At 42.3% G+C, this 144,179-nt stretch overlaps 1 protein-coding gene and 1 pseudogene across 6 annotated transcripts; both read left to right on the top strand.

The window, feature by feature from the left end:
• The first annotated feature begins 47,005 nt into the window (after positions 1-47,005).
• Cemip2 (cell migration inducing hyaluronidase 2) lies at positions 47,006-134,711 on the top strand. 6 transcript variants are annotated; one of them, XM_027406527.2, is made up of 25 exons: positions 47,803-48,248; positions 49,647-49,730; positions 65,610-65,952; positions 70,355-70,495; positions 70,904-71,465; positions 77,763-77,932; positions 81,662-81,850; positions 83,602-83,771; positions 85,954-86,163; positions 86,427-86,632; positions 86,766-86,835; positions 92,188-92,316; positions 95,187-95,275; positions 99,781-99,912; positions 101,427-101,462; positions 102,291-102,446; positions 105,648-105,825; positions 107,713-107,928; positions 111,920-112,128; positions 117,746-117,928; positions 120,320-120,539; positions 124,895-124,993; positions 128,920-129,074; positions 132,013-132,116; positions 132,683-134,711. In XM_027406527.2, exons 3-25 carry the CDS (start codon positions 65,622-65,624, stop codon positions 132,877-132,879), a joined length of 4,152 nt encoding a protein of 1,383 aa, XP_027262328.1. In that variant the 5' UTR covers positions 47,803-48,248; positions 49,647-49,730; positions 65,610-65,621; the 3' UTR covers positions 132,880-134,711. The 6 variants fall into 6 exon arrangements, with proteins under 6 accessions (XP_027262330.1, XP_027262328.1, XP_027262327.1 ...); XM_027406528.2 differs by lacking the exon at positions 47,803-48,248 and adding an exon at positions 48,373-48,742; XM_027406529.2 differs by lacking the exons at positions 47,803-48,248; positions 49,647-49,730 and adding an exon at positions 47,006-47,089.
• Positions 112,135-115,038, top strand: LOC107979562 (annotated as a pseudogene).
• Positions 134,712-144,179: the final 9,468 nt, after the last annotated feature.

The following is a 144,179-nucleotide window of genomic DNA, read 5'->3' as shown; positions in this document are numbered from 1 at the left end:
AATATTTAGTGAGTGAATGAGTGAATGAGGACAGTATGGTTGTTTAAGGGAATGCCAGAGTCTCAATTTATTGAAACGAATAGAAAAGAAGACCCTGAGTAGATTCTGGAGCTCCTAGATTTGCTCAGAGAACAGCTCATGATGCATTTGTTTAACATGCAATGAAGATGCACAACTCCAGCTGAAGGACTGTGAGCATCATGAGTTATTCCCAGAAGTGAGGGCTGTGAAGATGCTATCCTGTCCCTTTCTGTCCCAGCGCAGCAGGGGTTTTCCGCAGTAGCTTTACTGGAATAAAAGATAGAGTTAGTGGTGGCTATCCTCTCATCTGCTTATCAACACAGGACAGTTTCCTGTATTTGTCAGTGATGCGGAAATGACACAGCTGACGTTAGCAGACATGAGTGACCCAAAGTTATGCTGTGTTGTTCCTCTACACCCATGCTCTAACCTTATTCATCTTTTAAATGACCCTCAGTTACTTTTTTCTTTTCATATATATATATATATATATATATATATATATATATATATATGAATATATTGGTATTTGACCTGCATGACTTTGTGAAGGAGTCAGATCCATTGGAACTGGAGTTACAGACAGTTGTGAGCTGCCATGTGGGTGCCATGTGGGTGCTGGGAATTGAACCTGGGTCCTCTGGAAGAGCAGCTAGCATTCTTAACTGTTGAGCCATCTCTCCAGCCACTTCTTTTTCTTTTTTAGGATTTATTTTTCAGTTTGTGCACTTGTGTGCCCATGAGCGGAAATGCCTGACGAGGTCAGCAGAGGGCATAGGCTCCTCTGGAGTTGAAATTATAGGCAGTTGTGACCTGCCTGATGTGGGGATTGGGAACAGAACTTGGGTCCTCTACAAGAGCAGTATGCCTTCTTAATCACTGAACCATCTCTCCAGCCTGAAGCTGGAGTTAGTTTCTTGAAGTCACTTTCCTAAAGACCCACTTTGTCTTCTGTCTGAGCTCATGGTTACTTGCATGGTAGCCAAATCCAGATAATCTTGATCGATTGTGGTCTCAGGTTTTCCAAAAACTTTGTTCCTCCTGCTGTTAGAGACAAATGATGATGCTGGGCCAGAGGAGGGAGAAAGAAGCCTTAAATCACCGAAATGTGGTATACTCTACATGCTCAGCACGAACGGAGGAGAAAAAAAAAAGGCAGGGCGGGCGGGGGGAACTGGAAATAGGACTGGCTCTTTTGGGCTGAAACTGGATTGGCAGCAATACGCATTCAGCCATGGGTTGAAGTCATTTTCTACTTCGGCACTGCTCAGTCTGTGGGGAATGCTGGAGTCAGGAGTCAGTTGCAGGATTTTGGGAGCAGGCCAGCATCTACATCTGCTCTCAACTGTAAGTGGACTGGAAAAAAACACTGAGAGAAAGCCAGTGAAAAGAGCACAGAATCTCTGCTGCCGGCGAGGCCAGGAAAGAGGAATGGATCCATCACAAAGAGGCTGAATTTAGAGACAAGCCTTTATGGAAATTAAGGGCGGACAATTCTTGCCCTGTCTGTGAAGAGCTGCTCTCATTTCTGACAGTATTAGGGGCAGAATTCACAGCACCTGAAGCCATGTTAGCAGCAGGGTTTGGTGACAACAAACTCTAATCTCTGCACTTGGAAGGGAGGAGGAAGGAAGGCCCAGGCCAGCCTGGAAGAGGTAGTGAGACCTTGTCTGAAACTCAGAACAATGCCAAGTAGCACTAAAGCCTCCCATGAGTTGGGAGGAGTCTGGGACTCAACTTGAGTGTTTTGGTAATGTTTACTAGATGCTGGACATGTTTTAGTGAATGTCATACAGGACTTCTTGTCTGCAGATACATCGCTGGACCGTACTGTAGGAAGACTATAAAACTGTTTTTCACTTTTTATACAAAGAGATTCTCTATCTGCTGAACGTAAAGAATAGTGAGAGTTGGAGCAAGAGTAATTACCGGCTGTAGTTTGGAAGCATAATGGTCTGGGTTCAAATTCCAAATCCATCATTTCCTGGCTGTATGACTTCAGTCAAGTTGCCCTCTGACCTTCAGTGTTTTCACCTGAAATGGGGATCATAATCCATGACTAACCAGGTTACTGGGGGGACTGATGTGTCCCTAGCCACCTAGAAACCACAGGAAACACATTAGCTTCTTTTTCTCTTGTTTAGTTTCTTTTTATCATTATAATTACTTTTAAAGTTTTGTTTCATTTTTTTTTTTTTGTTGTGGAAATGGGGATTTAACTAAGGGCTTCATGCATACTAAGCAAGCACTCCACCATTGAGCTATATCTCTCCAGCTCTCTTTTTACTTTTTATTTTGCAAGAGAGTTTCACTAAATTATTCAGCAAGCCTTGAACTCAGTCTGTAGCCCAGGCTGGCCTTGACTTGTGGTCTTCCTGCCTCAGTCTCCTTAAAATCTCGTCTTCTAAGCCTACACCACCAAGCCTGGCTTATTTTATATTAAGCAACCAATCCAAGAGAAGGAAAAGAGAAGGAAGGTTGGGGGGAGGTACAAGCTTTTAAAGGGAAAACCGAGCATGCACACTGAGGCTTCATGCATGTGCAGAGTCCTCACGAAGGTCCGTAATGTGTAAGGAGTGACATGGCTATGTTGTGGCATGTCACTGTGTGTGCCTGCCTGTTTTTAGGGGGCAGAGTCAGCCTGGTGTTTCAGTCCCCAACAATTAGCATATCTGTTACTTTAAATACTTTTTATTTCTTCATGGCTAACTACAAAATCTTCATAGGTACCTTCTTTAATTAAAAATATGTTTTGAGACAGGGTCTTTCTATATAGCTCTGAGTTGACCAGATCTTACCGAGAGGTCAGGCTGGCCTCAACCTCACCAAGCTCCACCTGCCTCAGCTTCTGGAGTGCTAGGATTAAGGGCGTGCACCACCTCTGGAGCTACTTTTAAATATATGTACACAAGTAAACCATAGTCACCATAGCCATCCCACTATGCAGAAAACACTAGACTTTCTACGTTTTGAATGATTGACCCATGTGTATCTATTCCTCTTGCCCCTTCCTGCTTGGTCTTTAGTACACACTATTTACTTCCACAAGATCAGTGTCCTTAGATTCCTCATGTGTGAGACCACACAGTGTCTGTCTCTCTGTGTTCCTTGAGTTTTCTTGCTACCTGCCAGATACCTTTGCATATCCAGTTTTAGTTTCTAGAAGAGATGTTTTGTATCATTGGAATGAATGAAACACATATGGCTTGTCTAAACTTATAATTTTTTTGTTTTTTGTTTTTTTTTCAGACTAGCTAAAAGTGACAGGAGAAACCAAGAGTAACAGGCTGGACGGGTTATGTGTGAATCTCCTGGCTCAGCCAGGCTGGGTTGGGTGAGCTGTGACAAGGGTCAATTGGGCTGTTTAGTCAAATGCTGGGTGTTGGTGGTGCACGCCTTTAATCCCAGCACTCGGGAGGCAGAGGCCGGTGGATCTCTGTGAGTTCGAGACCAGCCTGGCCTACAAGAGCTAGTTCCAGGACAGCCTCCAAAGCCACAGAGAAACCCTGTCTCGAAAAACCAAAAAAAAAAAAAAAAAAAAAAAAAATTGGGCTGTTTAGTCAAATGCCAAGTTCATCTCAGAAAAACAGTCTGAAATGGAAGTTATAAGCTTATATGTAGCAAATAAAGTATTCAAAGTAGTAGAAATGGTTAGGAATAATTTCCAAATCACCTGAAAATATTTTTTTATTTTTGGTTTTTAGAAAGGTATATTTTCTAATTAACCAACAGAACTCATACAAAGGGAATCAATATTAATAAGAGAGAAAGTAAGGGAGGGAGAGAAGGAGGAGTATAAGAAGAGAGAGGCTGTTACGGGTGCCTGAGCCCTACGCAACCTCTGTGAGTTAGTTATGATTTCTTTGTGAAAAATGAGATAATTTAAATGAAATTGATTATGTGTAAGGTGCCTTTCAAACCTACATTTCAGCATCTTGCACTTTGTTAAGGTAAATACCAATGGTATACTGAGAGGTACTTCAGGTATTTTCTCCCTACAATAGTACCAGGGAAGTGGCTGCTCTTATTATTCCTATTTCAAAGGCAAAGCAACTGAAGCTGAGAGACTTAAGTCTTCTTTAGAGACCAGCCAGTTAGGAAATAGAGTGCAGACTTCCTGGGTTCATGCTTTTAACCAAACCCATATGTCTCCCAAATGTGAAAACCCGTGCTGCTCATTGACAGCAGAATGGGAAGCTTCTCTGGCAACAGAGAAAAATCAAACCTTGGTGGAAAATATCCTCCTAAATAAGTGGTATAGCGGATTATACTTCCTATTAGAACACAAGTTCTCAACCTTCCTGATGCTTCGACCCTTTAATAGAGTTCTTCAAGCTGTGGTGACCCACCAACCATAAAATCATTTTCGTTGGTACTACATAACTATAGTTTTGCGAATCTTATGGGTCATAATGTAAATATCTGTGTTCTTTGGTAGTCTTAGATGACCCCCATGGAAGGGCCATTCAACCCCCAAAGGGGTCTTGACCCACAATTTGATAACTGCTGTATTAGGAAGTTCACAGCACTTTGAAGAGGCACAGTGATTTATTCTCCTTGTGTAATGGACATTGAGTGAATTTTTTATTGTTTATCTTCATTATAAGTCTCTGTGTACTTTGTGAAGGCTAGCAGCAACTCTACAGCTCACTTACATGCTCTACACTCTATTCTCAATTCTGTTAGAGACATAACTAAAATTAGAAGGGCACCAGGCTCCTAGCTCTTAGCCCAGAGCTTTCTTTGCTTCTTACGGACGATGGACATTTCCTGACAGTGTCTCCATAGTGCTCACAGCCCGACTCTTCCCCCATCAACACACTCAGGCCTTCAGTTTGGGTTCTTTCTGAGTTTGTCCGTTATCTTCCTTATAAAAGGCTAGGACTTTGCTGGCAATGCCAGCTAGCTTTGTCCAGTACCCCCTGAGAGAAAACTCATGTCACTTGGCCCTGGGGAAACTGCTTGCCTTTTTCAGTTGTGTCTGTACCAATATTGCTGGATGTACAGGAGTTAAGAGATTGTTCCTCCATCTGCCTGTTCTGAGAGGAGTTGGCCTTTCTGTGGCTTTCACAGAGCACTGGAAGACATAATTGCTCTGGGCCAGTCCACCAAGGTGCTTCTGCTTGGATTGCAGTGGGCTAGGAGAAGGAAGACTGTGCTTAGCCCACAGTTAAGGGTCCATGTGCTGAGGCTGACAAAGGCTTCATATACCTCTATAGCAGTAAGTGTGGCTGGAACACCCCTTTGCACTGTTGTGCACTTTCTCCAAAACATGTCCCCATCACATTTGGAGAGTCAACTTAGAAAGGCTTGATTTAAAAAAATCTACTTATTGAACTTACTGACCTTTTGGATACAATCAAGTATAAATTGTGTGTGTGTGTGTGTGTGTGTGTGTGTGTGTGTGTGTGTGTTTATTGGCTGTTCATTATGTGAAGTCACAAATTTCATAAAGCCATTTTCATGTAAATATGTGTCCTTTGGCCAATATACTGCATGTCTATTGTAGAAATTCTATAAAGCAGAGAAGAATACAGAATAAGAAATAAGTTACCATTTTATTATGTTACCAGGGAGAGCTTTTTTTTTAGACAGGGTTTCTCTGTTTAGCCCTGTAGACCAGGTTGGCCTCAGACTAACAGAGATTTGCCTGCCTCAGCCTCCAGAGTGCTGGGATTAAAGGCGTGTGCCACTACGGCCCAGAAGACAGTTTGTAGAAGAAAGTGTTTAATGGGCTCACCACTCCAAACGGTGAGGCCATTATGGCGGAGAGCATGGCAGTGGAGAAGTAGCTGAGAGCTTACATCTGATCCATAAGCTTGAGGTGGAGGGTGGAAGAGTGGGCTTTTGGAAACCCTAAAAGCAACCCCTAGTGACACACCTCCTCCAAGGACATACCTCTTCATCCTTCCCAAACCTTTCTACCAGCTGATGTCTTAAGGTGTGTGACTTTTGTTTATGCTGCATTTGTTTAACTCTGTGAGGCAGTGATTCTTTTCATGTCTAAAACACCTGATGATCCTAATAAAGACCTGAACAGCCAATAGCCAGGAAGGAGCAAGGATAGGCGGGGCTGGTAGCAGAGAGTATAAATAGAAGAAGAACCGAGGAAGAAAGAGAGCGAGGAAAGAACAAGGAGAGAAGGATGTCAGGAGCTAGCCACCCAGCCACCCAGCCACCCAGCCACCCAGCCACCCAGCCACCCAGCCACCCAGCCACCCAGCCACCCAGCCACAGAGTAAGAAGGAAAGTAAAATATACAAAGTAAGAAAGATAAAAGCTGGGAGGGAAAAGGTAGATGGGATAATTAGCATAAAGCTGACAAAAAACAAGCCAAGCTGAGGCTGGGCATTCACAAGTAGGAATTACCCTCCATGTGTGACTTATTTCAGAGCTGGGTGGTGGACCCCTCAAAAAAGCCAAAGAGTAAAAAGACTTGGCACAACAGGGGACCAAGAGTTCAAATATATGACCTATGGGGGCCATTCTCACTCAAACCACCACAGCAGATGTGTGTGGCTGTTCTACCAGAGTGAGGTGCTTTTGACCTTTGCATTACCTATGATGTCACTGGATAGGATGACCTACCCAGGCCACCACAAACTTAGAGGAGTTGCATGTATAATGTTTTCTTGGTGAATTTGCAAAGTGACTTTTTCAGGTTTTACTATCGTACATTAATTATACAAAATAATGGGGTTTCACTGTGACATTTTCCTGAAGGCATATAACATTCTTTAATCATATTCATCTTCCTTACTACCAATCAAAGTACCTTTTACAAAAAATACATAAGCTGTATTTCTGAAATATTTAGTATATTGTTTAGAGAAAAGGTATTTGCAATTAAAACACACCATCTGATGTCTGCTTATTATCTACATGGGAAAACCTCTCTATAAATAAAATGGAGAAAGAAAAGTATCAGAAAGGTTAAATTTGACCTCTAAGTATATAACAGCCCAGGCTGGCCTCCATTATGATCCTCCAGCCTCAGTCTCTTCAGGTTCTCCTGTTGATGCTGGGTTTTGTGCCTTGTGCTTCACACAGTCTAAGCACTTGCTCTGCCACTGGGCTTAGATAATTTTATTTCTGTGTTGAGATTGTGGCTTTTCTCAAGTTAAGGAAGACTTCATTCTGATGTCAATGTTACAGCTAACAATTTAGCTCAAGGCCACATGGTGTGACAGACAAGGCAGGCTGAGAGGTTAATGCATCTGGATTCTGATCCTACCTTTGCAATCAATCAGGCCATCCAAACACTGCACCCTCACAGGGTCTTGGTCTTCTGGTAAAATGTAGCAATTGTTGATATCCTCCAAGTCAAAGGATTTCTGATTCTCTTTCTGGGTTTGATAATATCGTCAAGGTTTGAGAATGTCAAATTTGATTAATAATTTGCTGTTGTCAGAGCTAATAAAAAGGCAAATATCATTTTGAAAAACATCTGTAGGGGTGGTAGTTGAGAGATGGCTCAGAGGTTAAGAGTACTGACTGTTCTTCCAGAGGTCCTGAGTTCAATTCCCAGAAACCGAATGGTGGCTCCAACCATCTGTAATGAGATCTGGTGCCCTCTTTAGGCCTGCAGCCATACATGTAGGCAGAACACTGTAAACAAGATAAATAAATAAATCTTAAAAAATAAAAAGAAGAAAAGCATCTCTCCACAGCAATAGTTTCCTTCCTCATTTTGACAGTGTGAGATGCTCCATCATTTCTTTTTCTTTTTAAAAGGTTTTTTTCTATATTTTTAAGTATGTTGTGTGTGTGTGTGTGTGTGTGTGTGTGTGTGTGTGTGTGTAGGGGTGCACATTGGGTGCTCTGCAAGGACAGCCAATGCTCTAAACCACTGAGCCCTCTGTCAGGGCCTTCATCATTTCTACTTCGGGTATCTAGAATATTCTTCCTCCATTCTTCCCTTTCCAAGGCCTACCTTTTGTGGAAAGGGGTAATGGAAAATATGCAGCATTGAGGCCAGGACAGGGAATGTCCAGAGGAAGGAAAGAAAGGAGAAAGAGTTGAGAAGGAAGGGCGGAGTGGGGAAGGTCTTCAGGAGAATGGTTGAAGAAAGCAGTGGCTGCCATGGAGATCAGGAGAGGTGAGCATTGTCCATGGAGGATGTTCATGAGAGCTAGCTGTGTGTTGAGAGTGAAATTCTTCCCATTATTGTTGTTTGAGTTTAGAGACAGAGCCATTCTTTGTAGTTCTGGCTAGACTTGAACTTACTATGTAACCCAGGCTGTCCTTAATCTTGCAGTAATCTTCCCTCCTCAGCTTCTCAAGTTCTCACTGGGATGAATCTCTTCGTCCAGCTTGAAATTCTGGTTTTTTTTTTTTTTTTTTTCTGGTTTCTTAAAAATACTCAAGAGTTAAGATTTATGGAGTTTCTTTGTTGTTCTTTGTGGTGGGACTTTTGTTCTTTATATACACGACAATGTAAAGAACATGGAATGAGATAACCTTGTCTGGGGTTATATTTATAAGGTAGAGAAAGATACTTCAACTGTAGCCTTCAGTCCTAACATAACGCTACAGAGAAACCAGAAAAGAAGCTGATGTGGTGCCACACACTTGTAATGTCAGCATTCAGGGAGGGGAGGCAGGAGAAGTTTTAGTTCCAGGCCAGTTTAACACACTCTCTCTCTCTCTCTCTCTCTCTCTCTCTCTCTCTCTCTCTCTCTCTCTCTCTCACACACACACACACACACACACACATACACACACACACACACCCATGCACGCACGCATGCATTCTCTCTCTCTCTCTCTCTCTCTCTCTCTCTCTCTCTCTCTCTCTCTCACACACACACACACACACACACACACACACACACCTGAAATATGTATAGTTTGGAAAATTTCACAATAACCTGTGTTGTTGGAACAGGGTTCAGGAATGGAGTTCTATGAGGAGAATTCTGGGTGCTTGTGGGAACACTCCAAGAAAACAAGACAAGAGACTTGGGGCCTCAGTTTCTTTCAAAACATGAAGTTGTTCTTGGAATGGGTTTTTGTGCTCCTCCCAGGTATAGCAGTTAGGAGTGATTTTACTTCAGATTACTCACTATTGCTTGTTGCTGTTATTCAATTAAAATTTTAAACTAGCCTTTATATGCCTGTATGGAAAAGCATGTTTTTGCCATGTGCAGCTTGTCCTTGTGATTGTATACAGACTGAACTCATGAAAACTTTACTCATGTGGCCTTCCTAACCCTCAGAAATTGTCGGAGGCTCTGAATACAGTTGGCTATTGCATGAGACTTTAATCTATCTCATTTACTTCACTCTCCCAGGACCACTGCCTCTAAGTGCAGTGACATTCTGTCACTGCAGTTTGTTCGTTTCTCAATCAAAAATAATTGAGTAATCTGAATTATGTTAGCATAGCACAGTTAAAATAAATATGACCTGGATTTAAACCTTAGAACACACTACATATAAAATGTTTGAATATACTGTTCCATGCCAAATATTTGGTGAATATTTAATGAGTAGAATATAAATTCTCATAATCTCACCACACACACACACACACACACACACACACACACAGTAATTCTTATATTAACATGTGTAATAAAAGTCAAGACTGGGTGTGGTATCCTATGTTTGTTAATCCCAGTCCTCAGGAGCTAGAAGGAGATCTGTGAATTGGAAGCCAGCCTGGGCTACATAGAGAGGTCCCCCCCCCAAAAAAAAAACCCCTCAAACCCAAAGCTAAGCTTCCAAATTGGTTGGTTCTCTCACTTTATCCAGAACTGTCTCATTTTTGCTAAGTTGTCCCCACTCACCCCTGGACACTTTGATAGGAATATCCCAAGATGACCATTAAATTGTAATTGCAGCCAGGGTTCCCATTTGGACTAAGGCTGAACTCAGGCCCTCCTAAATGTTAATGCCGAGAGGTGTCTTAAAAAATCTCAAGGTTCCACAGAATTGTGTAGAGACAGGCTAACTAGCTTTGGTCTGCACACATGCTGGCTCTGCCATTCCATTAGAGACTGCCAAGCCAAGTGCTGAGATACAAATGAACTTAAGCTTTTGGCCCCATATGTATAGGGTGCCCTCTGCTGGTATAGTGGAGCCATTTCCAGAAAAAGTAGAAATCTGCTAGCTTGAGCATTCACCGTATATCAGCAAATATTTTCCTGATAGTTTTTTATGTGTTTGTTTCTTAGAAGATTTACTTGAATTAAAGGTAGAAGATGGTATATTTCATCTGAAGTTTAAGGATGCAAGTTTCCATGGCAGTATGAAATACATGCCCGTTTGGACATGTTAATATATGATGAATAAAGTTAATCATTTATGAAGTCTAACAAAAACCATAAAATATTTTTCAAAAGAATTTCTCTAGTGTGTTGATGATGTAAGGATTTTCTTATCCAAGGCATTTTATTGGGAATGAACCCAAGTCGTTAAATAAACCTACTACTTGTGTTCATTAAATAAACCTACTGCTTGTGTTCAGCTAGACAGTATTAAACCGACTTTCAAATGCTTACCAGATTAGCACATCTCTCAACCCTCATCAGAGAGGCTTCTTTTTGTAATGAATGGTGATTAATACAGAGACTGCAATTGGCCAACGTGCAGAGAGTGAGAGGCTTCCGAGTTCTCAGCGTTAAGGACAGCATTATCACACTCATCCTCCCAAAGCTAAGGGATCATCCAGGAAGAGGGGACTGCGGGAACCAGGGGCAGTGGGTGACTACAGCAAAACAGTGGTATCTGGACATAACAGGGCAGTCATACCTTAGAACTCACATCGGCTGTGACTGCATGCCCAAGGTCCAGCTAGACAAAATACCGGCGTGGATGGGGGAGGTGGTTTGGAAGTTCCACACTTAGCCAAGGAACTATTGGCAAGTGATGGATGCTATAAGGGGAAGAGAGTCAGTTTTCTGCAGAGATGTGGCCCCTGAGAGATTAACCATACTCCAGTAGGTGGCCCTACACGCAAACACATAGAGGCAGCACCAAGGGGACTTAGTGGTTTAAGGAAGAAAAAGAAAAGAAAGAAAAAACCATGAAATTGGGAGAGAATACTTGGAGGAAGGGAAAGGAGATGTTGGAGAGGAGGGAATGAGGGGAAAGGAGGGATTTGATTGAAACAGATGCACATATGAAGTTCTCAATGAAAAGGGGATATTTGTAGAAGAAATAGAAGGTACACAAACATGTTCTTATACATAACCTTTCCTGAGACTTGCACTCTCTTTGAAACTGCATCTGTAGCTGTGGCTTGCTGACCTGGAACTCACTCCGAAACCCAGCCCAAGCTTCAGTCTATAATTTCCCTGCCTCACCTTCCTGAGGCCTGGGGTTATACCACAGCTGATTTTGTCTAAAAATCTTGAGTGATATTTGCTGTGCAACATCTTCTTTAAAATAAAGCATCGTCCTTAAAACGACATTTACAATTTTCTAAACATAATTTTCTAATTGACTCTGGGAATTTCACATCATTCACCCCAGTTCCACTCAATCTCCCATTTCCTCCGTATCTGCCCTCCACCCTTGTAACCTCCCCACAAAGGGAAATAAAAAAAAATCTTGCCAACCCCTATACCAGGTTTTTTCTTTTAGGCCACCAAGCACCTCCCAAATCAGGACACTGGCTGTCCTGGAATTCACTCTGTAGACTAGCCTGGCTTTGACTCACAGAGATCCACCTGCCTCTGCCTCCTGAATGCTGAGGTTAAAGGTGTTCACCATCATGCCTGATTCAGGGTTTCATTTTACATATTTTGTCTGTCTGTCTGTCTTTCTGACATCTGTCTGTCTATCTGTATCTGCTTATATTCTTTTAAATGATTTTTTAAAATTTTTATTTCATATGCATTGGTGTTTTGTCTGCAAGTATGTCTGTATGAGGGCGTTGAATCCTCTGGAACTGGAGTTACAGACAGTTGTGCGCTGCCATGTAGGCACTGGAAATTGAACTCCAGTCCTCTGGAAGAATAACCAGTGTTTTAACCACTGAACCATCTCTCTTGCCCCTTATCTATCTTTATGGTGCTGAGGGTCAAACTCAGGCCCTTACACATGCTAGACAGATATTCTACTGAGCCCCAGCCCAGCCAGTTTCATGATTATTTTAACCACAGACAGTATTTATTTTAAAATCATTTCCAGTCAGGTTCACATTCGACACCTTAAGGTTCAAATCATGCATAAGAAATCTATAATCAAGCCAGCATATAACTATAATAACGGAATCAGAGCTATCTCAAGTGACTATAAGTAAAGACTTCTTTTTTTATCCATCTCTCTCTCTCTGAAGTAGAGGTACAGTTTATGAAGATGAGAATTTACTCAGATTTAAATGCATGGGTGAGGAGAAACCGAAGCATGCTAGAAAGGTGTAGGACTCATCCATGTCTATATTACTATTTTCTAGATATAAATTAATTTTTCATTTGTACATTTGATGTTCCTTGACCTCATAAGAGGCAACATTCAAAATAGTTGAGGGAGTAAAATTATTTTCTAGTTGACACATTAAACTTTTCTGTTTGAAGATTTATCTTTTTATATTTGGAAGACAGGGAAGGGCTCATGCAGCCCAGGCTAGCCTCTAACTCACTATGTAGTTAAGGATGACCTTAAACTTCTGACCCCTGCCTTTATCTCCTTAGTGCTGGGATTATAGGTGTGCACTATGATGCCTGGTTTTATGCAAGGCTGGGGATCTAAACAAGGTCTTTCTGTAAGCTAGGAAAGGATTCTATCAAGTGAGCTCTCCAGCCTCTGGAACAAGCTTTTAATTGATGAAAGCAGTAATTACAGCTTTTGAAAATCCCTGAGACTGTTTCTTCTGTTTTGTTGTATCAGCAAAACTATTTGAATTTAGGCAAGTATATTTAGTCAATTGTAATAAAACTTAAAAATAGTCCAATTAGCCAACAGTTATTTATTTGAGAAAGGGTACATACTTAAGTGGTGATTCTACCAGGAGCACAGAAATGCAAGAGCATGAGGAATGCTGGCAAACCCTAGGAAGTATTGTTAAAGGGAGGTGTCAATCAACCACCAGACTACTGTGCATAATTGGCTCCATCAGTCAACCTACCTGAGCCCCCAAATCTTCATAATTGTGCTTCATAGTAACACATTTAAGTAACTCTAGAGTTAAACAAAGTATAAATTATAACACAATAAAGAATATCCATGTTGCAAAATTAAAACACTTCAAAGAACTTTAATATTATCACCAAGAAATAGGTATAGTATACATTTATTTATATTGAATAATATTTCCTTTCCTGTAACATGAAAAATAAAAACCCAGAGATTGCTATTGGGGTTCAAACTTCAAACTAAAGATCAGAGAAGCAAAGCAGTCAGCCACTATCTCTGACCTTTACCTCAGACTGAAAGGGCTGTCCTGTCTCCACAAATTCTCAGAGACAATGCTATCTCCATGAATCCTTATTTTTTTGGGTTACATTTTCTCTTTTCCCCCTTCCTTTTTTTTTTTTTTTTTTTGTTGAGAAAAGGCCTTAACAGCCCAGGTGATACTCACAATCATGGAGTAGCTGAGGATGGCTTTGAACTCCTGATCCCCCTGCCTCTACCTCCAAAGTGTTGGCATTTCAGGTGTGCACCATCACACTTGGCTTCCTTCTTCTTAAAATGATTTAATGCATACAATTGCCTACTTCCAACTGAATAACTTTAGTAAGCTATGTCTAAAAGTGAGTCTTTTCCAATGCCATATTATCATTCCTTTACATTTCTACTGATGATTTTAAATACTGGTTGCTTTTTAGAATCCGGAATTAAAATGGCCTTTGATACTGAAAACAAGACACCTCCTGATTGATATGGTCCTACTTCAGGTGTCACCAGACCTTAGAGAAGGCCATACCGTCTTAATGGCTCAGACAATATTTCACTCTTCTCATCTTCCAGGAAGCTCACTTAAGAGCAGATGTCCGAGGTTTCTAAAATAATGCAAAGCACTTGTCTGTGACGCTTCCATAAGCCACCATCTCTATTTCCAATGGGTAATTTTGTAACTTTACAAGTGGATTAAACCTTTGCCAACAGTTGTCTTCATTATAATATTGTGCAGGCTTCATTTTCCAGCCTGGTCTAGGCTATCCATGTGACCCAGCCCAATGTCATGATACACTCAGTATCATCAGCTGCTTGAACATGTGGTGATATTTTGTTTGTGCTGTAACAAATAAAGCTTATCTGAAGACCAGAGTGCAGGGCTAGCCACATTAGTTAGTTATAGAGGCCAGGCAGTGGTGGCACATAGCTTTAATCCCAGCACTCGGGAGAAAGTGGCTGACAGGTATCTGTTAGTTCAAGGCTACCCTGGGCTACACAAAATTGATCCAGTCTAAAAGAGAAACAGAGCCAGGCAGTGGTGGCTCATACCTTCAATCCCAGTACTTGGGAGTCACATGCCTTTAATCCTAGCACTAAGGAAGTGGAGACAGGAAGGGGTATGGCTAGGCAGAGAGAGGAATATAAGGCAGGGCAGTCAGTCGGAGGATGCAGTCTGAGCAGTCAGTCTGAGGCAGTCAGTCTGAGGATGCAGTCTGAGGACAGGATCGCCCCTTTGGTCTGAGCATTGGTAGAGGTAAGAATTCTAGTGGATGGCTGCTTTGCTAATCCCTGGATAGCTGACTCCAAGTTTTTATTATTAAGACCAAAGAGAATTCATGCTATATGAATGTGCTTTTCCAGACATTCTATTGAGAAGTTCTTTTAGTCTTTCTGCTACCCATCCTGGCCACGGCAGTGCACTGTGGTCCCATGGTGCAAGCAACTTGGATGCCATGCTGTTAAGTCCATCATGCTGCATGCACTCATATCCACTTTATTAAACTATGTATTCAGCTGTCTCCAGAAATATCTGGAGTCACATGACCACAGGGGCTTCATTTTGAGTGTGTGAGTGAATGAATGAATGAGAGAGAGTATGGAATGGTGAGCTTGCACCTATGTATGGAGGCTGTTTCTCAGCAGCAACCTATTTGTTTTTTGAGACAAGGTCTCTCACTGGCCAGGAACTCATTAGGTTAGACTGGCTAGCCAGCAAACCACAGCATCCTCTATCACCTGCTCTGGGGTTACAAGAGCATGTTGGTGTGGAGGATCAAATCAGATCTTCATGCACACATGGCAAGTACTTGACTGCCTGAGCTACTTTCCCAGCCTCCATGGAGCCTTCTTAAATCACAAAATTGCTAGGAAAATTTTCTAAATAGCATCATTTTGATAGGGTCACGGGGAGGGGGAAGCTTACAATTTTTAAGTATCCAGACATTACATTTTAAATTGTTTTAGATTAGCTGTACATAATAAAGGTTATTTGCAAATAAGACATTGATTTACAATAAACACCTGACTGGTGTGAGAGTTAGCTGCTTATCTTAAGCTTCAGTGTAAAGTAGACACATCCTAAATACTTACTATTTAGCAGATAGTTATTGAATTAACAAAACACCATCACCAAAATTTCCCCATTGATTTTCTAATATATAAAACATTATATATGTATGGATATTTTGCCAGTACTTATGTCTGTGTACCATGTACACACCTAGTGCTGGGGAGGCCAGAAGAATGCATCCTATCCCCTGGAACTGAAGTTATAGACATGTGTGAATCACCATGTGGTTCCTGGGAATCAAACCTGCATCCTCTGAAGACAGGCAGTGTTCTTACTGATGAGTCATCTCTCCAGGCTCAGAATTCCCCATGTTTTAAACAACATGCAGCTGTGACTTCATCTACTACTTATAAAATACATCCTTTTCCTTCCAGGAGAATTTTACACTAACCTTCTTCAGTCTCCCATCATATACTAAAGTGGACCCACACGTTCATTGCGAAGGTAGGTGCTTTAAACCTTCAAGGGACCTCATAATTGTAACCTTGCTTCTAAAGTAGTCTTCATACTTTCCAAAGTAGTACAGGGTCACTGCTGGAAAGCAGAAATGGCCAATGCCATTTCTTCTAGGCAGCTCCTCTACTGCTCTGTGCAGTGCGATTGCCTTTGGTGAGTCTGTTGCAAGGATTAGAACTCCCAACAGAAAGAACTTCTCTAACTTTCTTTCTTTTTGAAGTAATGATTGTTTTAAACTCACATCACTCTTGTGGATACAAGCATGGTTAGGATTCAGCTCAATATGATCAAAAGAGTTATTATAGGGGCAACAGACAAAGTACAACTGGTAGAATTCTCACATAACTGTGAAGTTAATCCCCGCCCACCCAGCACCTTATAAAACTGAGTAAGGAAGCACATGCCTGCCTGTAATGCCAGCACTCAGGAGGTAGAAGTAGGAGATCAGGAGTTCATGGTCAAAAACAAAACAAAACCCAGAAAGATTGAAGGACAGTAGCTCTTGGGATGATTTCTGTGGGGCCATGCTATTCATTCATGTCAAATGTCCTCATGTATTTAAAATCTTCAAGTCTTAAGATGGTATTTTAATTGTAATAATGTGATGGTTAGCACTAATTGGCAACTTGAAAGAATCTACAGTCACCTGGGATTCATGGCCTCTGGGCATGCCTTTGGGGATTCTCTAGACAGTATTGAGATGGGAAGATCACCCATTAATTCACTGTTCTCTGTTTTGATTATGGATGTGATGTGACCACCTGCTCCAAGATCTTGCCACCTAGACTTCCCCACCAGGAATAGACTGTACCCTGGAACTGTGAGCTGGAATAAGCCCTTTCTTCCTTAAGTTGCTTTTGTCAGAGAATTTCATGACTGCAAAAGGAGCAGCCAAGACACATAACATCCTCCAGGTGTATTCTTGGTGAGACAACCTATCCTTCTGATGCTACAACTTAAGACTGGGAAATCCACTCTTAAGATGAGTCACCTGAGCTGGGCGGCGGTGTTGTTCACCTTTAAAGGCAGAAGCAGGTGGATCTCTGTGAATTTGAGGCCAGCCTGGTCTATAGAGCTGGTAGCAGGACAGCTAGGGCTGTTACACAGAAAAAGCCTGTCTCAAAAAATAAAATAAAACAAAACAAACAAAAAACAACAACAGAAAAGGTCACCTGGGGTTTGAATATTTACTTTCCATTCTTTTGGACATAGATCTGGGAACGGCCATCTCCATGGGTACCAGCTTTTGAACTTTCACTCATTTACAGAGTAAGTTGGGTGATGCCACGAGCTTAGATACAAGGCCTTGTACTTGGTCCCGTATAAAGAAAACAGATCCTCAATTCTGTTTAAAAATCAAGCTCTCTGTTCCTCTTTACCAGTATGATTTCCTAGGTCTTCTCTACCGGTGTGAATATATTGGGACAAATTCAAAGTTGATATTTAAAATCATTTGACAATTAACTAGTTTTAGAGAGGTGACCTGTGGTCAGTTATTACAAATACATAATATAACAAAAAGGGGCCTTCACTTTATATTTTTCTTCCATAGTGTCATTGTCAATAAGGCCGGGAATAATCCTGTCTGTGATGGCTGAGGACCACGTTTTGGGACATGAAGAAGTTGCTCTATGTTTCTAATGTCACAGTTCATCATGGATTGCTTACCTTCTTTGGGGCATCTGTCTTACTTTCATTTCTAAAAACGTACTATGAAACATTTTAAAATGCTCTTTTTATGTGTGTAAAATATTCTAGACCCAAAGCCTAAACCTCACACAAAGTGAGCAGCCTAGAATTCAGGTTGAGTTTCAAACACTTGAAACTGGGGCACAGGGCTCTCCTTACCCTGCTTTGTGCCCCTGCCAACTTCTTTAAAACACTATATTGAATTTCTTTGGAACAAGAGAAAATAAAAGCCTTTTATATTGCCCTGTATTCTTAAACCAAAACTTCTTTTGCATAGTTCTATTTATTGCATAATTAAGAAGAAAGAGTATTCATGGTAAGGGAAAAATTTTTAAATCTTGAAGACTTTTTAATGTACAAAAAAGTCGTAACTATTTTAGCTTTCCAAAGGGAAAATCATTTTAAAATGATCAAAAGCTTGATATAAAAAATAATAATCTTAGAACAAATGTTCTATGCAGAAATCTGTTTTAGGTTCCCATGGAATGAAAAATATGCTGTATAAATGGAAATATATCATACTTTAAAATTTATTCATGCTCTTAACAAAATAATCTGACACTGTTGATCATAGAACAGACAGAAAACAGCAACATATGCTCAAAAAGAGATTTTCCATGTAATTATGATGATCTGATATACTGATGGCTTGCTCTCCTGTTACCAAGGGATTCAAGCCAATTATGTACCATGTATATAAAAATAAATATCCCAAGACAAAAAAAAGCTAAAAGTATTAACTAGACTAGCTGTATATTGATTCAAGTTTCAACTGAGACAACCTGCCTCAGTGAACTAGATGGAGAGAAATCAAAAAAGGCTCCTGACATCGACTTCAGGTCTCTATATGCATGTATACATACATGCATGTGTGCCAATATACATATGAACAGGCATACAAACACATGCATGCCATACTCCCATACAAAACAAAGATGGAACATGACTAGTTCACTTGTGAAACCAACAATTACACTGTATGAAAAATGCAAAAAAATAAAAATCAAGGGACTGGAACGAATTGGGCACAGTGGTTAAGAGCACGTCTGGCTCTGGCAGAGGACCTATGTAGAACACCCACCTGGTGGCTGACAACCATCCCTAACTCTAGTTCCAGGGGATCTGGTGCCCTCTTCTGGCCTCTGCAGGTACCAGTCATGCTTGCAGGACACCTTCATGTGGACAAAATACTCATACACATAAAAAACAACAAAAAAATATCTTTAAATTACAAATGAATAAAAAATCTCCAAGTACTGAAAATAAACTGAGGCCTAACATGTTAATAATTTGAATAGTTTAAAATACTGGAAAATATTTAGTTATTTTTTTTTTTTGTCCATACTTCCTGGCAATATATTTCAGGGCCAAGTCTTTGCATCTTACAGTCACATGTTTAGTCCTGTGGACCATGCTACTGAATGGTCACCAAGTGTTTTTTTGTGGTGCTAGGAACCAAGCCCCGGGCATTGTGCATGCTAGACAAGTGCTGAACTATTTATTGTTCCTCCAATCCCAATCTCTCCTTTATTAAAAGTAAATAAAAAATAGTGTAAGAGTAATTTAAATCATCAAGTGAACTCATAATTTTAAAGTTTTAATTTCATCACAACATGGGTGTTGGTGGCACACGCCTTTAATTTCATCGCAACAGTTCCAAAGTCTCTTAACTGTGAATGTCTGTGAAATTTTTAAAAAAATTACTTTCAAAACACAATGGCACAGAATAGATAGTCCCATTCCAAATGGAAGAATTTTGGCAAACTGAGGAGTGATCAAAGCAAAACAAAGCCAAAAATCCACCGGACCAAGCAACAATTCTTGCAGGTCTGTGTCTAACACTGGAACTCAGTGTAATCAAGAGGGCTTCAAAGGCTTGAGTAGCTCTACCCTTCCAATTCTGCCTCCCACAACACACATAAATTGTCTCCTAAGGTCCACTACATGTATGTAGCCTTTCTTGGTGTATGAACCATGATTCTGGCATCCACAATATCCTGTGGTCTCCACAGTAACTGGAGCTTCATCCTCAAAGCTTCATGAGATGACTTCTTGGGGCTTCTTTGCAAGGATTCCTACCTTGCTGCACATCACCAGGCCTTGGCTGGTCTTCATGACCCCTTCATATTTTCTTTTTTGTTTTATTTTGTTTTTTGAGACAGAGTTTCTCTATGGATTTGGAGGCTGTCCTAGAACTAGCTCTTGTAGACCAGGTTGGTTTCGAACTCACAGAGATCTGCCTGCCTCTGCCTCCTGAGTGCTGGGACTAAAGGCGTGTGCCACCACTGCCTGGCTCCCCTTCATGTTTTCAAAACCAGTGCTGCACTGATAATCCTGCCAAGTTCTGCTGCTTGATGGATTTACAACTGGGCCCCTTGAACCACAGCTGTGTTAGTTCTATATGTAGACCCTGGGGAAATATGTTCCTTGGCTATCATAGAAAGAAGCTAGATTTAAAAGAAATGATATCAAATTTAGCAATTTTCCAGAATTGTAGTGATTATTAAATTGATGGATTGTTGTTGTATTCTATACCTTCTAGTTTAATTCTTTAAGAATTTTCTCTTTATTTTAAAAAAGTCATGTATATATGTACAATAAAATATGATCATATCACTGGGCGATGGCCCCTTTCCAATTTCATGTCTTAAAGAAATCCATGAAGTTCAGTTAGAGCTGCCCTTATGTGTATGGGTTTGGGATCATGCACAACATCCTGAGAAATCTGCCAGTGGTGTCATCCTCAAAAGGACACGAGTCTTCTTTCCCATAGCAGCTATCCAGTGCTGACAGTTCCTGAGTAAGGGGTGGGCACTGGATGTATCTAGCCCGTCTATGCTGTAATTTCAGCTGGTTTGATCTTGTACAGGTCTTGTGCAGGTAACCACAGATACTATGAGTTCACGATTGCTTCGGTCATGTCACATCCAGAAGACAGCATTTCACAAAACTCTTCCCCATCTTCTGGCTTTTGTAGTGTTTCTGTCTCTAATCCAGTTCTTAATTAATTCATTCTTAGACATAGAAATCAATACTCCTTGCCCCACAGGAGTTGTGTTTCCCTTCATTCCAAGGCCTTCACTGAGTCAGTATGAAGTATCATTACCGTGTATGAAATGTTACCATATATTGAAATGTTCATGAAATAGTTCAACATTTGAAATTTATTTGGTTTTCATAAAAACTCCACACTGGGAAAACAGACAATAGTGTCTTCTTAAAGAAGTTTAGGAGAGAACTTGACATATCCCAGAGCACAGAGCTCACCAGTATTGGACAAAGTTTTGAACTCCAAAGTTATGTAGCTCTAAATTTCAAATGCCTTTTACAACTTGCAGTGAAATATTCTAAATTATTTAAGCAAACTCTTTGTTTTAAAAGAATTATTTATTGTGTATACAGTGTTCTGGCATGTATGCCTGCATGCCAGAAGAGGGTACCAAATTTCATTATAGATGGTTGTGAGTCACCATGTGGTTGCTGGGAATTGAACTCAGGACCTCTGGAAGAGCAGCCAGTGCTCTTAACCTCTGAGCCATCTCTTCACTTACTGCTCTCATAAATCCCCAACTCTCAGCAAACATTTATTTACACAGCAGCCTTCCTGAGTCAATAGGAAATATTGGAAAGACAGAGACCCGTGTGAATTCCTTACATCAGGAAATACAGAAAAGATAGAAAGCAGACTAAACTGCTTCCAACAGCAGTGGTTCTCACCCTTCCTAATGCTGTGACCCTTTAATACAGTTCCTCACATTGTGGTAACACCAACCATAAAATTATTTCATTGCTACTTCTTAACTGTACTTTTGCTACTGGTATGAATTGTAATAGACATATCTGATACCAGGATATCTGATATTCAATCTCTGTGAAAGGGTCACTCAACCCCCAAAGGATTACAACCCACAGGTTGAGTACCACTGTCCTAGATCATAAAGTAATAAATTCCTTCCTGGGTCATAAGGAAACATAGTAAAGACATAGGCCAGTCTAAATCTTGAAACTCACTAGTTTCTTCTGAGATAGGTGTATACTGTCACAGTTTTCCCTCAAAGAAATAATCTTTAGCCAAGTTAAAATGTGTTAGGGCCATCTGCCCATAATCTCTTCTCAAGATTCTGTCACTACAGCAGCTCACATGCCAACTAAGCAGATTTTACTGGGAAATTTTACAAGAAAATACCAGTAAATCACAACCTCCACTCCCAGCGCCAACATTCTCAAGGTCTCATCTGATGTTCAGCTTTCCTGTTTCCTGGCATCTTGTTCCATTTCAGATGGAACATTATGCTTTCAATATTTGTCACCTGGGTTTTTACATGACTTTCCCATTGCCCAACCCTCATAGATAAGAACAATGCCAACAATGCATAAATACTTCTTCTCTGAAGGGAAGGAACAGGTTTCTGGTTCTGCTGGATATGTTTTATTTTATGTGTGTGTTGTTTTCTGCACATATGGATGTGCATCCCGTGTTGCCTGGTGCCCATGGGGGTCAGAAGAGGTTGTCAGATACCCTGGAACTGGAGTTAAGGATAGTAGTGAGCCACACCATGTAGGGGCTGGAAACCAAACTCAAGTCCTCTGCAAGAGCAACAAGTACCCTTAGCCTCTGAGCCCCAGCTTTCCATTTTTAAAGGATAGTAGAGTGTTTTCAAAATGAACTGTCCGTTATCACTGAATGACTTTTATGATTGTTTTCATGAAAACATTTACTAGGCATTTAACGCCTGTGTATGGAGTGATTCAACCACTGTATTGTTTAAACTTCCTAAGAAGAAATCACAAGCTTTGCTGGGCTGCACCACTATTTTTTCACATCACTGGTCAAAGTGAAAACAAACAATTATGCAAAGGACCTAACAAAAGTATACAACCAAAATGTTTTACTTTTCAATCATAAATGTTTTAGAAATGAGCAATGTTGAGATTCCTTGGGGTTGGGGGTATAGTTTAGCAGTGCAGTCCTTGACCTGACTGCCTTAACTAAAACCACAGTCCTTTGCACAAATAAAGCCCTATTCCTTTTCTCTCTACCCATAGATTTCTATGGTTAAAAATAACTGTGAACAGATATAACTGTCAGTGAAAGAATTTATTCAGGGGCTGGAGAGGAGACTCAGTGGTTAGAACACTGGCTGTTCTTACAGAGGACCCAAGTTTGGTTCCCAGAACCCACATGGTATCTCACAACTGGCTGTAACACCAGCTCGAGGGGACCTAATGTCCCCTTCTGGCCATCACTGATATTGCATGCATACATAATCAAACATTAAATTAAAGCCATATAAAAAAGATTTCATTCATAAAAAACATGTGAAAGTGAGCTACACACTGCAGCTCATGTAGTAATCCCAGTACTTGGGAGGGCAAGGAGAAGGATTGCTTTGAAGTTAAAGCCAGGTAGTCCAATAGAGTAAGACCCTATGTCAAACAAACAAAGGGCAGGGGATGTAGCTTAGTTGGTAGAATGCTTGTCTACTGTCTTAGTTATGTTTTCATTGCTATGGTCAGACACCATAACTAAGACAAGGTATAGAAGAATTTATTGGGGCTTATAGTTCATAGGTGAGTCTATGACCATCAGCAGGAACAGGAGCTGACAGCTTACATACTTACACAGCCTCTAGTATGACATTGAATTAACTTGTAATAGCACAGACTTCTGTAATCTCCATCTCCATCGCCATTAACACACCTCTTCCAACAAGGCCACATGTCCTAGTCCTCCAACAGTGCCACCAACTGGGGACTAAGAATCTATGGGGGGGGGCATTCTCATGCAAGCCACACACTTACCAAGCATAAAAACATGGGCCTATCTTCAACACCACATAATACTTGTAATCCCGGTACTTAGAAGGTGGAGGTGGCAGGATCAGGAATTCAAGATCATCCTCCCCTTCATAAGGAGTTGGAAACCAGTCTGGGTTACATGAGACCCCATTGAGAGTGTCTGAATTAATATTGGTTTTAAAATATTTCGACTTAGGGAAAGGTTCCCACCATTCTCTGATAAGGACTCCACAGACCATCTAAACAGTTTATGCAAACAGCATGCCTTATGTTGAACATCTGATTTTGTTTTGAGAGTCTGCACTCTTCAGAGTCTGGCGTTTGCGTGGTCAGTTCCCCAATAAAAATCCTGGGCAATGAGACTCTAGTGAGCTTGCCTGGCAGAAGACATCAAATTAGCTGTTACCACTCATTGCACATTGCACATACTCTTGGACTCTTGGAGGCCTGGCCTGGTTACCTCTGGCTTTCAGCCGTGGACCTTTTTCCCCTGCTGAGTTTTCTTTGTATCTATTCACTGAAATGAATCATAGCTATGATAATTATTATGTAGAAGGCACTCTTAGCAATTATCATACCTGGGAATGAATGGCCTTGTGGGACTCTCACAGTCTCCTTTATTGGGTTTTCTTAAGTATTAAATGTGATTATAGTTAGAATTATGCAATAGTAATAAATGGCAATAAACAAATGATAGCAATCTCATTTGTGTTGTTGGAGTTACTTGCTAAAAGACTGAACAGAGGGGCTGCAGAGATGGCTCAGCGGTTAAGCGCACTGGCTGCTCTTCCAGAGGACCTGGGTTCAATTCCCAGTACCCATACGGCAGTTCACAGTTGCCTGTAACTCCAGTGCCAGAGATTTGACACCTTCACACCAATGCACATAAAATAAATAAATAAATAAAAAGACTGGACAGAAGAAAATAGCATTATGCTGATGCTGTGGCGATGATAATGATGTTGATGCTGCGGTCAGTTTAGGTCACATGCTAAAACACAGGAGGCAGAAAATAGTATTATCCAACCCTGAACTTGTCTGAACATTTTCTCAAGTGAATTCTCTGAAAATAACTGCAAGTGGCTTTTCTGACTCTTTCTGGGGGTTCAAGATGTTGAAGCAAGGATGTGGTGGGCCCGCCGGAGTGACATTGTAGATTTTCCTGTGCCCTGCGGTAGGAGCTGTGATTAACTGTGCTGACAACACAGGAGCCAAAATTCTGTTTATCATGTTAGTGAAGACAATCAAGGGACAACTGAACAGACTTCCTACTGCTGGTGTGGCCAACATGTGACCCCCACAGTTCCGAAAGGCAAACCAGAACTAAGAAAAAGGGTCCTTCCAGCAGTGGTAATTTGACAACGAAGGCTGTATGGGAGAAAAGATGGGGTGTTTCTCTATTTTGAAGACAATGCAGGGGTCATAATAGACATTAAAGGCGAGATGAAAGGTTCTGCTACCACAGGTCCAGTTGCAAAGGAATGTGCAGACTTGTGGCCCAAGATTGTATACAATGCAGGCGGCATTGCTTGGTTCTCCAGTGTGTTTGTAAAATACATTCATTAAAATGTCTCTGCTCCAAAAATAAATAAAGACTGCAAGCAAGTCAAGAAGAACAGATGAGTGACCTGCCTGCCAGCTGAAAGGCCCACTGTCCAGATTCTGTTCCCCAAAGTCCATACCAAAGTCCTTACTCCCCCACTTCATCACCCCTACTACTACTGGGCCCTGCCTCTACCTCAGTGGACTCCTGTGGCTCAGGTGCAGGCTACACCAGTCAGAAGAACAGCCCTTCCCCACAACTCCTGCAGACATCACCTGCTCAGGTGCAGGCCACAGCAGTGAGAACAGAGACAGAAACTCCCTACTGAATCTGAGGTCATGCTGGCCTCCAGAAACCCAGGCCACAAAGACTAGAAGAACAGAGGAAACAGAAACCAAGGAACAAAACACCCACCCAACAAAGACAAACTCAGAAATCAGGACCTTGAACTAATCATCCCAAACCCAGGTCCCTAAACACCAGTGTAAGAAAACAATCAACATCAGCCAGGGCAATATGGCACCACCAGAGCCTACCTAGCCTACAATAGCAAGACTTGAAAATAACTGCAAGTATGAGGTTTCTTTACATTAGAATTGTTAGAATGGTATATGATCTTCAGACCCTTCTGTTGGGTTTGCATCAATGAAAAATTTATGCAACTAGCTAGACATCTTCTCAGATAGCTTCTGAGTATGGAGGGGGAGAACACCGTGCCATTATTAGCCTTTGAGCAAACAGGCTTCAGCTACTTCCTGTGTTTAAGGATATGCAATGTATTAATATCCACAAGAGCTCATTTGAGATCAAGGCAGGAGGACAGCAGAACATACTTCCCTCTTGTCAAGGTTAAGTGCTCATGCCTGACTGATCAACTAGAGAGCCTGGTTTTTGCATGTCGCAGAAAAAAAGTGGTCCAAGTTGGTTTTGAGGGGGTTATTTATTCTTGCTTCCCTAGACTGAAGCCTTACATAGAAATCAAATAACACTGACAGGGTCCTCCAGCTTTCATCGCTTTCACCACTACATTTGTATAAAACAGATGATAACTTTTTCTTTTTCTTTTCGAGGCAAGGTTTCTCTGTGTAGCTTTGGAGCCTGTTCTGGAACTCGCTCTGCAGACCAAGCTAGCCTGGAACTCATAGAGATCCTCCTGCCTCTGCCTCTCGAGTCCTGGGATTAAAAGTGTGCACTACCACTGCCTGGCAATAGATGACAATTTAAAGCCATGTGAACATTTTGGTGATGAGAAAGAGTCAGATGTGTAGGGGGTCGAGTGCAGAGAAAGCCTCTGTAGTCTGTCCAGGTCTTGTCTCGTAGGCCATGTGATCTTGCAGATGGTGCTGGCACCGGTGGTGAGATGCCCTATGGATTTTGTAATAAGAAAACCATGCGTCAGGGTCCTGGGAGTTGTCAGCAAGGGCACTTTATCTCCAGTGGAGAATCATGCCTTGAAAAAGACTCCTTCCTTGATACAAGGCAGTGACAGAGACAGAACCCGGTTTATGGTTTCTAAGCTGAGAAACTTTTTGTTGCCAGCTAAGGCATATCAACAAAATCATAAGGTAAGGGGATCACAGCATTAGTTTGCTATAAATGAAGGGAGACATCTAGGCTTGAGCATTAGGAGGGCCAGATGGGACAAGTAAACTGTGTGAGGAGTAAGTAGCCCAGACACTCAAAGGGACATTGCTTCAGTAATCTTCCCCAACCAGAGCACACTCTTGGCTGGAAAGGGATTCTGTGTGAACAATTTGGACAAGAGGAAAAGCTTTGGCTTTGTAAGTGAGGGTGAGATGCAAATGACTGGTAGTTTGTCTGTGGAGCATTCAGAGGTGATACAGAGATATGGCAAAGAAAAAGCCTCCCAGGCACTTCAACTTGTCGTTGTGCACCTGGGCATCCATTTTGTATGGAAACACACGTAGCTTAGGGTTAAAATACATAAAACTCCATGGGCAAAAAGCTTGATGAGTTAGCCAGGAGGTTAGAAAGGAAAAGGATTGGTGGCTGAGGGTGGAGGCATTGAAGAAATGCTAACCTCCACCAGAGAACATCACAGGAGAGGCATGGAAAGCTCACAAGGCAAAATTACCAGGATGATTGGATGGCAGCTAGCCATGTCATTCCACTGCTGGCATGATGAATGTGTGAATCAAGGGGCCATGGTAGCAGAAATGAAAGCTATTATGCCAGGAACAAGCTTTGTGAGTGTGAACTTACTAAGAGTGTCTATCTGCCAGAACAGAGAGTAGGGAAGAGGGTGACCGCACTGGACTCCTTTTGTCTTGCACAGCGCTGTTTTGTCAGCAATAGACAAGTATTTTGAGTAAGATTTTTTTTTTCCCTCAATTCTGGGCCTCTGGAATGATTCCTTTCTGAGGACTTGGGATATTAGCCTGGAACCCTGTGTAACTTTGTACTAGAAAAGAAACTTGGTGATAGCAATAGAGATTTGACAGTGACTCCTATCATATGGCAGGCCAGCCAGCTGCCACAACAGCAAAGTGGTGGCATAGTCTGGTGAAGGCTCAGCTCAAGGGCTGGCTCATAAGCAGTACTTGAAAGGGTACTCCATGCAACTCTTGTGCATCACAGCATTGACACAGTCCATGGTGACTGCATCACAGAATTGACATACTACATGATGGCTACATCACAGAGTTGACACACTACATGATAGCCACATCATAGAGTTGACACACTACATGGTGGCTGCATCACAGAGATGACATCCTTGATGATGGCAGGGCTGTTACCATTGCAGATTTGACTTGATCTACAGTTTGTTTGTTTGTTTGTTTGTTGTTTTCCTGTTCAGGGCCTCATCCAAAGCAGGCAGCCTTTGTCGACTCTAAGTGTACAGGTCCAGACCATGAGTGTAGGTATGGAATGTGTTGCCTTCCGAACCCAGAGAGGCCCTAGAGGCATTGTACTTCTTTCACTGGGAGACATGCAAGATGCAATAATTAACTCTTACTTTGGACACTTACTCTAGCATACAGCTCACTCTTGGGATCCTCGAAATTTTATGGACATAAAAGGTTTCCTCCCCACTTTTCTGGAATACAGGTCTCTTACTGTAGCCTTTAGTATGCTAGCCATTTCTTGCTCACACAATGTCACTAATGTGATGTTTTGTGAGCTATTTAGTTGGTCCAGATTTCATTGTACTATATTATGGTAGAGGGCTACAAGGCTATACTGCCCTGAGGGAAAATTACAATGGGGCATATCATTATCTACAACATATACAAAATTCAACAATTTTTGGTTCTCATTTCCTAACTGGGGTAGAAAAGAATATATTTGCAAAAAATCAGTAGTTGCCTACCACATGCCTGAGACCATGTTACTATTCGCTGTCACAGATATTAGATTCAGCTCAGCTGTGATTAGCCCTATGAATAGTTAAGTTTGCCTGTCTGCTTCCTGGCACATGGCCTCCCTATTGCTGTCTTTTCTTTATTGTATTTTTCTTTTGGGCACATATTATAATATGACACTATGTCACATAACATTTGTTTATTGTTTCACTCCTCACTTCAGTGAAAAAGTAGGTTCCACATGGCAGGCACTTTGTCAGTGTTGTTCTTTGTCATGTCTTCAGCTCCTGGAACAAGGCTTGGCATACACTGGGAATTCAATAGACTTGTTAATAAATGAATGTAGTTTTCTTTGTGTGTTTGTAAGGAATCATGAACTCTTGTCCTTAATTGATCATTTGGAACTATGGTGAATTATTTATTCTCAAAGGCATTGTTTTAATTCAAAATATCAACCAGAAAAATAGAGACTTCTAATTTTTGTTTTGCTTTTTGAGACAGGGTCTCAGTATGTAGCCAAGATTGGCCTGGAACTTAAAATCTTCATGCTTTAGCTTCCCAATTGTTGAGATTATAGATGTGCATGAAACTGCTTGACTTTTTTTCTCTTATTTTCAATTCCTAGTTAGTTAAGCTAAATTAAAATTGTCAGAACCCTTTCTGTCAATAAAATACAAAGGTATGATTTCCAAAATTTCACAGGCCAACTCAGTCTCTTAGTACCAGCACCAGTCAATTCTTGCTACAGTTTAATCTAGTTTTATTTTTTAAATTCTTTTTTCATTCATTATGTCCTGACCACAGCTTCTCCTCCTTCCACTGCTCCCAGCTCCCTCTCCCTTCTCCCCAGATCCACTCTTCCTTTGTTTCTCTCTAGAAAAGAGCAGGCCTGCCAGGGATATCAACCAAACGAATAACAAAAGTTGCAATAAGACTAGGTATAAACCTTCATATCAGGGCTGGATGACACAAAGGAAAGGGTTCCAAGAGCAGGCAAAAGAGTCAGAGACACCCCCACTCCCACTGGTAGGAATTCTATCAGAACATCAAGCTACACAACCATACCATACATGCTACAGGACTTATCTCAAACCCATGCAGGCTCTGTGACTGTCGATTTAGTCTCTGTGAGATCTTATGAACCCTGCTTAGTTAATTCTCTGTAATTCAGAATTTCTTAATCTGGAGTTGGTGAACCTCAGAGTTGTCAATGGATAGATCTGGAAATTAATATTAGAATTATGCCAGAATAATGTGCTTTTTATTTACTTTGATTTGAAGGGATAAATTGTAGATTTCTGTAGATTTTTAAAGGAGACCCACCACCTTCTATGGAGATCATAAATTCCTTAAATGGCCAAGCATGGTGGCTCATGCCTCTAACCCCAGCACATCGAACTGTGAGTTTAAGACCAACCTGATCTGACAAAGAGTTCTAAAACAGCCAAAGTGAAGCAACGATACACTGTCTCAAAAAAACCAAAAAATTAGTTCCTTAGCTGGGAGGTGATAGCTCACACCTTTAATCCCAGCTCTCAGGAGACAAAGATGGATCTCTGAGTTCAAGGTCAGCCTGGTATACAGAATGAGTTCCAGGACAGCTAGGGGTACACAGAGAAACCCTTTCTTAAAAAAATTAATTCCTTAATGGTTGATTGCAGTCAATTTCCTGCTTTCCATCTACTCTTTCAGGCACCAAAGGTGATTGGAGGCTTTTCAAGACACAGGACAATTGATTGAACAAATGTTCAGGACTGGTAGAGCCCTGAAGTTTTCTGGATTTTCCCACAGGAGTGTCAGCAACATGAAGAAATATGGTTACTATGAATGTTGCCTTGTATATTAACACACGAAAACCCAGGTCTTCTATCTATTGCACTCACCCCATCCATCTTCAGTCCTTTGCACTGTAATCCACCATACCTGTTCATATATATTTAAGCACATCTAAGCCACCATTTATCCATCTGCATCCATTTTTCTGTTCATCTGTTCACCAGCTCCCCTCCACACAAACCACAATCCATACAAAGAAAACCTTTCTCAAATGATGGAGGTCCAGTCTGTTTCTCTTCAGAGTCCAATCTCTTCTGTATAACCCCACTTTTTTTTTAATAAAAGTTTTGTTTTGTTATATTTTTATTATTTAAAACAATTTTTAACTTTAAATATATTTTGATAATATTCTTCCCTTCCCTACTCACCGAACTTTAAATTCTTTGTCAAAAAACAAACAAAAATCCAATACTACAACAAAGCTCCCCAAACCAATAAAATAAAATAAAACACCAGCCTCTCCACAAAACTAGACAACTGTAACAACACACACACACACACACACACACACACACCCCAAAACAAAAAGTCTGTGTAGTCTATTATATGTTGGTCAACAGTTATTCCTGAACACAAAGACTGCCCTGACATATTCAGTGTCATTTTATTGGAAAAAACTGTTTTTCCATCTCTAAGTAGGAATACATGTCAGTTCAGTTGTTAACCTTTACCCTTGTGGCTAGGTTTTCATGTGCTCATTCATTAAAAAATATAAAATATAATAAGATAAAATAAAAACTATCACATTGATGTTGGATAAGACAAACCAATGGAAGGAAAAGAGCCTAAGAGAAAGCACAAAAGAGTCTGAGACCCACTCATTTGCACATTCAGGAGTCTCATAAAAAACACTAAGCTGGAAGCCATAATATATACACAGAGGACCTGATGCAGACCCATGCAGGCCCTGTACATGCTACTTCAGTCTCTGTGAGTTCATACGAACTTTGCTCATGTTGATTGAGAGATCTTATTTTCTTGGTGTCCTCTACCTCCTCTGGCTCTTATACACTTTCTACCTCCTCTTACACAGGGTTCCCAGAGCTCCAAGGGCAGGGATTTGATAGAGACATCCCATTTAGGACTGAGTATTTCATGGTCTCTCACTCTCTGCCTAATGTCTAGCTGAGGGTCTTTATATTTGTTGCCATGTACTGCAGGAGAAAGCTTCCTGGTGATGACTGAACCATTGTTAAATTCTCTGTTGAGCTCACTTCCCTTGCTGTTAGGTATGCAGGGCTGTCCCTGGGTGTTAGGAATAGTTCTTCCAGCAGCAATTTCAAACATTGCCCAGCATACTTTTGATGGTGATTAATATCCACTGGGGAAAGCGAAAAGGAAACAACTTCTGCATCTTCTTGAAATTTCCTGTTTAGTGAAGTAATATCAATGTAAGAATCCTCAGGCTGCACATGGTGGCACACACCTGTTAATCCAGGCAATTAAAAGATTGAGACAGGAGGATCAAGAAATCAACCTGGCCTACATAAGAAGTCCCATGCCTGTCTATGCTACATATGTCTCAAAACAAAACAAAACAATAAAATGGGGAGAGGGGAGGAACAACAACTCCAAATCAACAAAACAAAACACAACCAAACAAAACCAAAACACTCCAAAATTCTCATTGCACTAAGATTAAAAATTCAGTTAATGACCCGGGTGTTGGTGGCACACACCTTTAATCTCAGCACTCGGGAGGCAGAGACAGGAGGATCTCTGTGAGTTCGAGGCCTACCTGGTCTACCGAGTGAGTTCCAGGACAGGCTCCAAAGCAATACAGAGAAACCCTGTCTTGAAAAACCAAAAAGGAAAAAAAAAATCAGTTTATGGTTGCATGTGCAGCTTAGTGTGAAGTACTTGTCTGGCATTTCAGAAACCCTATTTTCAACCCAGTACATCCCCCTACACACACACACACAAATCATGTCAAATCAATTCTAATGTTCCCTAGAGGCAACCACTACTGACATTTTGGTGTATTTATCTCCCAACTCTACTCTACACCCACACATAACCATCTGCACTTGCTTTTATAAAATGAGATTCTATTGTGTATGCTATTTTAGAATCTTACTTTCTACTTCCCATCTCTTGGGTGTCTTACTAAATGTGCATTTACACCATGAGTAAATGAGGATAGAAAATCTGTGTGGAGGTTGGGAGGTCTTCTAAACTCTTATAAACAGTTCTGAGTGAGCTGCCTTGTACAAATATCACAAGAACTTGTCTGATATCATTTAGATATGGGTCTTGTTTTCTGAAACAAGCCAACCAACCAGCAAACAAAAAAAAAAAACCCATGAGTTGAAGGGGATAATCTCTAAATTTCACCACTTTGTCTAAGAATCCAATTATGGCAGATATCCCTATATTATAACATAGTTTAATTGCTTTTGCATAAATAAGTCTTACATAGATAAAATACTCATATCTTCAAGGTTCAAAATAAGTGAAATTAACAGAAATGAGACTCGAACTTTCAGAAATCCCTAACGGTTCCCTTGATAGCATGTTTTAATATTAAGTTATTTTGGCTGTTAGTTATCTTTTTCCTAGCTTAAAGCATATTCTGGCAGAGAAATTTATTCAGTTAATTTTTGTCATTAGCAATGCTTATCTGAATCCTCTAGAGAATAATGCTCCTCATGGATACTTTTCAGGTTTAGCAGTTTATTTTATCTTTTCTTATAAAACAGTTAGAGCTATTCTTACAAAAGAGAAAGGTTGAATTGACAGAAGCCTTGATAATGAACAGTCGTTGGCTTTTCTGCCTACACTAAAGGACATTATTTAAAACAATGCCTGTGCTCCTTAAACACTTATGTCATAGAAGACAGAGAAGTTCTTAACTAGTTTAGACTAAGAGTCATGAAGGGACATGACAAGTGAGACACACAACCCTTGGTTGGATCCTGAGTTCTGGACTGGAGACATTGGAGAGGCCACTGATGAAGCCTGAATGTGTACTGTGTGCTGAATTTGACAATGTGTTATGCTGTGTCCTAAAGTCCTTGTTCCCAAGAGATGTACTGCTTAGGTATTAAAGGGAATGACATCTGCCATTTTATTTTCCAGTGATTCAGACAAAACAAATCTAAATGTGAAGAAAAAGTGACTATGACTAAATAAAGAGGACAGGGGCATACATAGCTCAGATGTAGCTCAGTGATCTAAGTCATTGAGTACTTGTCCTGTAAGCACTTGATAATACAAAAATAAGAAAGAGAGAATGTGTGAGAGAGAACAAATAAATGAAAAGGAAAAAGGCCTTAGTGGTTTTTTTTTTTTTTTTCCCCATGTGGTACTGATAAGTATTGGATTCCCAGTTATTGGGTTTCTCTGCTGAAGCAATAGGTCAGATCAGGCTGAATTAATAAGACCAGACTTAATAAGCAGGGCAAGGCAAAGCAGAGCACTCCTGGGTGACTCTCAGGAAGGCAGGAGAGAGAGCACATGGCCAGCCCATAGATGGGTCTTAAATACCCTGTAGGTGTGGTCTTGATCAGCTCTGGGGCGGGGGAGGGGGGAAGCTGACCCTTGGTGGGCTTTCTGATGGGAAGGAATGAGGCTGGAGCACATCTTCCCAACAGTTACATGTTGGAATTTTATCAAAGATATACCTCTAAAATGTCAATCGAATATGGGATCAGGCTTAGTCTTCAAATTATGTCTCATATACAGCAAACTTTCTATAAAAGAACGGGAAGTAAAAGATAAGAATTCAAAATAAAACACAAGGGCATTCAAGAAAAAAAGAAGTGACTTGTAACAGTTTTAATGTGGAAAATTTAACATACAGAAAAATAGAGAATAGCAAAATCAACATTCATCCATTCACAACCTGGAGTTAGTAATTATCACCACATTGCTACAGATGTCTCATTTTCTGTTTTGTGCTAAAATATGGCCATCAGGACATTTGTAACTATGGTACCAGGGTCAAGTCTGACTAGATTAACAATGATCCCTTAATGACACCTAATTCTTGGTCCATGTTCAAGTATTTTCACTTGGTCACAAATGTGACATTCTTTGACTGGTTGGAGTCTGGATGCAAAGCACATATTAATTTGGCTTTTCCCAGAATTCCAACTGCTCTCTCCTACTCTCTTCCCTCCTTTCTGCCCTCAATAGAGGATAATCTGGAGTGGGTTGAGACAGTTAACAAGGAATAAGTCTTTACCACATAGGCTAATTACACCAAAACACACTTAATTTAAAAAGAAAGGATGTTTTTCTCCTTAGGAACAAGCTGAATGGAGTTCTGAATAGTGTTAGCTATCATCAGGGTCTTCACTGCTGTCATTGTGGGACGATATCGGCAGTTCACTCGTGCATTCCAGAAAGTGTATGATTCGCACAGGCATTCTTTTCACTGATAAGCGCACAGCAAGCTGGCACTATTGTTTTTTCTTCAACAGAAAGACTTAACCATCGAACTTGTGAGTTAGCACAAGATACTATGTTGTGGAATATTTAAACTATGTAAAGATACGTTATATTTGTTTAGGCCGAAGAATATTACTTTTACTATGTGAAAGTGTGTTCCATTTGTTTATGCTGCATTTGTTTAACATGTAAAAATGTGTATTTAGTTATGTGAAAATGTGTTGCATCTGATTGGTCTAAAAAATGAGTGGTCAATAGCGAGGCAGGAGAAAGAATAGGTGGTGCTGGCAGGCAGAGAATAAATAGGAGGAGGAATCTAGAAGAATGAGAGTAGAAGAAGAGAGGAGAGAGTGAGGGAGATGCCCCGGGCCAGAAGCCAGGCAGTCATCAATCAGCCAGACATAGAGAAGCAGTGAAAGTAAGATATACAGAAGCAAGAAAGAGAACAAGCCCCGAGGCAAAAGGTAGATAAAGACTATCAGGTTAAGTTAAAAGAGTCAGCTAAGAAAGAGCCAGAGCTAGGCTGAGCACTCATAACTAATAATTAGTCTTCATGTCATGATTTGGAAGCTGGTTGGTATCCCCAAAGAACAAGCCTGGTATAATATCACATCTAAATACTTCTAAAAGTATAGAGCAAGAGTCCTGCTGAGACCACTTTACCCTTTTCTTCCCATTTGCCCCTTAAAAATCCAACCCCAAATGAAACCTGATGCTAAAACTTTAAAAACCTGATTTGTAGATATTGTGGTGGGGGTTGGAGAGATGGTTCAGCTGTGAAAAGCTAGACTCACAACCAAAATGTCAAGATGTGCAATGGGAGCCCATCCTCTGCTGCACCCAGTCTGAACTGTTTGCCCCCCCCCCCCCAGGGCTCGGGATGGAAGGCAACCTGATGGCACAAAGAATCAGCTCTCTCATGTCTGCTCCTCCCCACTCTCCCCATGTGACACCATCCCTGCATTGCACACAGTGAGCAACTGTGTCAAGAACAGTGTTGTTTCCTGTGTAAATGAAAGTACATCAGGGCCCCATGTCACACAGTGACCCCAAGGGCCCCAAATTCATGACTTTGTCTGAGCAGTGTGGTCTAGGAGAAATGTCCCATTCCACCCAGCAGGATTTCTCTCTCTTTGGCATAAGACCACGTCCAGCTTACTTTTTGGTACTCTCTGTCAAGCTCGAATCCCTTGGTACTCTCTGTCAAGCTCGAATCCACACCCGACTGGGATGCCTGTGCTTCCTGGAAGGGAAATCAAAGCCAAAGACACCAGCTTCTGCCCCATGACAATCACATGTCCTTCACACTGGAGATCGTGTGCAGTTGTATTTTGTTTTTTTCTCTTGTGGTTCAGGAAGTGTTTAACTGGCAAGACTCCCTGGGTTCATATTTCTGGTGCTTACTACCTGCACACTTTTCTATAGATAAACTGGCTGTTCTGTCTTAGTTCTTCGACTGATACCTATTTCCTAAGGATGGGGCAAGGACCAACAGAATCCACTTCTGTTGTCACACACACACACACATACACACACACACACACACACACACACACACACACACACACACACACACACACACACACAATGCTTGGCTCATAGTGGCAGTATATGTGCCACTATTTATTTGCAAGTTTTGTTTTATGTGCTAAGTGGGAATGTGAGGCCCCATGCAACAAAAGCAAGCAAAAATCACCACTGAGACAAAGATTCTCTAGCTCCTGAAGTGAGGAATTTATTTGTTCAACTCCAGCTGTCACATGTGGCTTTGGTATTGTGTGATCTGGGGGAGGGAGTAGAGTGTAGTGCCAAGACTGTGCTGGGTACCTTGGCAGATATTTTTTATTTTTTAAATAGTATGTTGTCCCATTGGGAAATTATTAGATTTCATTTCATTGATTTATGTGTGGTGAAACTGAAGCATGAAGGAATTGATAAATCTGTCTGAAGCGAAGAATGAGTTAATGGATGAGTCAGGACTTGAACTTGGATTTCTTGGGCTTCATCCATTTGTTCAACAGACACACAATCAGAGATGTGAAGGAGGTTTGTAGAAAACAAAGCAAGTGAAATGATACAGAACCAAGTTCTGCATCCCTTGATCTCTTTGCTGGCAGCACATCTGTGATCAACTGCAGAGATCAAGGTTAGTTTCTGGTCCTCACAATGAATCTTCAAATACTTGAAGATCCCTTCTCAACTGCCCGTGTGATGAAGACTTCTTGTTCTCCTGGGTTTCCTGGTGTCTTAGGTTTTCTGTTGCTGTGAAGAGACACCATGGCCACAACAACTCTTATAAAGGAAAACATTTAATTGGGGCTGGCTTACAGTTCAGAGGTTTAGTCCATTATCACCATGGTGAGAAGCATGGTGGTTTGCCAGCAGACATGGTACTGGAGATGTAGTTGAGAGTTCTCTATCTGGATTACCAGGTATTAGGAAGAAGAGTGACACTGGGCCTGGCTTGAGCATCTGAAGCCTCAAGTCTACCTTCTGTGATATAATTTTTCTAACAAGGCCATACCTCTTAATACTGCCACTCCCTGTGGACATATGGGGGCATTTTCAGTCAAACCACCACACCTTGTAAAGATAGCTGTTTCTTTAATATTGCAGACAACTTAAAGTTGATGAGGAAAATGAGTCTTACTATCTCCGAGTTTCAGTCTATCTGTGAAATGAGGATAAGTACTCTCAACAGGAGATTAAAACTTCAGATATTATGCTATTTGTTAGAGGCAGAGTAATCATGTACATGTATTGGTGTGCATAAGAGTATTAGCCAACTTTAAGTGCTCACTCCCCATTTTCATGTTGATTGCCAATTCACTGCCCTTCGGGCCAAGAATCATTATTCTCATTTTCCAGGTGATTATGTGGAGACATGGGGAGCTTAAGCAGCTCCTACAGAGTCACACAGCTAGTCCCCACTAGAGCCAAGACTGAATCTGAGCTATGGGATGGTGGCTATTTTTATATTAAATGGGGCTGAAAGAGAAATAAATGTCACAGGGGTCAAAAAGTAAAGGGTAGCCAAGAGACTAAACTTGAGTATGACTTTTGCCAAGTCTCACAACTCTTTTAAGCAGTTTTGTGAATTTTGAAATTCAGTCTCTCAGATTCTCAGCTGCCTGGCCTCATAAGGGACTTTTCTTGTGCTCTCTTTGAGCTATGTAGTCCATCTGCCTCCGCTCACACATGCCTGTTCTTTGTACCTCACTGTATGGTTCTTGGCAACAAATATTAGTATTTTTTTTCTTCTACACAGCATTTGTTAGTTTCTTTCACTGGTTCAAGTTACAGTATGCAAACATATTTTTTCACTTATGTGTACTTTCCTCTGTATAGTTTGGTTTCCAGTATTTACCACTTTAAGTCTGTTTGCTAAACAGTCAGTGCATCATTTCGTCTAAAGTAATAAACAAAGGGATACATGTAAATCTTTAGCAAATCAGCATGAAGGGTTGGAGATTTCAAGTGACTGTGCTTGCCTGGTTTTAATCCTCAAAACTGCATAAAAAAGAATAATCACAAAGAAAGAGAACAAAGATATGGACAGACAGTGAGCATGACGGAACTACAACTGACTCCCATGTGGGAAAATATATCTAGCCTCATTACTAAAGAGCTATATCATAAGATCATGGTATCAGTTGTTTCTGCTGAAATATAGGAATAAGCTGTATACCTACTAATACTTTTCTTTTTGTGAGGTGAAGGGACAGGAACATGGGATTTTCATTTAATGCCCTTGGTAAAATACATTAGCATAACCTCTGTGAGGGACTGGGTGACAATGACCTTTTCAAGCATTATAGGAAACTGCTTTGTTTAGGTCAGAGTTTCATTTATTTATTTATTGTACATTGAGGTTTGGCCTGCATGTATGCTTTGCAAGGGTGTCAGATCCCCTGGAGCTGGAGTTACAGACAGTTGTGAGCTGCCATGTGGGTGCTGGGAATTGAACCCAAGTCCTTTGGAAGAGTAGCCAGTGCTCTTACCTGCTGAGCCATCTGTCCAGCCCAAGGTCAGAGTTTCTTAACATAATAGATATTATTGAGAGTTTGGGGGAGTCTTTGCTTCATTCTGTGGTGGGGGGATATTTAGGATCTTGCCTGGCCTATATCCATTAATTGCCAGTAACACTTTATTCCCCAAACCTTTGAGTGCAAAAATCAAAACTGCCTCCAGTGGTTGCCAGATACCTTCTGGGACACAAGATCACCCTAATTAAGATGTACTGATTGATTTGAGGATGGTGCTTCATGAATGTAATCTCAACACGTGGGAGACTGAGGCTGGAGACAGAGAGTTTGAGATCAGCCTAGGCTACAGAGTGAGACCAGTTCTAAAAAGAAAGGAAATGAACACTATGGGTTTAGTTTGTCCCTTTTTTTTTTTTTTTCCCTTGGCTTCAGTTGCAACGTTCCTGCATGGTTACTTTAATGGCTGAATTTATTCAATAGGGCAGGCAGGACTAGGATCAGCTGGAATATTTAGATGGCCGGATCTTCTGTCTCTGATACATTTGGTCCTTTTACCCCACACGTGGTCTCTCAGTCCAGCAGCTGAGTGAAGATGCTGTGGTCTATCCCCTGATCTCTCTGGCAGAATGTTATTCACGTGTTAGCTATAGGCATGCATGGCATGAATGCAGTTATCGCTGATTTTCAACTAAGCAGTATTTCTACATATTTACACAGAGCGAAACATTGTCCATAAAAGTAGTTGTACAATTATGACTTCCTTTGATACAATGCGGTATCTGGGTAGAAGGCAGCTCAAACTGAAGTTAGGCAAAAGAGTTTGTAGCTGGCCTTTGCCAGGTGTACAGGGTTTCAAGCCTGGCTCCCCAGGCTCTCAGACCTCAGTCGATCCCTTTTCGCCAACATCTCTTTCTTGTCAAAATTCTCTTCTGCATGCTAATTAACTTCCTCTGGATCTCAGTTTAACTATGGCATTTTAGGAGCAGCATTCCCTGTCCCTATTATCACAACTTCTCCTTCTCCTACCAAGACACCTGTCTCTCTGTGTAAATGCTCTCCGTATAGAATGTATGTGGCAGTGAAAGGTATATGTCCAGTCCAGAGTCAATGGGAAAGATGTGAATGCCAGAAGCCATCAATATTTGGGAAACTACATAAAATGCATCGACTTTCTTATATAACAAAACTCCATAAAAAGAAAAAAGAAATACTGTGAAGAAGTTACTTGGCAGGAATTCAAATTCTTCCAAGGTCTGCATTTCTTGAAATCAAAATACAATCTCAAGTTTCATTTCTCCCTAGAAACCATGCTGCTCTGTATTAGCCAATAGTGCAAGAATGTGAGTCTAAGCTCGGACCACTCAGAATGAGGCATAAGACCTCATGGTTTAGGAATAAAAATCTAGTGGGAGACCCAATTGGGTGTGATTGCTTGCTAGATTTAGCACTGCTATGCACCCTTCTGCAGAAGCGAACCTTTTCACCTTGCTGAAAAACTGGTTTGCCTGGTCGTTTTCTTGAGACCCTGTGCCGTTTCTTACAACTGTATCTTCTATCTTACTCAATACAACTTTTGTTTAGAGAGTTTGTCCCAGTTTGTGCCATTATAGTCATGTGAATGAGAACTATTTGAACATTTGGTCCCAGGTTGGTAGCACCGTTTGTGGATGCTTAGGTGGCCCAGGCTTGCTGGAGGAAGTATGACATTGGGGATGGACTTTGAGATTAAAAGCCTTGTGACACTTACGAGTTTGTTCTCTGATTCATGATTGTGGTAAAGAATGTAGGCCTTCCTGCTCTGGCGGACATACTTACTGCCTGCCTGCTGGCATGTTCCACTGCCATTATTGACTCTAATCCTTTGGAACAGTAAGCCAAACAAACTCTATGGAGTTTTATCACAGCAACAGAAAAATAACCAATTACGGCTCCCCGCCCCCTCCCGCCGCGCCCGCCCCCGCCCCACCTGCCAAGTGCTAGGGCTTGAATCCAGGGCCTTGTGCTTACTCAGAAAGAGCTCTCCCATTGAGCTATGAGCTCAGCCCAGTTTGTCCATCAGAAGGAAGGACCTGGTGCTTGATAAAACACTGACCAGAAGCAAGCTGGGGGGGGGGGGGGTTTATTCCGTCTTACGGGTTACAGGGAAGTCAGGGCAGGAGCTCAAGGCAGAAACATGGAAGCAGGAACTGAAGCAGAGACCATGGTGGAGCCCTGCTTACTGGCTTGCTCTCCAGGGCTCGCTCAGCTTGATCTCCGGTGTAACTCACGACCACCTGGCCAGGCTTGAGCTAGACCCTCCCACATCAATCATTAATCATGAAAATACCCTCTAGACAGGTCAGCAGACTCATCTGATGGAGGCAAGTTACTTCCCAGGTAACTTTAGTTTGTGTCAAGTAGGCAAAAGCTAACTTATCACAAAACTTTATAAAAATGTGGGGGCTTTGTGGTTCCAGCTGCCTTCTGGAATCCATCAGTGTTTAGCACAGGGGGAAACAGCAAGTGATGTTTGAACAGAATGGAATGAACAGAATGTAGCTCGTCTGTAAGAGATGTGGCAGTGATGCAACAATACAAAAGTTTAGAAAATTTTTCTCACTTTTAAAGCAACTTACACATTTTACAGAGGTTTTCTGACAATCCTTAGATTGATTGTGTAGCTTTTTTTATTTTTATTTTTATTTTTATTTTTTTTTTTATCTTTTGAGGCAGAGTTTCTCTCTAGCCCTGGCTGTCCTGGAACCTACCCTGTAGACCAAGCTGGCTTTGAACTCAGAGATCTTCCTGCCTCTTCTTCCTGAGTGCAGGAATTAAAGACATGTGCTTCCATGCCTGGCTGTATCTAGCAAATTTTTATATCCAAATGGAATATAAAATCAGATTTTCCACTTTTGTCATGAATGACATCCTCCTACCCCCTTTCTTCCTTTCTTTTCTTCTTTTTTAGAAATGTGGAACTTTTTTTTTTCAGAACATTTTAAATCTTTATTTTGGCTTACATTGGATTATACAACCATGTTGAACCAAATATTAGTAATTATGAAACAAAGAAATATGGAACATTAACACTCTTGTTAGTTTGTTAGTATTATTTAAGTGATTTGTATCTAGATTTACTGAGGCATAATTGACACATAAAAATGGTGAATATTGAAAGCATACATGTGATGATTTGATACATGTGGACCTTGGGTGAGGGCTCACCACACATAGTAGGCTGGTGACCTTGACTGTCTTTCAAAAATAGTTTCACGCTCATTTTCTTGGGGTGACATGTAGAAAAGTAATTTTAAAAGGTAATTTAAAATTTAACTGGAATGCTAACTTTAAAAATTTGTTAACTATGATTTTTCAAGTCAAGGTGAGCTTACAATTCTTGGAGAACTCTTTTTCCACCCAAAGGGTCTGGGGATACTGAGGGAATCTATAATGACTTTCACATTTAAATTGGTTTTCAGTGATGACTCAGGGAAGCATGCAGAGCTTTCAGATAATACATTTTTGGGGTAATTTTAATAGTGACCCATTCCTGGAAATTGCACCTAATTTGCCCATTTGAAGAGAACACAGGATTCTTAACCTTACGAGGCAGAGTGGATTTATACTTCTCTGGGTGCCTGGAAGGAAGGAAGGAATAAAATCCAGGTGATAACACGTGACTCACAATATTGGTATTATTCCAAGTTGAAATTTATGTGCTGGATTTCTCCATTTTTGGTTGCTATGACAAAGCACTTGGACCGCTTATAAAGAGAGGAGGTCATAGTTTAGGAAGCTGATTAAGGGTTTGGGGGAGGAGGCATCATAGAGGCAGGAGCTCTTGCTGGAGACCTCATGGCCAGTCAGGAAGCTCCACTTTCTAAAATTTATAACAACTCATTCCCTTGAGGAGCTAACCTCAAAGTCTGGATAGGAGAGAACTACATTAATTCCCCAGCCTAGTGTAGATCCTCCATTTGGCTTCAGATTTTATAGGGTCCATCACCTCTCCCATTACCACCCTGGGCAGCTAGCTTCTAGCACATGAGCCTTTGTGGGCCATACTTGTGCCGTGTATGTGTGTATATAAAAACAAGTACTCTCTATTCTTTCAAAAATTCATTATTTTATTAGAAATCTCTTAGTATACTGCATATATGAGCATATTGAAGAGATGTCATGCCTCTTTTGTTTTTGTTCTCTTTACAGATTTAACAAGATACATACAATAAAGGAACAGTGAAGCTACATGTATCTTAGGCATATATGCTAGAAAAATCTTAATTCTAAATTTTAAATATATTTATATATAATAATATATATAATATATAAATAATTTATATATAATAAATATTCTAATTATAAATAAAGCTATAGAAGCAACTTTATTCAAATTGAGTGACCTGAAACAACTCATAACCATTTCCAAGAGCAGTCTTCAACTGTTAAATGAGAATCTGCAAGAGATGCCCTTTTCAATTTCTTAGGTCTGAATACCACATATGTAAAAGTGTCTGTGTAAGTCATGAAAGAAAAGTGCTAGGAAAAAGAAAACATCAGGAAAACATATCACTTAAAAAGATCTCTAGGGGTTGGAGAGATGGTTCATGATATGGCCAAGTGCTTGCTGCACAGTTTGGGGACCTGACTTCAGATCCCAAGTGCTCTAGTACAGGGCCCGGTGTGGTTGTGTGGCTGTAACAGCAGTGCTGGGAGGCAGAGACATGGCGATCCCAGGGGCTTGCTGGGCAACTAGTCTAGCCCATCAGTGAGCTCCAACTCCAGTAAAAGATCCTGTGTAAAAAGTATAAGCTGAAGAAGAGTGATAGAGGGAGGCACTCAATATCCACTTCTGGACTCCATATGCACATGTGTGCATCCACCCAGATACAGTTCATACAGCATGCACATACCCATACTGCCACCGACACAACAAAATATTTCATGTGACTTTATTTTTTATTTTTTTTTGATGTTGTAGGAGGGTACCTTTTCCTCAGAGTTGGGTTTTTTGAATAATAAAAGAGATTTAATTCATATCAATCGAATAAGAGGTAGAGGCATTAAATAGAGTACATACATGTTTTTCCTTTTTTTTTGTGAAAAAAAAAAACTTGTTAGAGTTTTCATTACACCAGGATTGCTTACATCATAAGTTAAGGCAAATGGCCAGCAAGCTCAACAGCAAGCACACAGCCTTCCTCAGAACCAATAAAGTGTGAGAATGTACTTGGCTGGACGCAGGGAAATAAATAAAGAAAAGATGGTGTGTAGACACACAGTTGGGCCGTGGTGGAGAAAGGTCACACTAACATTCTGTAATGCTATTACACCCAGTGGATGGGGGCGGGCAGCTTCTAAAACTTAATTAAGGAAATGGCCAATCAACACCTTTCTCATGAATCATTTCCACACCCATGCACTCACTGGCGCTAACAGGAACCAGTATGACCAGGTCTATACCACTCTAAAATGACCATCTGACCTTCTCAGGGTGAAACTGTGAAGGAACTAAGTTCTAACAGGCTGGAGGAAAACTGCCAAAGGAAGAGGGGATGACAGTCAAGGGATGCTCTGTCATAAAAAGGTGGAGGCGGTGACAGACATGCAGAACACAGGGACCCTAATTCGCTCCCTCTCTCAGCATGAGGTCCCTCCCAGGGGCACACCCATTTTCATCCACCTGGCAGGCAGCAGGGATTAGTGGGTTTTATTTATCCATGGCCATCAGGTATGGCCTGGGTTCCAAGAGCAGCCATTTTCCTCCCCCAACCCCCAAAAGCCACTGTGAAGGTAATCTGATTTAAAATTCCAGTTTAGCCTAATCATGGGGACCTAAAGAAGAGAAAATCAGAGATGCCAGTAGCAGAAATTGATGGGAGTTTATGAATTGCACAGGGAAGCAGCTAACAGCACTTCTGTATTTAATCTCACAATGACTCTCTACCTGCTAGTTACCATTGCTATTCTTCTTTTCAAATGCAAATATGCAACCCAGAGAGGTTGTGCATCTTGATCAGAGTTATAGTAGTGATCTGTGGACTTGGCTTCTAACCCAGGCCATCTGACTTAAGGATCTTAACTCTCAGACAAGGAGTTATGCTGCCTGAAGACGGTGAAGAAATAGTCATGACCAGAGGGGGAGTTGGGGGGGGCATGCGCTGAGCACCCCTTTCTCCTCAATGTTTTGATAATAGTGGTAAGGACAACAAATACCATGTAAGTGGGTGATATTCCCAGGATGGACCACATCCAATAGCCGCTCCAGAGTATCCAAACACCTCACCATTTAGACCCAGTCATTCTGCTGGGCCATGCCAGCCTGAAAGCCTCCAGTGGGGTTGGTGGTGGACATTGAGAGCACAGCTTCTCCTCTCTCACCTGCTTCTGGGCCCTTCTACTTCCAGGTACCACTTGGTGGACGGGCCTAAAGAACATCCTGCCACTTTGCCTCAGAGCCTGAGTCCCTGGCAACCGCTGTGAATTTCACTGGTGCGGAGTCTGTGTGCTTTCCTGCTGTCTCCTTTGTTCCTCCTTTCCTATCTGTTTCTTTTTATTTTATAAAATTTTTAAAAGTAGTCTATGAAAAAAGAGCCAACCACTCCCTGTTAACAGACTTTAGTTTTGAAGTTTTAGTTTCACAAGAAAACTGAGCAGAAGACAGTCTTACTGACTCTCAGCATCCATGTCCTTTGGTTTGGCAATGAATACAGACAGTGGAAGAGCTCTTTACATCAAAACATCTAGTAAAACTGTTTATATGAATTTGTGATTTTTAGCTACGGAGTAGTGGGTCCTCTTAATTCGAATATACTCTTGGACAAGCTATTTAAACATTCCAGGTTCAGTGTTACATCTCCAAAATTATTGGCTTAATGACTTTTGGGAGGATTTATATAACATATAACTGCTGAACTCCAAGCAAAGTGCCTGGTGCTCAATAAAGATCTAGAAGAGAGGCATTTTGAACAAATTTGGCACAAATCAGGGTGCAGGGTACCTCAGAAACACATTTATCAATTTGTTAATTGATAAATCAGAACAACAAATTGACTCTTGTGTTTCAGGAGGTCTGACATTTGAACTCGTTTCACTAGTGCAGTCAGCTTCTAGGGAGAATTCTTCCTGGACCTTTCCTGCTTCTGGTGGCTGCTCTCCCCCCTGACTCCTGGGTTGTGTCACTTCTGTCACTGCCTCCCTGGTGGCATTTTAAATTTCTCTCTGCCTTCCTCTTGTGAGTGTGATTGCAGTTAGGGCTCACGTTGGTAGCTTAACCTAATCACCTCTGCAAAGATGCCATTTCCACACCCAGAAGGTAACAGGATTAGGGCTCTTAGGGCTCTCTCTCTCTCTCTCTTTCTCTCTCTCTCTCTCTCTCTCTCTCTCTCTCTGTGTGTGTGTGTGTGTGTGCATGAGAGAGTCCTGCCTCTCTTCTTTTTTAAAGAATTACTCTTATTTTTATTTTTATGTGTATTTGGCCTGCATGTGTGTCTGTGTTCCTACCATTAAGGTCAGAAGAGGGCATTGGATCCCCTGGTACTGGAGTTAGAGACAGTTGTGAGCTTGTCTGTAGGTTGCTAGGAATCTAACCTGGGTCCTCTGGAAGAGATGCAAATGCTCTTTACCACTGAATAATATCTCAGAAATCTCCCCTACCTCTGGGGGCAGGGGGGGTGTCTCAAGATCTAAACATGTCACTTTGAAGCCACTGAAAGTGTCCTTCTTCTTTTACAGTTTGTCACAGAAAACAATCTGCGCTGTTATTTTAAGTCGTCCTTTTTCTCTCCCCCAAAAGGGGGTGGGGCTGGAGATGGCAGATGGGTAAGGATTCTGTGACATCTCAGAAGCAGGTGAAGAGGCTCCTTGGGTGCATCTTTCCAAGGTTTTTAGTTAATTGTGGATGCATTCTGGAAGTGGTTCCAAAATTGAATTTTGCAGACACCTCTGACTCAGTGCAAAGAGTTTTGTTGGGGGAATCCAAGTTTTTCAGGATCTCAGGAGATTCTTACCGGCTCCAGTCTGGAAACACTGATTCAGTTCTACGAAGTCCTGAACCAAACGTTGGAAATAGGGTATTCCCCTTCTGCCTGCTGGTGTGTCATGGTTACCGGGTTGAGATTTACTGGAAGGGTGGCGAAAGCAAAAAAAAGCAAGACTGAAAAATGAACAATCCCGTCTGTACAGTATTTGTTGAAACAGTTCCCCAGGAGGAACACTTCCAGCTCTGAATTAAATAAAGGATGATGACTATCCCGATTTGGCAGTCTTGCAGCTGTCATTAGCTCCAGACCTCGTGGGTCTAACGGATCAAGCCAGGTCGCGCCCTTTGCTGTAGGCAAGGCCTTTCCTCTCCAAGAGCAACTTCCGCGAGGGGACAGGTGGTGGCAGGACTACTTGAGCCACCCCACTGGTGTATTTTGGTGTAGGATGGGCTGAGGAGTGGCTTTTAGAGTTTCATCCCGCCCGCTGCAAGTTTCAGCCACTCCAGAATATCGTGGGTAGAAGGCGTGGCCAGATCTAGGTATATTTATTCTGCCCTCTTGAACGAGATGCTGGGGCTGCTCCAATCTCCCAACGCAACAGTCTGAAGTCAAGAGCACGCTGCCTCAGCGGGGAGGGCTGCGACCCCAGATCCCTTGCTGGCCAGGTGGGGGCAGTTGAGACGCCGTGAACTGAGGCTCAGAAAGTTTGAGGGGGGGGGTGTGGGAGCTTGCGGGAAATGATTGGGGGATAATGCGGTGCCGAGTCAGCTTCATTAGGGGCGCGATCAAAGATGATGACTATCTCAGCTTTTGGGTGAAGAGGGAAGAGAACAGAAATCAACCCTGGGGCATGGGTGGTGGTGGTAATGAGGGTTCAGCAGCTTGGCCCGGCCAGATAAAATGCAGGCTCAGTTTCGCCTGATGGGGGACTGACCATGAGGTGACAGGGCAGCAGTATTAGACTCTGTTAGGAGTGATGAGGGCAGAGGATCCGGCTTAAACCTGGAGGTTATGGACGCCCAGTAGCGTGGTCAGCTTTCTGTAGGTGATGGGGTCACAGGCTCTGGTCAGCAGGAGACAACGGGAACAGATTCAGGCTCAGCTAAGGATACTGAAGAGCGCAGACTCAGGTTCAGCCAAGCCGGCTCCCGCGAACGCCCAGGTGGTCGTCTGCAGCAAAGGCCAGGGCGCCTCTTGGTAGCCCCGGCCGCCCGCAGTGCCAGTGTGAGCCCTTCGCTCTGGAGTCAGCGGGAGGCGCTGAACCTTCGTCTGATGCACGAGATGGGAGGAGCCTCCGCCCCTCCGCCGACAAGTCCCGCCCATAAGCCCCGCCTCTGCGCCCGCCTCCCTCGCTCCCGGCCGCCTGCCCAATCCGCAGCACTCTCGGCCCAGCGGAGCCGGCGCTTGTGTGGCCGGTGGCGGCCGAGGGGGACCCTAGCGAGCCGTGGCGCTCGCCGACCCGGGACCTGCGCGGCTCGGGAACGCGCCCTGTCGCTATTGTCTCAGGGCCGCACGGGTTCGCGCCGCCTGGACGGCGATTCCCCTCCTCTTCCTCCAGGAGGGAAGGATCCAAGAGCGCCAAGCCGGGCTGGCTGGAGGAGGTGGCCGCGGAGGCGGAGGGAGGAGCGTTACTCCCCGGTCGCGACTGTTTCTCCTCCGGCGGAGGCTGGGCTGCGCTGCGCCTGGCTTCAAAGAGGCGGCGGGTCTCGGGTTCCTGGACATGGAGGGGAGATCCGCACGCATGGACTCCGGGAGCTCCTCTCCGGCTCCTCGGGCTACCGCGTAGGCACCTGAGTAGACCGACGCCTGGAGGGGGAGGGGAAGGTAAGGCTCCGCCGGTCGCGGGTCCCCAGCCCCGCCTCCTCGGCGGTCCCCAGGGGCCGGGAGGGCGCGGACCGGACTCGCGCACCTTGGCGTCCCGAAGGCCTGGCCGTCCCTGCGCTGGCGTTTTTGCGGAGAAGCACAACATCCAGTGGGTCCCAGCGTCCGCCTTCGCCGGCGCCTCCCCCCCACCCCCGGTTCTCCGTGCGCCCCGAGACTCAGCCTTCTTCCACGAAAAGGGGTCCTTGGGAATCGGGGCTTGATCCTTTTTTTCGCACGCTTTGCGTTCCCGGAGAGGGTAACAATGGACATTTTAAAGTCGGTGTGAACAGCCCTAAACTTTCTCGAAAGGCTGCGTGGGGGATGCGGACTGCAGTGAAAGGTCGGAGGAATGTGCATTGTGGAGCCTTGGCGTCCGCGAGCGCGCGCCTGTGTAAAGTTTGTGGGGGGATCTTTGTCTCCTGTTCCCCTGAGTTAGAGTGACCCTGATACTTCTGGTAAGTCAAGGCTTCAGAATCTGGGCGTCTTTAAAGCTGGGGACCAGTTTTAGCACTGGACCCCAGTCCCAGCCCCCCCCCCCCCCCACCGCACGTCTTCCAAAGAATGGGGTTCTCACTGTGAGTGCCCTGAGGGGCAGCACTTAATACTACTTAACTACCCTCGAGCAATAAAACCAAGGTCCCGAATTGCCTACATACCCTCTACTGAAGGTTGATATTTGTCACCCGCCCTCTCTCTGGAGCGGAAACACCTCACTTAAGTCCTCCGCCTAAGGTTAGGAAAACAGACTTTGATATATATCCTTTCATCAGCAGTTGGGGTTAAAGATAGAGTGCCTAGTATTTTAGGAACTTTCATTAGACTCCACTCACTTTCTTGGATTCTCTTGTGCCAGTGATGTAGTGCGATGCTTCACCGTCGCACATGTGGAAGGTGTGCAGATGTCTTGAGAGCTCTTGCCAGGAAAAAGCGAATTTAGAGGGAGTAGAGTGGGAGAGAAGTTCCATCCCAGCTGAGGGAGTCTTGAATTCCCACTGCAACCAGGCACATCTGTTGGAAATGGCCGCTAAACACGAATTATATATACCCCTAAAGATTAAGGAAGCTTGAACCTTCAGCACTGGTCTGGAGGTCCTACTTTGGTGTGTCCCCCATTATCTAGCAAATAGTTCTTTTGAGTTTGCATTTCTGGGGAAAGCAGAATGTTCACCTGGCATGCTGTTCACTTGGTAAAGAGAGGCCAGCTTGCCAGGGTGCTTTCTCCTGTCTTTGAAATAACTCACCTTTGATAAGTCTATGTGCTCTAAATTCAAAGGACGTTATGGGTTGGGGCTGGAAATTTGTCTTCTGACTTGAAATTCAGCTTGTCTCATACTGTTTATCTGACTTTTGTCCTTACAGGACAGAAGATTAAGGTTAGAAGTGAACTCTGATCCATCACCTGTTCTCTGTCCGCCTGTGGGTGAGAGTAAGCTGAGAAGTGTGGTGAGTGTGTATATCTGGGTGCATTTGTGTGTGTGTGTGTACAGACATTAGGATATAAATTCTTTGTTGGACTCCCATGACGTTCTGTGCACTAGCAGTTCCATGGCTAATTGAGGAAGGTCTCTCTTCTCCATCTAGCCTGTAACTAGTGGATATCCTGAAGCATTAGAATGGCATGAAATCGGAATGTGGTGACACCCTAGTTACACTATAGGAGGCATAGCCACGCCTGTCCTCACAGCTACCAAGAAAATGGGCAAAGTAAGGTGGATTTGTGGGCCATTATGAAACTGAAAGGATACCACGTAATAGTTGTGTGCCACATTTCAGAAAGCAAAAACTCAAATCACTATTGAATTTATGGTTCGAGACCCACATTTATAAATGTCTATACATTATAAAGTGCACTGAAATACTTATTAGTAATGCACCCATCTATCCATCTGCCGTGGATCCTTTAACTGAATACTTATAAATCGCTCATCGTGTGCCAGACATCTGAAAGGACTCTCAGCATGCTCTGTGGCACTTTCTGTTAGTGGGAGAGGGAAGTGAAGGAGTGGCAGGCTGCAGATGGGAAGCCAGAGGGCAGGAGATCCCTGTGTGTTTTCATGACAAAGATGAGTAAGGCTGCAGTTGAGGAAATGAGTGTAGCTGGGGACCTAAGCAAACCACAAACACTGAACACTAAGATCTTATCAGTGTGTGAACCAAGACTCGCTGTACCTATGCTTCAGGAGGACAAAGGAAGTGCCTACTGGAGGTTGGGCAGTAGAATGGTTTCTGAAACTATTTGTTAAATCAGACAAAACAGTAGAGACTGAAAACTGGCATAAGAAGGACCACTTATTTTTCTGTTTTATTGTTTTGAGACAGGCTGGCCTCTCATTGTCACAGCCATCATGACTGTCTGTCCGGGTTACTGGCCTGCTACTACACCCAGCAAAATTGAAGGAGGGAAGTCAGGCTTGATTCAAAAGAAGGCATTGGCAGTTGTTAACACTAAATTTCTTCATCTATGAGATAAATTTTAAAATGCTTGTTGAATATATATATATATATATGTGTATATATATATATATGAGTCAATTAAGTTTATGATTGATATGCAAATTACTGAACCAACACTGCCATTCCAAAGGTACTTTATTACTGTAGTTTTAAATAAGCTATAAGTAAATGTAAATTATAGCTTAATCAAACTGGCCTCAGCCATAGGTTCCTATTTATTGGCTCTTTTCAGAATGGAAGCAGGTGTTTGGAACTGCCACCTGGCTGCTAATCTGTGATGTACCTCCCTTGTCACTTACAGGAAAGCTTTTTACTGGCTTGTGAGCACCGATGAGAGGGATGGGCTGTCTGGTCCAGGGCATCACTCAAGAGGGCCTTGTCTGAGTTTGCCTCCCAAGCCAGCTCCCTTCTACTCAGCTGTCCCAACAAGGCCAACATAGGAATTGGGTGGGGGGTGGGGCAGCTGCATATCTGAGACTATGAAAATCACTTTTATTTTCTCCGTTTGTAAAGAGGTGTAATTTTTCAAGGAGACTATTAAATGCTGTCCTAACAGCAGCTGTCGTCGGGGTGAAATTCGAAACTTTAACTTGCTTTAGTTCTCTACTTGAAATGGACACAAGGTCAGCTGACACTTTGTAAGTTGCTTTGGATGGAAATCCAAACTCCGGTATTTAAAGCTATAAAGTTAAATGTGGCTCTTTTGGGTGACATGAATGTGAGTCAGGGTGTTGGACACTGCTGTACATGCCGGATCCTGGCCTGTGGTTCCAGGGGATCCTAAAAATAATGATAAAGTAAGGAAGTGGAGACCCGAGAGGCTCACTAATTAGGTAAGGTCATGTAGTGAATTGATGGCTGGGCAGGGACAAGAACCCCTTTGTTCTTATTTCCAGACGGTAATTTTCCCCACCTTCCCTATTTATTCTTTTATTCCATTTTGCTTTTGTTGGCAGCTAGTTATTTAAGTGTTTAAATAGTTTTCACTTGGGCTTAGAAAGCCATTGTACCTAGGTTTAAAAGGTAGACTCATGTCTTTTCATCTCCCATATTTATTTATCCATGATATGGTGCATGTAGTAGGGTGAGAGCTGTGATAAATTTCTGTCAAATAAGGAACTTCATGTAAAAAATGTCAGCTTACTTGCATTTTTTTTGTAAACAGGATGCAAATTTGCAATATTGTAGAAGTGCACTTTTTTTTTTCCTAAGAAGCAAGTTCCTGGAAACATTCAGACATTTTTGTGAATCAGAGTAAAAGCATGCTAGGAGTAGTGTGTGTGGTTTTTTTTCTTTTCTTTTCTCTTTGCTCATTTTGAGAAACCTTTAATGCTGGTTGTCAGGACCTATGTTCATCAAATATTTTATTGCATTTTTTTAGATTAGGCAAGGCACATGGTATTAGATAGAAGTATAAGGTGTTTAGTAAAATGTCTTTTTTTTTAAGTTTTTTGAGACAGGGTTTCTTTTTTCTTTTTTCATTTTTATTTAAATTAGAAACAAGATTGTTTTACATGTCAATCCCAGTTCCCTCTCCCTTCTCTACTCCCCTGCCTCCTACTAACACCCTACCTATCCCATACCATTTCTGCTTCCCAGGGAGAGTGAAGCCTTCCATGGGGATCTTCAGCGTCTGTCATATCCTTTGGGATAGGGCCTAGGCCCTCCCACGTGTGTCTAGGCTGAGAGAGTATCCTTCTATGTGGAATGTGTTCCTAAAGTCCATTCCTATGCTAGGGATAAATACTGATCTACTACAAGAGATCTACAATAGATTTCTAAGGCCTCCTCACTGACACCCACGTTCAGGGGGGTCTGGATTAGTCCCATGCTGGTTTCCCAGCTATCAGTCTGGGGTCCATGAGCTCCCCCTTGTTCAGATCAGCTGTTTCTGTGGGTTTCACCAGCCTGGTCTTGACCTCTTTGCTCATCACTCCTACCTCTCTGCAACTGGATTCCAGTTCAGTTCAGTGTCTAGCTGTGGGTGTCTGCTTCTACTTCCATCAGCTGTTGGATGAAGGCTATAGGATGGCATATAAGTCAGTCATCAATCTCATTATGAGGGGAGGGCATTTAAGGTAGCCTCTCCTCTGTTGCTTAGATTGTTAGTTGGTGTCATTCTTGTAGACCTCTGGATATTTCCCTAGTGCCTGATTTCTCTTTAAACCTACAGTGGCTCCCTCTATTTTAGTATCTCTTATCTTACTCTCCTCTGTTCTTCCCCCGACTCAACCTTCCTGATCCCTCCTGTCCTCCTCACCCCTCCTCTTCTCCCCTTCTCATTCTCCTAGCTCCCTCTCCCCTCCTCCCATGCTCCCAATTTGCTCAGGAGATCTTGTCCCTTTCCCCTTCTCTGGGGGACCATCTATGTCTCTCTTAGGGTCCTCCTTGAGACAGGGTTTCTTTGTATAGTCCTGGCTATCCTGAAACTCACTCTATAGACCAGGCTGACCTCGAACTCACAAAGATGCGCCTCTGCCTCCCAAGTGCTGGGATTAAAGGCGTGGGCCACCACCACTCCACTGTAAACTGTCTTTTTAAAAAGTGAAACAGACCCAGAAACTGTAATTGCTGTCTCCTTACAAATGAGTCCTTTGATCTGTGAGACCAATCTGTTTTGAAATTATTAGTAGATTCCTTCTGTAGACAGGCTTGTAGCAAGACATTCTCTTACAAGGTGAGAAATGGTGACCTTTTCACATGAAGTGCACCAGGGTGGCTTCTTAGTTTGGATGGTAGGCAAATAGAAAGTTGTATTTATTAAGAACTTGTGTTGTTTGCTTGTTTGAGGTATTGACTAAGTAGCTTGGGCTGGCCTTAAACTTGTTACACAGCCAAGGATGACCTTGAACTCCATGTCCACCTCCTTCTACTTGTCACATGGATGAGGGTTTTATGCTATACAAGTTGCTGAGGAGAGATGATGGTCTTAGTTTTAGTGTATTAAGATAGTTTTAGCATTGTGTAGAAATGCTGTTGGGGCATGGTTCCTGGAAAGAATTGCAGTTTAGGGCAATTCATGTTGAGTCACTGAGAAATGACTGAGTTTGATGAAACAGCTTTTTTTTTTTTTTTTTTTTTTTAATGTGCATTGGTGTTTTGCCATGGGTGATGGGTCCCCTAAAACTGGAGTTACAGACAGGTGTGAGCTGCCATGTAGGTGCTGGGAATTGAACCCCGGTCCTCTGGAAGAGTAGGCACTGCTCTTAACTGCTGAGCCATCTCTCCAGCCCCTTGATGGAATATCTTAAAACACACAACCTATTGCACCACAAACTAGGTGTCTTCTTGGTCAGATCTGCATACCAAGTCTCTTGAGTGAACCAGTTACTGCTTTGGAAGCTTTTACTTAGTTATTGGCTTTCATTTTAGAGGCTGGAAGCCTTCAGCATTAGAGTGGTTTTGGCTATTGGTTCCAATACTCTTTTCCAAAGAATGAATAGTTTGGCAAGTTTGAGTTAGTAGCAGAAAATATGCCTACATCCCATTTCAGAAGAAATGAGGAAAATTCATTGTGGGCGTCTTTTGTTTTGAAAATGCCACTACTATAAAATCAACTTTGTTGACTGACTATGACGGCCCCATACGAAGCTTAAAAGATTGTACTCATGGGGGGCTGGAGAGATGGCTCAGAGTTAAGAGCACTAACTGCTCTTCCAGAGGTCCTGAGTTCAATTCCCAGCAAGCACATGGTGGCTCACAACCATCCGTAATGAGATCTGGTTCCCTCTTCTGATGTGCAGATATACATGGAAGCAGAATGTTGTATACATAATAAATAAAATCTTTAAAAAAAAAAGATCGTACTCATGAAGTTAAAGAAGTGGCTTTAATTGCTCACTGGGACTGCATTAATAACCACTCCCCAACCACCTTTGGAATAATCACCTATAAATAAATGCCATTTGTGGTGAGGAGCTAGTGCTGTGGAAGGAAATGGGATGAATTCAAAGGTCTAGCTCACAAGGCCAAATGTAGACACGGACCTGACCTATAGTCATTTTCACCAGGGTCAGCCAGTAGCTAGCTTTTCCTAGCTGCCTACGTTGTCTTATCTTGACCTGGAACCTTCTAGTCCTTTTTGTTTTTGTTGCTATTGTTATTGAGTCTGGGACACTTGGTCATGCTTCTCAGGTTTTCAGCCCTTGTTTAGCTGTACAAACTCCAGCCACCATCTTGCTTATGGGAGGAGCAACTCGAGAGTACAAGGCCTGCAGTCTTGCTGAACATCAGGGCAATTGCTGACAAGATGTAATATGGCCACTTTGCTTGGCTGAGGTTCCACATGCTCTGAGAGAAGATGGAGTATGCCTTTGTAGTCTGGTTTAGAACTTTCCTGAAATTGACATACCTGCGGGATTCAAAGACTACGAGACACTTCCGTTTCCTCAATCACCTTGGTTGTTGTTGGTGCACTGTCAATCAGTGTCAGAGCTCAGAGGTGGCTGTTAGTGCACCCTCACAAGGTAAGGGAATTGGTGGGAGTGGTCCCGGGTGAGCCCACTTGATGGGGCTTTTAGGAATCTCAAAGTGTGTTGTATTCATGGAAACTGAATGAGATCGCATAAATTCAGGTCCACTAAGCTAGTTTCTTTGTCCCACCATGTACTGCTCTTACATGTTGACTCCTGTTATCTCCCCACCACCCTTAGCCTAGCATTAGACTTGGGGCTTCTTGATTGGAGGGCCAGCCATGCGTGTGCATGCATGTGTGCATGCTGCACACACATGTGTGTGCATGTTGTAATCACCATGTCCATTGTGAAGCAGAACTCTTGTGTCAAGAGATGACCGTCACAGCTTTAATCCCAGTAGAGAGGCCGGTGGATCTCTGAATTTGAGGCCACCTGGTCTACATAGTGAGTACGAGGACAGCCAAGCTACATAGAGAAACCCTGTCTCAAAAACCAAACACAAACAAACTGGAATTTGTTTTTGTGTTCTCTGATTAGAACACTTCATTTTAGGGGGAACGGTGGTAGTATACTTGGGTCCTGGTCCCATGATTGAATAGCCTGGATCATTTCAGTTTGGGCATCTTTGATAATTGTCCTTGGTTTGAAAAACAGGCCAGAACATAGTCTTTATTCTGTGAGTCATAGTCTTTCAATGTTAGTGTGTCTCTAGATCATGACCTTTTGATGTATCTGTGCTTACTAGTCAAGTATACCTCTTCTTTTAGCCTTTCCCCTACCTTTTAGCTCTTACTGGCATAACTTCCCGCCTGGCACTTTCTTCTTGAGCAACATTTTAAAGGGTTGTCCCTGACAGTCTGCAGAGGGTGCAGCCAGCCAATGCAGACCGCTGGCAGCCCTGCCCTTTGCTGTATTAATTAAATCGGCCTCCTCCAGGTCAGACACCAGCTTTGGGGTTTTCTTCAGAAGGTCAGCTGGGAGGGGATGACGTTCAGGGGCCTCCATTGTGGGCCTCTGCACAGCCATCTGTCACTGTCAGTAGGTTGGAAGCCTCCGTGTCTTTCTAGCCAATGGGGAACAAGGGTGAAATGGTGGTGGGGGGCTGACCTAGGGAGCCTTGGAAGAGGCGGGGATCTTTTTAAGAGGATGAATGGGGGGAGAGGGAAGGAATCTGAAGAAGAGTAATGGGATAAAAAGAAACAGCAGAGGGCTGAGATGCAAATGACTCTTTTGCCTTTGTCTAATTCTTCAAAGTGAGGAGCCTTTTCGATCTGTCGGAAGTACAAACCACACAGCATACAGCTGGGGATCTGCTTGGCTTTTATTTGGGATTTGTGAGTGGGGACGGCTCTCACTCTGCAGAAAGGCTGGCTTTGTAAGGTAGGAACAAGGAAACAGAAGAGTCAGTAAAAGCCGCCTGACTGGCATCTGCCTAAGGCCGGTTCCTGTTTTCTGTGCCCAGCAGCAGGAGGGTCCTTACTGGTAGGGCTCATGTAGACTGCAAGGTTCTATATTCAGGGCAAATTTTTGTTTTGAGATCTTTTTCCCTTTTAATTACAGTTTGGCTATGTGGCACTGAGCATGAGTGAGTGAATCCAGTTTGGTTTGGTCTGGTGCTTGGTCCTATTGCAGGACCTTAGGCTAGAAGAATGCCATTCATAATCCACAGCTCCGCAGTTCCGCCTGGAGGCTTGTGTGCTCTGCTCCCTTTTGTTTTTGTTTCTCTTGGGCAAGTAGTATTAGCTATATTGATTGCTGCCTCAACCCTCCATTCTGCAGATAGGCAGTACTTTTCCTAACACTGGGGTGATGATGTACCTCAGCCTTGGGCTTGTTTCAGCTGCTGAGGACTTAGGATTGTCACCCACTGCTTTTTATGGACTTCATTTGCAGAGCTGAAAGGGCAGGGCTGTTCAGGAGATTTATTGTCAGACATCTTCCTCATATGGCTTGAAGGACAGGGACATTAGAATTAATTAAAATGCTTAAAGGGCTTTTTTTAAAAAAAGAATTTTTATCGACTCTTTGGTAGTTTCACATCATGTACTCCAATTCTGTTCACCTCCTGGTTCCCCCGTATCCTCCCTTCAACCCTGCCATGCCCCACATATAAGGAAACAAATAAAAGTAATCAAGCAAGCAAACACAAGCAAAAGCAAAAGCAAAAACAAAACAAAACAAAAACCCCCAAACCAAGCCAAAACAAAAATCCCAACAACAAAAATCTCTTTGCTTCTTCCCTGCCTCTCTAGCCCCAATCCATTAGTTCTGGTGGCAGTGGAGGGTTCCGTGTGCCATATAGTATACCCATTTGTCCCATCAGTTTTCCTGGCAAGTGTCTATTGCAGTGAGTCAGTGGTCTGGTTCAAGGCCTCTGGTTTCTGGTATTATACCATCACTTGATCCCCACAGGAAGTCCTCTGGGATTGTTCCACAGGACCAGTCCCTTCACCAGCTCCAGCAGGTCCTAGATGGGGTAGATACTAGGCCCGGCCTTGGGCCTGGATAGTAGCTAAGCTGGTCCTGGTCCCCTGCGACCATCGGGCCACCCACCTTGAGTGAGGGGATGGAGTCAGCTCCCCTACATGCATGCCTTCAGGGTCAGTTCACCTTGGCCTGTGGTGAGGGGTGGGGGCCATCTCTCCAGAGTGCAGGGGCCAGCTCTCTTGCTGTTGTTTAAAGGACACTTCTACAGTTAGGAAGTATTCACTTGGCTGACTTTTGGTCTCAGATATTTCTAAATATTTAAAATTTTTTTAAAAAAAGATTTACGTATTCTGTGTTATGAATGTTTTGTTCACATGTGTTATCTGTACGCCACATGCATGCCTGGTGCCCAGGGAGGTCATAAGAAATCATCATGTCCCTGGAACTGGAGTTAGAGATGGTTGTGAGCCACCATGTGGATGCTGAAAATTGAACTCGGGTCCTCTCCAGGAATAACATATTCTCTAACCATTGAGCTACCTCTCCAGCCCCTTTCCAGGGGGATCTGTGTCTGCACAGATGATTACAATGTAACTTGCTGAGGATACACTCAGTGAAATTGTACCTAAGTGGCTGATTTCACTAGGAACATTTACAGGTTTTTAAGTAAATACTTAGTTGTTTTGTTATTTTTAGGGCAGTTTTTTCTTTTATTTGAATTACATGACAATCCCAGTTCCCTTCTCCCTCCCTTCCTCCCCTACACCCCCTCCCCCCAACTAAAACCCTACCTTTCATATCACATATCCTTTCTTCTAATCTACACCGGACTCAACCTTTCTGCTCCCTCATGACCTCTGCATCCTTCCTCTTCTTCCCTTCTCATTATCATAGCTCCCTCCCCCCTCTTCCCATGCTCTCAATTTGCTCAGGGGATCTTGATCCTTTCCCCTTCTCCAGGGGACCATATATGTCTCTCTTAGGGTCCTCCTTGTTTACTAGCTTCTCTGGCAGTGTGGATTGTAGGCTGGTAATCCCTTACTCTATGTCTAAAATCCACATATGAGTGAGTACATATCATGTTTGTCTTTTTGTGATTGGGTTATCTTGCTCAGAATGGTTTCTTCTAGTTCCATCCTGCATTTGTATTTTCCTGCAAATTTCAAGATTCCATTGTTTTTTTCTGCTGAGTAGTACTCCATTGTGTAAATGTACCACATTTTCTCCATCTATTCTTCGGTTGAGGGGCATCTAGGTTGCTTCCAGTTTCTGGCTATTACAGATAGTGCTGCTATGAACATCGTTGAACAGATGTCCTTGTTGTATGAATGTGCTTCTTTTGGGTATATGCCTAGGAGTGGAATTGCTGCATCTTGTGGTAGACTCATTCCCATTTTCTTGATTTCCAAAGTGGCTGTACAAGTTGGCACTCCCACCAGCAGTGGAGAAGTGTTCCCCTTTCTCCACATCCTCTCCAGCATAAACTATCATTGGTGTTTTTGATTTTAGCCATTCTGACAGGAGTAAGATGGTATCTCAGAGTTGTTTTGATTTTCATTTTCCTGATGGCTAAGGATGTTGAACACTTTTTTTTCAGCCATTTTAGATTCCTCTATTGAGAATTGTCTATTTAGTTCTGTACCCCACTTTTTAATTGGATTGTTTGGTGTTTTGGAGACTAGCTTCTTGAGTTCTTTGTATATTTTGGAGATCAGCCCTCTGTCAGATGTGGGGTTGGTGAATATCTTTTCCCAGTCTGTGGGCTGCTGTTTTGTCTTGCTGACTGTGTCCTTTGCCTTACAGAAGCTTCTCAGTTTCAGGAGGTCTTTAGGGCAGTTTTTGTTTTTCAAGTGTTTACTATATCCTGACTATAGCTTCCTAGGACAGTATAACTTAATTGAAATGTGATTTTTGGAGTAGGAAAAGTAATTTTTAGTAAAAATACTTATTCGAATATAAATGATTAGTGGCAGTGATTTTTCTTTTTTAAGTGCACTTAGTCTTTTTAGCGTTGTATGTTTGGAAGGTTCCTTATGATTTCCCTGTATTTTCTGTAAATAGATTTAGTATATTTTAGAGGAGTTTTTCTTTGTGAGGAAGATAATGTGAATAATACTTAGTACTTAATTTTGGTGATACCCATCCTATGCATCTACATTGATCAAGTGGAGAAAGCAGATAGGAGAATATACAATAATTACTTTCTGAATCCCTTATTTTTTCATTCCACAGGACCATTTGTAATAGGGCATATCTGTTCCTCTAGTACCTGGGAACCTTGATTGGGTACACAGCGCTTCTTGACAATGAAACAGGATCACTGTAAAGTAAGCTAGTTGCAATGAAAGCCCTCTAAGATTCCAAAGCCAGACAGTTGCAGGGATTGTGACATACCCTGGCTTTGAGACTGGATGGAAATGGCAGGGATTAAGAGATGCAGTGTCCTGGTGGAGTGTGTGCCCTGTAGTAGCAGTGCATATGGGCTGTGGGGCCTGTGGTTGGTTCTCTGGGGCTGTGCTTATTCAAGTATGAGATGGCAGAGGAAAGAGCACGTAATTTTTTCAACCTGCTGTTTTCTTCCAAGAGCCATTATATGTATAGACATAGGATTTGTACAGAATTCCTCATAGTGGTTATTTTAGAAAGACGTATTTTATACTCACCCTTTCCAACCATTCTTTTTTCCACAGAAATCTATGTTCAAATACACAATTTTTATGACATTGGAGTTTGAAAAATTAAAGGCCCTAAAAAGTTCCCAGGCGCTGTTTATCCCCCCCATCCCCACCCCGACCTACCCAGGGTTTCTCTGTGTAGCTCTGGCTGTCCTGGAACTCACACTGTAGACCAGGCTGACTTTGAACTCACAGATTCACCAGCCTCTGCCTCCTAGCATGGGATTAAAGCTGTGTGCCAGCACCGCCAGCTCTGAATTTATCTCCTATTAAGCAGTTTTGTGTGTTCAAGCCTGAGCTCATTTGTGTAGCAGCAGATACAATCTCTATGTAAAGAAAAGTTAAATGAGACACCTAACATTATCCCTTAAACTAAACCAAACTGCAAACTTGAAAGTCACTGTGATGTTATTCCCTGCCGTGTCTCTTTCTAAGAAACAGGAAGTTGGGAATATAGAATCTTAATTGAAAATTCAAAGCAGCTGGGAGCCAACAGCTCGGCTGGGTCAGAAGTTCAGATGACCATAGTAAAATGTCTTATTTGCTTTTATAATTTGTGTACACCTCTTCCGGAATGTTTTACTTTTCGTTGTATGCTTTTACTATTTGGACCCAACACTGATTACATTGTAGAGCTATTGTAAGATCTTAATAAAAGAGAAAAATTGCCTAGCCAAATTTTAAGAAGTTGCACAGACATTCTTAGAAGCAAAGATTGTTGGCCATTCAGTTGATTATTTCAAAAATTATTACCTTGCTTAGGAAATCTTTGATTAGGTTATGCTGATATCTTGGCTGTTTCCACAAGCCTAAGGTTTTCATTTAAAAATAGATTCTCTTGGGGCTGGAGAGGTGGCTCAGTGGTTAAGAGCACTTGCTGCTCTTCCTGAGGTCCTGAGTTCCATTCCCAGCAACCACATGGTGGTTCACAACCATCTACAATGGGTTCTGATGCCCTCTTCTGGCATACAGGCATATATGCAGACAGAGCACTCATACCCCAAAAACAAAAAAAAATGATTCTTTTTAAGATTATAGTTTGGAGGAGCTGGTGGTTGTGGTGCATGCCTTTAATCCCAACACACACACACACACACACACACACACACACACACACACACACACACACACACACTCTAGTGGGAACATGAAAGAGTGTAAACAAGGCAAAAGGATTGGCTTTTTTTTTTTTTTTCTTGAGGCAAGGTTTGTCTGTATAGTATTGGCTGTCCTGGATCTCACGCTGTAGACCAGGCTGGCTTTAAACTCACAGAGATCCACCTTTCCTCTGCTTCCCTGAGTGCTGGGTTTAAAGGTGTGCGCCACTCTGCCTGGCTTTTGGATTCTTACGGAGTGTTCCATATGACTGGGTGTGGGCATGCATGTCTGATGAAGGACAGTGGGAGTCTGCCTGTACAGTGGGTAGAGGGCTGGGTGACTTGGACTGATGATGATACAGAATGAGAGCAGGTGTCCTCCGTCACTGTAATCAGCACCTTGGTGTGCATCTGCTGTGTCCGCATACAGAGGACTTTCCCTCTGAGCCGTCTAATCGCTTCTTCCTGTCAGCAAGAAGTGGAAGGGAAGGTTTTCCATTTTTTTCCTTGTGTCTACCACATTTCATACTGTGTGATTGAACCCATTATGGCACATTGTGGAAAGGTAACGTGTAGCCAGCAAGTTTGTAAAATTCCTGCTTGCTGATGTTGAATCAACCTATCAGTCAGCAGACTGCAGGTTAGAACTGTAATAGTTAAACAAGAACTGACTTTTTCTCTCGAAATAAGGTTCTTAATTTCTCCCAGTTGCAGTCAATGGCACATAGTAGTTTCTCAGAGCCTCAAGAATCTTGAAGTGTTAAATAGAAAATTCCTGGCGAGGGGGCAGTGGGGAGAAGAGGTGGAGAGAGATAGGAGTCATGGGAAGAGAGAAAAATAGAGAAATCTATCATTTAACAGATTTTCTGGGACTTAACATAACACAAAATCAGATAGATTTTTACCCATCTCTTTTTCTACGTGTGGTGGTGTGTTCACACCACCGCACCACACACACACACACACACACACACACACACACACACACACACACACCCCTCACCTCCTAGCATTTATGATGAATTCCTTTGCAGGTCTAAGCACAGTGACCACTTCTTGAGTACCTGTTGTGTGTAAGGTCCTGTGTAAACACCAAGGTGAGACCAAGGATAAGAACACAAACTAATTGAAGCATACGGCTGAAAGGAAGACTTTAAACAGTACAGGAAGAGCAAATGGATTGAGGACTTAGGGACTCTTGAGATAGTCTCCTAGACAAGACAGGGGTTAAACCATCAGTTATTTAACCCCTCCCTGCAAAAAACAGTGTTCTCAAGGCCACACCCCTTCTTATAGCTTAAAAACCCATTTTGCCCTTAATATTATGGTAATTAAAAATAATTGCTTTCTGTGATAACTGGCTGTACTTATACCATATAAATTAATTTGTGGCTCTTTATCAGCTGTATGTGTTCCTGCAGCTTTGCTATTATTTGAGGCATGTACATACCTGTTTCTCAAGAATAATAATTAAAATAACAGGGAGGTTTTAGGGTTATTTTGGTGGGTGGTCGAGGAGGAACTGAGAATTGGAAAAAAAATATTACATATTCCATATTTCTTTGAATGCTTTTTATCAGCATTTTCGAGTCAGGTTTTTATAATCTTAGAAAATTTCTTTTAGTTATCTGTCTTACATATTTCCTTGCATTACCAGTGTAAAATGTTTAATTATTTGCTTTATGATTTATTACTACATCTTTTGAGCTAATATTTTTAAGTTATCAGGTAAGTAAATACTCACGATGGTTATTTCAAGGACTTTTGAAATATCATAAAACACCAAAAATTATGCTTTAAAAACTGTAGAATGTTTCTCTGATCTCTACATGAAAGACTTGGGTATTCCTGTTGTGGGTAGCTTGTTTATTTCAGGGACTGTGCCATGCCATAGTAGCACATGCTACTTAATCCCAGCACTCAGGAGACAGGCAGACAGATCTCTGAGTTCAAGGCCAGCCAGGGCTGTTACCCAGAGAAACCCTGTCTCCAAAAACTAACCAATTAACCAAGCAAATCAAACAAAACAAAGTATAGTAAAATATGGATGAGCCCCTTTTGTATAATCTGATTTTCACTACAAGAACGACCTTTAAAAGGTGAATGGTGGGGGCTGGAGAGATGGCTCAGTGGTTAACAGCACTGACTGCTCTTCCAGAGGACCCAGGTTCAATTCCTAGTACCCACATGGCAGCTCACAGCTGTAACTCCAATATCTGACACCCTCACACAGATATACATAGAAGCCAAAAACAAAACAAAAAACCAATGCACATAAAATGAAAAATAAGGCTCCAGTAAAAACCAGATTGTGTTTGATGCTCACACTGAGGCTGGAACACCAGAGGAAACTTCAGTGTCCTGCTGCTGCAGGATTTTCAGGGGTAAACAACTTTGAGAGTTTGGGAGGCTGAACACATTTTGGCAGTATTTCGTGGGTGAATTTTACCTTATCTTCCAAACAAGCGATTTAAAACTGAGTTTGGGAGCTAGATTTCTTGAGGATGCTGCAAAGCTTTTGTCTGACCCTCATCGTTTCTCTGACAGCGTCAGAACTGCTGCTTCCTGAATTAGTGAGACGTCATTTTTCATGAATAATTTAGATCTCTAAGTGGCAATCGGTATTTTTTAAAGTAATGTATTCATAGTACCATGTCTAGAGTAAACCCATCGATGTGAAATGAAACCTAAGGAAACATGTTTCTGTTTTACAATTTTAAGGATTTTTATGAATTGAAAATAAGATTTTTTTGTTTTACCACATTGTTTATTTTAAAATATGGAAGTACTGTTTAACTTTTGAGGACAAGAATGGTGGTTCATTTTTAGTTGTCAGCCAGTGGGCTAATGGACTCAGAAGGATTCATTTATGGCAGATGCCTTCTGAGTTTTCACGTTAAGTTGCCATTCTGTGACATTGAGGACATGCTATTCTGTTATTTCCAGTGGATTGGTGACTCCCTGGAGCCTCTCACTGCTTTTTATTTTTTATTTCTTTGTGGCTACATCCGGTGTGACACATTGTCTCCCGAAAGGGCTCTTCAGCTTGATAAATAACACCAGCCCTTCTCACCCTGAGACAATGAGGCAGAAGGATTGAAGCTCTAGGGGCATAGATCCCACCCCTGTCACAGCAGATCATGACAGTTGTGTCCCCTCCCCTCGATCCTGGCACTCAGGAACATCCTCTATCCCTTTCTTTGTTAATGGACAGCTTTTTTTTTTTCCTTCTTTTTTTGTCACACTCTGTCTGCTTGGCTGTGTTCATTGTTTGGATCTGATCCTTGGGTCATACAGCAGCTTCCTCAATAGCACCTTGGATGGCGGTGTTTTCCCTTTGTCTGAAGTGGAAGTTTCTTCATCTAAACAATGGCTTTTATTCACACATCGAGTGAATGCCCATAGACTTAGGCATTTCGACAGACCCACTGACACTGAGAATGGTCTTTGCCTCATGTAAACTCATGATCAATTCCTTTGTGTTCTCCATTGATCTCCATGTCATTTGGGTCCGGGGGATACTTATTAGTGGGTCATTTTATGTTTAATGGGTTTGCAATTTGGAGCTCCCTGCACGACTGAATTCTTGTTCTTTGTTTGGTAACAGACACGGGGAATTTATTGTGAGGGTATTGCATGAAGTCAGGTGACTCGGGATGCTCTGGGTTGTTAAGGAAACAATGGAAGAGGCTGGGTGTCACATTTCTGAAGCTGTTGAGCACATTATAGTTATCAACAGTTAGTGTAGCAAGACATTACATGGTAGAGCTAGCTCTCCCTCCACCTTCCCTTCTTTATTCTTTCTCTCCCCATCTCCCTACAACAGTTTTATTCACAACTCGTTCTTTCTTGGTGCTAACTATAATGAACATAGAGAGGAGGGTCTTTGTGTGTGTCCAGGTTTTTCTCAGCTAAAAAAGAATCACGCATTATTAGTTGAGTGAATTTATTCATGGGAGATTCCAGAGATTAACACGCTGGTTTGAGGCCTGTTAGGTTCTGATTATGCCCTCCCAAACTGTAAAGAGTCTGGTCTTTAGAGTCAGGGTCCTAGGCTGGTGTGGTTCTCTTTCTAGGGCTCAGCTTTTTCATGAACAAAATGGGGATAACGATGCCTACTTGTAGATTTGTTGGAGGCTAGCCTGGGTTACATATTAAGTTCTAGCCCACCCTGGTCTACAGGACTCTGTTTCCAAACAGAGTTCTAAAGCCATTACAGTGTACACATTTAAAACCTTCTTTTCCTTTTCACAGTGACAAGGTATCATGTATGCCGCTGGTTCCAGGGGACACTCCCCTGCTTTCCTGCAACCGCAAAACGGAAACGGCCATCGCTCACCTGGTTACGTTCCTGGGAAGGTGGTTCCCTTGCGTCCTCCTCCTCCTCCAAAGAACCCTGCTTCAGCCAAATTGACCTCCACCAACCAAGAAGGCCCAGCAACCTTTGCTTTCTCCCCTGAGGAGCAACAAACGCCTAGGGAGAATCGAAAGCAAAAGAGACATAAGAACACCTTCATCTGCTTTGCTATAACCAGTTTCTCGTTTTTCGTGGCGCTTGCAGTCATTTTGGGAATATCCTCAAAATATGCTCCAGATGGTATGTACTGGGTGCATGTGTATTCGGGCACATCAAACATAGTCTAAAAGAAGCACTAAGGCTTCTCACATACAGCATAGTTTAAAAAAAAGAGCTAAGACGAACATAGTCTAAAAGAAGAGCTAGGGCGCTAGGCGGTGGTGTCGCACGCTTTTAATCCCAGCACTTGGGAGGTAGAGGCAGGCAGATCTCTGTGAGTTGAGGACAGCCTGGTCTACTGAGTGAGTTCCAGGACAGCCAGAGCCACAGAGAAACCCTGTCTTGAAAACCGGTGGTGGTGGTGGGGAACTAAGTTGAGGAGGTAGAATACTAAAAAAAACAAAAACCAAAAGCAACCTTTTGTTGCTTAGGCTGGCTCCAACTACCTAATCCACGGGTAGGATGAGATGTGTCATCTTATGAATGAGAGCAGTTGTTTGAGGAATCTGTGGGACACTGTAAATGTGAAGACTTGGCTTTCTTAGCATTTTTGGCCCCCCACTGTGTCTCAGGGCTCAAGTTGTTCTTGGAGCATCTCTTCAAAAGCTCTTCATAGTCTTTACTACTTCCTGGGAGAGTGCAGGGTTGTTCTTGGTGGGAACTGTGAGTTCTGGATTGCAATTAGCTTTATTTGGTCATACATGTAGTGATAAAGTGGACTTCATTTTAAAAAACAAACAAGCCACTAAAAAAGAAATTGTTTTGTGATTTGGAACAGCCTTGGTAAACAGTGTAAAACATTTTAAAAATATGTTTGAGTTATCCTTATGTGTAAATTGATAGATTTGTCTAGTCCTACTCATTCTGTCCAAAGCTGAATATCGTGTAGGGAACTTTAATTTCTTAAATGATATCTGCTTTTCAAGAAGTCAGGTCAGAAATTTAGTGACCAGTGCTGAGGAGATAATTCAGTTGGTGAGGGACTGAGTTTAGTTCCCGGAATCTACAAGGGGTGGGCTAGTGGGTCACAACCACATTGAGCTCTAGGGGCTCCAACACCCTTTTCTGGTTTCAGTGGACACCTGCATACACATGACATACATCCACAAACAAACACACATTTAAAAAAAAAAAACAGATGTGGTTGAGTGTGCTTGTAATCCCAGCACTGGGAAGGGGTGAGGGACTCCTGAGTCTGAATGGAGCCAGTCTAGTCCAACTGAGGAGTGACTCTGTGGGTTGTTCTCTTTGCCTCCACATGCATATGTTATCTACTCCTCATTCCTCAGACACACAGACACACACCACACACAGACACACACAGACACACACACACACACACACACACACACACACACACACACACACACACGCGAGAGAGAGAGAGAGAGAGAGAGAGAGAGAGAGAGAGAGAGAGAGAAAGAGAGAGAGAGAGAATCTATTTAATGGCAATAAATTTATTTTGATTTTGGAGAAATGTGTTGCCTGTTATCTTCATTATGTTTTCAACAAACATTAGCTTCATAGAACAGTTTAAAACTCAGAAGCCCCAGGGGTGTGTCATAGAGGACACCAGACCATTACAACCTGAGTACCCTTTTGTCTTTTTTTTTTTTTTTTTTTTTTTTAACAAAGTCTACTACAGGTTTTTGTCTGAGTAGATGTCTCCTTAACTGGATATAATAGGGTAACAGTTGAGGCCCCCCCATTGCCCTTTGTAAAACTTACAAATGGGATTTTGTCAGTTTTAAGGTCCTAGAGGAAGTAGTTACCAACATTTCCAAAAGAATAAACAGGGAGTAAGAGAGATGAGCCTGTCCACATATTTGTTGACCAAGCTATTTGGCCACACTTTGAATTTATAACATTGATTTCCCTTGCTTGTAGTATTGACTTTCTATTCCCAGTTCCAAACACAATAACCAAGTTCTGATTCACATTTTCCAAATAATCATCAGGAGCGGGAAGGCAGACTGGTGGGAAATCAGAGCTGCAATCTGTGGCTTTTCCTGGTATTTTCTTAGTCCGTCCAAAACCCTGGGCTGCAAATGTGGCTTCTTGAGTCAGTGTTCTTTAGTTCCACATGTTGGCAATACAACTGAGATGATCACTGGAAAGACCTAGCATGTTGAACTGTTTTATGGTCAGCCTCACCATTTTTTTGTTTTGTTTTGTTTTGTTTTTTTGCTGTTACAAATGTGCTTACTCTACAAGTGGGCTAGCTAGGACATGGGACTGGCTGAGTTGATTTTTTCATGATTTCTGCACATCGTATACATTTCCTCATTTAAGTATATTTTGCTGGAAGGAACAACTCAGGAATTTCTGGGGTGATAGTTCTAATGGAGTGTGCTCTCCAGGAATTGATTACAAGCAATTAAGAGCAATTGCATAACTCTTACAATTGGCTTCAGGTCACCACCGACTGGAATTCTTTCTCAGTAGCTTGTGACATGTGACATTTGCTTCTTATCTGACACTCTGGAGAATTCCAGCTCTATGTTTTATGAGATAGGGAGGTTGAAGAAAAGTCATTTTAGTTTTTGTAGGGCTTGGGATTGGACTCTGATCTTTGCCTGTGCTAACCAAGCATTCTACCACTGAGCTACACTGCCAGCTCCAAGGATTGCCTTTAGTATAATGGTTTATAATGAAGAATTAAATAGTAATTGTGAATCTGGTATGAGAAAAATAATCCCATCAAATAATTGCCAAGGCCTTAGTGATTCTAATTTAATTCTAGTTGCTCTCACTTCAAGTGACGGCCTAGGCTACTTAAGTTCTTAGAGATAGGAAGATTACCACATTGGGCATGCAGGTTCAAAATGCAAATTTAGGATGCTTTCTTCTTTATCAGTAGTCTCTCTCCTTTCACATGTAGCCTTCAGCCTCAGCAGTATTTCTCCTTGTTGTCCTCAAGCATTTGTCACTCATTCCTATCTTTGCTTAATTTAAACACAAGTGCTTAATTGAAATACAGGTGAGCTGAGTAACAAATGGACTAGGATGGGGGGGGTGATAGATGGATGAGATATATATATCTCCTATTCTTTTTAAAAATAGGTTTAGTTTTTATTGTGTATATGTGTGTGTGTGAGTGAATGGCCACATGTGTGGGTTGATCATAGAGGCCAGAAGACGGTATTGGATGCCATGGAACTCTAGTTTCAGGCAATTGTGAGCTAGATATGGGTGCTGGGAACTGAACTCTGTGAGGGTGGTCCATGCTCTTAAGCATTGTTTATTGTTCCATTATCTCTCAGTCCCAACTTTCCTGTATTCTTGTCTCCTCTTCATATTCCTCTTATTTAAGTGCTATTCATCTTTTGGGGTCTGAGTCTATGAAGCTGCCTCAGGACCTCTAGCTTGTTCTTCCTTTGTCTGAGCAGACTTGCCCCTAAATTACGAACCGTATTATTTACCATTTACTTAATTCATACATGATGGCTTTTCTCCTAGGCTGGTTTATATACTTGTAGAAATATGCCCACTCCCATCTATACTTTAAAAAATTCATAGTATCTGCTACAGAGTAGACAAAACGATCTCCAGAAAATCTTGAGTTGTTAGCTGATCAAAAGTGAAGCTATGATTTTTCTTTCCCTTAGAAGTAGCTCATACACAAACAGCCATCATTTTATTATCTACTACTCAAGAGGCAAGTTACAATTCTGGTGAAGGAAGATTATAAGCCACGGACCTCATTTCTTCAGGCGGAACTTCCACATCACTCAACTTGCTAACTAATCTTTGTGTTGGCTTCTCTCCTCTGCAATTTCCTCATCCCTGAAAATGAGAAGTCATGGTTTTGGCCATGTGCCTTCTCTAGTTTTGTTGGGAAAGTGTGCATGCGGGGAAAGAGGTGCCATTACCTCCTACTCTATGATTCTCTGTGTTTAGGAAGGAACTTTGGAATATCTAACATACGTGTTAGAAATGTCTGTGATTTCTGTTTCCATTAGTCAAGGTATTGAGAGAGAGAGAGAGACTGAGACAGAGACACACAGTGTGTGTGTATATATCTGTTTGTCTATCTGTCTGTCTGTCTATTTGTCTGTCTGTCTGAGATTATGGGAATCAAATCCAGGACCTCAGGCATGATAAGCTAGCACTTTGCCAGTGAGCTACATTGCCAGTCTGTTATTTTCTTTTCTAAAACATCCTTATAGTGTGAGTTCCAGAGAAATTCATTTTTACTGTTGTTTATTTCCAAAGTAGGTAGTCAGGGGAACCTCATTTTTATCCTGGAAAGGTTGGCCTTTGTGGTAACATTTTTTTTTTTTAATATATTGAAATAAAGAATTCATACCTCTTGTGTTTGGGAATGGGTGGGACTTCCATTCCAGTGGCAGGAGATCAAGTGACTCTTTACTTTCCATGCAGACCTGTGTTCAATGACAGGAATTCCTCGGCTTGGCTTGTCATGTGGTTTTCTTGCACCTTGTTGGATTGGATTCTCTATCAGTGTTGTGATGTTTTGTAGAGAACTGTCCAGATCAAAACCCCCGTCTCAGAAACTGGGATCCAGGACAAGATTCTGGAAAACATGTTGTTATCAAGGAGGGTGATATGTTCCGCCTGACCTCAGATGCTACAGTGAATTCTATAGTCATTCAGGATGGAGGTAGGTAATAATTAACCCCTGTCTGTGGGAGCCCCAGGGATGCTCTGTAAAGTGGGGGCCATCTGCTGTTCCTCATATCTGTAGTAGATTTTGTTTAAAAAAAAAAAAAAGACAAAAGACAAAGGGGTGCCTAGCTTTTTCTCATTGCTGGGATTAGGTGTTACAGGAGTGCCTTCAGACTGTTTATTTTGGCTCAAAGCTCCAGAGGGTGCCCTTCACAGTGGCAGGGGAGACATGGAGACTGGTTTCCATGCAGTCTTCCTCTGAGGATCTTGCAGCTGGTCACATCATGGTAACAGCTGGCATTGGATCCAGGGGGCCAATCACCCACATGGGCCCCCTCCAGTGACCCACATCTGCTAGCTAGAACACAGGTTCCAAAGGTTCAAGTCGTGTTGTTCCTTTCAGGACTGCTTGTGTTTGGAGATGATAAAGACGGATCCAGAAATATTACCTTGAGGACTCGTTACATCCTGATCCAGGATGGTGGAGCGCTTCATATTGGAGCAGAAAAATGCCGCTATAGATCCAAAGCGACAATTACCTTGTATGGCAAGTCAGATGAAGGTGAAAGTATGCCAACATTTGGCAAAAAGTTTATTGGCGTGGAGGCTGGCGGGACACTGGAGTTACATGGGGCACAGAGGACATCCTGGACCATGCTGGCAAGGACTCTGCATTCCTCAGGCTTGCCCTTTGGTTCCTATGCCTTTGAAAAGGACTTTTCCCGGGGCCTTAATGTGAGGGTCATTGACCAAGACACAGCCAGAGTTTTGGAACATGAGAAGTTTGATACCCACGAGTACCACAATGAGAGCAGGAGATTGCAGGAATTTTTGAGAGCTCAGGATCCCGGTCGGATTGTAGCTATTGCTGTTGGAGATTCAGCAGTCAAGAGCCTGTTACAGGGAACAATCCAGATGATCCAGGACCGGTTGGGAAGTAAGCTGATCCACGGGCTGGGCTACAGGTAGGTAGACCTCGTTCCTCTCTTTCCAACTCTGTAGTAAAGTTCATATCCTGTGAAAGCGGAGGAGGTGGGCAGAGAACCACAGGCAGCTGCTGTTGATTTAGCTGGCTGCATGGCTACCCACTCCAGATGCCTTTCCTATCGTTGCATCCCGTTGCCGCTTGTTTGAACCATGGGTTTAACTATTAGATGTGGTACACAGAACAGTCTTGGCTTTGACTTATGAAGCCCTTTGTGAATTGTCTCTCAGCGGCGGAAAAGCACAGAAATGTGGTTCTGAAAAGCACTGGGCAGAGTGAAGATAATTTGCCTCTGAAGAGACTTCCTGTTACCATTAACCTCTGAGCATAATGAAACTGAGGACACTGAAGCCTAGGCTAATTGAGACAGCTGAGCAGCTGAGAGGTTAGAGCACAGTTCCATGGACTGGCTGTCATAAAAACCCTAGGGGGTATCGTGCGAGGTTCCTTTTTCATTTTTGGCATCTTTTGCATGTTAATTTGTTTGGAGTCCCTTACGTGGTACTTTGATTCCTCTTTCTTCATTGGCTCAGTTCTGTCCAGTTCTGGCATAGGAGAGGCAGCCCAAAGTTAGAGCTCAGCTCAGCTCAATCATTCATACAGAAGTTCTCTCTAATTCTCTAGAAGAGTCTCTACTCGTCACCCTTGATTTCCTAATACTGTCTGGAGGCTGAGGGAAGTAACTGGCTCACCATTTAACTAAAGAAAAAAAATAAAAAGAAAGAGAAAGAAAAACAAAAACCCAGAAGTTGTAATTCTGCTGAATGTTCTTAGGGACATTGGGAAATGTCTGCAGTGACAGAAGTGAGAGGGCCTCCAAACTGCGTACTGAAATGTGACACACTTAGCTTTTCCTTTGGGTACAATGTTAACTACAGAAATTCTTGAAGATAATGTTAGTGAAGGAAAGAGGTCTATTATCATCCTGAATTCTTCTTTCTTTCTTTCTTTCTTTCTTTCTTTCTTTCTTTCTTTCTTTCTCTTTTTTCTAGTAGCAGAAGGTAGGACTTTTTTTTAAATTCTTTAATTACTACTTGTATTTACATATCCATCCCCTCCATTCTGTCGACCTCCCATCCTCCCATGTTCCCCAACAACCCCTCCCCCCCATCCAGCCCCCAGCTCCTCCCTAGGGATAGCGAGGCCCTTCACCAGGGACCTTCAAAGTCTGTCATATCGTTTGGGGGAGGGCCTAGGCCCTCCTTGCTGTATCTGGTCTGCAATTGTATCCCTCCATAGGGAATGGGCTCCCAAAGTCCATTTGTGCTCTAGGTTCCACTTTAGAGGTCCCACAGACTGTCTTGGCCTCCTAGCTGGCACCCACATTCAGAGGGCTTGGTTCGGTCCAATGCTGTTTCCCCAGCTTTATGACTAGGGTCTCCATGCTCTCAGTAGGTCAGGTCAACTTTTCTGCAAGTTTCTGCAGCACCGTCTTGGCTCCTTTGCTTATCTCTCCTCCCACTCCACAACTTGAATCCAGGAGTATGGTTCAGTGCTTAGCTATGGGTGCCTGTTTCTGCTTGGAACAGCTACTGGATGAAGGCTCTAGGAATGGTAACCAAGGTAGACATCAATCTCATTATAGGGGAAGGGCATCAATGGCATCTTCTCCACCACTGCCTGGATTCTTAGCTGAGGTCATCCCTGTGGATCCCCTAACATTTCCCCTGTGCCAGACCTCTCTCCAAACCTGTACTGTCTCCCTCTATCAAGGCATCTCCTTTCTTGCCCTCCTCTATTCCTCCCCTGTCTCAGTCCTCTTGTTCTCCTCCCTCTCCCCTTCTTCCCTTCCCATCTCCTTCCTCTCCACCCCCCTCATGCTCCCACTTTGTTCAGGGGTTCTTGTCCCCCTCCCCTTTTTCCAGGGACTATGCAATCTCTTGGGGTTCTCCTTGTTTCCTAGCTCCTCTGGCAGTGTGTATTGTAGACCGGCAATCCTTTGCTCTATGTCTAAAAATCATATATGAGTGAGTACATACCATGTTTGTCTTTTTGTGACTGGGTTACCTCACTCAGGATGGTTTCTTCTAGTTCCATCCATTTGGTTTCGAATTTCAAGATTCCATGTTTTTTTTTTTTTTTTTTCTTTCTGCTGAGTAGTATGCCATTTGTAAATGTACCACATTTTCTCTATCCATTCTTCAGCTGAGGGGCATCTAGGTTGCTTTCAGGTTCTGGCTATTACAAACAATGCTGTTTATTCACCTTTCTTTCGAGATGTCAAAACACAAGAAGGAGAAACCAACAGCCAACAGCTGGCATGGGGAAATAATAGTCATGCTCTGGAGGCAAGAGGCCTGAGGAACTCGAGGAGTGTGCTGTATTGGTAGCAAAGAATGGAGGTCTAGACACAGGACATCATGAGCAAAGCCTCAGAGGGCTTACTCTGATAACACACAAGTGGAGAAATGCTATAATAAGAATGCAAAGCTTAATGATAGATTACAAGGTGATCCTTATGTATTTACCACTCAGGCCAAGAAACAACACATTGCCAGCAGACCATGGCCCTCCTACCACCATTGCTATGCACTGTCATTCCTTCCATCTCCAAAGATAAGCTTTCTCCTCAATTAGGGAGCACACTGAGGTTTAGGTTAGTTCCCTTTTGAGTTTCAGATAAATGGTAGCAGACTAAATAGTTTGTGTCTGGCTATTTTTGCTCACCTCATGAGTGTTCTTCATATTGCCACATACAGGGCTGGCTTTTTTCACCTCCCTCCCTCCCTCCCTCCCTCCCTCCCTCCCTCCCTCCCTCCCTCCCTCCCTCCCTCCCTCCCTCCTCCCTCCCTCTTTCCCTCCCTCCCTGAGACAGGGTCTCACTGTGTAGCTCTAGCTGTCCTGGAACTATGTAGACCAGGCTGACCTCAAACTCAGAGAGATCCACCCTCCTCTGCCTTCCAAGTTCTGGGATTAAAGACATGTGCCATTAAACCCAGCTTATTTCCTATTGAATGAATATACTACAGTTTTTTTTTTTTCCTTCCTGTGGATATCAGAATGGCTTTCTACCTTGTGTTTCTGTAACTGTTCCTTTACTTAACTACTGATATGCCTGTGTACCTGTTCCTGTAGTGCATAGACCAAAGAATAGAAACATTTTCTTGGCAAAGTTAGATGCTTGTTGTGTTAGTCAACTTTCAGTAACTGTGACAAAATAAATATCTAAGACTGTTAACTTAGGAGGAAAGATTACTGTTGGCTCACAGTTTGAGAGATTTCAGTCAATGGTCACTTGGCCCTGTGGCTTTAGGCCTGTGGTAAGGAACATCACAACAGTAATGATAGTGGGTAAAGCAGCTAACCCCATGGTGCCTAGGATGCAGAGTGAGAAGAGTGACCCTGGGATGCCAGAAGCCTAGTGACGTACGTGTGTGTGTGTGTGTGTGTGTGTGTGTGTGTGTGTGTGTCCATGTGTCCTTAGAGCCCCAAAGAGGCTGTCAGTTCCTATGGAGCTAGGTTGTGAGCTGCTTCCTCTAGTGCGGGTCCTTAAGACTTAAGACTGGAGCTCTGGAAGAGCAGCTGATACTCTTAACTTCTCTGCAGCCCTTAGCCACTCCAACCCCTCTCTCTCCACCACCTCTTAGAAGTTCAGCTACTCTTTAGTGGCCCCATAGGCTAGAAACAAGGCTTCAACACATGGGCCTTTTGGGGAACATTGAAGATCCAAACCAGAGTTATAGTTGTTTTTTGTTTTGTTTTGTTTTGTTTTGTTTTACTCTACTCTTTTTTTCTTTTGGGGGCCCGCCATCCAGCTCCTAAATAAATCACACGCAGAAGCTTTTCTTACTTATAAGTGCCCAGCCTTAGCTTATTTCTCACCAGCTTTTCCTAAATTATCCCAATTACCTTTTGTCTCTGGGCTCTTTATCTTTGTCTTATATACCTTTCTTTACTTTTTGTTCCATGGCTTGCTGTGTAGCTGGGTAGCTGTCCCTGATGTCCTCCTTTTCTTGCCCCTGGATCTCTTCTTTCCAGATTTCTCCTATTTATTGTTTCTGCCTGCCAGCCCTGCCTATTCTCTCTCCTGCCTCACTGTTGGCTGTTCCGATTCTTATTAGACCAATCAGGTGCTTTAGACAGGCAAAGTAACAATAGCATCACAGAGTTAAACAAATGCAACATAAAAGAATACAACACATCTTTGCATCATTAAACAAATGCACAGAGTACCTCCTTTGTTTCCTGGTGTATCAGTGACATCTTTTGTTCTTCTATGTCATCATTGCTTCTGATCCTGTGTCACCATTGGCTGTAACTGTCTTGACTTTGCTTTCTAAATTGCCTTTAAAATATCACCACTCATTAGTGGAGAAGTTAGAATGGTGTTCACCAGCCTTCCATTGTATTGACATTGTCTCCAGGGTACATGAACAGGCACCCCTTTGCAGATTGTGTTCCAGTGCATTGAAATTTCCCACAAGTGGAGGGGGAAGTGGGAATGTTCTAGAGATAATGCTATATGAAACAGAACATTGTTTCATAGTGGCTGGGGCAGTTCTGGGAAGGAAAGGGAGCCTCTGACATTCTTCATCTCCTCTCTACTGGGAGATAATAGTTGAGATACTATTTTTCGTTTGAGCCTTTCTGCTGCATTGAGGGTATAAAAAGCTCTGCCTGGTTCTCAGCCTCTAATCCTCACCAGGGCAGCTGCAGAACTTGGAAGGCTGTGGGCTTGCTTTAGTGAACCTTTTCTCTGAATATCTGGCCATCTGTCTGGCATAGATTACTTTTAGTATTTTTTTTTCCCCTCAAAGTATGAAGTTCACATTTTTCTTTTCATGTTTTGAACCAGAAGGCTCGAGGCAAGTTTCCTGGCTTCTTAAGACAAGTTTCCTGGCTTTTGTTGCTATTTTTCTTTTTTTTCTTTGACTAACTTGGGACACGAGCTGGGGCGAGTCCATTAAGAATTTGTTATTTGTGGAAGTAGAACGGCATTTTACAGGTAATCGTTTGTAAAACTGAAAATCTCTAGGATAGCAATTCTGTGGCTTCAAGGATGTTTAGAAACTTAGCTTCTAACTCAGTGATTCTCAACTGTGACTAAATATATAGACATTAAAAACTACTAATGCTCAGTGTGTCTTAGATCAGGTTTTCAAAGGGTAGGACCCCAGTCAAAAGAGTGGTAATTACTGTTGTAAACTGTGACCTCTAAGTCAGAGGTAGGTAGGTGTGTGTGTGTGTGTGTGTGTGTGTGTGTGTGTGTGTGTGTGTGTGTGTAGGCCCTCTGACAACCTTTAGTGTCTCCCTCAATCACTTTCCACCTCATATAGTGAGACAGGACCTTCCTTCCACTGAACCTGGAGCTCACAGATTTTCCTAGGGTAACTAGACAGTAAGCTATAGTGATCTACCCATGTCCACCTCAGTAATGGTAGGATCACAGATTTGTACCTCTGGACCCTGCATTTTATGAGGTGCTGGGAATCTGAACTGAGGTCTTTATGCTTTTCCATCAGGTTCTCTACTGACCTAGCCCTCTCCCTAGACCCTAAGGGTTCTCAGAGTGTGGTTAGGAGCATCATTTAGCATCACTGGGAAATTTGCTAGACATGCAGATTCTTTGATCCTCCAATTCTTAGGCTGTGGGGGCAGGGGAGTGGGACAGTGATCTGATTTATCAATTCTCCCTCATGTCATTCTAATGCTAAGGCTTGAGAGCCACTGCTCAAGTCATTGTTGAATTGATCTACCTGAACATTCAGCATTAACTTTGGAAGCTTTCAGGCCATGAGTTCTCTCTCTGGTAATATCATGAAAGCAACCAAACAAAAAATAACAAATGGAGAAGCCAGGTGTGATGGCAGTCTCAGCACTTTGGTCATGGAGGTAAGAGGGTCAAGAATTTAAGATGGTTCTTTCAACTACATAATTTAGTGCCAGCCTAGGTTACCTAAGAACGTGCCTCCAAAACAAAACAACCAGCAAACACTACAAAAGAGCAGAGGGGCAGTCTTCTTAGGAGACAGCAGGGGATTTATGTCTAGAATGACACATGCTCATGTGTATGTCCAGGAAGGAAGTTCATGATTAACTGATGCCATAGTCATCACTGTTTCATCTGTGAGAGCTGGAAAAACAAGTTTCTGAAAAATCAGGTACATTTCCTTCTGTGATGTCAGTTACCTCAGCAAAAGCCTAGAAACTGCAGCCTCATGGGAAACTTGAGAAATGAAATACAGATGTTGAAAACCAGTCTCCCACCATATCCATGTCTAGGGCTTGGGTCATTTCTGTGACAAATAACCAGATGTGTTTGCTGTTGTCCTGCTAGGCAAGCTTGGGCTTTAGTTGGTGTCATTGATGGTGGAAGTTCTTCCTGCAATGAATCTGTGAGAAACTATGAGAACCACAGCACTGGTGGGAAGGCCCTGGCTCAAGGAGAATTCTACACCTTGGATGGTCAGAAGTTCTCCGTGACGGCTTATAGTGAATGGATTGAAGGTAGGCAAAGGTGGTTTAAACGCTGTGAGACATGGGTAAGGACTGTGACAGATGACTGTAGGACAAGACTGTGTGTCAGTCTTGGCAGATTTGATAGCTAGAGTTGGAGCTGATTTTCCTACTAAACTTAAATCTTGTAAATTCAAGACTAGCTACTGATCTATTTTAGTTTAGGCAACCCTGCTTGGACTGTGTTCTGGATCCTGAGTCATAGTGTCTAATTAAGTAGTGTGGTAGTTGACCTTGGTTGTCAGCTTGGTGAGTTCTGCAGACGCCTGTCTTCTGGGCACATGGGCGGGTGAGGTTTATTGAGGTGGGAAGATCTGCCCACTGCAGGTGGCACCATTCCCTGCCCAGGGTTTGTCCCGCTCTTCTTTCTGTGGGTGGACAATGTGTGATCAGCTGCTTCAAGCTTCTGCTGCTGTGAGTTCCCTACCATGATGGAGTGTCCCTTCAAACTGTGAGAGAAACAAACCCTTTTTTACATTGCTTTCATCATCAGCAGAAAAGTAATTAAGACAAGAAATAGAAGCACCTATACATTTAAAAAAACATAAATGAAATGCTAAAAAAACAAAACAAAACAAAAACAAAAACAAATGGAATCTCTGAGATGTGACAAGAACTTTTCACATATTGCTTCTAAGAAAGTGGGTTTTGGAGAGGAAGTGGTATCTCTGATGGGAGGAGAAGCTGGAACAAGCCCTGCTTCGGGCCTCCAGAGTGGTCTCTGGCACAGGTGGTAAGCCCCAGCCCTAGCATGAGTTTGGTTCTGTATGTGTTCAACAGTCCTGTCTACAGGAAAGTTCCAGGCTGGAGGAGACTACACCGAGGGCTGAGTCAGTTTTTCCTGTGTAGGGACCTTCATTTCCACGTCACATTGGCTGCTCATTTCTGGAAGTGGGAACTCCTACCATCTGCCATGGGCTGACATCCTCAGTGACCCCTGCTTTCTGGAAGGGTGGAAATTCTCCAGAGGAAGTGGGACACTGAACTCACTTCCTTTTAGACTTCAATGAGGAGTGCCCGGAGAATATTATCATAGGCAGGATTTTCTCCTCGGAGAAGATTATCATAGGCAGGATTTTCTCCTCGGAGAAGATTATCATAGGCAGGATTTTCTCCTCAGAGAAGATTATCATAGGCAGGATTTTCTCCTCAGCCTAGAAAAAAAGTGAGAAATTATCAAACATAAAGGTGTTCCTAAGTCCTTTCTGACTTTTTTTTTTTAAAGAGAAATAAATTCTAATGACTATTCAAATCAAAATTTAGTATCATATCTTGGAAAAAAGTATTGGAATTTAATGTGAAACTCTTTATGGAGTATTTTATTATAATGAAACCTTAAATTTGGAGTAATGATTTGTGGTAGGATTTCTGATGATCTTTGTTCTTAAGCTCCTATTTCGATTTTTGGAAGGTTATGCTATATGAAATGAAAATATGTTTGTAAGTAAACATTTTTTGTTTATTTATAACATTTTTATTTGTAAACAGAATATATTATAAATAAAAATCTATGATAATTGCTGGAATTATTTATATTAGTAAATATGAGTCCAAGAAACATACTGAGAATGTACCCAAAGTTTACTAGGTACTTGAATATATGTTTGTGTTTGCGTATATGCATACACATATGTACTTTGCAGAAAATACACAGGCAGTGAGATTGTCATGTAATTTGGGATTGTCATGTAATTCAATCTTGTTTGTAATTCAAATAAAAAAAAAAGAAAATACACAGGCAGGGCAGATTAGTTCCCAGTGACAAACTTTATGACTTGTCCTGGTTTTATCTGGGCAATTGACTAAGACTATGAGACCATTCTAATTGTTCTTGTTTCCTGCCCAAATTTCCTGTCTTTTTATTCTCCCAACTCAAGTAAACATATTCTTCAGTTTGTTAGAGTAAGCATCATCTTGCTAGTTGAGGTAAGTTAATGCTGGAGAAGCATTTTTTGAACACGAACCTTTGAGGAGGAGGGTTTTTCCTCATCTATTGATTTTGTAAAGTAGCTGTCTTTTATTCTATTCATATTTCCCTGAGAAGCTTTTTGCTCAGACATTTTTTTTTAAATCACAGATATTATAGGAAGTGTCAACACTACATTGAATGCAGCAAACCAAAGTGTAAGTTAGAGGAGAGATTAGCACTTCAGTCTTCTCTGCCTGAATATGAACCAGCTTTGACCTTCAAAGGCAATATTTGGAGATACCACCGGCCTTAATAATTTTTTTATTGTTATGATGAACTGTCGTGGCCAAAGCAACTTACAAATGTAAAGCATTTACTTTGGAGCTTACAGTTTCAGGGGGTAGAGTCCATGACCATCACGGTGGGAGCAGTAGGTGAGCGTTCACATCTTAAGACAGCCATGAGGCCGAGAGAGCCAACTGGTAATGGCATGGGCTTTTGAAAACTCAAAACCCATGACTACCTCCTTCACTCCTCCTAATTCTTCTCAGGCAGTTCCTCCAACTGGAAACCAAGTATTCAGATATATGAACACATAGGCCATTCTCATTCAAATTTCCATACCGCCTGTTAGTAGTCAGAAGTTTCCATCATTTACATTATGTCATCCTCCAGAGGAGCTAAGGCAGACAGGTCACAATCAAGTACTGGTAGGTCGAAGTATCAAACAGGCTATAATTATCCATTTGGCAGACAGCACTGACCTGTACTGTGAAGAAGAGAAAGAGTAGTCAATACACAAGAGGCTTTGCTCTGCTGCCTTCACTGATGCCCCTTGCAAGGATGGGGAAGGTATACATACTGCCAGTGCTTGCCCAGGCCCAGAGCAGAGGTTACTTCCAGCAAGGATGTTTCAGAAGTCTTTAAAGACTCCTTGTCATTTCAGTTTGGGGTGCTGGGGGATCAAATCCATGCACACTGTGTGGTGTTCTACTCACTGAGCTTCTTCCCCAGAAGTTTCCCAACATTTTATATATGGGGTAGATAGCAAGAGTGGAAACCCATCCTAGGCAAAGAGTGCAGAATATGTTTGCACTTCCACTGTGTAGAACCTCGGGAAGGTGGCATCCATGCAGAGGCCGGCCTTTACTGACTTTGGTGCCTTGACCTTGGGCCGTACAGTGTCTAGAACTGGGAAAAATAGATTTCATTGTTTATACATTTTAAAAAGAAATGACTAAAGCAGTCACAAAGCACAGAAATGAGGCATGTTTTGCAGTGTACTTTCATTCGTAGCACAAAGATGGTCTGTGTACTAAAGTCCTGTCACTTCTGATGATTTGAACCAAATAAAGCCACTGGACATTTATTCCAGACCTCTCTGTGTCTGGCCACTTCTGTTCAAGTGTTCCCAGTACATGTGAATGTTTTGGGGGATGATAGTATTATAGTTCTTGTACTGAGATGAAATAATCACGGGATGTCAGCACTGAGAATCTTCAGACTAATTTTAAAGAATAGTTTACTGATGTAACAATTTGTAAATGGCTGTTGGTGTATGGACTCTCTTCCTTTGGGGGCCAGAATCCATATTTTTTAATTTTTATTATTTAGAGACAAACGATTAGCACATGGTTAGCATTACAGAAAAAAAAATGGTCAACTTGTACTTATTTTAGTTTTTGATTTGCAACTCAGGGACACATATTTGTTTGTTTAAGAGAACACTTCTCTTGATGCCTGTTTTTTTTTTTTTTTTTTTTTTTTTTTTTTTTTTTTTTTTGTTTTGTTTTGTTTTTTTTTTGTTTTAGGAATCTCTCTTTCAGGTTTCCGGGTGGAGATTGCAGATGGAGCAAAGCTTCACCTGTTGGATGACGTCAGCAGCTGGGAAGCCGGAAATCGAATTGTGGTTGCCAGCACTGACTATTCCATGTATCAAGCAGAGGAGTTCACTCTTCTCCCATGCCCTGAGTGCAGCCGTTTTCAGGTCAAAGTTAAAGGTACTGGACTCCTCACTTTACTTTGGAAACACGCACTTTTCTTGGCCTTTGATTCCTGCAGTCCTTTCTCCTGACCAATCCCATATCAGCGTGAACCCTGATCTTAGTGGTGAGTGCACTGAACGCTAGAGTCCAGAGGGCGGTGAACAGAATGCTACCCTTACAGGCAGTGTTCCCACCACTGGTGAGACCTAGCAGGTAATCAGTGTTCCTCGGTCTCCATTTCCTTATTAAAGGAAAAAGATGACAATTGGCAAACTTTTCTAAAGTTCATTCTAGTTTCTTACTATTTTTTTTATTGTCAGATAATAATAAACTTGCCTAACGACTAATTAATTTTTAAAATATTAGTCTTTCTTTTGTTGTTATTATTATTATTACTATTATTATTTTGGTTTTTCAAGTCAGTGTTTTCCCGTGTAGTCCTGGCTATCTGGGAAGACTAGAACTGTCACTTTGTAGACTAGACTGGCCTCCAGTTCACAGAGAACCTCCTGCCTCTGTCTCCTGAGTGCTGGGATTAAAGGCGCTCGCCACTACTGCGTTTAATATTAGCCTTTCTTAAGGAAAGAAAATATTTTTTGAATTCCCACTTGCTTGACTGAAAAAGAAAGGAGATCTTTAGTCATATTTAAAATAGAACCAAATAAGGTAATTTGATTAGACTTTTATCTCCTGCTGTAATTGTGAGTAATACAGTTTTTGGAAGACAGCAGTTCAAAGCGAGATTCTTACTGTGAGCTGTGAGTGCAAAGAATGGTTACCATCTGCCAGGTTCCTACTCCTGTCCTGCTTGCAGCTCCTGCCCAGAGGCCCTTGGTACTCAGTTTCCCTTGTGGGTTTTAGCACACTCTTTCTTTCACATTGCTTTCTTGTTTCTGTACTCAATGATTATACTGTGATGCCACAAAGCAAAAGCTACAGACACCCTTCAAGGCTTGTTTTTGAGTAAAGAACATTGAAGTTTGAAATTTTTGTGCTTTAAAAAAAGTAGTAGTAAAATGTCAAGTAGAGTTCTTAGCTTAGAGTTGGCATTTCCCACCCCCCTCTGTGTTTTGTTCAGTTTTCTACTTTTCCTTCTTTTGATAATACTAGGCACACAGGAAAAAAAAGGAAACTCCCAAGTTACAATGATACCATCCATCATTACTATCTGTGGAAAGTCCCACTCTCCTTCCTGAGTTTAATAGAAAAACATCAGATGGAGAAAATAAACTTCTTTGAAATTATTTGTAAACTTCCAGAAAAGATAGCTATTTAAAAGACAGCAGGAAAGAAAGAAAGAAAAAAAAAAAGATGGCAATCTGCACTGACTGGTATGCAGATGCTGATCACTTAGTTTGAAGTAGAAGCACAATGTGATATGCTATAGCAAGAGCATTTCCTTCTAAGATTCCCTGGCATTTGTTTCTTCATTTGTCTGTCAGGTGGCTGCAGAATAAGTGAAAGAACTAGGGGGAAAGTGTTAGGCCAGTCCCATGTTTTTAGTGCCAACTCCAGAAGGACTGAGCTACAGAGGGTAGAGCAAGCTCTCTGACTGCCTGGGGCTGAGAGCAGTGGCAGGAGTTCTGGCTTTGGGTGAACAGTTGGATTGACAGACAGTCTTTATGATCCCTGCTTCTGGGAGTTGGTCATGTCTACGTGTTAGATAATGTCTTGAGACTGTCAAATGATGGAGAATGCTTTTCTGGATGATTTCTTATTTTCTTTTCTTTGTTCTGACATTTTCCTTCCTTCATCCTCATCACCAGAGACCCCCCAGTACCTGCATGTTGGTGAGATCATAGACGGGATAGACATGAGAGCTGAGGTTGGAATTCTCACCCGGAACATTGTGATCCACGGAGAAATGGAGGGCTCATGCTATGCTGATAATCAATGCCAGTTCTTCGATAATGACACCTTTGGAGGACATGTGATGGTGGGTGGAAGGATTCGATGAGTTCCTTGAAACCTAGTAGCTAAGTACTAAGAAATGTTTAAGTTGCTAAGGAACTTTTGGCGGAATTAGGTAGGGTGTGTGTGTGTGTGTGTGTGTGTATTGTCTGTGGGGAGTGTTATTCATATATATGGATATTAAAAAAAACAGTGTAGTTCTTTTTTAAATATTAGAAAATGTTTAAAAACAAAATCAAACAAACCTAAAAGAGAGCAAGGCGTAACTGTATACACCTTTAACCCGAGACTTGGGAGACTGAACCAGGAGCATCAAAGATTTCAAGGCTAGCTTTGGCTACTATATTGGGCTAGGCTGTGTAAGACCCTATCACACACACACACACACACACACACACACACACACACACACACACACACACAAATAAGAAGAAAGTTGTGCCTTTATATGGCCTGGACTGTTATAGTTCATCCATTAAGAATTATTAACTATACACCAGGAAGAACTCAGTCACACAGAGAATACTACTATGACAACCTTGATAGCCATGCCTTCAATTTCTCAGAATCTTTTGGCTTCTTAAGAACCTGATATTACTAAAGGGTTGACAGTACTAATATGCACAATCAAAATCTGGTTCTATAAAAATTATGTGTGCAGATTTTTATTCTGGAGAACAACAAGCAGTTACTATATGGTGACAGTATTCTATGTGCCTAGTTATTGGGTCTCATCCAGTTTTGACTACGAGTGTCTGAGCTCTCTTTCTGTGTTGGGTAAACTTTGATTATTAGCTTTGCTTCTGGCTTCTGGCTCTCTGGCTTCAGAAATGCCTATTCAGTATTACTGCTTTATTTTCAGTTGTGTGATTGAAAATCCAGTTCTTGAAGATACTGAGGTTGCTCCAACTTTGCATCACAGGGGAGCCCCACCCCCCATAGGGGAGTTTTAAAGAGAGCTTTCACCCTCTAAACATTGGTAATGATTTAGAAATAAGTAGCTATCCAGCTGTGCTGGAGGATATAGAGATGAAAGAAAATAAGACTCTGAATGACCAAAATATAGACAGCCTCTGTTCTGGTTTAATAATTATCGTGGTTTTATTATGAGTGCATTTAGTAGTCACTACATTCCAAAGTTAGAATGTTGATCTTTTTCACCGTGGAGGATGGTCTGTGGTTATGGAGATGAAGTGCATTTTCAGATTCTGGTCTCCTTAGTTCAACAGTGGTTTTGTCATGTTGTAATATTACTGACACTGTTGAGTCTTATTACACGTGTATTTGAACAAAATACACAGGCAGGTGTAATGGTGCTCACCTGTCATTCCTAGGGCTTGCTAGGCCAAGGTAGGAGAATTCCGGTAAGGATGATGATGAGGCCAGCCTGAGCTACATATTGAGTACCAGGCCAGCCAGGACTACATAGGATTCATTGAGGAATGAAACAAAACAAACCCAACCCTACCCCACAACTCCCTATGCTACCCTGTCCCACCCCTCACCCCCAGAATGCAGTTTGTGATTTTCTTTGTTTCATTTTTCCTTGTTTCTGATTAGAAGTTAGTTCATGGCTCCAGTAGTGAACAGCATTTACTACTGTTTTCCCCTTTCACGGTACTGGGAATCAAACTGGGGGCCTCACACAATGCAATCAAACACTACTACTGAGCTATAGCTCTAGCGCCCAAAGTGCTGAGTTATTAATGAGGTAATGAGGATCTGGTAAAACACAAAAGGAAAAGATATGTTCTTATCTTATTGGTGTATGTATGTTTATGTGGAGTGAAGGTGTGTGTGTGTGTGTGTGTGTGTGTGTGTGTGTTTTACATGTTTGTGGAGGCCAGAAATCATCCTTGAGGGTTGTCCCTCAGGGTTGTCCACCTTGATTTTGAGACAGGGTCTCACTGGGACCTAGGACTCACCAGTTAGGCTAGATGGGCTGGCAGGGAAGCCCCACGAATCTGTGTCATATCTGCCTCCTCAGTTCTGGGATCACAAACATTTACATCCCTTCTCAAGCTCTTTACACAGGGCTGGAGACTGTACTCAAGCTCTTACACTTGCATAGCAAGCATTCTACCCCAAAATGTTGTAAGATGTTTCCTCCATAGACATCTTTCGTTTAAACAATATAGATGCATACTTGCTGCTTCTTTCTCGTCTTGAAAAGGTTTCCACTTGATTTGGAATACTTTGCCTTGTAGATAGAGAAGAATTTCACTTCAGTCCATCTTTCTTATGTGGAATTGAAACACATGGGCCAGCAGCACCTGGGACGCTATCCTGTGCATTTTCATCTGTGCGGAGATGTGGATTCTAAAGGAGGGTACAGCCCGCCAACGTCCGTGGCTGGCCTGTCTATTCATCATAGCTTTTCAAGGTGCATCACTGTGCATGGGACCAATGGCTTGCTAGTAAGTAGTCTCACCTTGCCCTGACGTGCAACAGCTGTTATTGAAATGTTAGCTCTCCTTGATTCTCGTGACTCCTCCATCTTACACAAGTAAACTGTCTGACCACATGCCATGCTTTAACCTGCTCTTACCGAAGATTCTGGGTTTTCAGCTGTAGAAGCCTAGTCTTTTTTAAAATCACTTACATTGTCTAATACAATCACTTTTCATGGAAGCCCCTAAAGTCTTGTGTCCAATGACATTCTGCACCTACATTTCTGCAGATCAAAGACACCATTGGATTTGATGCACTAGGCCATTGCTTCTTTTTGGAAGATGGTGTTGAACAGAGGAATATTTTGTTCCACAACCTGGGGCTTCTTACCAAGCCAGGAACTCTCCTCCCCACGGACAGGAACAGTTCCATGTGCACCATTATGCGTGATGGGGTGTTTGGAAACTACGTTCCTGTGCCTACCACAGACTGTATGTGAGTAATTACTGGACAGGGAGTTGTGTGGTGGTCAAGGCCTTTGAATTTTGGGGAAGCTGTTTCTGGGGAGACTTTAGTGGACAGAGTTTTTGTGAAGAATGTTTCAGTTATCTTCAACAATGCCTTGCAGGGCTGTTTCAACTTTCTGGATTGCCCACCCCAACAATCATCTGATCAATAATGCAGCTGCAGGCTCCCAGGTAAATGATACTTTTTTGGGTGTCTTCATGTGAGTGACTGCTCTGGCTTGTATGGGTGGGGCCTTTGTAATGAAAGCATGTTACTGTTTTCTGGTTCTGCTTGTCTAATTGAGAGTGAGCTACTGAGGTGGTTCTTCCATTCCTCTAAATCCTTGCCAGTTAGGAGCTTCTGTCTAGAGAGGACGACAAATGAAAGAACAGAGGTGAGCTGTTCTTCAGGAGTGGAGCCTCTCCAGGATGGATTGGTAGTGTGTTATATGTGATCTTTCTGGTTTCTCGTGTTTATATCTTTGGTGGACAAGCACCACATCACTTCATCTCTAGTGCTTACGAAAAAAGAAAGCCTTGCCATGTTCCATGTCTTTATGGGAATGAGTCAGTGTGTAGAATAACACTGTGCCATTCTGGCCAAGGAACACTTCTTTTTGGTAAGTGTAGGAGTTAGTTACATCTTGATAAGGCAGCTAAAACCTCAGCTACAATTTGTTTAAGATAGACAAATAGGCACATATACACACAAGAGAACAATTTCTTTTTCTTTCTTTCTTTCTTTCTTTCTTTCTTTCTTTCTTTCTTTCTTTCTTTCTTTCTTTCTTTCTTTCCAATCTTATTTTACATATCAATCCCCTGTTCCCTCTTCCTTCCATCCTCCCATGCCCCCCATGGACCCCCCAACCCACCTCCCCACCCACGCCCCAATGATAATGAGGCCTTCCATGGGAGATCAAAGTCTGTCACATCATTTGGGGGAGGACCTAGGCCCTCCTCCCTGTATCTGTGCTGAAATACTATCCCTCCATAGGGAATGGGCTCCCAAAGTCCATTTGTGTGCTAGGGATAAATACTGGTTCCACTGTTAGAGGCCTCCTAACTGGCACCCATATTCAGAGGGCTTGGTTCGGTCCAATGCTGGTTCCCCAGCTTTGCGACTAGGGTCCCTGGGCTCTCACTTGGTCAGGTCAGCTGTTTGTGTAGGTTTCTCCAACACGGTCTTGACTCCTTTGCTCATCCCTCCTCCTGCTCTACAACTGGATTCCAGGAGTATGGTTCAGTGCTTAGCTGTGGGTGCCTGTTTCTTCTTCGAACAGCTATTGGATGAAGGCTCTAGGAATGGTAACCAAGGTAGTCATCAGTCTCATTATAGGGGAAGGACATCAAAGGCATCCTTTCCACTACTGCCTATATCTTAGTTGGGGTCATCTTTGTGGATGTCCAAATATTTCCCTAGTGCCAGATTTCTCTTTAGACCTATACTGGTTCCCTCTATTAAGGTATCTCTTTTCTTGCTCTCCTCTATTTCTCCCCTGACTCAGTCTTCCTGATCCCTCATGTCCTCCTCCCCTCTCCTCTTCTCCTTTTCTCTTTTTCCTACCCCCCTTTCCTATCATCCCCCCCCATGTGCTCCCAATTTACTCAGGAGTTCTTGTTCCTTTCCCCTTCTTTGGGGGACCATGTATTTCTCTCTTAGGGTCTTCCTTGTTTCCTAGTTTCTCTGGTGGTGTGGATTGTAGGCTGGTAGTCCTTTGCTCTATGTCTAATATCCATATATGAGTGAGTACATACCATGCTTGGTGTTGGCACAAAAATAGACAGGTATACCAATGGAATGGAATTGAAGATTGAGAAATTAACCCACACACCTATGAACACCTGATTTTTGACAAAGCAGCTAAAATTAAATTACACAATGGAAAAAAGAAAGCATCTTCAACAAATGGTGCTGGCATAACTGGAAGCGGACATGTAGAAGACTGAACATAGATCCATATCTATCGCCATGCACAAAACTTAAATCCAAATGGATCAAAGACCTCAACATAAATCCAGCCACACCAAACCTCTTAGAAGAGAAAGTGGGAGGTACCTTTGAATGAATTGGTACAGGAGACACTGTACCAGTAGCACAGACACTGAGATCGACAATTAATAAATGGGACCTCCTGAAAGTGAGAAGCTTCTGTAAGGCAAAGGACACAGTCAGTAAGACAAAACGACTGCCCATAGAATGGGAAAAGATCTTCACCAACCCCACATCTAATAGAGGCCTGATTTCTAAAATATACAAAGAACACAAGAAGCTAGTCACCAAAACACCAAACAATCCAATTAAAAAGTGGGGTACAGAACTAAATAGAGAATTTTTAATAGAGGAATCTAAAATGGCTGAAAGACACTTAAGAAAGTGCCCAACATCCTTAACCATCAGGGAAATACAAATCAAAACAGCTCTCAGATACTGTCTTACACTGGCCAGAATGGCTAAAATCAAAAACACCAATGACAATCTACGCTGGAGAGGATGTGGAGAAAGGGGAACACTTCTCCACTGCTGGTGAGAGTGGCAACTAGTACAGCCACTTTGGAAATCAGTATTTCTTGGGAAAATGGGAATCAGTCTACCTCAAAATCCAGCAATTCCACTCTTGGGCATACCCAAAGGATGTTCATTCATACAACAAGGACATATGTTCATCTATGTTCATAGCAGTGTTGTTTGTAATAGCCAGAACCTGGAAGCAACCTAGATGCCCCCTTAACTGAAGAATGGATGGAGAAAATGTGGTACATTTACACAATGGTGTATTACTCAGTGGAAAAAAACAACAAAATCTTGAAATTTATAGGCAAATGGATGGAACTGGAAGAATCCATCCTGACTGAGGTAACCCAGTCACAGGAAGAGAATAATTTCTAAGAGAAAAAAAAACAAAAACAAAAACAAAATTAGTTTTAAATGGTAGAAATTGTCCCACAGATAAACATGGGTAATTTATCCTTATAGTTGAGTGTAGTTCAAAATTACTGATTAATATAAATGAACTTTTAACAAAACTTTCAAGACTGTAACTGGGCTGAAATTTACAGTGTAGGTGTGTGAACATCCAGTTTTATGTAAATATCCATATGTATACATCACAGTTGTTCAGCCTGTTAAAAAGGACAGAGTATGGGCCATCATTTCTGAGTTGTGTGTAAGAGCGAAGCTGAAGAGAGTGTCTTCTTGAACAAACCCGGATGGAGGCATCATGGTGTAACCACTGAACCTACGCCTGTGATTGCTCTTAAAACATGAAATGTAACTTGAAGCACTCTGATATTTGAAGACTGTCTTTTGACTAGACAGACACTGGGCATTCGATGATGTCATTTTTCCATTCATCCATTCTCCATCCAGTATCTGAGGCACTTGTGTGAGCTTGTACTCAGCATTTCTTACTGGAGAGTTAGGATAGAGAGGCAAGCCTGCACCCTTGCCTGCTTTAAGTCAGCAGTCAGAGCTCTGTTTTCTCTTAGCTCTGCTAGAGGCTAGGACCGCAGAGGAGAGCAGTTGCAAATAGCTCAGAAAAGCCTGGAGCCAGACAGTGAAATGCCTCCTGATCTTGGGCCGTGTCTCAGGCATGTTCTTCCGGTCATTCCTGAAGTTTTTCTTTTCTCTCTGGAAAAAACTGCTTCTGTGAAGATAGGATTTGTCAGGGCTTTCTTCTCCTGGAGTAGGCAAAACTATTTCATTGCACCGTCCCATTGCCTTTTACAGAGCTGCTATTGCCTGTTTAGACATGACAGTGCTAGCATCAAACAGCTGCCGTATGCCTGTACATTCCTCATTCCCCAAACCCATGGCATCTTGGGAGGGCTGGCTTTGCCCTCTGCTTGCAAGGGTGTCGTCTCAAGCCTTTTCTCCAGCCCCGTTATGTTTTCTTCTCCTGTCTGAATTGCTTCCAATATGTTGAGGTGGCCAACGGTTTTTACAGAATGGTTGGTTTCTTAAGACCCATTTGTAAACTTTGATCATGGAAAAATGTTGACATTACAGTCATTTGGGTATGTAGGTGTGTATACTTTCTACACTTCATGTTTCCTCTGTGTCCCTAAAGGATTTTAGTAACAACTAACAGGATACTACATATGTCATATTTTAATTATCTTTTTTCCTCCATTAGATTGTGAATTACTTGACAATAGTCTTACTACACATCAGCATGTAGGGGGCACTAAATAAACACATGTTGAATTTGAACCAATATCTATATGTTTAAGTTTTGAAAAGCTGCTTTATCAACATTCCATAGTGTGAATTTATCCTTCAGTTTGGATTAATTATTAATTCAGTCCTAAAATAAAAAAAAATGGGAATAGGGTTAATAAGAATTTTTATTTCTGTTTTCATGTTTCACTTATGTCAGAAACTTTTAAACTGTTCTGCAGTTAGGGCCAGTAGTCCTCCAGTAAAACAGACAGGGTCCACACTGAGAGACAGCACCCTGATTCATACATGTGGTGTTTTCTCCCCCACGTTGGCACTAACTTGCCTGAGAACAGGAAGGGCATTGGAGTTGTTTGAAAGAAGCCAGTGAGCTCTGTCTGCCAGCAGACAGTTGTTTAATAGGCATGACTCATCTATTGATCAGGTTTGGAGGTAAACACAAGAAACCACATTGCTTAAAGGCTGTGTTGTCCCGGTCATACAGAAGGCAAGCAGGGCTCTCCATCTGCATAGCATTTTAGACATATAATAATGGGAAAGCTGGATTTGGGTATTTGTCAACTATGTCTTTTGTCCAATCCTGCAAGCAAACTTGTATTTGCTTTGAAAAACAACCAGATATAACTGCTTCGGGTGGGGTGGGGGGTGCTGTATAATGTGAGCAACTTTTTGCACACAATTCGGAACTTAAAACAATGGAAAACATTTGTTACAGAGTGTTTATTATTTATTTATTTATTTATTTATTGGTTTTTCGAGACAGGGATTCTCTGTGGCTTTGGAGACTGTCCTGGAACTAGCTCTTGTAGACCAGGCTGGTCTTGAACTCACAGAGATCCGCCTGCCTCTGCCTCCTGAGTGCTGGGATTAAAGGTGTGTGCCACCACCACCCGGCTGAGGGTGTTTCACATGGTAGCTTTGTAAAAACTGAGGCTTTATATACATGAAAGGACAATTTGTTTATTTTCTCTCATATTCAGAATCTAGATATAATACAAATATGTGTATATGTGACATTAAAGGAGGGGACTGCAAGGGGTCAGGAAAAAGGAGTCTATTATGGGACGAGGGGAGGCAGGACAAGGAAGAGAAGCAAGGAGGAAAGATAAGTGCCACACATTTTCTTCATAGAAAGCATGTGGATTGTACATATATAAGTGATGTCTGTGTATATAGTATCCAAGTAGAGGGAACTGTTTGTGGGGGAAAACAGGGGAGTTTGGAGGAGGGCCAGGGGTGGATGGGATGAATATGAGCAAGGTGTAGAGATCCATGCATATGAAAATGTCATAATGAAACCCGTTATTTTATACATTTTAAAAAATGTAAAAATAGTGTTTTTAATGACCTTGCCCTTTCATTTGTAGGATGCTGGAATATGGTATTTATTCCACAAGGAACCCACTGGGGAATCCAGTGGCATGCAGCTCCTGGAGAAACCAGAACTCACTCCACTGGGAATATTTTATAACAACAGGGTTCATTCAAATTTTAAGGTAGGCGTCTAACTTTTGAAGTACGGATTATGCGCACAGGGTATATTCACTGCAGTGACGGCGCCTTCCTCCTCTTGCTGCTGTGACCGTGTGGCACAGGCAGGGTAATTTATGATGAGCAGATGTTCACTTGGCTCAGGGTTCTGTTGGCTGGAACTCCTAATCTAGGGCCAGCATCTGTTAAGGGCTGGTCTCTAGTCACAAAATCCCAAGACACAGCCTACACTTGCATATGTGATCTGTGTGAATCTAACAGACTGGCTCATCAGTCCTTTTCTCTCTTGTCCTTGGTTTCTGCCCGTCTGCCTGCCCCCTTCACTCTTTCTCACCTTCCTGTCTTCAGTGTCAGGTTTCTGGCATCATACACATTAGGGGGTACATGTCTGGGGCTTGAGACCCTGGCTTTGCTTCTCTCTGCTTCTCTCCACAGTGCTCCTTGAGTGCCTTTTGGCCACTTACTACTACCAAGTATTTAAATGGCGAAATACCATTTAAGAACATTGCACTTAATTTAAGTCACCTAAAGAAACTCCCGTTTGTGTGGTAATTGTCATTCACCCCTCCCTTCCATCATGATGAATATTTTGTTGGCTCATTTCCTGCTCACAAGTCACTTTAATCTTTTTTATTGTATATGTAATCCTTAGGTCTTTGGCTGTGATATGACTCATATCACAGTTCAGTGAACATTTCCATGCATGACTATCAGAGGATCCTTTAAAACACATCTCAGTGTTGGGGTTAGAGAGATGGTTTAGTAGGGAAGGTGCTTATTGTGCAAGCATACGGACCTGAGTTGGGATCCGAGCACCTGTCAAAAAGCTGGATGTGGCTGTGTGCACCTCTAAGCCCAGAGCTGTTGTAAGCAGAGATAAAAGCGTGGCTGGGGCTTGCTGGCTACCAGCCCAGTTCCAGGTTCAACAAGAGATCCTGTCTCAAAAGAATAAAGTGAGGAGTGATAGACTTGATACTCTTCTCTGACCTCCATACATGTGCACACAGGGTCACCTGCCACGCCCCCCCCCCCCCAGATGTGCACATATAACACCCAGTCACCCAAATCTAAGTATTAGGAAAAACTTTGGCTTACTTGAAGAACTGAGAGAAGAAAAAACTTCTGTGTTTTCTGTGAGATGGGTAACTGACTAAGGCTAATATTTGGAAAATAGCGTCTCATAGGGACAAATCGTTAATTTGTAAAAAAATTACATTTGTGATATGAAAACTAAGTCTCATAAAGTCTTAGTGTCATATGACATGACAATATGCACTTGTTAATTATGAGTATTAAACCTGAGTGTATAATTAGGTTTTAATTTGTTAAACTTGGGAATGATTATGCAGAATATTTTATAACTGAAGGAAATTGAATCTTGAGTCCTGAATATGTGATCTGTGTGAATCTAACAGACTGGCTCATCAGTCCTTTTCTCTCTTGTCCTTGGTTTCTGCCTGTCTGCCTGCCCCCTTCACTCTTTCTCACCTTCCTGTCTTCAGTGTCAGGTTTCTGGGATCATACACATTAGGGGGTACATGTCTGGGGCTTGAGACCCTGGCTTTGCTTCCCTGCTTCTCTCCTGCCATGTTGGGATCACTCGTGACGAATGTACACACTTTGACCAGCCCCTGTGGCTTTGCTTGTTGAGGCTTCCTGAGGCTTTCCCTAGAGCCAGGTCATCTATGTTTATATGGCTGCTTACTGGGTTATACTTCAGTGTTTTATAGGCATATTAGAAACACATTCAATATGGAATACTTCATTTTCATGCTTGCCCTATCTCTCTATTTCTATTTCAGTGAATTAAACAACTAGTTAATTCCATGTTTGATATAATCAAAAACAACAAAACAAAACAAAACCCCAAGCTTTCCTTCTTGGCCCCAGATATTTCATCAATTATACCGTGCCTCACACTCACCTTGCCACAAGTACAGGTCATTTCATTTTCCTCCTGAATGACTGACAGCGTCTCCTAGTTCATGTCTGATCTCCTCCCTGCTGGCCCCTTTAACCAATCTTTAGTTGCAATATATTTTTCTTGTTTGTAGTATTGCTTTCAATAGATCCCCATTGTCCTACATCTTTAGTAGACCATCTTTAAAAATTGTATTTATGATACGAAAACTATCTCTAATTACTTCTTGGTGTCATATGCCATGACAGCGCATACTTATTTCATTAGCTGTAAGAGAATTAAATCTGCAGGTGTAAGTGTGTGTGTGCATGGCTAGATGTGCGCTCATCTCTTCTCTCCCTCCCTTGTTCCTGTTTGTCTGTCCTATCTAGGACTTGTTCTCTAATACTCCACGCCATCTCTTCTTTCTAGACACTTTCGTACAGACTCCTCATGTGAGTGGTTCTCTCTGGGACCTCCAGCTGCTTCGTGCTCACCCCCAGCCCATTCTTCTGCTCAGTCAGTTCCTCCTCATCTTGAGGATTTCAGCATCACATAGGAGACATGTCTGGAGTCCTCTCCCTTCCCCTAGGAAGATTCATCTCCATGCCTTTTTGCCACCAGGCTCTCCTGTTTCTTTGTCCCTATGCTTTTAGTATTTGGCCACAGCTGTTTGTTTAATTGCATGCCCCCTTGACAGTTTTTATATCAGTACACAGCAGGGAATATATTTTACTTGCTAATTAACATATAAACCATTAAGTGTACAATAGGTAAGTGTCTGTTGAATGACCAAATAAACAAGCTAACACTGTACAGGAAAACGGTTGCTTTTCACAGCACCTTTGCTTTGTGGGTCCCGGCCCCCACTCCCAGTTTCAGGTGAAATGATAAGCTCAAAGTATTTTCACACCTCATGCATGTGGATGTACCTTAGGATCTATGTTCATTTTCGAGCATTGTTGTGTATTTCAGGCTGGCTTATTTGTAGACAAAGGTGTCAAAACAACCAACTCCAGTGCTGCCGACCCAAGGGAATACCTCTGCTTGGATAACAGTGCAAGGTAGGGCAAGCTTTTCAATTTACATCCAGACTTATCCTCTCAGGGCAGAATGTTCCAATTCAAATACAAGGTGTTCTTTCTGATGGCAGCATGCGGAGATGAAGTTTTGAAAGCTCATGTAAGAGTTTTGGGAAGTTGCTTTGTTGTCTCGGTCCTGAGCGCAGGGATTTATTTATCTTAACAAAATGCCAAGGAAGTTGATGCTTTTTTCCTTTGTCATGGTGGAAACTGATGTTAGAGGGAGTTACAGGAAGAAATAGGAACAGAAGAGAGGTTAACAAAGGTTTCCCATTGGGAACAAGTCTGAGTCACTGAAAAACAAGTCAGTCCCCCCAAACCCCAGCATCTAGAATTCATGGTTAGTGGTCAAATGGAACATTGCATTGGATTTATTTCAAGGGAGTGATCCCAGATGTGATGACCGAGCTGGCTCTGGTTTTTGCTGGTAGCCTCAGGTTCACCTCCTGGCAGGCTGTGTTAGTCTCCCGTGTAACCACATAATGTGTTTGGGATGTGGGTCAGTGTTGAAGCAGGCTCTCTCGTGTGCTGCATGCCAGCCAAAGTAAACAGAACGTCTTGGGTGGAAATAAAGTGTTCTGGATAATGTGGCAACCTGAAGTCATATTCAGTAGAAACCATGAACATGCTTTTTTTTTTTTTTTCAATACCTGAAGTTTATTGAGCAGATTATGAGGTTGAATGGGTGATAGATTGCAAAGGCTTTTACTAGTCATTGGAGTCATTGGAGAGAATAATGACTGGCTCAGTTGTTAAGAGAATAAAGCAGGAACCACACTGGGGGTTGATGAATGTGACTTAATGTGCAAGGCAGGGTCTTGCTGTACATTGCTAAGATGTGAGGTCAGGAGAAAACCAGGGAAAGTGCAGTAGGTGAATCACCTATCAGGATTCTTCAAGGTCAAGTTAAGCAGGAAACCTTTGGGAGCGGTGACCAGGGAACACTTCCAAAGGCCCCAAGCAAGCACTAAGTAAACAAAACACAAGGTACGATGCACCTTGCTAGATGATCAACCTGAAATAGGAAGAAAGGAGAAGAGCTAAAGAAAAAGGAGCAAACAGATGAGAATAAAATTATGAACTAAAAAATATTGGCTGGCCTACTTTGCTTTCTGTTGCTGTAATAAAGACACCATGACCAAGCTGTGCGATGGTAGCCCATGCCTTTAACCCCAGCACTCGGGAGGTAGAGGCAGGTGGATCTCTGTGAGTTGGAGGCCAGCCTGGTCTACAGAGTGAGTTCCAGGATGGCCAAGGTAACATGGAAAAACCCTGTTTTGAAAAAATCAAAACAAAAAACCAACAGCCAAAACCAACAACAAAACCCCACCATGACCAAAAGCAACTTGGGGAGGAGAGGGTTTATTTCCACTTACAGGTTACAGTCCACATTGAAGGAAGCAGTGGCAGGAACTCAAGGCAGGAGCTTGAAGCAGAGACCCTGGAGGAATACTGTTGCTTACTGGCTCTCTCAGTTTGCTTTTTTATACAGCCTCTTACAGGCCCAGACCTATTGGCTAGGGATAGTGCCACCCAGAGTGGGCTGGGCCCTCCCGCATCATTTAGCAATCAGGAAAATGACCCACAGAGAGCCCAACAGGCTAGTCTGATCTAGGAAATTCCTCAGTTGAGGAGATTTCTTCCTAGGTAACTATTTTATATCAAGTTGACAATTAAAAACTAATCAGCAAAGCCAAAAGAATAACACAGTTGTTATGGAAAATTGCCTATTTTTTTTTCCTTTTTTCCTGTGTGTGTATGAGACAGTTTCATTGTAGAGTTCTGTCTCATCTAGAACTCCCAGGGACCTGCCTGCCTCTGCATCCCAAGTGTTAGCATTATAGGCAAGAGCCACCAAATCTGGCCACACCTGCTTTTTAAGTCTTTTAGAATTGGTAGTTTTAGTGAGGTGTGCTTTGTCAAGTTGGTGCTGCCAGAAAAATGGTTAAACAATTGGCTCCTTTTCCTGCCTTGAAAGAATTTATACTTGGCTGCAGGGAAAAGGCTGGGCTGGCTCAGTGCTTGTTTCCCAAGTATGAGATGCTAGTTCAATCTCTGGCACCCACATAAAAGCCAGGCATGATATAAAATAGTTACCTGGGAAGAAGTTTCCTCAACTGAGGAATTTCCTGGATCAGTCTGGCCTGTTGGGCTGTCTGTTAGGTGTTTTCCTGATTCCCAGGCAGAGAGAGATAAGAGAAACCCTGGAAAACTTTTGAACAGTGTAGCTGAGTCATCAAGAACCAGGCCCACTGAGAGACCCTGTCTCAAAAAATAATGTGAAGAGTGAATGAGGAAGCCAGCAGACGAACATATGGCCTCCACATATATTTGTTCCCTCACACTTGTGTGCATGTGTGCAGAGGCACACACTATACTTTGTGTGTGTTTGTTTCTATGTATGTGCATGAATGGAGAAGTGAATATTTTTAAGAAGCTGTTGACATTGCAGCTAGACTACCCATTATGGCTTCAGAAGGGCTTTGCTAGATAGGTGGACATGTGCAGACTAGGAAAATGGTAATGGTTCCTCTGGACTCCGAGTTTTCTTACCAGTTCTCAAGTGTGTCCATATTGGTATGGAATTAGACTGACTCCATTAAGAAGTTGTAACTGGAAAGAACTAATTTGGAAGAACAACGACAAGATTCTTGGCAGCTGGTACACGTTTAGTTTTGTGTAAACTGATGTGTAGACTGTGCCCTCATGTGTTCATGCAACCCAGACATGAGTAAAAATGACAACACATATTAGTAATAAGTCAGGCTGTGAATTAAACACCACGATTGCAGGATCCAGCAGATACATTCAGTCTGTTCCTTAGAGAGGAAACTGACTCATTACTTATCAGCTGAGTCTCCCTTCTTGTCTTCAAAATGTGAAATGGTGGGAATTCAGAGATGGGGACTCTTAAGAACACTTTGTTTGAAATTGGGGAATTTCATAAAGAACTTTTCCAAAGGGGTGGGGTGAGGCATTATAAACAATTAGTGCATTAGAACTAATTAATACATTTAAATCAGGGGAGGCGATTGTGTTACTTTTGTTATTGCTGTGACCAAATATTTTACAAGAAGCAACTTAAGCAGGGAAAGGTTTATGTTTGTCCACAGTTTAAAGAAGGGACATCATGGCAGGGAAGAAGGGCATAGTGGCAGGAGTGTGAGGCAGCTGGTCACTCCGCCTCCACAGTCATTGAGCAGAGAGGAATGCTGGTGTCAGCTTGCTGTTTCTTTTTCATTCCATCCAGGACTCCTAGCCCATGGAATGGTACCACTGGCATTTAGGGTGGGTCAGCCTACTTCAGTTTGCCCAGTCTAGATAATTCATCACAGACATGGCTAGAGATGTATTTCCATAATGATTGTACATTTCACCAAGTTGTCATCAGTATTAACAATCAAGGGACTGGAGAGATGCTTAGCAGTTCAGAGTGTGTGCTGCTCTTGCAGAGGACTCTTTACTCCAGCTCCAGGGGATCTGACTTTCTACTTCCCTCTTTCCCACCTCATTGCTTCTTCCCCAGTGACTTGCCTGGCATAGAGTACAGTGGTTGTATAGTATGTGGAGCTCACGTGCCTGAGACCTGTGCTACCCTGGGTCCACAGATACAATAGCAGCATCGTGCAAAGGCTCCTTCCTTCCTATGTGATTGAAAACTCAGTGCAGTGAATTGATTTTTTGAAACAGAATTAAACAGTTTTTTTTTTTTAAATTCCTTCTCCTGTCTTTGTAAAGTGGTAGGCATATGGAATTGAGTTATTATATGACCAGTTTTTGACTTTTTCATTAAAGTCCTTGTAAATGTTATTGAGTGAAGGAAGTAAGTGCAGTCTTTGTGATAAAAAATTCAGTTTGTCTTTTAGGTTTAGGCATTTCCAAGCTGTCTACTGAATTTACATTTGTCTCTGTAAATAGCATACAATTTAATAACATAATTCATATAGATTTATGTTGAAATATATGGTTATTTTTCTCAGTGAGCACCTGTTGTAACATGTAAAATTTTGTGGCGATACACTGGAGTGTCTGGTCTGCATATGGCTGTCTTTTTGTGGGCATGTGTTTTCAGAAGCCTTCTATACATTAATCTTTTAAGAATACTTGAAAGCCCCAGGCAGTGGTGGCACACACCTTTCATCCCAGCAACTGGAAGGCAGAGGCACGAAGATCTCAGTGAGTTCGAGGCCAGCCTGGTCTACGAAATGAGTTCTAGGAAAGAAAGCCAGAGCAGTTACACAGAGAAACCCTGTCTCGAAAAACAAACCAAAGAACAAATGACAGCATTTTTTTTTTTTCCTGGAAACTTACATGTAAATAAATGTAATTGTTTTGAGTATTTGAACTATAAAGAATTAAGTTGTATTTTAACTTTTTTTTAAACATTTGTTTATTTTGGCCTAATTTAAATCCCCGCCTCTTGATCCCATAGTGTGTATATAGACAGTTTCTATTTCCTTTGCTCACTTCACTTTTTCACCCTGCAGGTTCCGGCCTCATCAGGATGCAGACCCTGACAAGCCACGCGTTGCTGCTGTCATCGACAGGTTAATTGCTTTTAAAAACAATGATAACGGTGCCTGGGTCAGAGGAGGAGACATTATTGTCCAGAACTCAGCGTGAGTATTGTCTACAGAGATAACATCTGCTGACACTGCTGGTTACCTTTTTTTTTAAATTTTTATTTTTTGAAGATAGGGCCTCAGGTATCCTAGACTGGCCTTGAACTCACTGTGTAAGCAATGACCTTGAAGTCCTGATCTTTTTGTCTCCACCTTCCTTCCAAGTACTGTTAGAAGTGAATGCCACACAGCCGGTTAGTTTTTGTTTTTTAAACTGAGCAGAGTGAAGGCACAGCCGTAGTTTCTGAGATCATTATATTATTAATTAATTATTAATATTATTAATGCACAGGATGAGCTCTGAGGATGAATACTACAGTTCACAGACTGCAGATGTTCTGAATTTTCTCATTCTGGAGCTTTTGTAGGAACTGCTCTTGTCTAGTGACATAAAATGGCTTCAAAACCGGAATTTAGCTTTATGTAGCAAACACAATTTATGTTGAAGAGCTAAATAAAAATTTTGATACTATCTGAGGTTTTTAATTTTTATTTTATTTTATTTTTATTGTTGTTGTTTTTGGAAACTCTTTAAAGTTTTTCTGATCTTGCCATGCTTCTCAAAATGAAAGTTTTCTAAGACCGTTTTAATATGCCTGTTGACTTGTGTCTTACTGGTGGCAGGAAGTGCCTCACTTGGTTTTTGTTTGTTTGTTTTGTTGTTGTTTTTTCCCAGTTGTATGATTTTTTTCCATGATTTTTATTTTAAACAATACTTTATTTATTTATTTACTTGGTTTTTTTGTTTGTTTGTTTGTTTTGTTTTTTGAGACAGGGTTTCTCTGTGTAGCTTTGGAGCATATCCTGACACTCGCTCTGGAGACCAGGCTGGCCTCAAACTCACAGAGATCCACCTGCCCCTGCCTCCCGAGTGCTGGGATTAAAGGCGTGTGCCACCAATGCCCGGCTCAGTTGCATGATTTTAAGACAGGTCTAGTGCATAGTGAATTAAGTTGGTGTCGAAAAAGAGTTTTGGATTCCTTTCTCCCACTGACCGTTAGTTTCTTGGCTTTTCTCCACCACCTCTGACAGTTTTCACTCCTAAACTTAATACTGTATTAAACCTGTAGGGATGGCTTAGGTCTCAGACTGAAAAATTATAAAGCAAATATCGTGATACAATTCTTTCTAAAAATTAATGATTAAAAACAGATGGTTTAGCTAATACCTTTACATGGTGTTTATTATGTTCCAGACACTACTCAAATACTTGAAATGTTTAGTTTATTTAATTCTCTCAAGAATCCTATGAGAAAGATCATATTATTATTTTTAAACTATAGATGAAAAAACTGGGGGGAAGGGCTTGAGAAACAGATCACAGTTGGCAGAGTCAGGATTTGAACCTGACACCCTTGCCTTGGAATCGACACTGGTGACTAGGATGTTGAACTCTATGTGGGTGGAGAGTGGGCATCAGGACTGTGGTTTTCCAGGTCATCCACTGAGGGAGTTAGTACTTCTGTGTTTCCTGATAACTTAGATGTACCGTCATCTTTCTCCTCTTACAGATTTGCAGACAATGGAAAGGGATTGACCTTTGCCAGGTTTGTAATGGTTTAAAACATTTGATTATTTCAAATCTATAAGGTAAAATCATCCATAGTGTTTTTTGTATGTTTTGGAATGGGGGTGTGGAGTTTGTTTTATAATTTCTTAGTATATAAAAAAGAAAATAAAATGATCACTCTCTTCTTGGTACCACTAGAGGGCCAAAAAAACCCACATTTTTTTTTCCTTCTTCTTTTAAGTAGACTAATTGCATTTATGCCAAAGTTGTAGGTTAATTTTGATGAAATTCCACAGGAGGGTATGGTAGTTGTTAACTTAAAAGAAAACGCTTGAACTTTAGGCTAAAAGTCCTTAAAAATAGAGGATGAAAGAGGAAGACAAACAGTGTGAAGATTAAAAATTATAACTTTCCTTTTAGAGCTTGCTTTAACTTAGAAATAAGCTTTTGAGAACTAAGCTTTCCGTGTGTGTGTGTGTGTGTGTGTGTGTGTGTGTGTGTGTGTGTGTGTGTGTGTGTGTTTGTTTGTGTGTGTGTGCGCATGGTTTCCCGTGTGGGCTTTTGTGTGTTTTCTGCAGTGCTGGGGATCACATCGTTCTATGATGGTGATGCACTCTGCAGCTGCCCTGCAACTCTAGCCTAAGACTTCATATGTTTATATGTAATTTTCAAATAACTCACTAATTGATTGAAGGATTTTTTTTATAGATAGTATAGTATATAGAGGATTTCATAATGTATATCAGAGAAAATGTATTAGGTTAAGATTTTATTTTTTAGCTTTTTAAATGATAGCTTGACTTCTTTTGGGGGGCAGCTTAAACTTCCCCAAGAATGTCTCTAAGCACTGTCCTAATTTCTCCAGTGATGGGAGCTTCCCAAGTGATGAAGGTTCGAGCCAGGAAGTGTCGGAATCCCTCTTTGTCGGGGAGAGTAAGAATTATGGATTTCAAGGTGGACAGAACAAGTATATGGGTATAGGGGGAATAGACCAGAAGCCTCGGACGCTACCCAGGAACAGGTGAGTTGGACTTTGGCAATGGAGAATTAAACAGTGGAGACACAGCTTTTTCCTGTAATAAGCCTGGATATATTGCCTTACTTGGGCTCTTTTCCTGTCTTATTAACAGTACTTACTGTTACCATTATTATTACTGTGTGTTATCCTCATGAGATTTTAGAGCATTAATAATTATCCATGTCATAGGTTTTATTATCAGTTTTATGAAGGAGCTGTTCTTGTTTCTTATCCCTTACATAAGACCTTATATAAGTGGATTTTTTTTCTCTTGATTTTTTTTTCTTTCTTGAGACATAGAAGTTGCCAAACCATAAACTATGACATTAGGTCAGTTTCCCTGCAATTCATGATGCTGGTTTTTCAGAAATAGCTACTGGAAAAGGGAAATTACCTCTGAAAAGAGCCCTAGAAAATGAAAGTTGGTGGATGCCAAAGCCGACTCAGAACCCAGCTGAGGCCATGTAATTAAGTGTGTTTGAGATGGCGAGGGGGTTGGGACAGAATAGGGCAGGTTTTCTATCATCACAATCAGAGTCCTTTCTCTCTTTCTTTTTTTTTTTTGGTGAACTTTTTAAAATTGAAAATAGGTTCTTCTCTCATACAATACACCCCAAGCACAGTTTCCCCTCCCTCTACTCCTCCTAGCTCCCCCACACCTCCTGTGTCCCTCAGATCCACTCCCCCACTGGAAGCCTTGCCTAGCTATAAAAGATGACAAGTTCAGACTCCATTATCCTCCAGTACTAGGAATCCTAACTGAGGTCACCCTGATAGATTCCAGGAAGTTCCCACTGCACTAGGTTTCCACACTAGGTTTCCTCCCAAGGGCGTCCAATTCCACCTGTCTCTCCCACACTCTCTCCCTCACCCCCCCCCATCCCTTTCATCTGGTTCTTACCTGTTCCCAATTACTCTCAGAATCTAGTCTATTTTCCTTGCCCCCCTATAAAGCCCTCCTGTCTACCTAACTTCTCTGGGTCCGTGGGTTGTAGCTTGGTTATCATTTACTTAACAGCAATTGTTCACTTATAAATGAGTACATATCATGTGTGTCTGTCTGGGTCAGGGTTACCTCACTCAGGATGATTTTTTTTCTAGTAGTATCCATTTGCCTGAAAATTTCATAAAGTTATTTTTTTTAATCCTCTGAGTTACTCAAATGTGTAAATGTACTGCATTTTCTTTATCCATTCTTTGGTTGGGAGACATCTAGGTTGTTTCCAGTTTCTGGCTATTATGAATAAAGCCAAAATGATCATAGTTGAGCATGTGTCCTTGTGGAAAGAATGGAGTGTTCTTTGGGTATGTGGCCAAAAGTGGGATAGCTGGGTCTTGAGGTAGATCCAGTCCCAATTTTCTGAGGAATTACCATATTGACAATCAGAGTACTTAAGGCAGCACGTAGCACTAGAACACCCTTCCAAGCTCATTAACCCAGCACCCAGGACTGAGGCTCACTTTGGAGCGGTCTTCATATATATGTGGGAAATTCAGGTAGAGGAAAGTCTTAGTGATTTTCTCAAGACCCCACTTCCAAGCTGATGTCATGGTCCACCGAGAATCAGACCATATGTGGGAATGCTCTCTGGGTGTGGCTCAGGATGAGGTGGGGGGAGGCAGACAGACTGTCAGTTTTCCTGGTGTCCTGTGCTGGATCCTGTCTGGGCTCTTATCCTTGTGAACGTGTACTCTGTAGCAATCCTGTTGGTTCATGAATACTAGTAGCAAAAAGAACTTTCTGTTTCGTATGGTGTGGTGCTGAAGGCTGACCCCAAGGATTCATATATTTGAGGAACGTGCTGTCTACACCCAAATGTATCCCCAGCCATACCAGAATGTTCAGTAGCTAGCATTTATCAAATGCTTGCCAAGGCTCACCTTCATTTAACCCCCACGAAACACAAGCAGGTATACACTGCACCTTCCTGCTTTATGAACGGCAGCTTGTTAAGTAATGGAGGTGGGATTTGAACCCATTGAGCTTGGCTTCAGCTTTGTGTGCTTCGTTCGTGGTTATGCTGTATCTCCTTCTCACCATGTGTTTTACAGAAGCACAGGTTGTTGGCGGCGTGGTCTGTAGTGTGATGGCAACCAGCTTTTTTCTGTCTTTATTTTACACTGACGTCTAGTTTCATTTCAAAATGCTTTTTGTATCTTTGCTCAGGAAGAGTAAAGAAACAACAAAAACTTGCTCAAAAACTTGCTCCTGGATTAATGAATTCAGGTTTTATTTGACTGTGTTTATAGTCTTGTCTGTGAGGGTTAAGTCATGTTGATTTATGTGCCCAGAGTCAATGCATGAAGTATAGTTTTAATCAGACAGTTGGGTTTTATTGCTAGTCTAAACATTGTTGTTGTCAAACTCTGCCAAGGTATATAGGCCAGCCGCTGTAGAAATCCTCTGCAATACTGTTAGTAATGACTTTAATAGGTGAAGAAACCCAAAGAATTCAGAATATTATGCTTTAAATAAGATTGCTTTATTATATAATAAAGTCACCAAATAGGGCATTAGCTTTATACATTAATTCTGGTTAGGAATTACAAGCATAAGAAAAGGGGAAGAAGGATACATGGAAAACATTACTCTAGCCCCTCTGACAGCCCAGGCCTGAGGACCTAGATTGCGCATCCTCACCTGCTTTTATGTCTTACCTTTTATCATTGTTCTGTGGCTTCACAGGAGGCTGTCTCTGCTCCCACAGATTTGTCTTTTAGAACAAAAATACAGAGTTACCAAATGTAACATCCTTCTCCTTCCCTTTTCTGCCTCTCTCCTTCTCCTCTTCTTCCTTCTCATTTTTTGTATGGTACCCAGGACCATGTTAGGTAATCACTCTACAACTGCATCATTCTAAGCTGCATCCCCAGCCCTAAACAAAGCATCAACAGTGAGTTGGTTCAGGGAAGTTCTTTAGAGAGATCTCTGTTATATCCAAAACAGCTTGTCTCTCTCCACCCAGTCTATTGTATTACAGTATCTTAATTTTCTCTGTAGCACCAATTATCTGCAGTTATTTTTATTTTTTTAGTCTCTTCTAGGATATTGTATTTTTCACTCCATTACAGCTTGTGTCTTGCTTACCACTGTGTCTTGGAATTTTATTTGGTGCTTACAGGGTACATAGCAGTATTCATAAAACATAAATGCCGTGAAAGGGATTGGCTCACATTTATTAAACATATCTTGTATTTTAATAGGACATTCCCAATTCGAGGCTTTCAGATTTATGATGGGCCTATTCATCTCACAAAGAGCACTTTCAAAAAGTATGTGCCAACTCCAGACAGGTACAGCAGTGCAATTGGCTTCCTCATGAAGAATTCCTGGCAGACCACACCTAGGAATAATGTTTCCCTTGTGAAGTTTGGTCCACAGGTAAGTATATTCTCGTGGCTCCTTCACAGGGACTGTGGGGGGGGGGGGGAGAACACATACCCAAAGACAAGGTCTAAACGAAGGACTTGCACTGAGTCTGAATGACAGGAAGAAATGTGTTTATAGTTGCAACTCCTAACCCATACACTCCATCCCATTGAGTTCAGGGTGGGAACAGAAGTCTGATGTGACTTAGGCTGTTTTTGACAGGAGATGATGGCTTCAACACAATAATGACTTAGAATGATGATATGAGGAGATTGTCCAGTTTCCTAGGAACAAGATGGCTATGATTTTGGGACATTGAGTAGTAAGCTGGACAATAGACCTATGTGCAGTGAGATACTTTTCTATGGCTTGTAGGAAACTGGGGGATACAAAGTTAGGATAAAGAGGCATATTGGGCAGTATGATAGAAATTGGGTTTGGACAGAAGATGATAAAGAAGACTTAAATTTTGTATTTATGTTGTAGTTGCCCCCAGAATATTTTTCTTAGTTTTTCTATTACCTACAATATACAGGACACTTTCCTTGGAACCTCAGGCCTGGTCCATCTTACTGATTCTATGATAGTAGTGGCATGAGAGAGACTAAGCCTCAAGCTTCCTGACCCACAGACAGCCAACATTAGAACATAACTTACAATTCTTTCATCACGTCCGCGTAAAATGTGTAGTGGCCTGGTTTAAAATATTACTTGAGATAGGTTTTTCAAAGCCATAGCATAAGAGAATCCATAGTGATTGCATCCTTGCTATGGTGGGGATACTGTTGGAACCATTTGTGAATGCAAGAGAAAGGGAGACAGTAGCCAAGAACCCAGAGCCAGCTGACTACAAGCAATGCTGTTTTCCATCGAGGAGCTTATCGTTTAGATGTGTTGTTGACACACAGGCATGGCTGGTTGAGGAGTGCACAGAAGTGTTTAGAAGTGCTTTTGTCTGCCCTGACAAATGTTTGCTCCTAACGAGCATTAGCTAAATGATGTCACCCACAGCCTGCTTTCTAACAGAACACTATGTGTTTAGTAAAGACATTATTTCAGCTTACTTTTCATTAGCTGTGCTAGGGATTCAAACCAGGGCCTTGCATACCCTGGCAAGGGTTCCACCAACTGAGCTACATTGGCAGCCTCCTAGGAAGGTTTTAAAGTAACCCCTGAGCCAGGTATCTTTTGCACTTAGAGGCGATGCAGCAGCAGCTGTTTTCCAGCAGATTCTAGTGTGCTTAGCAACACTTTGTCATCTTTAGCCAGCACCAACACCATGTGTCCTTTTTGGACTCCACTGAGTTTTTGCTGGATAAGTAACTAAGTCACTTGGAGTGAAGTAAAATGATTATTGGGATACTTGGAATCCGTTTTTATTTAAATCATGTTCAATTTGTTTACAGGGGAATGCACAAGATCTCACATGTGGAGTTAGTTTGTTTGTTTATCTATTTATTTATTTATTTGAGACAGGATTTCATTGAGTAATAGGCCTTCCTGGAACTCGATTTTTTAGATTAGCCTGGCCTTGAACTCACAGAGATTCACCTGCCTCTGCCTCCCCAGTGCTGAGATAAAGGCGTGCACCACCATGCCCAGCTACATGTGGAGTTTATAATAGTTTTCAAGTAAATATACCTGGTTCTACTTTCTCTTCTCCCAGCTTTATCATTTAAGTGGATGGGGGTGGGGGGAGAGAATAAAAATGAAGTTGCAGTTTAATGCTTCCCAGTAGAGCTTCACGATGCTTTAGAAATATTTTTGCACAAGCATGTCACTTTGTAGAACTCAGATCAACTGGCTACCGTGGTTGACGATGCCAGTGACCTCTGTGACTCCTGCTACTCTGTGGCAGGAACCTCCTTTTGTGATGCTTTTAGTTTTGTCTGCTGCCAGGTCTCTCTGAACGTCTTCTTTGGAAAGCCTGGCCCGTGGTTTGAGGATTGTGAGCTGGACGGCGATAAGAATTCCATTTTCCATGACATTGATGGCTCTGTGACAGGATACAAGGATGCCTATGTGGGAAGGATGGACAACTATCTGATCCGCCATCCAAACTGTGTCAACGTCACTAGGTGGAATGCAGTGGTCTGCAGTGGGACCTATGCCCAGGTAGGCCCAGCAGGTGGTCCAGGCCTGCAGCTCCTGGCAGTGCTACCCTCTGGGAGGATGACAACTCCCTCAGAGTGACTGGGGGTTTCCCAAGCACAGTCTTTAGGAGGAGAGGGGAGGAAAGCAAGTGACAATGGGAGGGTAGGGAGGAACATTTTACCAAAAGCTCCTTCAAACCAGTTAAATCAGAGACGTGAGTCAGTAGGGGAGGGTAGGAGAATGCGCTTAGTCAGATAGAGTTGCAATAGCTTGGACATGAGAAGCCATGTTTCTTTTACCGAGGCAAGGTCTCCCCATGTCTGGCTTTGGATTTGTGGCAATCCTCCTGGCTGTGTCTCCCCTTCCTGTGGGCGGAGACTGTAGGCGAGTACTATACCAGATAGTTAGGTCTGATGTTTCTTGACCTTCAGTTTTTTGTGCCACATTCCAAGTATGACCTTTGCTTTCAGGGTCCTTCTCTCTGTGAAATCTGACTTTGAGAAAGAATATCAGTGAGTCACCGAGAAAGTGTAGTGTTCCAAGGAAAGAAATGAGGTTTGGCAATAAATGGACAAGAAGGAATCCAGGGAAATTCTAATGATATGATGATAGTCTATGGAGACATGAAAGGGATAGCACAAAGAAACGGAGGAATACTTCTTTGAAACCATTAAGCTAGTCTATATTTTAACAGATGAGAGGCTTACTTGCAAAGTTTGAGTAGTTAAGAGAGAGCACAGACTCTGAAGTCAGGCGGACTGGATTCGAACCCTGGATTTTGTTATTTGCTGAAGTGAGAGGTGGGTCCGTTAAAGGATATTCTGTGGCCAGGCATAATGAGGAGAGTGACAGGACAGGATGCTTTCATGGAACACATTTAGCATGTGGTCTGGCCTCAGCTGAAATGCCAACTGCCATTTGAAGAGCAGGGTTGTAAGTCACAAAGCTGGTTTTAACAGTGGGATTTGGAATGATGGACAATCTTACAGAGCTGAGGCATCAATTTCCCAGAATCTTGGAGGGAGAGAATTGAATCCTTATCCCCATATTTAGGGTGGTAAAAGTGGGGGATTTAATAATAGATTGCTAGGCTGGGAGTGGTGATGCATGGCTGTGATTCCAGTATTCAGGGGGCTAATGAATGTAGATCTCTACTTCTTGGTTAGCTTGGGCTACATAGCACATTATGTGTCTCAAAAAAAAAAAAAAATTAGAGGAGATAAAAGAATAAAAGAAGGAGCCGATTTGAGCACAAAGAAGGGAACTGGAGGAAGAACAAAGGACAAGGGGTGCTGTAAGTCACACTAGACTGTGAAGGTCCATACCAGATGCCTGTCTTTGTTAATGTGGTTTTTCCCTGCCACTGACCTTGGCTCGCAGCCCACTAAGCACAAGTGCATACATTTGTGGGCTCCTGCTCGGTGCTTCCCCAAGTGCCCCAGGTTTGATGTGGTTTTCATCTCCTCGGCCTTCTGTAGCTGGCTTAGAGCAGAATTCTTCATTACTCTTCTGACTTTGAAATGACTGTAAAAGAATGTTACTCTTAAAAAAAAAAAAAAAAGTCTAGATTGTTCTCTGTAGACAAGCAAAAGGCTTAAGAGGGATGAAGACTGGACAACATTTCCTCTGTATTTTTTTTTTTTTTTTAGTTCTTTTGTTGTGGGAATTTCTCATTCTTTTGAACAGATGGGGGTGGGAGGAGGTAATAGAGCACCAAGTCCTTCAGAGGGGATGAGGAGTGGATGGAGAGTTAATAAAAAAGAACAGAAAGTGGTTTAAAGTGTGATCCCCATCTTTCATTTTGTTCTTATTCAGATTTGCCCAGATCCACAGTTAAATGTCCCCATCAATACTTAGACTCCAAGTATACTCAAAAATTCAAACCAAAACCAAAATAAGGAGCCTTTGTCCTTTTTGTAGCTGTGGTTCTTATTTAATTTTTTTGCTAACCATGTGTACTTGTGTGTGTGTGTGTGTGTGTGTGTGTGTGTGTGTGTGTCCATGCCAGACTGTTTGACTGAAAATAGTGAATACTCACTAATGAAGATGTTATGTCTGTGAAGTATGTGGTATATTTTTCATAAATTCCAGTTTTTAACTAAATATTATACATTCTCATTCATTTACTCAGTCAGCCATGTGACTTTGGATTTGTAATGCTGTTTCAGATAGGAACCTAATCATTCCACCTTAGGAAGCAGTGTAGTCATTTTATTTCTGTGTAGCTAAAGGAAGGCCTGAGTCATTTATGCTTCCCAGGAGACTCAAAGAATGGGAGAACCACAGGTCAGAAATTCTTTCCTGGAGATTTGCAATTTGGGCAGAAGCCCAAATCTGTAGCTGTTTGCTTTCATTTACAAGTAATATAGTGTGCATTTTTGGCACAGGTGTCAAGACAGAATTGTCATTCTTTTTGTTTGTTTATTTTTCTTTTTGTTTTTTTAGAGACAGGGTTTTTCTGGGTAGTCCTGGCTGTCCTGGAACTTGTTCTGTAGACCAGGCTGGCATCAAACTCAGAGATCTGCCTGCCTCTGCCTCCCAAGTGGTGGGATTAAAGACATGTGCCCCCACGCCTGGCTTTTCAGAATTGCTATTCTTTAGTTGCTTGTAAGTCCTTTGAGGTGAATTTCCACCTGTTCCAGACTGGCTTGAAGGATGAGGCACTCAGGAAGAACAGTGTTAGCATTGGGAGTCCACAGTTATGCATACTACCTCAGGTTGTCCTTTGGTAGAAGGCAGAAGGTATGTCTGTCTATCTGTCAGTCTGTTTCCCTCTCAAATTCATATTCATATGATAATCCATCATGTATGATATGTCTGTAATAACTGTTTATTTAAAGGCTGGGATAACACAGTAAAGTGGTACACAGTTGTAATCCCAATGCTGGGAAGACAGAGACAGGTGGATTTCAGGGGATGGCTGGCCAGCAGCATCTAACCCTGATCGATGGGGCCCATGCCCATAAGATCCTGTCTTAGAGAACAAGGTGGATAGTTTCTGAGCAGCAATGACACCTGACGGCATCCTTCAGTCTCCACAATCTCATACACATGTGCCTACACACTTGCATGCATATAAGAGTACACAAGCATGTGCATATGAACACACACACACCCCAAAAATGTATTTAAAGGAACATAATCGCTAGTCTTATGTTTCCTGCTTCTATTCTGAATTTGTAAGTGGTGTACAAGGCTAAATTTTCCCAAGGGATGAGTGTTGAGAAGATATTCTGACTCCAAGAACATAAATGGAGGAGCCTGTGTGAACCAAGTTATAGAAGAGTCCAGTGAATTGTGGGTAAAATGTCAGTATCCTGCATATGATTTTGTTCTCCTGAAGAATGTGTTGCTGGATATTGATTTATTTTAGGAAATTGTTCTGAGGCGTGTCCTGCGGGGGATGCCTTGGCAGAAGGCTTTCGTTTGGCCTGGAACGTGGCTCAAATGCTACTGGAAAAAAAATCAGGGCTTTCCAATTTCTGTGAGCTTAGCATGTTTTTCCAGATGCTGTAGAGAGCTTTTTAACTTTTAGTTTTAAATGGGTGGAAAATGACTTCTTGGGCAAGTGGAGGTCATGGAAGACTAAAGCCAGAGCTCTCAGATATGAAGTTACCACAGCATGGATCAGAAGGGGGTCTTAGATTTGCCTGGAGGCATATCAGTTTCCCTGTGTTTGCTGATTTGTGTTGGATTTGTGTTCTTCAGATGGAGTGGTTTCTGTGACAAGCTGTGCAAACCACAGACATTCTCCATCCTGATGAATAAGCTAGCCTGTGATGCTGGAATTGATGATCTTGGCTGGCAGAACGAGAGTCTGGTTTTAGCCATGTCTAGCTTAAGCAGTCTGCATCGTAAGCATGGCTTAGGCCACTTGGCCACTGCGTATTTGGGCTGGCACTTATCATGGAATCTCTTTTCAATGTACAGACCCTTGCTGTGTGCTGGATAAGTTCTTGGAACTGTTTAATCTTTTATTCACTTCCTTTCTATTCTTAACTTTTTCTTAAAGGTGTATGTTCAGACATGGAACACTCCGAATCTTAGCATGATCATCACACGAGATGAATACCCATCCCACCCAATGGTGCTTCGGGGTATCAACCAGAGGGCCATTTCCCCCCAGTACCAGCCCGTTGTCATGCTGGAGAAGGGCTACACCATTCACTGGAACGGTCCGGCGCCACGCATCACTTTCTTGTACCTCGTGAACTTCAACAAGTAATGTTTCTATTTCTGTCATTGCAAACAGTTGAGCAGGCAGTCACAGTAGAAAAAAGAATGACATAACACGAAGCTGTTGCATGCACTGTACTCTTGTGGAGTAGGCTGTGAGGATGGAATTGTGATTGTGCAAGGTATTATACGACCGATTTGGCTTTTAAGACAATTTCTTTTTCTCTGTTGTTAGGTATTGTGTACAGAAAAGCTTGCTCACAGTGAGGGTCTGGTTTTATCCATGTCTAGCTCAAGCAGGCTGCATCATAAGCATGCTTTTGTTAGTATGCTTTGTTTTGTTTTGTTGTTATCTGAGGTAGTTGGGATTCAATCCAGGACCTCCAGTACGTTAGCAAAAACTCTTCTCAAAGCAATACCATCTACTCAAAAGATAGGTTTTAATAGCATCTGCTGAGCATTGCAGTTTCCCAAAGCTGGTCCCAGTTTTATGTGGTTTTCTGAGTAAGCATGTGGAAAGTTAAACTAAAAGGCTGGCTTGCTTTCTTTTCTCTTCTTTCATCCCTCCACCCCACCCCAAGTGGGGAAGAGAACTGACACAGCCTTGCTATGTAGTCCATACTGGCCTTGAAATTGTGACAATCCTCCTGCCTTGGTTTTCCAAGTGCTAGGATTATGGTATGGATCATAACAGCTGACAATATTGAGAGAATTTTGAGTCCAAGCATAGACAGGACAAAAGATAGTGACATGATTAGTTTGGTAATGGCTTTTCGGACAAAAGGAAGGAATGTTGGGGCATGAATACCAGGATTTTCCCACTCCTACCTTCAAGTGTCCTTCTGTTTTTGTCTTGTGTCAATAATAAACATTATTAAGTTTATTAAGTGCATCAATAATAAACCCCGAGTCCCCAGAATGTATTAATGTTTCTCTGAGGGAAAGAAATCAAAGCACCTTTCCTTCCAGTAGGTTTACCAAGCCCAGATTTGGATTCTCCACTTCTTCCTCTTCATTCCTCCTCTCTAGTCTGCCCATTGCATGAGTCGAATCTTCCTGCCTGAGTGCTGTTTGTCTGTCCCTATCCCTGAGTGTCTGCATTTGTGTCTTTAACAAAGGGGTTCACACTATTGAACAGTATAGAAAGCATCACCTGGCAAAGGAGTGAGGACACTTTAGAGAAATCTTAAACAGAGTTTCACAAGGAATAAAGCTTTATTGTCTCGCTGAGCCCAGCTCTCCCAGATAACAACTAGTACTGCAAGCATCACCGCAAACAATCTTCTCAGCCTGTATCCATGTGGCTTCCAGCATCTGTGGTGGATATTTGTTTAATAAGGTTGCTTTCATCCTATTTGCTATATTCAGCATTTGTTACCATAATATACGTTGGGTCAGGAACATGGAAGAGTACATAGCTTAAAATTACAGCTTAGTTTGTAAAAGTTGATTACACAGGAAATCCAAGTCAAGTACGATTGATTGGTACAGTGTTTTCGTAAAGGCAGGTTAATCAGACAGGCTGAGGACACAGTGGGGTAGCAGTCTTCAGTCTTAAGTGGCCTCAAGGAGTCTTCTTAACTTGGCTGTAAGGTTCAGCAAAATTCCAGTCTTACTAAGGATCATATCTGTGAGTCAGGATTCTTGGTCCAGAGACAATAACCCTGAGAGGATGGAGCCTGAAGACATCATCGAGAGTAACTGGAATGAGATTTGATGACATGAATCTCTCAGAAGACCTTCTCTATGGTATTTATGCCTCTGGTTTTGAGACATCCTTTGCCACCCAGCAGGGAGCCATTCTTCCTTGTGTCAAGGGGGTTATGATGCGATTGCTCAAGCCCACTCTGGGATTGGGAAAACAATTGAATTTGCCATATCAATTCTTCAGCACCTCTAAAGGCCAATCACTGCTTTTTTTGGTCCTGGCATTCACTCATGAATTGGCTCAGCAGATACAAAACTTAGTTATGGCACTAGGAGACTGTGTGGATGCCTCTTCTGTTGCCTGTTTGGGGGGCACTAATGAACATGCTTAGGTACAGAAGCTGTAGAAGGAAGTTCCCCAAAATCATTGTGAGTACCCTAGCCAGGTATTTGATACACTTAACTGGAGATAACCTGTCCCCCAAATATATCAAGAGGTTTGCACTGTGTAAGGCAGATGAAATGTTAAGCCATGGGCTCAAGGACTTTATCTATGATATATTCCAAAAGCTCAACAGTACCGGGTATTTTTGTTGTTGGCTGCACTGCCTTCTGATGTCCTCGAGGTCACCAAGAAGTTCAATGAGAGAGCCCATTCAGATTCTTGTCAAGAAAGAAGAATTGACCCTGGAGGTTATCTGCCAATGTACATCAGTGTGGAACAAGAGGAGTGGAAGCTTGACACACTGTGTCTTGTATGATACACTGGCTGTCACCCAGGCAGTAATCTTCATCAATACCAGCAGGAAGGTGTGGCTTGGCTCACTAAGAAGATGCATGCCTGGGATTTCACTGTTTTTGCCATGCATAGAGATACGGACCAAAAGGAATGAGACGTGACCATGAGAGAGTTCCAGTCTGGTTCTAGAAAAGTATTAATTACCACTGGTCTCCATTGCCAGAAGTTATCAATCCTACTGACAGGGCAAACTATATCCACAGAATTGGTCATGGTGGTATTTGACTGTAAAGGTGTGGCTTTTAACATGGTGACAGAAGACGATATTGAGACTTTCTACAACTCTTGCACTGAAAAGATGTCCCCCACCCCACTCCAGTGTTGTGGACTTCATTTGAGGGGCTGTCCTGCTACATGGCCCTAGCCAGGGTTCAATCCTAGAGGACTGAAGAACAGCTGGAATGGGGAGGGAAGGGAACCAAGGGATGGACATCTTGTTTTATTTTTCCTCTCTTTAAATAAAGGTTACTTTTAGTGGCAAATAAATAAATAAATAGAATAAAACTCAATTTCTTAGAATTGTAGAATGTAAGAGAGATTTTCATAACTATGTCTCGTCACACTGTCTCAACTGACCAGTTGTCTATTCTCACAGTGTCACATTTATTCCAAGGCTGTAATTTTCACTACTTTATTCATTTACTGTATGTCAGTTGATATAAAAATGAATGAGCTCACATTAGAGAGATGGGGAAAATATCAAGTAAATACATGTCTGTTTCTTCCTCTCTTTGCTCCTCTTTCTCCTCCTCCTCTCCCTTTTCCTCCTCCTCTTCTTCTTCCTCTTCCTCCTCCTCCTCCTCCTCCTCCTCATCATCATCATCTTCCAAGCCTTTTTTAGTGGACATAGATGGGAATACTAATTCAGCACTCTGCTCAGGAGAGTAGAGCCAGGATACAGAGAGGTAGTGATAGTCTGTAACTGTCAATCTCCTTAAAAAACCCAGTGTTGAGAAAGGGCCTGCTCAGCTCAGAATGGTAGCTTTGGAGACTTGGAATATAGGGAATATCAAAGGAAGGATAGAAGTTTAAACTAGAAGGAAGGGAGAGTGATAGTCTTTGGGGAGCTGGTTTTTAGGAAACCTTGCAAATATTAAACTTCATAGATGTTCACATCCTTATATGAAATGGCATGATATTTGCATGTAATCCACATGCATACATTGTCCTGTGTTTTTTGATCATCAGTAGATTACTTTCAGTGTTAAAGCACTGTAAGCAGTTGCTACACTATTGTTTAAGGACAATGGCAGGGGAAAAGTTTATATTTTCAGAACAATTATGTTGGTTTGATTTGTTTTTCTGCATATTTTCAATTTTCATTTTGTTAGTTGAATCTGATTATGTGGAAACCATGGGGTAAAATAATCTAGAATTATGTTGTGGCCAACCTCTTGGGATTCCATGCAGTTACTCAAATCTATGCCTGAAAATTGATTAGCTTGGTCATGAAGCTTGGAGTTGTTGGCTTTGCTTAACAAGAGTCGAGGTAAACAGAGGATTGGGAGTTTGAGTCTAAGTAGCTCACTTCCAAGGCTGGGTGCTCATGATGGTGGATGCCCTTAGTGTGAGATTGATGGGTGCTGCGAATGGACCATCATTTCCTTCTCTAACCTTGCTGCTTACCTGTGTCCTTCTGCCAAGCCCCAATGCCCAACTCATTCCCTATGCTGACCCTTCCCTTTCCATCCCATTGCTAGTGAACTCTTAGTTCTGGCTCCTTAATGCCATTCAGATATTTCCAGTCCAGTCTTCATAGTGTACAGCTGAATATAGGCCACCATCATCTTTGCCCAGATCCTTGCAGCAGCTTGTTGCTCCATCTCTCCACCTTCAGTCCCTAGTTCATATTGTGTTCCTGGTAAGATTTCTTCAGGCCCAGCCTGTTATTGCCAGTGAGTTGCAAAGAAGCCAATGAGAAAAGAATGGTAGGGGGGATGGGAAGGGAATCAGTGTTCTGGAAACTTATATTGAGTTGGATCATGGGTTTGAGGTAAGATATTGCAGTGAAATGATAGACAGGCTCTGGAAAGTACACATTCAAACTTTTCATCCGATTCTGGACAAATAAGACTTTTAAAGGGAAAAAGGAATGAGCCTGGAAGTTTCAAAAGTCAACACGAACTTGAAATAAAGTCATTTTTCCCTTGCCTAATTAGCTAAAAGTTCATAAAAATTACATGGTGGGCAGAGGCAAGAGGAAGAAGTGAATAATTTTTCTGGATTTAGTGTAATTACAGAGAGGTACTTCTGAAAGGAACACTTTAAACACTGCACTTATTAAACATAAGGAAAATACAGACAAACCAAAAAGAAAATTGAGGTTATCCTTAATCCTAACTACAGTGAGGCAGATAAACATTATGGTGCTCTTTCCCATTACCTCAGGTTTTTCTGAGTTGTGGATGGACTGTGCCTGTTTAAATAGTCATGAACATTGAGGGTTTCTACCCACCTCTGCTGTTAGAAATAACACCCCATGGGACAGCCTTGCTTTTAAAGCTTTTGGTCTGCATTCGTATTTTCTCCTTAATGAGATCACTTGGTACAATGTATGAACAGTGTTAAATTCTTGCTCTATCTTAAGGCGCTTTAGATAGAGAAAGGTTATGGCAAGGCCAGGGGTGGTGGACCTTGTGCACTGAGCCGTACAATTGAAAATGTGTAAAATGGAAATTTTTTAGAGTGTATTTTATCTCACCACAATAAAAATGTCACAAAAGAAAATGCCAAAAGGGAGAAAATATTTAATTTTTCTTTTTAAAGAAATAATCTTATATTTAAGAATCATCATGAAGACCATTGTAGTAGTTTGGTAGCTGGGATAAATGGCATGCACCTTCATTTCTCTCATGCCATGAGAAAACCAGGATGTCAGGGTGTTGGTAGTTTCATGTTAGTGGACCCATACCCAACTGGAACTTGAAGAATATGTTAACTTTAATTCACAAATACATTCTGGCTTCTCCTGAAACCAAGTTTTGTTTTTTATATTTCTTGGTAGATCATATTTCATATATACATATGAAATATATATATATATATGAAATATATATATATATATGTATATGTACACACATACACACACACACACAGACACAGTATTTGGGGCTCAGGACTCAAAAGGCAGAGAGAAGTCACTTTTCATTCCTTATGCTGCAGCATTCAAAAGAGACTAACTCAAGTATGAATTTTTTTTTCTGTCTCTCCTCAAAGGGATGACTGGATCCGAGTTGGCCTCTGTTACCCATCCAACACAAGCTTTCAGGTTACCTTCGGCTTCCTGCAGCGGCAGAGTGGCTCTTTATCCAGAATTGAAGAGTATGAGCCCGCACAATCGATGGAAGAGCTACAGAAGAAGCCGTCTTCGAGAAAATTCTATTTTGACTCTGGCACAGGGTAATTCATGGGAGCAGTGAATGAGAACTAATGTTGTTTTTCTTTAAGGATGAAATTGATGCTTCTCTAGCATAGCTAAGAACGGACAGGATGTGACGGATCTTTAGCACAGCAGCTGGCATGGGCACCTGTGCTCGTCACTATTAGGGGCTTGGAGCACAGCTCAGATGATGCATAATTATAGTTGGCAGTGGGACTCAAGTAGAGATATTTGCTGTTTACTTATTAAGACAATTTAGGGAAAGAGATTATCATTGTCAAGAGCCATCAGTAGACACAATTGAAAATTAAGGTAATTTGTTCTTCCATAATAGCTCTGTGATAGTTATTTATCAAAGTTATTTATAATAGTTGTTTATATTTCACTGAAAGCTCTTTTCCCTCTTCTAACTTAAGGTTAGTTCTCAAGCTCACCACGAGTTTTTAAACATCACTGTGTAACCATGGCATATTTGCTTCCAACTTTCTCTAGGCTGCGTCTTTCCACTTTTTAATTCTTATCCTGCTCTCCTGGGGTCCTGGTGGCTTTGTCTGCTTTTGTCCAGTTACAGTCTCTCAGCCTGTGGGTGATGGTAGGCTTGATCTCCTCTTCTCTCCAGCAAGTAGCATGCTCCTTCCAATGCCATCCATAAGCTGACTGTCTACCATCTAGGTATAGAGATACCAATGCAAATAGGATTCATCTCTGCAGTGAATTTGGCCACCGAAGCAAGTTATTAGAGAGTAAAAAGCTTAAATGCTAGGAGTCCAACAGCAGTGTAGTTAATGTGCCTCAATGGGTAACTCACATGTTAGCTGAGGGTACGTGACATCCTGCAAAGGGTGCCACACTAGCTAATTCTTGAGCAACTGGGGGGGCGATACAAACAGCTGGGTGAGAAGTCTCAGGTAGAGGAAACGGTACGCACATGCATGGAGGCATGGACTAACATTGGCATGGCATGTTTGGGAAAGACACAAAGTTCAGAGTGGGAAGAAATGGGAGCAGAGTTGCCTGGGGGCTGAAAGTTGGGGCTCATTTGTTAATCATCTGGTTAACCTCTGTTTACAAAGCAACTCATTTGCCCTCTAGTACTCCCAGCAGCCTGTGCGGTAAGATTTGGAGTCTCCAAATTTCAATCTCTAGTTTAATATAACTAGTCTAACTGGACCTTTATTTTGTTGACGACAGAATTTCCACATTCTTAGTTGAATTTTCACAAAAATAAAAGCAATGACCAACTTTGTAAGGACACTCCAGTGGCCACAATTTAGTGATTATGCATGTACAAAGATTGGACATTATTTCTGGTTAGGTTTCTTAAAAAAAAAATCCAGCTTCTGGATTTTAAATTATATATTAAAAGGCTCTTGCCCATTTAGGCCTCTGTTATTTTTTTAAGTATTTGTGCTACAATTACTAGATGTTGAGACAGTCACCAATTTTCTTACTTTTGTGGGGAGAAAGACAAGGCCTCATTATAAACTCTGGCTGGCCTGAAACTCTCTGTGTAGACCTGGCTGACTTTGAACTCACAGAGCTCCATCTACCTGCCCTGCCTTCTGAGTGCTGGAGTTAAAGGCATGCACCACCATGCTTGGCTCTGACCTTTTAAAAACAATTTATTATACTGTTTCTATTTATTCTTTGAGGATTTTGTACAGTCTATTTTGATTGTATGCTTACCTTTCAGTTGTAACTTTGCATTGCCCATTGAGCTCATCTTAAAATGTGAACTCTTCATTAATCAGTCACTTTGTATCAAGTCCTTTGAATCTTGACTCCTTTGGTTTGGGAACACTAGGTTTTCATATAATGAAGCATTTCTTAGAAGTTGGATTTCCCATTCATCTTGGTAGGGAGACTATAATTTAGAACTGGTGAAACTTGTTCCCCCAGCCTGGTTTTGGCTCAGTTGAGGAGGATGGACCCCAGGCCCATGTGCTCTTAGGAAGCATCACAAGCCTTTGATTGTCTTGGCCTTAGTTAAACAAGTTACAGTTGCTACTTTATTATCCCTTTTTCCACAATGATTTATGAGCAGTGACAACAAAAGGAATAGTTGATATTTAATGTCCCATTTCTAAACTCTATAAATATAATTTTCAAGTTTTGAGGCAAGCTAAATTCCTTCCTCTCAGATGACCCCTTGAACTAATTTAAACCAGAAATCAACTTTGATGTCTTTCATGACAACTGAATCAAAGCATCACAGTGCTCCCTAAGGCAGTGACCTGAGACACTAGGGGGATAAGGAGGAAAGTGAAACATTTTATTAGCATTGCAATTTATTTTTCTTTTAAGGAAAAGCTTCTTTATTGGAGAAATATCCCCTTGGCCATGAATCAAGTTGAGAAATTTTATGCTTCTGAGAGGAACTAACATCAATTGGCTTGGTTTTTATTTTACAGGTTATTGTTTCTGTATCTCAGAGCCCATAGCCACAGAGATGGTCACAGTTACTGTTCATCTCAGGGATGTGAAAGAGTCAAGATTCAGGCAGCAACAGACTCCAAAGACATCAGTAACTGCATGGCCAAAGCGTACCCACAGTATTACAAAAAGCCCTCAGCAGTCAAGCGCATGCCAGCCATGCTCACGGGACTCTGTCAAGGCTGTGGCACCCATCAGGTAAGCAGGGAACAGGAGGGAGTCTTTGGAGGGAAGTCAGAGTTTTTTCCCTTGGCAGTTGGAGCACTTGACTTTGAAGTTTATATCGTGCAACTTTATAGATACATACTGATACCTCTTGAATTTTGATTTAGTCTAGAATGTGTTGCTCTTAAGAAGCAAAACAGTCCCCATTTATGGCAAAAGTGTCTTTTTCTTGATAGATTGATTTACTTTGATTATGAGTTTCATATTTAAAATTAAAGGTTATTGTGTTGGTTAAAATTGTTTCCTAGGTTTAGGATTCTATTCCAATATTACTATTGGGTTTATTTGACTAAAAGTGCTATTAAATTGTTTAATTTATGTATGTATGTGTTTAATGTTTTTTGAGACATGATCTCATCAATCAAAGGATAGCTTTGAATTTGTTAACAGCTTGGGATGACCTTGAACTCCTGATCATCATGACTTACCTTTTGAATTCTGGGATTATAGGTATATGCCACCATGCCCCATAATTCTTTTGTTATATTAGTAGTGTGAAATTTCGACTCATGTCAAAACTTGTTTCCCTTTTTAAAGGTCACTCTTTTGAAGCAGATGCTATTATATTTTCCTTGTAATTGTAAACACAGACTGACTTTGGTGAGAAGTAAAAATACTTCTCTTGATACACTCTAGCTTAGAATATATCCCAGTTATCTTGAAGAAAACATGGCAGTGGAAGTAAATTGCTACAAGTGCACACAGATGGGGTTCCAAGAAAGTCAGAGCAGTTCCAAGTGAAAGAGAAACACAGAACTAATGACCACTTGACATACTTAATCTTCCAAGAAACACATAAATGAAAGAAAAGATGGTTCTGACGGTGCGTTCCTGGGCCAGCATCTCCTGGGAACCTGTCTGTCACTGGGAATTCCTGTTCTACTGCAGTGCTACTGAGTTAGTGCTCCAGACTGAGCCCAGAAGCCTCCCACGGCCAGAGATGATGCTGATGCTGCCCACATCAAGTCAACAGTCTTAAAGAGCATGATTTGCCACAAACCAAAACCAAACCAAAAAAAAGAGAAAGAAAGAAAAGAAAAAGCATCTGACTGTAAATGAAGGAAATGCTTAAATGCTTAGGTCTTTCTGTAGGTGATTTGAAAAAACCAGATTTCTTCTTCCACAGCATAAATCCCACCCCTGTTTCTCACCATTAGTAACACTGGGAAAAGAAAGGATGATAACTCTATGCTTCTCATAACATGAACTTTGTTTTCTCTGCCCTGTCCATGATTTCATTAATTCTTGTTGAGCAATGAAAACAGTGGTCTCTATAGGACATTTTCAATCCTATGTATCATTATTCTTTGTTCTCATCTACTCCCATGTCTGTCACCTCCCTTTCCCCCTCCTTATGGTCTTTCTTTCTTCTTGTAGTTCCCTTTGCTCTCCTGTCATGCACGTATTTATATTTAAATCCAGGTTCTACATATGAGGGGGAACTAGTGTTGTCTTCCTCTCCCTCCTGTCATTCACTCTACATTCCCTTCCTTGTACTCCCCATCATCATCCACTCTACCCCCTTCCTCATCCTCCCCATCATCATCCACCCTGTCCCCTTCCTCATCCTCCCCATCATCATCCACCCTGTCCCCTTCCTCATCCTCCCCATCATCATCCACCCTGTCCCCTTCCTCATCCTCCCCATCATCATCCACCCTGTCCCCTTCCTCATCCTCCCCATCATCATCCACCCTGTCCCCTTCCTCATCCTCCCCATCATCATCCACCCTGTCCCCTTCCTCATCCTCCCCATCATCATCCACTCTGTCCCCTTCCTCATCCTCCCCATCATCATCCACCCTGTCCCTTCCTCATCCTCCCCATCATCCACTCTGTCCCCTTCCTCATCCTCCCCATCATCATCCACCCTGTCCCCTTCCTCGTCCTCCCCATCATCATCCACCCTGTCCCCTTCCTCATCCTCCCCATCATCATCCACCCTGTCCCCTTCCTCATCCTCCCCATCATCCACTCCATGTCCCTTCCCTTATGTCCCTTCCTTTGTTCTCTTCTTATAGATAGAAGTTTGTGTCCTGCCTGGTCCCACAGCCGTTTAGTCCCAAATAAACACACAGAGACTTATATTAATTACAAACTGTTTGGCCTATGGCTCAGGCTTCTTATTGGCTAGCTCTCTCTTAATTATTAACCTATTTCTATTAATCTGTATAGCTCCACATGGTCTTGGCTTACCAGTGATGCCTGGGCCTCTTTCTTCCTCTGCATCTCCCTAACTCCACCTACTACCTTTGCCTATCCATTTGGATGCCTGCCTGACTAAATCCTGCCTGTCAATTATTCATCAACCAATAAGTAAAACATATATTCACAGCATACAGAAGGACATCTCCCATCCATCAGCCTCTCCCATCATCCACTCTGTACCCCATCCCTTGTCCTCCCCATCATCCACTCTGTACCTTTGCTTTTGTTCCCCCCTCATCTACTCTGTATCCCATTCCCTTATCCTTCCCCATCATCCACTGTACCCTCTGCCTTATTCTCCCCTCCAGTATTTACTATGCACTCCCTTCCCTTGTTTGTTTTTATTTGTTTTGATTTTTTTGAGTCCAAGCTGACTTTGAAATTTAAGTTCTCCTGTCTCAGTCACCACACCTAGCTTGCAGGTTTTTAATGGCAATTCACTGTCACTACCTCACTCACATTCGTTAATGATCTCTGCTCTCCCATTCATGGAAAACAGAAACCCACTTGCCTGGCTCATGTAAATTTTTTTTTCTTTTCCATGATTTGCTCAGAATGTAGGGCCTCGAACATTCTAAATACATACTCTACCAGCCTCACTTTTAGGTAATATTGGGGTAGACATTGAATGCTCTAGTTCAGAATGTCCTTCATTATTAAATAAACTTGATAGCTTTTCAAAGTGACTTGATTATCACTGGTGTCCTGGGTTTCCTCTCCTACCTTTAGCATTCTTAGTTGCTATGCCACAGACATCTCAAAGAATTCATTAAAAATGTTGATGCCAGGTGTGATGATATATGCCTATAATCTCAAGTACTTGAGGCAGAGGCAAGAGGATTGCAAGTTTGAGGTCAGCCTGGTCTACAATAGAGAAAACCCATCTCACAAAGTAAAAAGGAAGATTGGCAGTGATTGTCGGTGCAGCTGCAAAGCATTTGAAGTGTTTGGGAGCGTCATGTTTATTTGGAAATTTGAGAAGAGTGTTTGTATTGTATCTTAGAGCCAAACACATGCGTATTAGAAATAACTAGAAAGATTCCCACAGCTCTGCCCCAAACTAAGACTCAAAAAAAAAATACTCAACTTCCAAATGTTGTTTGGTATAATAATGATTATTCTTCAATGAAATTGTTGATGATGATTTATAAGGAGTGTATGCTTGGGAGTTGGTGAATGAGACACACTGATCAGGGGAGGTAGACTTTAGGGAAATTAGAGTAAATTGGAGAAGATGGGATGGACAGCATCTAAGACAGCAGAGAGGAGGGAAAGAATGGGAAGTACCTGTCGAAAGTGGAGGACCACCCTGGCTCTTGGGGGAAATGGGGGCCTCTATGTATTGACTGGCTCTGTTTATGAAGCAATTTGCAGACACTGGAAAGGGGCTGAGGCCTGGCCCTGTTCAGCACACTAGAATTTGGTAAACAGTATAGCCCTCCTTATGTTAGAGACTTTCCTTGGTCCTAGATTGATGAACTCCAGTTCAGGATAATTGATCTAAAAATGATCTTTTAAGAAAATGTGTTCCAAGACCAAAAAGGTGGCTCAACTGTTAATAGCATTTGCTGCTCTTGCAGAATATAGGAGTTTGGATCCTAGTACTGATGTAGGGTAGTTCGGTTCACAGCGATCTGTTAGTCCAGCTCCAGGGGATCTGATGCCCCCTCCCAGCCTCCATGGACACCTGTATACAAGTATATACTCACATAAACACACACACTGACATAAATACATAAAAATTAAAAAGAAATCACATTTTTAAAAGATGTGTGCCTGTTTTTCCGTGAAATGTTATAAATATTTGCATTTAGTGCATATTACTGAGTTAATTTTATTGGCTTGATTGTGTGTGGGAGTGTATGCTGAGCATGTGATGTGCCACTGAGCGAGATCCCCCAGCCCTACTGATTTCATTAACAAAATTACACTTCTTTGAAACTGTGATTGTTCCAGGAACCAAGAAGCATACACTGCCTGTATGAAATATATGAGCTAGAATTCCAGGTCATGAAGTCGGCTTAAAAAGTTGAGATAAAGAAATAACCACTTGGGATAATTGAGGGACCTGTGGGATTTCGATACAGTGGCCTTCAAAGATGCAATGTGTTCTTGTCTAGATGGTGTTTAGCAGTGACCCCCACAAGAGCTACCTCCCTGTACAATTCCAGTCACCCAGTAAAGCAGAAACGCAGCGTGGAGATCCATCTGTTATTTCTGTAAGTACAGCCTGGCATTGCCTCAGTCTTGTGGGCCTGCTGTAATAAAATGCCATAGGCTAAGTAGCTTAGAAGCAATAGAGCTTACTGCTGACAGTTTTAGAGCTGGGAAATCCGGGATGGAGACTGTAGTAAAGTACTATGGGGAGGGCCATTTTCCTGGCTCATCTTGCATTTCCTTCCTGTGTGTGTCCTGTCATCTCTCAGGCTTAGCTTCTAAGTCTCATTCACAAAGGCTTCCCTCATTCCTCAAAGGCTCTACCTCCTAATACCATCACTTTGGGGATTAGAATCTCAAACTATGAATTTGTAGGAGCACAGATATCCAACCACAGCATCACTTCCTTTAGCCAACTGCAGAATTGCTGTGGCTTCTTGCTTTGATCTTCAATCCTGGGACCAGTCTTGGGTTTGTCATCCCATTTGATGTACTGGTGGCAGGAATGCAGCTGAGGTATAAATGCCACCCAAACAGTTGTGGTTTAGAGTTATTTTTTTCCAGTGGATTATTTATTGATTACTCTTAGGCCAGTGGTTCTCATCCTGTGGGTAGTGACCCTTTTGGGGTCACACATCAGATATTTACATTACAATTCATAACAGTAGCAAAATTAGAGTTATGAAGAAGCAACAGAGTAATTTTATGATTGGGGGTCACCACAACATGAGGAATTGTATTAAATGCACAGCATTAGGAGGGTTGAGAACCAGTCTTAGGCTAATGTTAAAAATGTGTTTAGATGACTTTTCATTAAAGGAAAGGCACCTTTAGTTAGAGAAGAATTCTCATGTTCACTAAATATGGAGAAAACCATGTTTAACCTTGTTTTGTGAATTAAAATAAACTTCCAGGTTCTTTACGATATGGGGAATGATAGCTTCTAAATTCCTTTGGCCTTTTCTTTGAAGGCTACCTGTCTCTTTTAAGAAAGGTAGAGAAGAGAGCAAAGACAGAGTTACTGTCTTTCCTGAGAGCATCAGTGGAGTAGATGGGAGTCACAGGGTCAGCACTAGAATTTGGGCTCCTAGCCCGGTTAGGAACTAGGACTCAGATGTGGTTTGTCCAAAGTCAGGGGGTCTCTGTGTAAGGAGCTCTTTGCTAGCCGGTATCCAGCATCCCTCTCAGTTTCCTGTGGTCTCCGCAGGAATTCATTTTGTTAAAGCAATGACTTGATAATTTCAATTCCAAGTGTGTGGGGACAAAGTTAGGTTTACACCTGCCCCATTTTTTTTTTTTTTAAGGAAGAAAGATACATGTGGCATGAACTTTGCCATCTTACCTAGCCTTGTGCCCAGTTGTATGGTGTATATCCTCATGGGCTGCTGTCACCAACACTGAGCTGATTTCCACTGTTTCTTACCAAGCTGCAGAACTCCTGATGGCACATTTATGTCCAGGACTTTCACATCGTGATCCACTTGTGAGGCTTTGGCATGATGTTAGTCCTTTCTGAAAGTTTCTTCCCCCTCCTTGTGTTTGTTTGTTTTTGCAAAGGGGTGGTGCTTTTTGTAAGCACACTTTGCATTTCTGGGAATCATTATGGAATTTCTTGTCTTACATGAAATTTAAATATTCTGATATTAGTAAATAGTGGATCATGTCCATTTTCTTTTTTCTCAATAAGATTCACAATGGGTAGACAAGATGGCTCAGTGGCTAAATGCAATTGCTAAGAATCCTAAATACCTGAGTTCAATCCCTGGGACCCCACATAGCAGAAGGAAGAAACTGACTCCTGTAAATTATTCTTTGACCTCCATATTCACCCCATAGTACACCCCCCCATACACACACACACATACACAAATAGAATGTAATTAAAAGAAAAAAATTACATCAGGAATTAGAAGAACTATTTCCTGAGTTCAAGCAACTTACACATAGCTAAACAAATTATTTTGAGTTCTTATGAGCTAAGTCATGGGTTAGACACAATATTTCAGGAAGGACGAGAGAGGGAGAGAGAGAGGGAGGGACGGAGAGCTAACTATTAATGGCATAGGCTTTTAAAACCTCAAGCCCACCCCCAGTGACACACTTCCTTCAACAAGACCCTGTCTCCTAATCCTTACCAAAGAATTCTACACGTGATGGAGGGCAGGGTTAACAAACTGAAAAGGAGAGGGCACAGTCTAAGACAGTGTAGGCTTCATAAGAGAGCTGGGCTTAATTTTTTTCAGTTCTGTGGCTTGCCAACTTGCTCAAAAATCATCATTTGCAGCAGTGTTCAGAGATTAAACATAAACGTGGAAGGAAACATACAAGTTGGCATTCTGATTCTTTTTGTAAATGAACCCGTAAGGTTGTTTTGTGAGATGCGTTTTGGGGTTTAGGGTTGCTAGGGTGCTAACATGGTAAAAAACTGACAGTCACACATATTCTGACCCTATGTGGCTTGTTTTCTCTAACTTTAAGACATCTTTAGGAAAACATGTGCTATCTTAGTGGGCAATTTTTATTTATCAGTTGTCTTGCAGTGTCTTGACTCTCAGCCAGGTTCCAGGATTAAGGTGTCTTTTTCCCTTCCCATGTTTCCTCTGTTCCCTCATTCAATTTTGCTTCAATACTTCATAGCTTAAGTGCCAGTAAAAGTCCCACTTTGCCATTTTGATGTCAGAGAAGAGCTGTATTTGAAGGAGAAAGGAGGCATTCGGAGGCTTTGGTATTCCGGGCCTAGATGCCAAAGGATTATGGGTGATGGGCACCAGCCCTAGCCTTGGTGATGGCACAGTGTTCATGGCTAAGGACTGAACACTTCAGAATCACCATCACAGCTGAATGGAGGCTGCCTTATCTTGCTTAGAGTGTGTTATATGGACAGCAGTGATTTCCCAGGGCAGACTCTAGCAGGACCTCTTGACGTTTTCCCATTCATGGCTTTCTTTTGCCCAAGAATTTTTTGTAAAAACTTGGGCATATAAATATGTAAAACAGTATACAAAAAAGACCCTAAAAGAAGCATGTTTCAAAACAATTCTTTGGTCTGCACATAATTTTACTGAGTACTGTCAAAGATTAAAGTGAATTAAATAGTGAGATAGATGGGTCTGTTCATTTTCACAAAAAGAATTAAACTTTGGCTGCATCTCTGATAGTTTAAGATATAGAACATCTTCAGTGTTTTTTTGGACTTTATCCATATTTTGATGTGAGAGTCATCAATGCTGAGAATACCACCTCACGTAAGCACGTGGTACAAAATGGGCAAAAGAGTCTTTAGGGTCATTTTAGAAATTGTTGGGAATTCTGTCCTAATCCCAGGCCAAATTTTATTTGATGATTTAAAAAAAAATTAAATCAAACACAAGTCAGCATCTCAAACAAGGTTTTAAAACTAAGCATTCTAAACATGATCCAATCCAAAGACACAGCAAGTTGATGCTTATACAGAGAGGAATGATGGCAGGAAAATATTAAAGTTGTTTGTTTTCCATTATTCAACCGTTATTTTCCTACCTGAGCAGAAAACTGTGCATTTGACATACTGCCGATGGTCGTATGCAGTGACCTTGATTCAGCTGAGGTGTTTGAAGCATCATTTCCTGTGACTGGGTGAATGAAAATATACACAGTATAAAGTACACATGTTGTGTGTTCAGAATCAAGGCTCCAGTAAAGTCACAAGATGCAACATGACTGAGCACAGCCAGAAATACCCCAGGTGCATTGTGTGTTTCTTTTTGAATGGATTTTTGTTTGTGCATCCAGAAACCTTTCAGTCATGGGACTCTGCATTGGGATCATGACCTACAGTTGAAGAAACTGAAATCTGGAGGAGTATGGGTACCATTGTAGACATTTCAGACAATAAACCAAACATGATAGATTTTGAATCCTGGGCTTAGAAGGAGCTAGAGAAAGCTCAAGTATCCTAGGGATGTTTCTGAAATGGAGATGACAGCATAAGATATTTTTGTATTCTCAGGTCAATGGTACAGACTTCACCTTCCGGAGTGCAGGCGTTCTCATTCTTGTTGTGGATGCCTGCAGTGTTCCTTTCCGGTTGACGGAAAAAAAGATGTTCCTTGCTGCAGATGTCAGTCAGATGGAAGAGTATTTAAAGGCTAGCATCCCTCCAAGGTAGGTCAAGCTTGCCCTGCACCAGAGAAAAGCTACCTTAAGACATGACTCCTCACTTCCATGCTTACTTCTGAGCGGTTTACTCCATGAGCATTTCAGGCTCTGTGAGGTAGTTTTCTTTAGTGGCTGTTGCTCCCACTGATGGAGTCTCACAAAGCTTTGTACAGTGACTGGGATTCAGGACACCATCGCCCAGGTCACTTGGTATCTGGGAAAGAATAACTTAATTTTTAAATGGTTGTGTGTCCCTGCTCTTTTTTAAGAGCAGGGTCTGATTTCTGTTGTCATTTATCTCTGAGAAAAAGAGGCCATGGAAAACATTTCATTTTCTGGATTGACCAGACTGGTGTGAGGAGAGGGAGACGAATTCAAGATCCTTGCTGTTCTGTGGTAGATATTAAGTGCAGCCATTTACTGAAAGAGCATAAGTTTCCTGTAGAGTGAGACTCACCTGGTCTTCTAGTCATTTCCATTGATCTGAAGGTATATGTTCTTGTAGCCTGCAGAACTAGCTCCCAATAAGTCCCATAAAGTCTTTGGATCATTTTGGCATGACATTTGTTTGCATGTGTTCATGCTCTCTCTCTCTCTCTCTCTCTCTCTCTCTCTCTCTCTCTCTCTCTCTCTCTCTCTCTCTCTGTGTGTGTGTGTGTGTGTGTGTGTAAGGTATGGTATGTGTGGAGGAGGTCATTCCTTCAGTAGTCTTCCTTCAGTATCCACAGAAGTTTGGTTTTAGTTCCCCCTGCAGATATCTGTTTCCCTTATTTAAGATGGTGTAATATTTGCATATAACCTTCATAGTCCTTCTGTATGCCTTAAATCCTCTCTCTGAATAATGGTGAGGCCCGAGTAAATGCCATGTAAATACTTGTTATATTGTATTATTTAGGAACAGTGATAAGGGATGAAGTGTGTTTGTATCCAGTATACATGCAGATTTCCCCTCCCCAATTTTTCATTCTGTTCCCTTTGCCCATGCATGCCAAGGTGCACATACAGTGATCCGAGAATATCTTGCGGTTCTTCTCATTCCACCACTTGTGTTCTGGGAATCGAACTCAGGTTATCAGGTTTGCAGAGCCTGTGGATAAGAGGATCAGCTAGCTATAGGACCATCTTATTGTTAGGATAATTTTAGAGGATTCCTTTCTGAGGTTTCAGTATTTAAAGATTTTTCTCAGTGTTTAAAAACCCATATTCTCACTTTTCCTCAAACAACTCAGGATACAAATCTCACCAAATAGTAGAAAACATGTAAATACTTGTTTTGCCAGGTACCCTACACACTGAAGATTTAAAACGGCTACCTAAGGAGAAACTTTTTATAGTGAGCTATTTCTCCAGCTGCCTGCTGGTTCTATTACTGTGTTTAGTTTTCAGAGGCTTATGCATTGAACCCTAGGATTGCTACATGTGTGTATTGCATTTTAATACAGTGTCAAGAAGTTATAGGGCAGGGGCCAGTAGTAGTGGTAGTCTTGGTGTTCTGGAAGCAGAGGCAGGAGGATCACTAGAAGGTTGAGGCCAACCTGGTCTACTTAGGAAGGTCCAGTCAGCCAGGGCTTCAGAATGAAGTTAAGGTGCAACTGACAGTGACTTTCTGAGAGCTTGTGGGTGGACTGCCTGTGTGTGTGCATGTGCTTGCTTGCATACATCTGGTAAGGATCTCCCCAGACTGGCCTGATAATTCCATGCTGTTGAAGTTCAGATCTGCAGGACTTCTGTGGCCATCCTCTGTAATAATTCTGAATCCAATCACTACTGCTTTAGGAGAACTACAACCAAGAGCCTACTCCATAGTTCTGGTCGTAAGCACTTGTCAAAGTCCAAATTAAGACTATCTGCATTGCTAAAGGAGTTGCAGCCAGAGTTTAAAGAAGGGACTCTTTCTGAATGGAAATTAATATTACAAGATGCCCCTCACTAAATTAAATTATACAAGTAGCGCACTTTCTGTACATGGGAGCAAACAGCTGTTTTTTCTATTGTACTTGGCAGCTGGTATTACAGTGGTAAGCTAGCTCTCTCCCTCCCCCCCTCTCTCTCTTGCTCTCTTTCTCTCTCTAAGAAATTATACCAATAAAAGCTCTTATTGGTCAGATACTACAATAAAGTATGAAGCCATAGCAACTATACCAGGAAGAGAAGCAAGAATCCACAAACAGCTCTGAATATTGTGTTGATTTTTACTGTACATTGAAGATGACTTTTAAAATTTTTTTTTACTATTTTTATGTGTATGTATGTGCCTTGAGCCTGCAGAGACCAGAAGAAGACATCAGATCTAGTAGAGCTGGAGTTACGGGTGGTTGTGAGCTTTCTTGTAGGTGCTGGGAATCAAAAACCTCAGTCCTCCAGTGGAACAGCAACTGCTCTCAACTGCCAAGCCACCTCAGTAGCCCTAAAGATGTCAATTAAACAAATTTAAAAAAAAAATCTTTTTCAAACCACAGAGAACAGCTCATGTTTGTTTTTGTTTGTTGCTGTTATATGTAGTACTGGGGAGTGAGTCTAGGGCCTCACTATGCTAGATGAGCTCCGCACCATTGATCTGCACTCTAACCCTAATCTTTATGTTTTAAGTTTGTGTTTACCCATTCACAATAAAGAGGCAATGACAGAGAGAAACCCAAGGCACCCTCTCTGGGTAGACCAGTCCTTGAAAGGCTGGGTTCCAGTTTGCCCCTGTGCCTACATGACTCTTGGTTTCCATACCTTTGTGTTTCCCCGTGTTACGACCCTCCTAAAACCATAAGAAGTTCCCTTTGCAGCAGGGAGTTGGGACTTGTGTCAGCGGGGATGAAAAGCATCAGGCATGTTTTCCCTTCTAAATTTGCTTTTGTCCAGTGTTCCTCCATGACTCTCAGTCCAGAAAGATCTTCAGTAAATCCGTGTTGAATGACTGGCATTGGTTCTGATTGTCTAACTCTGCCCGCAGGTCAATCGTTCTGTTGAGCACGAGAGGGGAAATAAAACAGATGAATATCTCTGATTCATTAGTACTTCTGGGATTGGTCAAACCAGCACATCTGTATAGCAAAGGTTTGTATTTGCAGTGTCCTATGATGTCCTTATGATGCAGCAGTGAAAATACTTTTAAGGTGGTGTTTATCTGCTAGGCTGTTTTCTTTTCTTTTTTATTATGTATACAACATTCTGCTTCCATGTATATCTGCACACCAGAAGAGGGCACCAGGTCTCATAATGGATGGTTGTGAGCCACCATGTGGTTGCTGGGAATTGAACTCAGGTCCTATAGAAGAGCAGTCAGTGCTCTTAACCTCTGAGCTATCTCTTCAGCCCCTGTTATGCTGTTTTCATGAGCTCTTCCTGGAGGGAGCATCCTTGAAATAATTTCTTCATAAAGAACTGTGTCAGAGGAAGTGTGTTGGGTTATGGCGTATCATCTGGGTGGCAAGAATTGCTTGCTGATGTAAGGAAGTGCGGGTGTTTTTATCAATACATATGTGTGTGCATGTGTGTGTATGTGTGTGCTTGTGTACAAGTGTGTGTATGCGCCAGCACATGCTCCACTCTGACTCGCCTCCCTCATTATCTTGCTGGAACTGGTAGCTATACACTACATTTTTCTCTCTCTCTCTTTATAGGCAGTATTGTATTTTTGGGATTCAGCGGAAACTTTAGACCATCATGGACTAAGCTGTTCACCAGTCCTGCTGAGCAGGGCCTGGGGGTGCTTGAGCAGTACCTCCCTTTGCAGATGGAGGACTACGGGTGCCCCAGGGCCAGCAGTGTCCACAGAAGAGACCTCGAACTGTTACAGCAGGCTTTGAAAGTGCTTTAGAGACTGACTGTAATTTAAGTGCTGGGAAAGAAAAAAAAATGTGAACTAACTTATTTAATTTATGGCATTTTAAGATGACACTGTTAACCCAATGGAACCATTTTCCTGTTTGATACAAAAGGGAGAGAGAAAGAACTCAAAGCAATCGCTCGAGTGCCAGCTCGAGCACCTTGGCATTGCCCAGATGGTCAAGAACCCTTTGTCTTCCTGAGGCTGCTGAGTTCGGAGAGCAATTTTCTTACCCCTCAAATTCATAAGCCAGTCAGCAGTGCTTCCCTTTTTATAGAGTGGGGTGCGGGAGGGCTTCCGAGTGGCTGCTGTAGCACCTCAATACTTGAAGTCTAATGCTCCTTATGCAGTCGACTTGATCAGTGATGCCCAAGGCTCATTTCTGGGCAGGCTGTGAGGTTTTGTGTGATGCCAGATACCGTTTAAAGTGGCAACTCAGGCCCAGAACATGCCCTTCTTGCTTGGACATGTACTTTTTTATTCACTTGTGTATTGATTATTTTTGAGGGTTCACCTTTCAAAGAGGGAACCCTATTCGAACAAAGGGCTTTTGAAATCTTTTTGATCTGTGACCATTGAGCAAAAAAAACAAACCATTACTTGCCCCCAGGTCTGAAGTTGGTGGGCCTTTTGCAGCTTTAATCCTTAACCTCTCTTGATTGTATATTTGTATGTAAAATGCAGACCTGAATGGACTTTTCTTTCAAAGAAGTAAGCCACTTACTTCCCAAACTGTAAACCCTTGTCTTTTTAACTTGCCAAAGGGAGCCAGGTGTGGTGCCTCATGCCTTCACTCCCAGCTTTCCAGAGGCAAACCGCCAGCCTGGTCTACATAGTGAGTTACAGGACAGCCCTGGCTACATAGAGAAACCGTGTCTAAAACACACCCCCACCCCCAAATTAACTTGCAAAATGAAACCTGTCCTTGGTTTTGATCTTGTACCTGTGTTTTGTTGTTTTGGTGTGTGGGTTTTTTTTCTTTTAAGCGTCTCTGCTCATCATCCTATCAGAAAATCCCAGAGAGCTTACTGCTTCTCCATAAATATTGTATCCAAGGGGAGGAAGAAGACACCTTTTTGAGTCTTAGAATCATGGAGACAACATGGACCTCTTTGTAGCCTTAAAGAGGAGCCTCTCCTAGTGAATGTAGTTGTCAAACACAATAAGAAGGGACACCGTGATGCTCAGTGCCCCTTCTACTGGGTTTCTCTCCAGCCGGTGGGGACACATTTGGCAAAGGAGGCTGGCCTTGCAGATAAGGAAGATGCATTGGAGTGCTGCTGCACAGCACGGAGGTGGGTGAATGAACAGCCAGGCATGTCCGGGCCGGCATTAGCAGTGAACACGGACAAGCTCATCTTCCTACATGAAGGGTCGAGGCTGATGCCTGTACCTTGTGTCTCCGTGACTTGTGTTTCTTTACAGAACATGCTACCTCAAAGTGCCGTGACAAACCATGCCGACTGTCAGTGCTCACAGGAGGGGCACGTGTCTTAATCAAAGTCTGCTGATTTGTTTGTTTGGGTTTTTTCAGATGTGGATTTCTGTTTTTTTTTTTTCTTTCTTCTTTTTTTGTACAGTGAGATCTTACCTATGAAACCTATTACCGGGTAATGGTTCCTGAAGGTGATTGAATTGTGTGTGGGAATGTGTGTGTGTTATATTATGACTTAAATATATTTGATGTGTGCTTTTTTAGAGTTCAGGTTTTTTTTAAAAAAATATTTGGAGAGGGTATGCAAGTGTCAAGGCACTCAGTTTTTCTGATGTATGTACTAATAATTAGGGCCTAAGTTAAATAAATAAAAATGCGTGTGCATGTATTTTGTCTGTGTGTATTTGTGAATCTCTGCAGTTGTTGAGATCTCAGATACCTGCTTTGAAGAAGTTATTGGTAGAAATAAAGAGTGACCATCCACACAGATTTGCAAGACTGACTTAAAAGGTCAGGGAACAAGTTTTACCATGAAGAGGAGTCCAGCCTTGACTGTGTGCTGGAATCACCTGAAGAGCCATAAAAAATACACAGGCCTGGTAGACTCCACTCTTTTACTCCCAGATTGGAGTTAATGAGTTAATTGATTTTAGGTCTAGCTGGGACATGTACACTATTTTTGTTTTGATTTTTTAAGCTCCCTAGTCACATTACCTAGAACCCCACTGTTTAGCTTCCATCTGCAAAATTGTTGTGATTAAAAAAACCAATTGCATGGGGTTCAGCAGTTAAGAGCACTGGCTGTTCTTCCAGAGGACCTGGGTTCAATTCCCAGCACCTACTTGGCAGCTCACAACTGTCTGTGACTCCAGTTCCAGGGGATCTGACACTTTCACACCAATGCACAAAAAATAAAGGTAAATAAATTAATTTAAAAAAATAATTCCATGTATCTGTATGTAATTTTGAGATCCCTATGTCACACACAGGATTCTCAATCCTAAATTATTTTTATTGTTGTTACCTTTTGAAAGATGTTTTTCTCCCTGAGGACAGGCTTTCTCTGTGTAACAGCCTTGGCTTTTAAATTTGTCTATTGATTCTTTGGGAGTTTCACATCATGTATCCCAATTCCACTCACCTCCTGGTCCCCCCCTGCCCCATATCCTCCCCTCACCACGCCTGCATCTCCCCCACGAAACAAAGTAAGCAAACAAATGGAAACAAGAACAACAACAAACCCCAAAACAAACACACAAACAAAAAACAACAGCCTCTTTGCTCTTCCTTCTATCCTACCTCTCCAATACCTTTTCATTCATCTGGAGGCATTGGGGGCCTCCGTGTATCACATAGTATACCCTTTTGTTCAATCAGCTTTACTAGCAAATGCTCATTGCATTGAGTCACTGGTCTGGTTCAAGGCCTCTGGTTTCTGGCTCACCACCATCACTGGATCTTCACCAGAACTCCTCTGGGATATCCTGTGGCTACACTGAGTCTTGGAGATCCTGTGGGTATTGTTCCACAGGATCAGTCCCTTCTTGAGCTCCAGCAGGTCCTAGTAGATGGGGTAAATGCTAGGGTGTGCCAACTCAAGGCCAGGTTGTGGGACTGGGTGGTAGCTGAGCTGGTCAGTCCAGGCCACTGGGGTCCCCCATCTGAGAAGATGCATGCCTTCAGGGTTGGTTCATCCTGGCCTGTGGTGAGGGGTGGCAGCCCTCCCTCCTGAGTGCAAGGGCCAGCTCTCTTGCTGTCATGTTCAGTGAGATGCAAGGCCAGCTTTCCCAGGGCCAGTGAAGGATGAGGCCGGCTCAGCATGGCCCTCTGATTTCATCTTGCATGGTTCCTAAGGCTTCCTGAGGACACAGGCCACAGACCCAAGCTACAGCTGGATCACAGACCCAGACATGGCCCTCGGCAGCAGCTTGGGCTGGACAACATCCTGGGTCTGGGTAGAAGCAATGGCCACTCAGGTTGGGAAGGTTCTGGCAGCTGCATGGCCGCTGAACACCAAGGTCTCAGGTAGCAGCCCCAACCCTGGGCTTCTATGTGACCTTTAGTGGCAATGTGGAACTTGAACTTCAGAACAAACGCCAGCCACGCTAGGGCCAAGGGCCTAGTCCTCAGCAGCAGTTGGGTCTGGATGTCACCACTGCCCCAGGTGGCAGTGCAGGCCACTCAGGTCAGCATAAGCCCCAACAGCAGTATGACCCTCAGAGACCAAATGGCTTCCATGGTAACAGGGACCTTGAATATCAGCACCGACCCTGGCTGCCACAGGGTCACAGACCCTAGCGTGGACCTCAGCTGCAGCTCTGGCTCAGACATCACCATGACATTTAGTAGCTGCTTGCATTCCCTCAGACACCAACCTGAACTCAGGTGGCTGATCTGACCCTGGGCATCCTCATGGCAACAAGAGCCCACATGAGTCAATCTGGACCCTAGCAGCTATAGGGCTATGGACCCAGACATGGCCTTCGGCAGAAGTGGGCCCAGGGGGCAGCACAGACCTGTATGGCCCCTGTTGTGGCATGGCCACAGACTCAAACCAAGATATAGTCTCTGGCCCAGATCCTGGGCCTATGTGTGGGTCCTAGGGGCAATGGGGGGCCACCAGACTTCAACACAGATCCCAGCTGCAGCTCGGCCATGGACCCAGACATGGTCTAAGGAAGCAGCTCAGCCTGGTTGACATTCTAGCTCTGGATGTTAGCCCTGGCCACTCAGGTCAGGATGGCTCTGGCAGTAGCATGGCCCCTAGATACCATCAAGGCCACACTTTGTGGCCCAGACCCCAGGCTTCATGTGGCCTTTGGTGGAAACATGGGACATGGACATCAACCTGGCTGTGGTAGGACCATGGACCCAGAAATGGTACTTGGCAGCAGCCTGGGTCTGGTTGTCACCATAGCCCCAGGTTCAGTGAAGGCGTCCCAGATTGGGAGGGTCTCAGTGGCAGCATTGGCCCCTGAAACCAAACATGGCCCCAGGTGGTGGCTCAGACCACTGAAATCAGCATGGCACTTGATGGCAACCGGAGCCATGGACATCAACACAGACCCTGATTACTGTAGGACCAGGGACCCAGATATGGCCCTTGGTAGCAGCTGGGCGTGGACATCAACATGGCCCAGGGTGGTAAGCAGGCTTCCCATATCTGCCCACTCTTCACTGCCTTCATTTCTTCCTTTCCATGTCTTTCCACAGGGAATGAACAATTCCACCTCTCCCTCTCTCATTTCTCCACCACGGATTTGCTTATCATAATGAGGCCACCTGCCTGGCACCTTGTGGTGCTGGGTGGGCACATGGCTGTCTTCCCACTAGCCAGGGCCTTGAGGACCCAGGCTGGCCAGTCCCCATCTCAATGGAACTGCATCAGGTGGAGCGTGGATTTGAAAGTTTTTTTGGTTTTTTTTTTTTAAATAAGTTTTCAGTCTGTAGGAATAGTCTTTGCTTATTACTCACCCAAACTGCTGCCACGGTTTCGCTGTGTCCTTTTTGTGCAGAGAAATTGTATTCTAAGGTGATTTGCAACTTGGTAGGCATTTTCTCTCAGGTGAGGCCCTTCCTTGGGTTCCAGAAACAAGGCTGTCCACTGAGGAGAAACACAGTGGTTTTCAGATGTCAACCAATGGTTGTTCTATGTCTTTGACAGAGGGTCCACCTGAGCCAGCGCTGCATAGATTATTTTGAAAGGTGAAGACTGTGTGTCTGAGAAGATGAAAGGCAGGTGCATGGCCTCATGGGAGATAACTCCCAAGCTGCCTCCAGGCTGATGTTTACTCAGCCAGGGGTGGAGACAGGCTCAGGGCTCCTGTTTTTCAACTTCACCACACCCTTCTGATATCTTTATGCCATTAAGCTGGTTACTTTGTGTGGAGGAGGGGGGGCATGGAGGAGATGGGCAAGGGTTGAGTGCTCCTGATAACAGGTTTTCATTCCTTAGCGGGTGAAGGAATGTTAGAGGCAGTCCAATGGAAAGGCGTTCCTTAGGAAGGCATGCACTTAACCCTGGGGCACATTCTTGGGGCACATTCTCTTCAGGCAGACAAGTGCTTGGATACTTACTAGCTCTGTTCTGCAGATTGGGGAGTTCATCCTCTGCAATTCTTTTTATTTACTGTTTGAAGGTAGGCCTGCCTATGTAGCTCAGGCTAGCCTCTTGCTCATGGAGATCTTTGCTCCCCAGCCTGCTGAGTACTGGAGATGCTGATAGTCCCAATACTCAGCTGCATTTAGAGCCTTGTACAAGCTAGGCTTCTGGATTCTTGTTGAGGTTTCAGGTACTTATTTAGCCATGTTTAATAACCTGAGGATTTCTAGAGTGAAGACCTTTAATAGAGTAACAGAATGTATTATTCTGATGACCTACCTCAGGTTGCTACAAATGGTAGTAGACACTCTGGGCTGGGGCTTGTCTGTGTTCTCGATTCTCCCCCCTTCTCTCTCTCTCTCTCTCTCTCTCTCTCTCTCTCTCTCTCTCCTTTCTCTTTTCATCCCCCCTGCCTTTCTCTCCCTCTCTCTTCTGTCTCCCTCTTACTATATCTTAGCCCTTTCTCCCCTCTAGTCCTGGGGTTGACTACAGGGCCTTACACATGCTAGGTAAATGTTCTAACTGCCCATCTAGACCCCAGCCCTTTTCAACCCTGAAAGTCCTCCAGAGCCCATCCCCCGTTCCTTGTTTACAAGAACAAGATCTTACTCACAGTTCATTGGGTGGGTGATTCAAGCCATTTGGAAAAGAAGGTTTTTCACTTTTATTTAGCTTCAACACGAAGAAGCTGATTTAAAATACTCAGTTGGGAGTTAATTCTGAAATTTGCAGGAGAAAAAACTAGTTCTACCATTTTGGCCAAATTTAAGCAAGTTTTTATTAAAATTTTGAATACTCACCAAGATGGAATTTGGTCAGAACCACCACTTGGAAGCTTTCCAGCTGGGTGGCCTCAAGACACATGTTAGTGGGACTTATATGGGCAAAACCCATAGGCCACTGTACTTTCCCATGAGACTTTGGTGTTGTTTTCCAAAAACTACAACTCTAGGAATCCCAGAAGTTACCTAGTCCTCGGGCCAGGTTAACTTAGGGTCTAATACTGGCACACACTTTATTGTTAGATGGTATAATTGGACACTGACTGACTAAAGTTTGCTTTCTGAATGAGCAACCCTGCCCCAGGGGAGCTCCAAAAACATTAGCCACACGATGAAAATGTTTTAATTGAAAATACTATGAAAGTTGGGAAGTATATTCATAGATTATTTTTAAAGGCCCATTTCGATGCAAAAGCAATGAGTCTTTTATTGCAGTGTTTAACGAGCTAATGGTGTTAGCTTGGTGGATGGGTGATTTCACCCATCCACCATGGCGGATGGCTGGGGAAAAGACCCTGAGAAGACACAGGACAGAGATCTTATAGGGCAGCATAAGGGGAGTGTCTAGGGGTACACACAGGCTCAGGATTGGTGTGCCTCCAGGCTTGGAGGACTTGCCCTGTGTTGATTGGTCAACTGGTTGTTATGGCCCATAGGCCCTCCCCAGGGTGGTTGCTATGCTCTGCATGTCTTTGCTGTGCACTTGTCTGTAAAGCACACCAAGAACCATAAAGCATAGCACCACCAGCTAACTTCTGATTGGTTCCTTGCCATGAGGCAGGCATCTGACCTCCTAGTGACCAAGGCAAGGTCAGGCAAGCACGTGTTAAGACCGTCATGATTGCCAAAATGGGGAGCTGGTCCCTTCAACACATGTAAAGGCCACCCCCAGAAAAGGTCAGGAGCTATGATCACAATTCCAAACTAACGTGGTAGCTCCTCCCTCCACTTTTGAGTTAATAATGGTGAATTTTTGCTTTTTCATTATCTAGTGTTTTGAATGTCATAATTGCACATACAAGGTAGATTATAAAGTTCTGATATGCATACATTAGATAATGATCTGCTTTGGGTAATGACCATATTTATCACTTGAAGGTTCATCATTCATTATGGTGAATACAGTCAAACTCCTTATCACTTGGAAATATTTAATACATTATTGTTGATGGAGGAATGAATTCTGGTGTTCTATGGCTCTGCTGAGAGCTAAGAATGGTTTTTGCTTTTAGGTATGTTATGGAAAGGAAGGCCTTTTATTACATGAAAATTATATGTAAATTATGTGTCAGGGTCTGTAAATAAGGTCTAGCTGGAAGGAAACCTGTTACAAGCATTCTTCCTGCCAGCCTGGTTCCAGAGCTGCATCAGTCCCAAACGCTATGTTAATTATGAAACTGTTGGCTGCTGGCTATGGCTTCTTATTGGCTAGCTCTGTCCTAATTATTTAACCCATTTCTAATAATCTAAGTATTTCCATGTGGTTTTATCTTATCGGAGAAAAGGTCTGGGCCTTTTTACTCCATTGGGGTCTACATCACATCTTCTCAGTGTCTCCTCAGAGAAGACAGCGATTTCCTGTTTGTCCCTGCTTATATACTTACTGTTACTGCCCAGCTATGTTACTTCCTGCCTGTTTGTACAGACCTCCAGACCTCTATGGTTAGCTAGTGGCCATTTCTACCCAGCTATGTCACTTCCTGGGATCACATAACGATTCCTCTCTGCCTACACTTCCCAGAATCCTCTTCATATCCTAGTTCCACCTTCCTTGCTGCTCTATTGGCCAACAGTGCTTTATTCATCAACCAATAAGACAAACATATACACAGAAGAACAATCCTCATCAGAACCCAGCCAAGCTCATATTGTCATATTGACTACTGCTAATTTTATGATGTCTTGGTAATGCTGACGGAGGCCTTCACCCACAAGGCCCCCAGATTCCTACTGTTAAACTCTTTCCTGGAAAAGTTTGCTGAGCCTTGATCGTGGCGAGGGATCCACAGGTCAGGTTCCTTATTTTGTTCTTGGAACTCGCCAACATGTAGAGAACTTAAAATGTGAGAGGGAAAAAGCCTGCCACAGAGTCACATGAGGCACTTAAAAGCACAGGCTCTGCCCCTCCCCCCCCCACGGGCAACCGCAGCAGGTGGAGCTGGCCATGAAATTGCATTGCAGGCTCTCCAGGTGTTGCTTAAGAAGGCTGCAGTTTGAAAACCCCACAGGACCTAGTAAGCACTCGTTTCTTCCCCACATTTCCTGCCGTGGAAACACATCCACCTAAATTTGGAGTACTGCACATTCTTAGCTTGTTGGTTCCATCTTTCTACATGTCTCCCCCAGAACTTGCTTTGATCGATTGCTGCCAGCCAGATTCGATGCACACCAGAGTATGTGGCAGTTACTGAGGCAAGCTTTTATCTGAAGCCCATGCTCAGGTTTCCCCTTAATGATGTCTGGAACTCTCACTGTTAAAATTCTTCCTTTGGCTATGGTTATTCCTACTTAGAAATCTCAGGCATCCTTTGGATTTTGCAATTCCTTTTAGTTTTTGTAAAGAGTTGAAAGAAAAATATGCAGTTAGCTATGATTAGAATGCAGAATAACAGGCACAGGTGCCTTGGCTTTGGATATAGAGAGAATTATCTTGTATGTATGTATGTATCAAAGCTCTGTTAATAAAATGTGTTGTCTTAAGGCACATGAATGACCAATTACAAGCATTTGCTTTGTAAGCAAATGCCTTTTAATACAAGAACTTTATGGAAACTGGCAAGAGGTGGTTGGATGGACTTGGGGTTAAGGAAATTGATCCTTGTCAAGGGAAAGGGTGGGGCTTTGGGTGTGCATTCCTGGTTTCTCTTCTCTCATCAGCTCATCAGCACCTACTTCCTGGGGGAGGCACATAGGCCAAGAAGACTTCTGAAGGAGGACAATGTGTCACAGAAGGTAAGGAACAGGAAGGAGTAACTCCCAACCTTGGAAAGAGAAGTAAGTTCTGATGGTAAAGAAGTTCCATGAGAAGAGAAACCTTGTTGATTACTTCAAAAATACGTGCGCGCGCACACACACACACACACACACACACACACACACACACACACACACACACACACACACACACACACACACACACCCCTACCTGAAGACAGCTCTCTGCAGTTAAGGGCTGGAGGCAGTGAAATGCTTGGTAGTTAATTGCTACAGCTATGATGGATGCTTTGGTAAGCAACTTAGGTCTGGTGCCAGTGAGGGCATTTAGCGGTGTTACTGAGAGCAGCATCCTACTTCTGACCCTCTGCTTTGTCAACTATCAAGTGGGACTATAAGCACTTTGTGTAAACACAGGAGGCCCTGAATGAGAATGGCCTTGGCTCACAAACAGCTGGCAATGGGAAACACCTGGTGGGTCGTTTAAAAATCTAGGCCAGAGTTCCTAATACCTGTAAATTCTTTAGTACTTTTACAGCAGTTGAGAATTAGGAACTCAATTTCAAAGCAAGTTTGTAAGATGGTAGGGACACATGGAGGCAGCCCTGTGCTGAGCCTAGGTCCTTGTCTTGTTTTTATCTAGACAGCAGCACCTGGAGGCAGGCAGTGCTTGTTTAGGGAACTGGTTTGCACACCCACAGGAGGATTACATTTATGCTGGTGGTTTTGAGAGTGTCACAACTCACTAACCTGGTGTTACAGACCAGAGCTAGGAAATGTGGAAATGACTTTTCTATAATGAAAATATGTGGCTGTGTTCATTCTGCAGCTGAGCTGTGTGGAGTTCTGCTCTTGCCATTCATGTGAGGGAAAACTGGATGGAGTCTAGCTAATAGTTTGTTTCTTCCAACTCCCTTTGCCATAAAGTAATGGAATGAAAACAATTCATGGCTAATCATCTCAGCTTTTCAATCACCCACGTTTTTTCACTTCTGCCCAAGAGGAGAAATCGCTAATATTCAGCATAATGGTTTTGAGTTAAGCTTTATGTAATAAGCTGAAACTAAATTGCAGACTTGGGAAGGAATGCTGTTGGCAACATACCTGCCTGTATTTCTGGCCATTTCTTTTTGGTCACATCATATCAACACTTCTTGCCCTCTGTTCAAGGTTCCAAGAGATGCCAGTGCAGGTGGTGGTGGTGGTGTGTGTGGGGGGTGTGTGTGTGTGGTGTTATTGGCAAAATTTAATTCCCAGACCTCTTTTGTAACTCCTCGTCCTGTTTATGAGTTCTCTGTTCAACACTCAGGATTTTTAGTCCTTGCTAAACTAATTCAGAAACAGTTTCCATGTCCCAAATTCATTCTCATTTGGGCAGTAATTCCATCTAAATATCTGCCCACAATATCTACGGTGCTAAAATAACATGTATCTGAAAGTTTTCATTATCTAATCTGGTTGATTTGTAAGGCAAGTTTTCTCTCCCACGTATTGACCTAAATGCAAAAGTGCAGCCATCTAAGTATGGGGAGAATTATGAACCTCGAAGAGCCACATCTTGGAGAATGAGTCACTGAGTAATTCAGTCAATACCAGCAACAGGATGTGAGCAATTGGGCTTGAAAGGGGTCCATTCTGTTGAGAAGTTGTGTTGTAAATGATAGCCGATTTTCCTGTTTTAGGTAACAGTCCAAGAACACAGACCAGACAAAAGACACTGTCAGGCTCTGAAGCATACAGTTCTCTTGAATTTGAGCCCAGGGATTTAGCCACATTTACCCCGATGTATTTCTGGAGGTGCTCTTTGTAGTGGCTTGCGTTTCTGCAAGTCACCTTATTTCAATAGCTAGAAGGAAGAGATTCAGTAATTATAACTTTTCCCTGTTGCAGCTCCATATTGGAAACACATGCCAGCAAGGCTGGGTAAGATTCCAAGTGGGGAGATGCTACACAAACAAGATGAGACTCAGGGGGTCCAGGAGTTTCTTCTTGTACAGTTTGCCCATGGGGAGGGAATCAGTTATAAACATGAATGATT

Source organism: Cricetulus griseus, chromosome 3, assembly GCF_003668045.3.
Source record: "Cricetulus griseus strain 17A/GY chromosome 3, alternate assembly CriGri-PICRH-1.0, whole genome shotgun sequence".
NCBI lineage: Eukaryota > Metazoa > Chordata > Mammalia > Rodentia > Cricetidae > Cricetulus > Cricetulus griseus.
The sequence above is the reverse complement of the archived record's forward strand: the minus strand, read 5'-3'. Positions and strand labels throughout refer to the sequence as shown.

Excerpts from the sequence above, each read along its gene's own strand:
- Cemip2 (XM_027406529.2), top strand. The coding sequence starts at position 65,622 with ATGTATGCCGCTGGTTCCAGGGGACACTCCCCTGCTTTCCTGCAACCG. Across the intron at positions 86,164-86,426 it reads ATGGGACCAATGGCTTGCTA|ATCAAAGACACCATTGGATT; the intron begins GTAAGTAGTCTC and ends ACATTTCTGCAG. Across the intron at positions 101,463-102,290 it reads AAGGGATTGACCTTTGCCAG|TGATGGGAGCTTCCCAAGTG; the intron begins GTTTGTAATGGT and ends TAATTTCTCCAG.